The sequence below is a fragment of the Lepisosteus platostomus genome, chromosome 3, assembly GCF_059453375.1.
Source record: "Lepisosteus platostomus isolate fLepPlt1 chromosome 3, fLepPlt1.hap1, whole genome shotgun sequence".
NCBI lineage: Eukaryota > Metazoa > Chordata > Actinopteri > Semionotiformes > Lepisosteidae > Lepisosteus > Lepisosteus platostomus.
In genome coordinates this window covers 63087605-63231783 of record NC_142613.1, presented here as the reverse complement: position 1 = coordinate 63231783, position 144179 = coordinate 63087605, and the positions used below count along the sequence as shown (strand labels likewise).

The 144179-nt window shown below is 38.1% G+C and overlaps 5 protein-coding genes and 1 non-coding gene across 12 annotated transcripts in view; 1 reads left to right on the top strand and 5 right to left on the bottom strand.

Moving 5' to 3' along the window:
• The window catches only part of LOC148675248 (uncharacterized), a 38776-nt gene extending 19254 nt beyond the window's left edge, over positions 1 to 19522 (bottom strand). Inside the window, exons 1-2 of one of the 2 annotated variants that reach the window (XM_088626378.1) lie at positions 19270 to 19522; positions 1965 to 2619 (exon numbers count right to left, since the gene is read on the bottom strand). In XM_088626378.1, coding sequence (XP_088482504.1) covers positions 1965 to 2600 — 636 coding nt within the window. In that variant the 5' untranslated portion in view covers positions 2601 to 2619; positions 19270 to 19522. Of the gene's footprint in view, positions 1 to 1964; positions 2620 to 8425; positions 8579 to 19269 lie in introns of those variants that run through there. The other variant, XM_088626377.1, reaches the window with a different exon arrangement.
• A 3622-nt stretch (positions 19523 to 23144) lies between these two features.
• On the bottom strand, positions 23145 to 23227 carry trnal-cag (transfer RNA leucine (anticodon CAG)). The gene has a single exon. It is a non-coding gene; the product is annotated as a tRNA-Leu (tRNA).
• Positions 23228 to 23582: 355 nt separating this feature from the next.
• On the top strand, positions 23583 to 34683 carry c3h8orf74 (chromosome 3 C8orf74 homolog). 6 transcript variants are annotated; one of them, XM_088626375.1, is made up of 5 exons: positions 23693 to 23710; positions 23799 to 23840; positions 24547 to 24739; positions 25169 to 25572; positions 34394 to 34683. In XM_088626375.1, exons 3-5 carry the CDS (start codon positions 24655 to 24657, stop codon positions 34631 to 34633), a joined length of 729 nt encoding a protein of 242 aa, XP_088482501.1. In that variant the 5' UTR covers positions 23693 to 23710; positions 23799 to 23840; positions 24547 to 24654; the 3' UTR covers positions 34634 to 34683. The 6 variants fall into 6 exon arrangements, with proteins under 6 accessions (XP_088482498.1, XP_088482496.1, XP_088482502.1 ...); XM_088626372.1 differs by lacking the exon at positions 23799 to 23840 and having other exon boundaries at positions 23583 to 23710; positions 24547 to 24733; XM_088626370.1 differs by lacking the exon at positions 23799 to 23840 and having other exon boundaries at positions 23583 to 23710.
• Positions 34684 to 42237: 7554 nt separating this feature from the next.
• On the bottom strand, positions 42238 to 52957 carry sox7 (SRY-box transcription factor 7). The gene is made up of 2 exons (XM_088626369.1): positions 52271 to 52957; positions 42238 to 43800 (listed from the first exon to the last, which is right to left on the bottom strand). The coding sequence occupies exons 1-2, from the start codon at positions 52500 to 52502 to the stop codon at positions 42911 to 42913; spliced, it is 1122 nt and encodes a 373-aa protein (XP_088482495.1). The 5' UTR covers positions 52503 to 52957; the 3' UTR covers positions 42238 to 42910.
• Positions 52958 to 69530: 16573 nt separating this feature from the next.
• pinx1 (PIN2 (TERF1) interacting telomerase inhibitor 1) lies at positions 69531 to 120291 on the bottom strand. Its single transcript, XM_088626368.1, has 7 exons — positions 120057 to 120291; positions 119477 to 119586; positions 118866 to 118958; positions 117409 to 117481; positions 115708 to 115800; positions 104354 to 104436; positions 69531 to 71493 (listed from the first exon to the last, which is right to left on the bottom strand). The coding sequence occupies exons 1-7, from the start codon at positions 120073 to 120075 to the stop codon at positions 70915 to 70917; spliced, it is 1050 nt and encodes a 349-aa protein (XP_088482494.1). The 5' UTR covers positions 120076 to 120291; the 3' UTR covers positions 69531 to 70914.
• A 15596-nt stretch (positions 120292 to 135887) lies between these two features.
• tdh (L-threonine dehydrogenase) overlaps positions 135888 to 144179 on the bottom strand; it is a 10004-nt gene continuing 1712 nt past the window's right edge. The window contains exons 2-9 of the mRNA XM_088626367.1: positions 141831 to 142024; positions 141206 to 141248; positions 140789 to 140859; positions 140513 to 140662; positions 139979 to 140151; positions 139685 to 139775; positions 138354 to 138623; positions 135888 to 137850 (exon numbers count right to left, since the gene is read on the bottom strand). Of these exons, the coding sequence (XP_088482493.1) occupies positions 137711 to 137850; positions 138354 to 138623; positions 139685 to 139775; positions 139979 to 140151; positions 140513 to 140662; positions 140789 to 140859; positions 141206 to 141248; positions 141831 to 142014 (1122 nt within the window). The 5' untranslated portion in view covers positions 142015 to 142024 and the 3' untranslated portion in view covers positions 135888 to 137710. The remainder of the gene's footprint in view (positions 137851 to 138353; positions 138624 to 139684; positions 139776 to 139978; positions 140152 to 140512; positions 140663 to 140788; positions 140860 to 141205; positions 141249 to 141830; positions 142025 to 144179) is intronic.

Genomic DNA, 144179 nt, shown 5'->3' with positions numbered 1-144179 from the left:
AAGGCAGCCAGCAGTGTTACTTAAATAGTCCTTCTCACTGATATGACTTGTCTGAATTGTTGAATTCCTCTGCAGAAAGCATTAACTCTGAGGCATAAGCCTTGCTTATTAACAGGCACAACCCATTTATTAAAAATATGGAATAACATGTAAATTATATCATCCATATTCCAAAAACTGTGGATATTACAGACATATGGTAATTTATGAAAATTAACTGTATCTTAGATTAATTGGACTGCGCAGTGAAAATGTTGCTGCTTAACTTTGTTTAGACACAAACTAGGGTATGTGGATCTTTTCTGCAATTAATCAAACCTGATTCTTTATCATGACTAAGTATTTTTTCTGGGTCCTTCTTTTTCCTTCCACAGGGAGAAAAAAACATTTTTAAAAATAAATTCAAAATGCAACCAATTGACAGAATTTCTCATATAAAGCGATTTGTCTTAGGTTCAGTCAAATACTAGTGATGAAACTACTTGAAGAATATGAAGGGATAGCGTACTTACACTAATACGTGGGTTATAACCCCTTCAGATGAGGAAATGACCATGTGGTTAGAGATCAGTTTTGTCACATCCCCCCTTCACTTGTGAAGGGTGAGCCAGGGAGAAAATGCTGCAATGGTGAAATTGGAGTGAACAGAGAGCTGCTAGAAAAGATACACAGAGCACCCTATGCATCCAGGGAGCTTTTGAGGTCAAGAAAGAGGAAGTTTGAGATTGGAATTTCACCTAGTCCTGAACTTCTGTTTTATAACATCACTTCAATTAGAACGTTCTGATGAATAGGAAGGGATAGCGTACGTAATACTTTGGATTGAACTTGCCTGGCTGAGGGAGTGACAGCACAGGTTGGGGATCAGTGCTGTCATATCCCCCCAAAAGAATTCCTACAACACAGATGCAAACTGTGAACACTGAGCTAAGAGCAAGTTGGTTCAACTGGTGTTTCGCAATAACCAAGAAGAACATGCGTGTGGCACTGAATGAATGAGAAACAAGTACGATGTTGGCTTGAGCTTGATTTATTGAGTAGATTCAGATATATAGTGAATTAGAGTATGATGCAGGGTTGAGCTTGAGAAGCATGTGCAGTATAATGCAGATGATAAAACATGAGTAAGGAAACAGGTGGCCATACTAGAGCATCACTATCAGGAGCCTGATATTGAATCTCTGTGGTGGGCAGCGAATTAATCTGCAGTGACCAGAAAGAGTAGCTTGATGCAGAATTAGAAAAAGAGCTACCACTTGGTCAAGGTTCCTAGATGGAATGGATAAGAAAATATTTCAAGAGGAACCCCCAAAAGAAATATCAGCTACATATCTGTCTGGAAGCCTTGGGAGGGGGAAGAGTTGAGGGCTCCCACCACACCAGTTGGACACCAATCAAGGGAAATGCTAGAAAAGATGCGTGCAGCGCTGTCTGCACCCTTGGGAGCTTGTATGCTTAGGTATGTGTAAGAGGTTAGAATTTGATCTCTCCTCAAACGTCTGTTTAACTAAACCCTTTAAGTAACAGGCATGTCTACATTTTCTAGAACATTACATGAGCAAGGAGAATCACCATGCTGCAGGAAGCATCTTAACCTGGAATGGAGCTGGCAAGTGGCTAATATAGAAAAGGTTTGAACTTCTCTTGAGATGGCACAAGATTATTGTGACTGGGCATGACAGTGATGAGATATTGGGAAATGCAGGAAATTATGTTAAAAATGTGTGTACATATGCAGATAGATGAGCTATCTAGATTAGGTGATATAAGACAGAAAATGGAAGTAAATAATTAGATTCTTTTTACATTTAGCCATGATTTCACATTACTAGAAATTTCAAACACAAAGTACTTCACAGCACTCTTTAAAAATCAGTTGTCATATTTAACCAAGCAAAATCCAGGAAGGGACAATATGCTTCAGGTCCTTTAAAAAGATCATGGTCTACACCGAATGCTCTTACCTTTCGCCCATCTAGAGTATAGAGCTTCCTGATGCTGCATTGCATGAGCTCTGAGATCTCATCAATGAAGACTTTGAGGCTGCGAACAGTTCTCCTGCTCAGGATGATAGATCTCCTGACTGCAGGGTCATTGTTCTTCACCAGCACAACCCGCCTGGGGTGTCTGTGGAAGTGCTGGCTAGTTTGGCTCCCAGGCCCATCATCCAGATGTGACAGGCGTCTGCGTGTGTGGTGTAGATGGCTGCCCTGCCACAGTGTGGGCTTCCTCCCAGGCCCTTCGATGTTGATGGGTTTCACCTGGCGGCGGTCCGAGCAGAGGTAGCACCCCCCGTCCTCCAGCTGGTCCAGGTGGTTGATACAGCGTGTGCCGTGGGGGGTTGTGATGGTTCGCACTCCAAAAGGCAAGGGCACCTTTTGGGAGAGGTCATCCAGAAGGGCATCAAAGCACTTAAAGCTGCGCTTGTGGATGGCCATCCTTATGCCACCAAATTGGGGATCCCCACTCTTATAAAAGGTGATCTTCTTGGCGGGGGTGGACACAGTCACATTGGTGGAAGTGCGGTTCACTGGTGGAAGGGGCAGGTCATTGTTAAATGGGAGGATGGGGTCTGGATAGCCCAAAGTAGCCCTCTGCATTCTGCCCACTCATTCCACACTATAGATGAAGAAAAAGAGACACATTTCAATGATGTAGATTCTAGTTTATTTAGAAAACTAGTCAGGTTTGCAGACAATACCAAAATAGAATAATAAGCAAAAACTTTTGAAGCAGAAAAGGATGTTTCTAAAAGAGTTAGACAAATTAAAGACTGGGAGAACATCTGGCACGTGATGTGTAATGTAGAAAAATGCAGAATGTTAAGTGCAGCTAATAAAGCATTAACTATAGATACAAAATGGAAAACACTGAATGTTACTTATGACAAATACTTTAGTGTTTACGTGATAACATTATTTACATCATAAGGACAATGTGGGGAAGCAGTAACGACAGCAAACAAAATCTTAGGACTTATAGATAAAACCATTAAATTTAAATCAAAGTATATTATAGATTCTGTTTTCCGAGTTACACAAGTATACTGAATTCCTCATAGGCAACGTCCATACTGTATATGGTACAAGTCATTCTTTGGGCCAGGGTTTCTCCTGGGTGACTCCACCCTGAATAAGACACTAGCCTAACCCAGCAATGGTTGTCCCCATCTGGTGTAGCTAGGTTGATTGCATCAACTGGGTTAAAGTATCTCACTCAAGATATAAAGTACAAATGTAAAACAAATATAATAAAATGATTAGGGTGTTAACAGTAGGGTGTTAACAGTTGCATCCATCCCAGCAAAGCATTTTAAAAAAGCTTGTTTCTCCTTAAAATAAAACATATCACAATTTCTTAGATAAGAAATAGAACTTTTGTAAATTACAGATTTGTAAATGCAAAATGACAGCAATTCAGAATAATACAGAAACCATTGGCTTTCCCTGCTTTGCAGACAGCATGTAAGTTATACTAATGCTAACCAATGTACCACCTTCGCGAAATATGTTCTTAAAATTATTTCTGCCACTATATTTTATTCCATCTTATTCTGAAACATTCACAGGAGTTAATAAATTGTGGAGCATCTAATTAACACTGGGGTGTTAATTCTCTTTTTTTGAGTTTCTCGATGGGTATTATCCTTGTCCTGAGCAACTCAAGAGTTGACTTTTCCATTTTTGTTTTTTTAACAGCCTATGAATAAGTTTCCTTAAGTGCAGTTGGTAGAATATCGTCAGTCTTGTGAGTCTTCAAAGCTAATACTTTTTAATACAGAATGTTAATGTAGACATATCGTTAATTTTTTCTTTGGTAAACATCTAAGCTTTAATAATCAGCCTTGACCTTTTGCATCTTTTAGACATGTCCCACTTTAAATCTGAAGGCATTTTACTTTATTCATTCTTGTTGTTTTGGTGTTGTGAAATTGAAAGACCAATAGCTTGTTTATTTTAACCTACATTGTAATAAACATAAGACAAATTACATTTTTACAAATTCAAAAATACATTCAGTATATGTGGTGTGGACACCTTTTGCTAAACAATAAAATATAGAAAACAATCATGTCAAAAACAGTCATTTTTAAATTATTTTCATTAACACTAGGTTTTTGTCTCAAACGTAATGGTATTTTTAAAGACAATTTAAAAGACAAACTGCATCTCTTTTAATCACAACTTAAAAAAACCTAATTGCTGCAGGTGACCTTCCTAATAATAACTACAGTGCTAAAAAATTCCCAAATGTGCTCATAGAACTCTGTATCATCTCCGCGGGACAGGATTTGTCAAATATATGTACATTCATATCAAAATGCCCTAAAAATAATGAGATGAGTATCTTGAAATGTAATTGCTGGTTACTCTCACATATTTTAATACAAGGAATTACAAGGTAATGCATGTTTAAATTCACACCATATTTATATTTGGAAATTCATCAACATGTTTACTTTGTTTATCTCAAAACTTGTCTATTTCCAGAAATCTTCAAAGTGATTAAGCAAGTTATTCATGTCATACATTTGAATCTAATTATCACTTTAACTTGTGAGAAGATTTTTAATCATCACGCTTCCATTTCAAACTAGAAACAAGCATACATTTAGAAATCCAAAATGTAAATTCAGTTTTGTTAAATATCAGGCTAAAGAAAAGCAAAGTGAGATTGCTTTATATACTCTAGCATCCGCATCAACAGGTTTAGGTAAAGGAGGAAAAAGAATAATGTTATTCAGGGAGTATACAAGAAACTTGATTGTGGGTTTGTGATTAGTCAACTGTGACTGGAATTCCCAGAGCACATCTTGCCTGGAACTGCAGTTCAGATGTGCTTGTAAGCCAAACAGAGACACCTGTGTAGTGGCACCTGTGAGCTTAAAGTGTTTTCCTGACCCTCAGCCTGATACTAGTTCAGCTGTGGGCACTGCGATGCTCAAAGGGTAAGAAGAAACAGCTGGCTTGAGTGAGTATATTTCAGAGGATGCGTGTAAGCAGTTGTTTTCCTGTGGTTGAGCAGGAAAATAGCAAAAACCAAACTGTTAAACCACTGCTGATTCCAAATTGGGAGTTGCAAGTAAGACAAAAAAAAATGTTTTCTCTAAATCTGAAAAGAAAAAAGAAACAAAAGAAATTGGGCTAAAGTCTTACTAGCCAGCTCAGTAATGTTTGTGTAGCTGATTACATTACTATTTTGTGTAAAACATGTTTACTATTATGTATATCTGCCTTACAGACCCCTCCAGGCTTAAAGATAACAGTGGCCAGTGGTGGCTGTGAGCTTTTAATACAATCTCTTTTAAAGCCATGAGAGCTTCTGTAAGGTTTTAGAGTTCAAAGCCTGGGGCACTAGCCTGAGCTCTCAACAGCCATCGGGGTCTGAGAAGAACAGCCGCAGAGCAGCGGTATTGAGAGGGCCAGAGGAGAAACACTGCAGCGGAAGTGGAACTGATCCGCCATTCCCACCCCAACCTCCCCACGCCAAATCAGCAGGGGAACAGAGCGAAGCAAATCTGAAAAGGAATCTCAAAGCAGAGGTAAGAATCGTCTGAGCCTATGTAATTGGCTCAGCTGTCACACACTGATTGTGTGCAATTGCTTCTTAAAACATCAGGAAGCAGGCTCCCCCTGGTGGTGCTTGTCTTTTTTGTTTCTAACACGTCAATTCCGGGAGGTTTAATAGCTATCCTCAATGCACATAGAAACTGGCTAAATACTGTATATGTGCACTAGAATTACCTTCTAAAGATGCTACACGTGGGAAAGGGCTAAAATTCCATTTCTTTCTGCGCCCCCTGAGTATCTGCTAAATGGTCTTCAATTCGTGGCCAAGGCACTGAAGAAAAGCGACAAATCTGTAACAGTTTTGCTTGCATTCGATATACGGGTCCATCTGCGTGCTTGGATCGAACAAGCAGGAGGAGTAGTTCTTTCTTCATTACACATGTCTGTGATAATATGTGATGCTGCCACAACATTGAGTCCAAGGGTAGTTAATCTCAGCCGTGGAGAGCAGATTTTACACTATAGGTCACCCTTCTTCCTCAGTTTATGACTTGCAACAGATATAAATTACCTCAGCAAGTAACTTGTTCAATTAAATGTGGAGCAGCAGGATGCAACATTTTTTAAAGATTTCTGTTTTAACTGTGACTGCCCAGTTAATCAACCAGTTGAACAGAACTGCCCCAACTCTTTCAATTTGAGATTCAAGGTGACCTACAGTATAGAAAACTTGCTGAATTGTGCTTCTCAAGGATAGAGCGGTCAGCTCTGATCCAGCTTTTTTCATCCAAGTAGGCTGAACTAAAACTTAATTGAAATCCCACATAATAACATTACTACACTGCAAAGTAGTTTTGGTGCAACTAGAGAAATAAAATCAAAATTCCACTCAGGAATAAAGCGTTCAAAATGTTGAAGCCCATAAGGTGATCTAATCACCCTCACGTTGTCATGTCTGCAGACCAGGAATCCTAAAGAAGAGGAAATTCAAAACCACATCCTTCAAGCTGGCAAGATGAAGTTATGAAGATGAGGTTATGGAGATTTCTGCTTTTGATACGTGCAAAGCAGCCACAGGATTTAGAAAACTGATGGACTCTAAGCAAGAGATGCATCCTTATCTAAAGGATATTTATATAAATTACTTTAAAGAACTTTGATAAAATCAAGCATAAACAAATATTGTACCTGCAATTTTAAGACTGAATTGTTTGATTTTCACATTTCACAAACATCCATTCCCCATAGTGTGTAAAGAAAACAAATTATGCTAGCCACGGTGTGAAAAAAATGCCTAAAATCAGGATCTTAAATTACCTAATCAGAAATGTTCAAAAAATAGTAAAACAAAAATTTATATTCATCCTTTTAAAAAAATATTGTTGTGATGAATTAATAATTAGGGCTTCTGAAACTAAAATAAAGTTTTTAGTTTTTAAGTATTGACATTACTTACACCTGTGTCTGAAATTTCCTAACATCACAACAAACTGTCACTTCTTGTATAATTAGTTCTTGGAACCATTTAGATGTCACTGAGAAACAATCAAGGTGCTGGAAAAGGTTTTATTTTAATATATTATTAAATATAATAATATAATGTTTTAAACACCCATTATTTCAAGGCCTCACATTCTAATAGCTCCAATCCACCCACGGGCACAGATACATATGTAATTATTAGTTTTATGTAACTTCAAACTGTCATGTTACACAAATTCAGAACATTGTTTGGTCAAACTTCGAATCTGAAATCCCTTTAAAATATGTGTGAAAACTAAGAACAAGGCTTCCACTGAACTATCTTAAACTTGTCCTCAAAAAACCCTTAATCTCTTTCTGCCTAGATTATGTAAGTATTAATTGCTTCATTGTTCCCTTTTTTGATTCATATAAGAAACAGTATTCAGGTAGTCCTTTTTGTCATATTTTCCCTCTCTTTGAATCCTACAACTTGACTCACATTTTTCCTTCATTTGTTCAGACACTCTTGGCTTTCTGTGTCAGTGATTTATCATACAGAGAGTTAGAACATGAATGTAAGAGAGAAATTGTGGTCATAATGAATAATGCTGAATAGGCCTGAGCTAAGAATACACCTTCTGTTCTAGACTATCACTATCAGGTTACATTTCAAAATCTGTCTTGCTGCTGCATAGCCTGACATAAAAAATACATATGGACCTAACTAGCTATATTACTCTCATATAATATAATTGCACATACAGTAACACAAACGGCATTTCAAAATTTCTCTGATTCATCAAGGACATTCAGAACTTTCTGCATTTCAGTGCATCAATAGCAAATTATCAATTAAAAGTGGATTTAAGAAAATATACATTTATGCATAATAAATTGTGTTCAATCTTTCTTTTTTGTACAGAATAACACTGTTTTTTGATTATTTTTGTTTGAAAACCATTGAATAAGTTTAATGAAATTAAAGAACATTTCTTTTCAATTAATCATTAACCTTCCATTCTATGTACAGTACTACTTTATTTTCATGCATTAGATCAAGATACTGTTACCATTTTGCATTTTCAAGGACTTTTCCAAGCCTTTTAATATTTACTTCACTGTACGTCCACAGTGACAATGCAAAGTAGTCTTGTTCATGTCCATATTTTAAATTGCAAATAAAAAAAAATGATTATACCTTGTGTAAATATACGTTTCTCTCAGCATTATAATTGCAATGATGAGTATACATGTATATTAAATTTAAATATTGTATCACTATAATTAAAAAAATAATGTGATATGATAGTTTCTAAGACTGAATGCCACGCACAATTGAAATCCCTAACCTAAAGCATATATTATCATTATTATTATTATTATTATTATTATTATTATTCAGAAAGTTATTGCAAATAAGGAAATTAATAATAAAACATCAGTGTACTTACTCTGTGGGGATACATGATCCAATTTTCTAAAACATTCCTGAGAATCCAAATTAAGCTTTCATGAGAAAATTAGCTAACAAGTGAACAATTCAAAAACAATCTAAAACGCCCGTATCTCAGGTACCCATGTACAACAGCTACCTGCCTGGTCAAATGCCCTCTTTAGAAAGGCCCCCAGGCTAATCAGGTCCTTTAGAATCTAAGGATAGAACAAAAAGCCTCCTTAATCATCTTGAGACTACCCTGAGATCTGGGCAAGTACTCTAGCAGATCCAAGGTAGGGACCAGCATTGCATAAAGATAGACAAACACAGCTTTTGTGTTTTTTAGGGAGTTGAAAGTTTAAGTTGTGTGTGGTAAGGTGGTCCAGTTACTTAGAAAAAGGGGGTGTTCTCAAGAGTTTCTTCTTGACCCGGTGCATATTATGCTGAGAATAGTTATATGTATTACTTATATACTTATAAGATTTACTTCTGCTTTGTCCTTCGTGGGACTTATAACGTTGAGTTCCTGAATAACCATGCAGTAGTAGACATTGATGTGCACAGTCTCTGTAAGCCTTATCGGAACTATTGTCTTTGTATAATTTAATTTTTAAAGAACTATGCCCCGAGCAGTCATAAAATATAAACATAAAATATCAACCGAAAAGTCACTCTCTCCAGTTATATTTCCTACTGTCTACAAAGGCTCACAGCCACATCTTCAAAGTGGCCTCTGTGCTTTTTAGTCACTGACACGTGCTCTACATAACAGTACATTGATAAATAAATCAGCAGGGTTTAGAAGCACCTTAGAAGCCTGTCATCAGAGGCACCAGCTTTCATGTGAAAAATTAACAAGTACATAGAAAGATTCTGAGTCAGAAAACAGGCCTTTCAAACCTTCTTTGCCACAATGCAGAATTTGGAATTCTTTTTCTAACCTGATATAGATTCCAACAATTTTACCAAAGCTGTCATTGTACAAATGTATATGTATTTACTTTTATTATCATCCTTTATCTCCTTTAAGATTTCTACCTTTAAGCTTTAAGAATTTCTATCAGAAATGTAGAACCTATATTCTTTCAAAAAAAGAATGGCAGTATGATATTATATATAATATAGATTATTTCTTATACAGATAATATTCAGCTTCCAATGGTTTCCATGGTTTTGAGTAAGGGAAGACTGGACTGAGATTTCCTCAAGGGGTCATGAAAGGCGTTTTCGGAGAACACTAGAAAAGCATGACCAGTTAGAAAGTCTTCTCAATTTAGAAGACAGAATTAGGGCAAGAACACTTCAGCATTTCCATTTCAGTTTAGAGGCTTTATCAAGTATACACACTTGTTCTGAATGTTAGGAGGTCTCTGACCGACCTATACCGGAAGGTCTAATGAAGGATTATATTAAGGATGGCTGATCCCAGAAGCAGATTACATACAAACATCAGTTATACAGACATTGAGATAATGTGACCAATTGAAGCTAATTTTTAGAGACCACTGGAAATGGCTCACGGAGTAACTGGCAATCAGGAGAAGAGCTGCCATACACTTATCTTTATGTACAGTAGAATATATTAGAAACAGCTTTTAAGGACAGTAGCTTGAGAAAAAAAAAGTCATTTGATTCATATTCTGAAAAGTTTTTGTGACATACCAGAGCTGTTGAAGCAGGTTGTTGTTGTTTTTTTTTTGTGGATTTTATTTTCTGCTACATTTCAAAATGTTTACGTTGTTGGAAAAACAATAAAACAAATATTGCAATAATAACCTTGCCTCTGACCTTGCATTCAGCTTCTGCTCACATTTGAAGATATATAGTATGAGCAGTGTTCACACCCATTTTGAAAGCAAAAATAGTGTGACAAAAAAGCCAACTAAATATTTTCTGGGTTGATCCATGTGAATGTGATTAAAAAGTACATTGTTTAGCTCAGTGTATTAGTGGGTCATTAGCTGGCTCAATCTGAAGGGGCATATTGGTCTGGAGTAATCCTGGTATGGTAATCACATGCCTGATGTACAGTAACGAGCCTATGTCCTGCTGTTACCTCTTTTAAAAAGAAACTTGCTTTCTTTTCAAACATTTCAAACATATTTCCCTAATTCCATTCTTTAACAAGACCCTGCAAAGTTCATGGCAGAGGTAGAATACATTCTTATGTAATTTTCATTTTGAAAACAAGAAGTTACTTCTAAAGCCACTCCAATAAAAAAACAGAGCTACTGTTAAATTAAATATCTCTGAATAAAGAGGTTGCTTTATTCAGAGTGGTCTCAAACTCAAACTCTTTCTTAAAGTCCTCAGTGCTTTCTGGTTTTAACCTCAACTTGAGTTCTCTCATTATTTAGTCAGTTAGACAAACATAACTGTATTTTTGTTCCTTGTCTCACAGCAGATAATGTAAGAGATATGATTTATTTCAGTTAAACTATTATAAATACTGTAGTTTCAGGCCTGGGTAACATCAATTAACCAAACCCATTAATTACCCAAGAGCTGAAGTGGAACACCAAACAGAACATACTCTGGAGTTTTGGGAAAAGCATTTGAGGCCCCAGTCTAAAATGAATCAATTTAATCGAAATGTTCAGTTTTCCATTATCAGGAAGCCTCTTATTCCTGTTAAGGAGTCATGGCAACCCGAAGGCTATCCAGGAAGCAAAGGGCAGACTACACCTTGGATGGGATTACAGTACCTCACAGGACACACACTTAATCACAATCTAGGGACTCCAGTTAATCTATGCAGCACACAACTTGAAAGTGAGAGGAAACCAGAGGACCTGGGAAAGCCCATTCATATCCAAGGAGATCACACAAACTACACCTAGTCCAGCAAATCAAATCCAGGGGCCGGCAGTAGATCTCTGAGGCAGCAGTGCATACCATCGCTCCACATTCAGTATTAGAACTGTCAACAGACATTAGTTTACAGGACATTTTTCATAATGTTTTTTGAGATGAAACAATTAAAATGCATTGGGGAAGCATATTGTCACATCAATCAGATAACTGAGACCTTAGTTGAATGAAACCCTAAAATCAGAGGGGATCAGGCTTAGAAATCCCTGATGTGAAGAGGTACTGCTGATCTGAAGATGGGAATGCCTTTTGTAGGGGTTCCAGATCCAGATAAAATCAAAACCTCAATCCACCCATTCACAACTTCTAAAATAAATATCTGATATAACATATCCACAGGATTGACGCAATAGGCACTAGCAAACTGTTGGTAAACATGTTGAATTGGTCATGGATGGATTGAAGTTTTGATTTAATCCTTGCCCTAGTGTGCAAGTCGTAAGAATAAAACAGCTGCTTTTCAAAACATTAAGACTGACGTCTTGCTTTGTCATCATAATACAATCAGATTTAAAGCAGCAATTCCTATACTTAAATCATTGTTAATGTGCTTTTCTTTAACACAGGAAAATTTACTTAAAACTTAAGCAGTATATGAATTAAAGCTTTTAGATTGCATGGATTGTGAAAGTAAAAAGTTAAGGTCAATGCTGTTAAAAAGCTTTAAAAGCTCAAAATAGATGGATAATACAGCCTGTCTTGTCATTTTGTTGCCAGATGGATGATGCTCCAAGAATTGCATTCAATCCGCTTTAACAACATGGCTATACAGTTTGTTCCAGACACCTACAACCCTCTGTGTAAAGAAGCTCTCTCTCCTCTTTTCTCCTGAATTCTCATTTGCTGAGTTTCCACATGTAATAGTTTTCAATACTTTAACTGTTTTAAGGATTTATGCCATGTACATTTGTAATTTCTTCCATTCAAGACTTATCTATTCACCCTCATGCTGTATTTAAAGATCCTATGTTATTCTGTACTTTTATACATTTAGATGCTCTGTGTGGTGTGACATGTACTCACTAGTCAAGAGCACTTCAGCCTGCTGATGCAGCACTTTCCACCTTGCACCACCGATTTAGATCTCTACAGATCTCTAATCTGTAACTTGGCACTTTGCTGATGTGAAGCTCTCTTCTCCATGCTATATACAGTAACTACAGTACACACTGTTTAGCATAAGATCTTCATACACTGCCTGTACCAGTACATCTATAATTTATAAACCATAAACTATAAACCATAATTCCAATCTTTTGGCTTACCTATAAAGGGGGGGAAACAAATATTTACCTTTAATAAGAAAAACAACAAGCAAGAGGGAGGCAGAGTGGGTATTGCTATTGCCTCACAGCTCCAGAGTCCTGAGCAAGTTTGTGTGTTTTTTTATAGCCATTCTCTTCCCACCTCTCAAAGGTATGCACATCAGGTTTGAGTATCTGCTCTAAAGTATGCCATTCTGGGGACATTTTAAGTGGATATACAGTAACACTGGAATGAGACCATTGAGAGAAACACAACCAAATGCACATAATGGGCTGCGTACGTTTGAGCTCGTAGCTACATCAGCATGAGAAGGTTACAAAGAAACAGGTAAAGGCTTATTCCATTCCAGGTAAAGAACAGAAACACAACATTTCAGCTGTGGAATCTCCTCTTTATGGCTTTTTGATATTTCCTTATTGCATTTCAAAATAAAGCATATCTTCTAATGTGAGCTTAATGGAGTGATGGAGTACAATACTCATATAGTCAGCCCACAGATAACCTATCAAAGGTACTACATACTAAATAAAAGAGGACTGAGCTTCATAGCACCAGTCAATCACTTGCTAGATTTGTACTGCTTCTCAGAATGAGTAACAGGATGGCTGAAGCCCTCTCATCTACAAAACCATTGCTGTGCATTAATAAGTCACACAAATCTGAGCTTAAGAATGTGAAAAAGTCCAAAGAACTGTTGAATTAGATCTGACAGCAGTGATATTAGAAGCCTTGTGATGACATTTCCTAACCCTGCCTGGTCCAGGCTATTGAATTTTTAAACAGTTTACATGTACAACATCAAAGTTACTGTAGTATTCTTACTTTCATTACTAAGTTTATGTAAAATGTGTTTTTGTTACTGCTATTGCCATTATTTATGTAAATAATTTGGTCATTTAAATATTTTAAACAAATAAAGTTGTTTTTTGTTTAAAGCCAAGCTGCACAATTAATACTGAAATCAATAGTAAAGCATCTATCCATTACCAGAAGGCTACTTATTCTAGTAAGGGTAATGACAACTCACCAAGACAGGACTATGCTCAACAGCCAATTGTAGGGGACATTACATTACAATAACATTAAAGTACAATGGTATGGGTCCAATTGCAACTATGGCTTCAACTTATTCAGGGTCTGTATAATAATGAGCTAATCTTTTCTTATCAGTAAACAACAGCTAGTTGGGCTACTTCTGTCTTTCAAGCTAAAGTTCTGGTTGAACTAAAGCAAAATGCTTATTCATCAATACGCCTCCACAGCCTTGTTCAGAACATCTATTTTGTTGTCTGTGTCTGCCTTGAGAAGGAGCTTTCTGGGATTTTCTTGTGAGTCATCTCCTGCCAAACGTCTGTTTTTTAGCACACTGTATTGCACCAATGACTCGGAATCAGAAGAGCTGATGTTTTTGAGCACCCAGGCCCCACAAGAGACATAATCACGAATAATTCCAAGCTGCATTGCACTTGTTACTAAACTCAAAAGACTGGCAATGGCCCACTGGAGATGACAAAGCATCCTGAAAGAAAGCACATCTTGTGAGAGATAATAAAATAAAGAAAAGTTAGAAACGCTTGGGGAAAGACTGTGAATGTTATGAAACTTAGACTTAATCAAAGGCTTATACTGCAATTGGAAATGAAATTGCATATCACAATTGAAAAAGCCAAACCACTAAAAAATAATTCTTGGGGGAAAATACATTTTGAGAAACAACAGAAATCAACCCGCTAAACCAGTTTTAATTTTTATACATAGGATTATTATCGACCCAGAATAAAAAAAGCAGGCAGCTTGTAAAAGACCAGGTAATTGGAGAATATATCAAAGTGCAACAAGAAGTGTAGCTGATTAGTTTTGGACTTTAAATGCTATACTATACTGTCTTTTCTCATTTTTTTCTTGATGTCATAACATTCTTTATGTCCAAGAAAGCAGGCAGTACACCTTGTGTTGTGCAGTCCTGGTAGTGATGTGTCTTTATTTAGGCTGACCAGGTACCCTAAAGAATGTCTGACAGTCAAACTTTTGTGATATTTTCAATGTCTACAAAGACACCCATTCAGAATATTTCTTCTTTTTTCAAGAGGACATATATGGTAACAAAGCACTGTTAAAGCAATGTCTAAGGTATTAAAAAGTACCTTAAGATGTCTGAGTTTTATAGCTGAGGAAAGGAGAGAACACCGGTGTTCATCACTTTCATAGTAAACGTATTACAAAACTACATTGAATTCTACTGTGACTTCTTTCATGTATTGCTGAGGTTACCACTCACTTTTTCTCTCTCTGGGACCACTATGTTTCACTGGGCCATATGCATGAAAGAACTTTTTACCATGCTACATTTTCTACTCTTTCAAAAAGATGGAACAAATTCCAAAAAACAATCTTGTTACACATGTACAGAAATTAAACAAAATGGCTGTGAACAAGAATTGCTGAAATGACCAGATTGAAAAAGTTAGCACATTCTAAGGGTAAAATACGGTGTATGCATAATGTTCTGAATGTTATTGTCAGTATTGTCTATCCTGTAAGCAACGTTAACCTCAATAAGCCAGTAGAGCTACAGCTCAGATACCAGCTCTGGACAAGATTCTGAGCCAACACGTGAGCATTAGTGTTACTAAGACTTAACTGACCCCCACCCACAGTGTTGCCCTTCATTGAAACTACTTTATTCTAAGCTGTGTCTAAACCTATCAGTTTTTTTATGGAGGGTTGGAATTTAAGTTTTTTGCAAAAGTTCTGCACATTTTTTCAAAACAAATAAGTCTGATTGTCTCATGCTCACACAAGTATACAATAACGAATGAGACTGTTACAGAATGAAGCTTGATATTTATGGATATTCACAATCAAAGTCCTTTACACCTACTTTTTTAATGTACATGGGTTTTCATACATATTCATCTGGTGAATGTAGATGTCTTTAAATAGCTCTCTATTTCTGTGAACCAGTACTAACATTTGGTTTAAAACTGTAGTTTCTTGGTGACTGATCATCTGAAACACCTATGCCATTGTATTTTGTTAAAAAAATATTTTTTCTCCTTGGGAATATTTGTACCTATAGGTAAAATCTATTTTAACATTGTAAAACTATATACAACAAAGTAAATTAGCCAAGGAGTTTTTTTTGTTTTGTTTTGTTACACCTGATATAACCATATTAATATATGTATTTATATAACCCAACCCAAGAGCAATTATTAATATATCGTACAGAAATGACCTGTGAAATTAAATGTACCATGTATATAATTCATAATAGTACTACAGGGTGGCTTGTTGGCACAGTAGTTATCTGGGGAAGTTTTTTAGACTGAATAAGGTAGTTTTACAGCATTATGAAAGTTACAATCAGTGAAATGCACACTTTAACAAGTTCTTTATCTCACTGTGTCAGGGGTGGCACGCCAATGTAGCATTGCCACCTTGCAGCAGCAGCCCTTGGTTTAATTCCTGGGGTGCTATCTGCCTGGAGTTCTTATATTCTCCATGTTTGTGTGGGTTTCCTCCGGGTGCTCCAGTTTTCTCCCACAGTCCAAAAACACACTGGTAGGTAAATAGGAAAAATGGTTCCTGTAGTGTGGGTGTTTGTGTCTGTACAGTATGTGCCCTGTGAAGGACTGGCATCCTTTCCAGGGTGTACCCATGAGCCCATTGCTTTCTGGGATATTCAATGGCTCTTCCAAAAAATTGGGTTGCTGCTATGAGTGGTGTCAACAATACCGTAGGTGACTCTCTTCTCCTCTTCTATAGTAACAGAAGACGCTGTGCTGCAGTACACACTATTCTTCAAGGGAGACATTGAACTGTGTTTCTGACTACTTGGCCGTTAAGAATTCCCAGGCACAGTACATACAGTAAGAGACAAGAGTAAGGGTTTTATCCTTAAAATACTAACTGGACTAGCTCATTCTGGCCTACCTGCATTTGTAATTTCTCACTTCTCCCCTTGATCTGCTAAGTAGAGGAGTTACTGGCACAGGCTGACTGACACAGCTGACTGATACAGCTGATGTCACAGAGGTGATGGGTGACGTTGGTCCCCTCTTACAGGTATACTGTATGTAAAATGCCAGAGGCCTAAAACACCAAAAGTCCATATAGAGAAGAGAGTCACTAAGGCAGCAAAGATAAATGAAGACTGCACATCAGAAGAGCCATCCTCTAAAACAGAAGGTCTTTGTTCAGTGAACAAAGATCTAGAAAATACTACCTTTTTTCCATTTAAACAACTGATCACAGCTCCACTGGGACTAAACCCAAAAGATATCATGGGTTTTCAGGACCAGAACTTGGACACCTGTAATCTGAAGATCATAGATGGCCATGCTCAGCACTGGACATTTACAGATACTCTGGTTTGCTAGTGATCTTTAATACCTAAGTTGTTGACTGAAGAAACAGTCAATTGATCAATCAAATAATTTGTTCAATTAAGAAGCTAAGAGCACATACTGTATGTGATGAAAACTGGAAACCTCTATGATTCTCAATGGCCAGTAACTAAGGAATCCTTGAGAACCTTCCCATGTTAATTAGTTATATACTTCAAGCATTGATGACCTTCTTTAGACTTTGATATTTATCTACCATCCATCCATTTTTAACAGCTTTAACCATTACAGGGTTGTTGAGGAGCCGGAGCCTATCACAGCAAGCAGCAGATGCAAGGCAGGATACACACTGGTTGGAATGACAGCCCATTGCAGGGCGGACAGAAATATCCACCCACTGATGCCAATTTTCTAAGAAGTCAATTGACAATTGAACTGTGGGAGAAAACCAGAGCAACCGAAGCACATCTATACGGATGTAAAGAAAACGTACACACTCCACACAGAGCACATCCCAGGAACTGAACCCCAGGACCCAGCACTGCAAGAGAGCAATGCTAACCACTGTACCATTCTACCACCCTTGACATGGAGAGAAAAATGAATATCTGTTGAAGTGTCAAATTCATTGGCCATCCCTTTCATTCATTCTGTACAACTACTTATTCAAACCCCAAACTTCCCTAGACCAGCCCTGTTTGCTTTTTCAAACTGTTGATAACACAGAGCTGGTATACTCAGTTTCTGATATTGTGTCTTGTATTTACCTTTTATTTCCAATCCATGATAATTTATTGATCATGTAAATGGTAAAAGCAGCTGAGCATCCCCACTAAAAATAATTAACACATGCCTGTCTGAATTGCAGATTACAAATCCATCCATTTCCAAATTTGTTGATGGTATCCATCAAGTTAATTTAACTTGACATATTAACTGAGTACTCCTAGCTGGAATTCAGAAAGTGAAAGCATCTCTCCCACTGCTATTCAACATTTTTTATCAGCATGTAGAATAGGATTCTTTGTGTAAATTATTAGAGTGTGAAAGGTATACTCTACATTTTTCTTTCCTTTCTTAAGTAATAATACAGTATATATAAATCTCATGATGAATCTTGAACTCCAGAACTCACTTCCTGCTTTCATTACTATAGCATTCTCTTATTAGGAGAAAATACTTAAAAGTCTGCACTGTAGGGTTATTCTGCTTGCCAACACAGGGCATCTAAAATAGGAAGCATCTTTGTCCGCTAGCTAATCCTGTTACAGGGATGTAGACTTAACAACCACTTCAAGGTTTTTTGGAATCCTGCAGATTAGCAATAACACATCCAGAGGAGAGAATCAAAGCCAAAGAGCCATTCCTGGCCTATATCTGCATTAAAGAAACATATTGAATGTATGCTTTTTGAATACCTGAAAATATATTTTAGGATTTATTTTTTTATCTTTACAATCCATAAAGCATTAGCGCTACTGTAGAAGAAATAGATTTGTTTAGATCTACCTCTCTTTCTCATATTGCCAAAATTCTATGTTTTGTTTCTTCCTCCAGGAAGTAGTGCAATACTGTAATTAAAGTGTTTATATTTCACTCCATCAACAGGCTGGAACTCAAGAAATACTACTGGAAGAATGCTGTTATATTAGCATAATTGCATTACTCCTTGCCTAGCTCAATCATACTGGCTGCCACCAGGTGTTGAATCACACTGGAGTCTGTTCTTCTAAGCTTTTTATGAAACCTTAATTCTAATAACCTTTCAGATCAGCTGATCTTCTGTGTTCTGTTGCCACAACTGACACCCAAACCTTCTGTAACAGAGTTATATTTAGGCAAACCTGTTTCAGCTGTTACACCCTAACTCTAGAACCAGTTACTGGCAAAGACAGAGAAGCTCTTAACATGTCCTGCATCATATCTTAACTCAAGATAGATCTGTTGACTCTGGTTTTATATAAGTTGTTTCCATTCTTCTTTTACCTATGTTGATATTTCCTCTCAGATAACTGCCTTTTTATTTTTGAAAACAAATTCTGAAAAACAACTGATTATCATTACATTTGCTGTTTGAATTGTAAATCCTGAAATCATTTTAAAGTAACTGATGTTCACCATCATATTAAGTTATCATAACAAAACAAGATTTCATTACTGTTTTGTCAGATAAAAATATAAAAACTGTTTTGAAGCACAACTTTTCTGTAATTAATTTTATAAGATAATTTTACTTTATACCATTTTTTTATTATTATTTTACAAGGGAAATCAAGCAGTTTTCCCTGCCCATTTGTTGCTGAATCAGACTCCCACAACAGGATACATGACATCTTTTCTATTCTCTCTTTCATTTCAAAAGTGCATCACTTACCTTAGCACAGAGAAAAGCATTCTGGCTTTATCCCAGAGTCCCTCATCCCCTGCCTCCTCCTTCTTTGTATTTGGCTGATGTACACAAATCCAGGCCAGACTAAGATTTGCTTTTTCTCCCTCCCCAGATGCTCAGTTTTAGACAGCAAGTAAGAGAGACAGCCTTGTAAAGCTCAGTTCTCCATGCAGGTAAAAGCAAACACCAGCCAACGCATTTGGTATCTCTGTTTCTAGCAGGAATTTTACCTCCTACAAACACGCTCTGGTAGGTCAGTTTTGTGCATCATTCAGTGTACACAGAAAAGTAACGCTAATCATTCAATTAGGCTAATTCTCATCTGAATGAGTCCATACGTGCAGAAGATGGAATTGGATTGATATCAAAGAGGATTATGCTCCCTGAGCCATCTGTAGCTATAGGAATTAACTCCTGGATCACTAAATCCAAAGGGAGAAATGTGGAGCTACAGACTGTCTCGTTTGCAGTGAAGGAAGCCAAACCGCTGGTGGATTGCAGGGGTGCTATCTGAGCCATCAATCCATTTACCGAGCTAAAATGCCCACCAAGAACATTGCTGCTTAGTAAAGAAAATATATTACTATTGTTTTTTTCACTGTGTTCATGTTTGTCCACGATGGCTTATTAAATAATTATACAAATATTTTATGCAAAGTTAAGCATCCCTCTCTTCAACATTTAACAAAGTAGTCATGCATTTCTTTTTTAAATATACAAATAATAGTCAAATTATAGTCTAAGCTCATATAAGGATTTTTTTCCCTTTTTGACAGTAAAGAAAATTAACAGAAAACATACCATTTAAATGGCAGAGATATGTCCATCAATATAGTGTACTTGAACAGTATTACCTGTAGCCCAATATTAATTTTTGTCACCGTTATATTGTATATAACACAGAGAAAAAATAAAAGCAATAAGATTTAACCCAACATAACAGGCATTGGTTGGACTTTGGCAATAGGTCTTGTCAATGAAAGATTATGGTAGCATCTTAACTATTACACTTTTGTATAATACAGTAAATTTATAATGGGGTACTATCTTCCAGACTTAGTATACAGAAGGGAATAACACATGTTGAAAAACAGATGCATATCTTTTGAAAAAGCAGCATGAAAATATAATTCACAACAAAGCATTGATGAAGAAACTGCACTAAAAGAAAATAATTAAACTTGCGAACATTAACGCATTCACTGTCCAGACAAAAAGGACACAAGTTGGCACAGCCTCTGTTCTCCACAGACATTCAATGTAAACTAAGATGTCTGATGAATCTGTTGTTTCAGACAACACGTGAGACACAATATTGTGCATTTCCAATGACTTGGGCAAATCACTAGACATTGTATCAACTTAATTTTTAAAGATAGATAAAAGTAGAAAATTAATTAAACTTCTATTGTTCTTTATGTCTGTATTTCCAACTAAGTTGAATTGCATTGTCTGAGATTGCTCAAGTTTTTCCTTTGGGGGGAGGGGCTTGACCACTGTTACACAGTTTTATGGCAATGCCCCTTCATGGTCATCAGCAATGCGTCACACAAGAATCACAAGTTTCTTCCCACCCAGATCATGGGAGTGCTAGGTTGAATAGGGATATTATATATAACGTATTCTCATTTATACTTATATAATTTAATAATTTTCCAGATTAATGAATAACGAAATTATTATTCTTATTATTATTATTATTATTATTATTATTATTATTATTATTATTATTATTAATATTATTATTGTTGTTGTTATTATTATTTGCAACAAGGTAACTAAAGACAGTGTGACTCGAAACTCCCTCAAACAAAACTTTAGTTCCAAACTCAGACACAGGCCACATACAGTACAAGAGAAGGACGCCAGAAAGAACTACTACATGGGAGACAATTACCAAAGTCCCCCTCTGATGGTGGAAAATGGTACTGCAAGCATTTCTGTACAGGAAACCAAGGTTTAACAGACAAGGGAGAAGGGGTCACTGTTATTGACGAATGTCCGTTACATTCTTTATTTTGTTCTGTCCCAAAACACACTTTTATACAAGTATATGTATATACAGTATGTGTGTTTTCTGGATGTTTTGATTATTATTGTAACATTTGCAATCAAAACGGTCAATGAAAATTGTTCATATCCTGTGCCTTTCGTAGCATAAAAATGCTTGCTCTTTATTTCATGTTTCAGAAATATATTAAATCTGCTAAATCATACAAAACACGACCCACATCGTAAGCAATTGCCCTACCCGAACATGGGCACCATTGATATGCCTGAATTTCAAACCTAAGTATTTTGTTTTATTATTCGTGCTTTTATCGATAAGGGGAAAGTCAGGTATTTCTGATTTTACAGACAAAATTTCTCCCTTTTTAGATTTTGTCCGAAACCGAGGATTTGCAGTATTTCAAAACCTTAGGATGACAACAACAGACTGAAGAATGAGACATTGTGTCCAGCGTGAATCACATCAGTAATCCAGGACCTATTAAACAAGGATTTATTTAAAACGACTTATAGTCATATTTATTTTCTTTCTCTTTTTTGTGCGTTTTGTTTCACACCGAAGTGCCCCCAAACACTTTTGACGTACAGCAACTCATAATAACTCTTGAACAGAAATAAACGTGGCAAAAGAAGAAAAGGCAAAGACTTTAAAAAGCCCGACTAAACAGATAAGTCTTCAGCCTACATTTTTTTTAAAGTAAAATACTTAACGTTTATTAAAAATGACGGGAAAGTATAAGGACGTGAATACCAGAGTTGTGGAGCAAGGCGGCTTAACGTGCTCAACCCGAGACGCTTGTATTGTAAGATGTGCCTCAGCAGAGTGTGAAGCCCTGCTTTGTACACAGGGGGTAATGAAAGATGCTAAGAAGTATTAAGGGGAATTGGTGTGTAGGGCTTTAACGTTAAAAGTACAATTTTGAAGTGAATTGGTTAGGTAATGGGGAGTCAGTGAAGTCGTGAACGCGTTAGACGTCGAGCAGCTGAATTTTGGACCCTGTGAAGTTTGTTGAGGGGGCAGGTGGGGACACTACTGCAAAGGTTATTAACATTAATCCAGCCGAGATGCGACGAAGGCATGAATCAGGATTTCTGCAGCAGTGTAATACTGTAAAGGAAAGACCGAATGCTGGCAATGTTTTTGAGATGAAGGTAAGGGAAGAATTATAGAAGAACACAGAGCACAGGGTCAGACAAAACCCCCAGATTTCACGTAGTAGTACGTAATTTGAGGCTACTGTTTCTAAATTGTAGGGAATTTAATACATTAGTTATCTTCCCTGGGATTTACTGACATTTATTCGGGAACATATGCTACAGCCAGGCCTACAGATAAGACGATCATGAAAAACATGCCAAGAAAGAAAAAAAGAATTATAGGCAAAATTCAATGAACAGTTTACAATCTGTTTTTCATATTACTTCAGACTAGTTAAATATTATATAATATTTACATAAAGAGAAATGTAACTGATTAATTTTAATTTATGTTGATAATTTCTGTATGTGGCTTTTGTATTATTTAGTAGGGATATCCTAATTCAAGATAAATTATATATATTATTTTATATAAAATAATATAAATAACATTTTCCTCAAGTAGATAGCCGTGTCAGCATTCGTAGGCTGCAAAGGAACAGGTAAAGGTTTATTGCATGCTGAAAGGAAAAGAGACAAAACGTTTCGGCTGTGGAACCTGTCTGCTGAAACGATAGTATTCTTTTACTTAATATAGTAAAGTACAGAGTGAAAAATTGGTATTTTATCTAGAGGACAGTTAAGTAAATAAACATCGTTTTTAGATTTGATTAATTAAAAATTTATAAATGGTCATAACAGAAAAATAAGTTTGTCAGAAGTGGGATTCGAACCCACGCCTCCAGGGGAGACTGCGACCTGAACGCAGCGCCTTAGACCGCTCGGCCATCCTGACATACAAGTTTTGTTTTCAAAAACTACTGATGTGTTGTCTAACCAATACATTACTATTATTTTCTACCATGGGTCTATCGTTGACAAACAACCTTGATACTATATATCTCGCTTACTTCACCTGCAAGAAAATCCTCATTGGTCAAGGGACAAAATACGAAACATTATTTCTGCTTGTGATTAAAAGGAAACGTTAGACTAAATGCAGTCGCTGGCAAAGCAGGGTTATTTTACGTCAGTGTTCCGAGCTGAAATTCTGAAAGGTTTTTTGGAGCTAATGTGTAAACGCGCACATTTTTAATTATAAATAAACGTAAGTAAAGCTCAAGCACACATGTCGGTAATCATGGCGCCCAGGAGTACCCGGATGCTCAGTGGTTTCGCAATCAGTAGTTGCCCCTAGAAACAAGAACGCCTCGAAACGGGCACAGTAGCCATGGCGTGCTTAACAACAGCTGCAATTCGAGAGATAGCAAAACTGGAGGTACTGTACACGTACAAAACTCGAGTCCGTCCTCGTTTATCGTTTCTATGCAATCTATGGTAAATACTGCAATAATTGCAAATTACAGTGAAAAGACAGCCGGTGATTTTTACAATGTCTATTTTGAAACGTGCGTACGTAAGTGTCTTTTGGTCATCAGACAAATTAGCACTTAGCATTATACATACAAAACATTATGACAAATTATTGAAGCACGGCAAAGATTAGTCCAGCCCAGGTATCAAAAAGTAGAAGAACGTTCTCACAAACACGATTCCATAAAATTTTTATATCATCTGCATTTGCCTAAGTTTCAGTAATTACATAGGAGGCAGCTGGGAGTTGGTCATGTGCTACTGTATGTAAGATTCTTGCTGGGTGATGTACAAAATTAATATTGTACTTGAAATTATCTTTTATTATTTAATGGTAGTTGTACTGGGAAAGAGTATCAATCGTAGTACTAGGTCTTAAGTTTATGATGTTATACCTTCTGAAATTAATCTAATTAACATTAGTAAACTGCTACTGTATATCCCTCAATATACTAAATGCCTTAAAGTATTTTCATCAGCTTCCATTTTTTGGAATATTCTCTGTAATTAAATGAAGCAACAACACGTGTAACAATACATGAAGTAAGAGAAAACAAAGCAAAATGAAGATTATTGTTTTTCTGGGCTGTCACGTAGCTTTATTGTCTGTTATGCAAATACTAAAATTATATAAAATAAAATATTTATTGTATTTGCAAAAGATAATGAACATATTTTTGAAATTATAAAAGGATTTGGTTTATAAAATGTATCTTTTCCTTTTTGTTTTGGAGAAAACAGAGACAAGATGGCCTCCAACATTTAAGGAAGCAGTTAAGATGGAAAGAGTCCAGTGAGGATCAGGAGCTGAGACAAAGTGTTTGTCTTGACTTTGTTTATGAAAATGTCATGTTTGCTGTGAAAAAAGGCTTCCCCTGGCAGGCTGTAACACAGGTTGGAAGAATAGCAGAAGAACTTCTCACTGAAAGTAAAGGTACCTTCTTCTTATACCTGTAGGTACCCTTACTTAGGAAATATCATTATTGTAATAATACACTTTATTTTTATATAGTGCCTTTAAAAGTGGTTTCCCAAAGCTCTTTACAGAAAACAACAAAAAAACACATTGCTAGGAGATAGTAAAAGGGGGTAAGGAATACAGTAGGAAAGTCAAGGGGTACACAGAACCAGTTAAATATAAGCCTTTCTAAAAAAGAAGGTTTTGAGTATATATGTGAAAGAGCTCAGGGAAGGTGACTGATATATTTAGGGATAGAGTTCCAGAGCTTTGGGGCATAACAGGGGAAGACTCTGTCACCCATAGAGTGAAGACTGGCTTGGGGGAGAGACAGGAGACCAGAATTAGATAAGCGAAGGTATTTTCATCTACTAGTCTTTTTTAAAACGTCTTTTCTTTGTGTAGGTGTAGCTTTATCAAAAGTGATCAGCCTCATCCAGAATAAGTTGTCACAATGTGGGCCTCGCTTGTTGCCGTATCACCACCAAGCCTTCTCTGAATTCCTCATGGACACTTACGTCAGGCACTACTGCTTGTATCAGTCTGTTCTGTGTGCAGAGAGGACTGTTGAAAGCACAGTGACTGAACTGGTGGTCTATGTGCCCCCATGTCCTGAGCCTCTGTCTAAGGGCACAGACAGCCAGGTATGGGAGTACCAGCAGAGACAGGCCACACTGAAGGAGGCTGAGGGCCAGAGACGTGCTGATATCCAGAGCCTCAAGGACAGCGTAGGCCAACAGAGAGAGAACAGACTAGAAAAGCTGCTGAAGGATCTTCAGATACAATACTCTCACACTTTGGATAGAGAGGTATGTTGGCTTATTATTATTAAATATAGATGTAAATGGGCTTAGCCTTACTTCATTAATAAGATGTTATTCTAAAAGTGTTGTTTTTTAAAAAAAAAAACTTGTCATTTTTTACCCTATAAAAATGGTATAAGTAGAGAAATTGGATTCTGAAATGGTTAACAAACTCATCAATTTCTCAGATGATGCCAAAATAGGAGGAGTAGCAAGAACTATAGAAAGTGCAAAAGTATCTCAAAAAGATGAATGACTAGACCATATTCAGGCTGGGGGCAAACACCAGTATAGGGAACTGCATGAAGGCAGGAAAAACATGATTTGGAAGGAAACGGTGATGTTTAAGATGATACGTATGAGAAACACTTTTTTTTTCTTGACAATATGGGAATACTGGTGTCACATCCAGGGTGTATCCTGCCTTGCGCCCGCAGCCAGAATATGGATGAGTAGGTGGGCATGCAATATGGGGAAGCAATGAAAAAAGCAAACTGAATATTGAGATATATAAACTACTTAAAAGTGCAGGATTTAAATCAAGGTGTCTTTTGTTAAACTTGTGCAATGCAGTAGTAAAATCCTGTATAGACTATTGTGTAAACTTTCAGTCACCATACTACCGTGCAAATTTTGCAGATTTGGAGTCCTTATACTTTTTTCATGAATTCTCTGGGAAGCTTTTGAGCTTTGGGGATTTTGAGTTATTTTAGAATTTTTTAGAACATTTCTCAGCTGTGTTTTTTTAAGTTGTTGTAGTTTTTGCCTAAGGAATGGTGTTGATAAGCTTTGGGAAAAGAAAATTGTATTAGGATGTGTGAGTGACACACCATTGTGTTTTATGTATTTACATTATTTCTGCATTAGCTAAGTTGTTTAGGATTTGTTGAAAATTTTCAGTAGTGCAGTATCATCAGGTGGAAGCCCTTTCAGTGGACTGCCCACCTATCTGTATGTGACCACTATTCCAGTGCAAAGCTATGGCTAAAATGTGTTTTACCCAGATGTAGGGGTTCTTTATTTTGCAGAGAGATTTCTATATAAAACCTTAACAGTTAAAAAGAAAAACAAAGCACACGCAAACTCCATCCTTGCAGTACTAAGTTAAGTCCTGTAACCCTATCTGTAGATAGTTCTATACATGAGCTTCAGTCTCAATTGAAAAACCTTGGGGGTGATTTTCGATTCTGGCTTAAAATTCGACCCACATAGGCAGCATATTGTCAAAACATCTTTTTTTCACCTCAGAAATATCGCTAGACTACGCCCTACGTTATCACTAACTGTGGCTGAAAAGCTGATCAACACATTTGTGTTCTCTCGAATTGACTACTGAAATGCTCTGCTCGCTGGGGTATCTAAATCTGCTTTGAACAAACTGCAGTATGTCCAAAACTCGGCAGCTAGAATCCCGACCATGTCTTGTGGAAGTGATCACATTACTCCTATCCTGGAGTCCTTGCACCTGCTTCCTGTAAAATTCTGTGTGAACTTTAAAATCCTCATGCTCACCTATAAGGCTCTGCATGGCTTGGCACTTCAGTACCTGTCTGAACTATTATCTCCCTACTCCCCACCTCGCAACCTTCGCTCTCCTTACTGTCCCCCAAGCCCGTCTACATTGTATGGGTGACAGGGCATTCTCCTGTTATGCCCCCAAGCTCTGGAATTCTCTGCCCAGGGATATCAGAGAGTCACCTTCTCTAAACTCCTTCAAATCCAGACTCTAAACCTTCTTCTTTAGAAGAGCCTTTACTTAACTGGTTCCATTCTTCACCCCTCTGCTTCTACTTTTCTTAGTACCACCATCCATGGTCTTCTCTATATATTGTAATTGTGTTTTATCATGTGTATTCTTTTTATTTTTTTATTGTTGTTGTCATTCTGTAAAGCGCTTTGAGAAGCCACCTTTAACGGTGCTATGTAAAATAAAGTTCATTATTATTATTATTATTATTATTATTATTATTATTATTATATTCTTTACTGAAAATGAACCTGCTTGCCGACTACCATAAAAAGCACACAGACTATAGTGGACTCCTCTCTCAGTCCACTGGTTTAGTTTTCTTCCTCATGTGGAAGATTTTTATTTTTTCCCCTACCCTCAATCTTATTTCTTTTTTTAAATGGTTGCTAAGAGCATCCTTCATTGCCAAAAGAGCAAGAGGTTGTTTTTTCCTTCCTGTGTTATTTTCTTCAATGACCTTCCGACCTCGTGACCTACCAGTATCCTCCAATCTTCCTCCCAATCCCAACAGGAAAATTGTGGGAGCTGAAGTTTCTATTGGACTCATTCAGGCAGTTCCATACTGTGCCAACCTCACATTGTTACAATATATAAATGTACCCATCTCACAAACTGCCATTGAGTCTGTTATTCCTGAGTAAAGTTAGTAGCACAAATAACATTACTTCTGCACTGGTAACACTGGTTAGCACTGTCTCAACGATTGTCCCTTACTTGACTGCCACTATGCCTTCTTCTGGTATCTCTCATCCATGACAGACATGATAGCAGCTTTTTCTAAACTACCACACAGAACACAGCAATTATCAAGTGAATCTGATTTTCTAAGTATTTAGATCATTGAACTCAATATTTTGTAGAAGCACCTTTGGAAGCAATCACAAATGCAAGGCTTTTTGTGTATTTCTCTACCAACTTTGTGCATTAGCAAGTTTTGCAGATTTTCCCATCTCTCTCCACTTGCTTAGGAATTGCTTATGGACAACAAGTCCTTCCACAGATTCTCATTAGGATTCAAGTCTTCACTTTGACCGAGCCACTCAAGGACTTTCACTTTCATATCGTTAACCACTCCAGTATACCTTTGGCCTGTTGCTCTGAGTCACTGTCTTGCTGAAAGGTGAATTTTTAGTGAGTATTTTGTCTGTACTTTGCTCCATTCATTTTTCCTTCTATCCTGACATGTTTTCCAGTTCCTGCTGAGGAGAGGTATCCCCAGACCATGATCCTGCCATCACCATGCTTTATAATGGAGATGGTTTTGACTGGGAAATGTGCTGTGTTGGATCCGCACCAAACATATTTCTTGACTCTTAGACTGAAAAGTTCCAGTTTGGTCCCATCTGTCTACAGCACCTTTTGCCATACTTGTGCACGATCACTCAAATACTTTGTTGCAAATTCAGTGAGGACTTTGAGTTGCCTGATTTTAAGTAATGGCTGCCTTCATGCCAGCCTGCCATTCAGACTTTGTGAAGTGTTTTGGATATTGTTGACTGACGCACATCTCCCATCTAAGTCATTGTATCTCTGTAAAAGTTGTCATTGCACTTCCAGCAGCATCCCTCACCAGTGTCCTCCTTGTCCAGTTGCTCAGTTTGCTCTGATATATGTAAAAAATATTAATTGTTGCTTCAAAGTGTCATGGCACAAGCTTTAAAGGTACAAAATGCACTGTATGTACTGGTTTAATTTACATTTTTAGGTTCGAGGCAGCACTGTTTGGAATTGAGTCTGCATTTTGACTTCTACAGATTTATATTAATGTACAGTGCTTTCAAGTTCCGCGAGTTTCTATGGGCTTATTGTTTCTGATTAATAACAGAAACATGATACTGTCACAGAAAAACCAACAATATCTTAAACACTGAATTAAAAGAGGTAATTGTAGTGGCCAGAAGCTCTCTGTTTTTTACTCAGTTTTGTAACAGAGAAGAATGTGTAGATACTAAAGCAAAAGCTAAAACAGACTAAAAAAGTCATCTGACTTTTCCTTAATCCTTTCTTTTTGTGCATTTTAGTCAAGTAATTACCAATACATAATATTGGCAATTATTATTCATTGCAACTGCTAATCCCTCCATAGCCTTGGAGAACATACAAGGAGCTCATTATTTTTCTACTTCCACAAAAAAGAAAAACATGTATTCTTTTATAGTCTAAAAGTGATTATATTATGAAGAGAAAAATGTTGTTTTTGAGTTAAGATATTACTATAAAACATTCTGAAACTCTGTAAGAGACGAAATTCATTTCTACAGTTTTGACATCACTCTGTAGTAGAGTGCTATGTAACCCCATTGTCTGAATCAACAGTGCTTTAATGTTTCATTCGAGCAGAGCTCTTTGCTTAGTTACTTCAAGTTAACATTGCCAAGGTCTATCAACTGAGTACTTAAAGCTACCATCACAATCTGTCATAACTCCACAGGAAAAAAGGGAAAGGAACCAACAAACAATGACATCTAAAAACGAAGACTAATCTAAATAAGCAAATAAGCCAGTTTAAATTCTTATTTCCTTCTTAAAGGAAGTTCCTATTTCGTCATTTGTAATGTGTCATTTGACTGTTTTTGCAGCAGATGTCCCACTTTGCACCTGTTGAAATGATGCATGACCTGAAAGCTCAGACTTCCGGGATATATTGACTCATTTCCTGGTGTCTTCTTATTTGATGTTAATGATCAAGGAAATGAGTGTAAACTTCCAGGAAGGGATTCCCTGTAGGTCTAGAGATGACAAACCCAGTACCCACTGCACCAACTTGAGTCATAATATTACTCTTCAGGTACATTTTACTGTAGGCGTTAAAGGTTAGTACCCTAGATTTAAAAATAAATAGAATTCATATTGTAGTATACATATACTAAAAGCAAATATGGTGTATAAGCAAAGATTGAGTTGATCTGGTATTAGAGGTAAATTGATAATAAAAATGTCAACTTTGAAGTTTCTAACTTTAATAGTTTTAGAAAGGGTCTTTTTTATAAAGCATATTTTTTAAAGATATTGGAATAATGAAATGTGTGTGTGTACTGTTGTAGATGCAGTCTTTTGCAGATTAATGCAGATTAAAATTTTTCATAAATAAATCTTTACAACTCTTTCATAACTGCCCCAGAGCAGTTTACAGAAAAATGTACACCAGATGTTTTATGTGCGTGGAGACACAGAGGTGAGAAAAACATAAACTCCCAAAGGAAAAAAAAATCAACCTCTGGGGCAATCAAGGCCCTGTGGTTGCTTCCCCTCCAGACAAAGATTTATATGTGTCTTCATAACAAAACAGATTCTAGATTGTGGCGTGCAGATCATAGGGTAGTTCAACTGATCTAAATTTTAATGTTATCTAGGACCTACCAGGTTCTGTCTGTCAACTACAGTCTGGCTTCCTCATTGTGGTTTAGTCCTTCAGAATGTCTTCCTGGATGCTACAGATCAGAGGTTTTGGTCTCCAATTTGAGTATGTCATCGGGGATATAGCAAGCCCTTGTTTTTAATCTAGGACCTGGCATCTTGGTCATCTGGGGTCTGTCCTGACGGGTCTGGCATCCTGGATCTCATATCACAATCTGTCTGGACGCAGATACTCATCAACAGTTGTAAACCGTAAGGTCATGCCCAAGGCACTGGAAAATAACGAATGAAAGAGTGTGTTGGAGTGGCCAGATTGAAAAGAATGTGGAGTTGAAAAAGGCAATATCACATTACATGTTCAAGCATCGACAGTACTAATGAACTAACCTAAGAAAGCCTCAGTTATGAGGTAAGTACTAAACAAGTGGGTCATAAACCCTGATTTAAGGGCTGAGAACAGCACTTACATAATTGTGTTTGTTATTCCACATTAGGGGCTCTGTAACTGAAAGTTTCGTTTCCTGTTTTTTGGAAATATGATGGTCTTCCCTATGAATCTGAAGAATGGATAGCCTATATAAAGCTATTTACAGTACATTATATAGACTATATTAAGCTATGTGAAGCTATATAAATTTACATGAAGGAAAATAGTGTAATTATAGACAACAACAGTGTAGGCATTATGTGCTAAATTTGTAACACTGTTAATTTCACAGTATATATATGTGATATATACAGTACAGTATATACAGTATATATATATCACAGTATACTATATTTATATTGGTTACAAAATAAGCAGCAAGCTTCAGGGGAATTAAATTAAGTGAGACCTTCTACTAAAGTTAAAGAATCAGCAAGGATATTCCTAAATACACAAGACTAAGAAAATTAAAGAACCATACAGTGATTTGGAAACACAATAGTAACATCCTTCTTCAAGCAAATATGAAGAGTTATGTCACTCTAGGGAGACTGTCTAAGGAAGGACAAAAACAAGCCAACAAATTATGCTGCTTTTACAAGATGATCCCAAGGTTAATAATAGAACTTTCAGTGTGATGTTGTTTTGTAGCTATAAAAATGAATAATATACCTCTTGCATCATTGTAAAACTGATGATATAAGGGATTTAAGTGATGCTAGAGATTATTCAATAGAACAATTAGGCCAAGATGTCATATGACATTTTGAAATATATGAATGTGTCTGTGAATAGGTTCTCACCAGATACTGTAAGACATACAGGAGCTTAATATTTATGAATGTGTATACTGTATATATGTTTGTATTTATGTATTCATTTATTTATTTTGTGTTTAGACCTGTAGAATAGTATTCTCTGGGTTTGTTACTAGGCCATCGGTGAGTTGTTTAGCACATTATATCTCCTAAAAACATGTGGCTGTTCTGATTCTGCTGTTCCATTCATTGTCAGAAGTAGGTGCATGGCCATTGGCTCACTTTATTGTTTGCAAAGTTTCCCAACGGTTCCATCTGCATCTGTGGGTGTCTTATGCCATATGGCAGAGATCCCTCACAGAATCTGGTCCATTCTTCAGCTTGCACCTTATACACTCCAGTCTCCTTTTATATGGCACTGCTGTTTTGTGTTGCTATCGTTATGGAGAAAATAGCCTTGCTTACAATCCTGTTCATTTGGAAAAGGGTACTTTTCTACAAATAGCCTTTACCAGCAGGTATGAATCCTAAACTGATTATTTCTGCAGTGTATACCAACTTCAAGAAACACGCTTGGATGAAAGATAAAACCTTCCCTCCTGTTTTTCTGCAGCCTCGTTCTATGAAGAAGAAAGCCTAAAGGATTCTACTTGAAACAGCAGCAATGTAGCCCTTCCAAATATTTGACAACATTGTTCACAGTACTACCATGGTACTTAGTTACAGTGACGTATAAAAGTAATTAGGCTTTAACAATAGCAAGACAATTTAAATTTCATGGTAGGAAAGATTTTGGATCTGATTCTGTACAGACCATTTTAATAACTACAGACTTTTATTTTTAAATTAAAATAATTTTAACGGTTCCAGAGATATAGGCATCTTTGGGTTTTAAACCTATGTATATTTCTAATTTTCTTTAAATAGTTTAAATAGTTTTAAAAAGTTTTTTTAGATAAGTCACTGCAAATGCTGTGCTAGGAAGAACCTTAATATAAAGGTGTATAAAACCACGGTAGACTGTGGTGGTATCTCATCTAATGCTAAATTGATAATCAGTATCATACAGTAATTATTCACTATCAGTTTAATTTTTAAATATGATTAAATGTATGCTTTATTGTTTTATTACGTTCATGTTTACTGCATTATAGACATTGTGACTTCTTGTTGTGATACCATAAAGATTTGCATTTATGAACAGAACTGTGGAAATGTCTGATTCTATTTAACACTTCAGATTATTAAACATGAAAAACCTTGTGCACTTTAATGAAACTATGCCATCATGTTTTTATAGGACATACTATTTAAAGTGATCTCCACAAAAACATTTGTCCCAATGGAGTGCTAATATTTTATACAGCTGTGTGTATGTTATATTGACACGTACAACAGCAAAAATTACAAACCACTAGAACTGCAATGATGTTTATTTGTCTTTGGAAGTGATGGTTTCTGCAGAAGGAAAAGGAAATATAATAGACTACCTGACAATCTGGAATGGTGAGATGACTTGGGTTGGATCTAATCCAGAAGTGCAAATTAATTACATGCTTTCAGTCCAGTCAGATTTATCCTTTCTTGCAAACAAAATATCCAGACAGTTTTCTTATTGTTTTTTGTAAACTGCCTTACCTTTTGTCTTCTTGTAGTCCTTTTACCTTCTATTTAATTTGATTTGATGTTGTTTGGACTAAGATTAAGTAAATTAAGAGTAATTGAATTTCTGGACAAATAATTCACATCTGCAGTATTCCTGAGAAACGGACACTGTAGGGGCACTGCAATTTGTTAATAAACAAATTTTCATTTGAAAGGAATAAACAGTTTGAACTTTTGCCTAGTAACAATTTCTATATGTACTGTAGAATGACATATACTTACTGTACAGATTTCTATATATATTGTCATTAAATTATATCTACTGTATCATGGACTAAATTTTACTCTGACTTGACGATTTATCTAACTGCAACTCACCATCTTTTTTCCCCTTAGCAAATGTACTCAAAACGTTGTGTTCTTCGTTATCTATATATGATGCGATGAACAGCTACACTGCAGGTTCATTTTTTATGAAACTATATACTATAAAGTATAGTGTGAACTGTTTGCTATGCATGTAGCCAACCTGCCTTAATCTGGTAGAATGTTCTACAAAACAAATGGGAGTGTTCACATATTCTGTCACAACATTCAGTGAGATGAAGTATCAAACATTCTTTGAGTCGGATAAATCATGAGAAAGTATCACAGTGCCATGGGAAATGTGCAGCACATATTACAAAGTGGAATATAAGTTCACTGGAGTAGTACGTGGTGATGTGTGTAAATTAAAAATTGTGTAAGATATTGTGCAACTTTTTTACAACTTGAACATTTTGATTTTGCTTTTTATTTAGAATTACAGTGAGAAAATTCTAAATATTTAGAATTACACTTACTTAAAAAATGAAATATTGCAGTGCTGATCATGCATTTGGTATCTTTGTCAGTCCTGCTTGTCTTACTGTACTGTGTTGCCCTTCACAGGTTATTGAAAGAATAGTACAAGATGTCGTGAGAGCCCAGGTGGATCTGGTCCTTGAAAGTCTCTTGAAAGAGGTGGCCATGACTGCTGAGATTCTGGAACTGAAGCTGCAGCAGAAAACCCTGGCTCGGCCTGTCTGCCTTCCCCCCCTCAATTTCAGCCTCCCCTCTGCTAATACACCGACAGCCAGCTCTGCCAAGGTCTCTACTGTGCACCCAACCAAGGACAAGAAGAAAAAATGATTTCTGTTCAATTAACCTAAAGCTACAATAAATTAACACAAAATACAAAATTACCTGTTCAATAAACAATTATCTTGGAGGGTTTTTTTTATCTGCTCTACATCTGATCCAAATACCTTCACCTTCAGAGGATGGGTCTTAGAGAACCTTCAGCTGAATGGTTTCTATATACAGTATAGTATATTAGACATGTTAGACATGCTTATTATTTTAAACACTAGAGGATCACACACAATACACATCGGTATAGAACAGTATTTTTAGGATCATCTATACAGGGATCTACTATAGCTACGAATGACAACCAAAAATTATATGATTACTTCTACATTTGTAACAGCATATTACTATGGAGAAAAGTAAAAACGTTCAGTGTTGTAAATCCCAAGCCAGTGAAAAGGGCCCCCTAAAAATCAGGGTAAAAGATGTTAATCAGTGAAGCTATTTTTCCTTTCGCTAAATGAACAGCAAGTTCCTTTCCTTAGCTCTGGCTTTTAATATGGGACAACGAGACCCAAACATCCTGATGGAGAGGTTTGTCTTATCAGGCAGGAAACACTGCACTTCGGGCACATCCTTTTTACAAGAAACACGACTCAACCATTCCCAAAAAGCGCAGGAAAACCAGCCAGACACCAGGATTTGTCAAAGCCCCAGAATTCCTTTTATCAAAAAAAGGAACATGTAAACCAGTCCGCAGCTAGGATTTATTTATTTATTTTCCCCAAGATTATGAAAATCTGCATCAGCAAGATAGGATGGAAAGCTACAGTGTGCATTAAAAAATCACTTTCAATAAGATCTGGGAAAAAAACAAGGAGCCTAAGCAAATGTAACTGTGTAAGGCAACTCCTATTTAACACTAATCCATGAAAGCCTGTCTAAAGGAAATTGAGCAGAGGCTGAACTGAGAGTGAGTAGTTGTATCAGTGATAGTTTAATGTAAGTAACACATTAATATAGTCTCGGATACAGCAAGGAAAGAATTAAACTGCATTTAGAGAAGGAATATGGCCTAGCAGAATTCTCTTAAAATCCCCAAAATAAATTGAAACCCCATTTAGCATTAATTTAAACTGACTAACCATGTTTGGGATATTACCAGTCCCATACAGTATACAGTATAAAGCCGTACAGTACATAATGGAAACTAATAAAAGGTTTAACAGAATAACATGTGCAGTTAGATTACCTTTGACTTCAGAAGTTCTTTGAGGAGGGACCAAGTTCTTTGTAATGTTATCACAAACTTGTTAAGTTAACCTTTAAAAACTAATTACAATTTTAAATACAGAAAATAGCATAAATGAATGAATTGCTATTGCAAGATCTATACTGTACATTTCATATACACATCTGACCATCACTGTTATGCAAAATATTCCTTTAAATCACTTAGCAAATATTAAATTAAATGAAATATTTCTATTAGATGTATAGACACATAAAGGTCTATACATACTGTAGAGTAAATTCACCTTAACATATACAGTATCTACACAACAATTCCTGACAAATCTTAAAAAGGTAACTTTTGAAAGGTTTATTTGCCTTTAGCATGTATTCTCAACAATTTGATCTCAGGTGACAGTACAATGGCGTATTCTGTGTTCACTGACTGTGTCTCATTAGTCTTCTTGATTCACTGTAAACAGACACAGACACTTTTGTTCCCTTACAGAATACGATGGAATTTTTTTATTACGCCTTCACATTTTTTCCCTTATTCACTTTTCTCATGCTCCTCTCTTACTTCAGTCTCTCCCTTACCTCCCTATTGCAGCGCACTGCCAGTTCAAAACCAGGCCTCCTGCTGCCTTACCTCTTACTACTACCTCACCTTGCACTCTGCTTCTACCGTTCCTCAGTCCCTTATCTCCCACTATCTCCTTTTCCACCGTGCCTTCACTACCTCCTCGCCGTTCTTCCACGTGCAGAGCCTGTTGCTTCTCACCCCTCGTTCCTGAGTGGGTTAATTAGATACCCATTACAATCTGATCTGGTCATTTTCAGATCACCTTTCAGCCCCTGTTCAAGACTCAGATACTTAGACTTCACCCATGGTCTCTCAGCTTTCAGCTGCACTCTTCAGTGTGCCATTGACTCTCGGAATGGCAGTGTGATTTGCTTGTGCTCACTGTTAAAATAGAGTACAGTGAGAGAGAAGAGAGTGGGGAGAGGGTATATAGGTATAGGTATAGGTTAGAGCAGAGTGGGTCCATGCTTGCCACATGGTATCCAGTTTGTCTGTGCACATCTTTGGAAATGTACATGTTTGGACATAAGTATTAAATGTTCAGTATGTAGCACTTTACACATAAGAGGATACCCACTCCATCCACCAGTAGAGTATACAACCCATCTAGATGACATCCGGCAGCCATTACACACCAACAGCTCCAGTGAACAGCACCTCAGATGAAGTGAGAATTTGCTTTACATTAATAGAATTTAAGGGGAAATTTAGGTAGGTGGTTACCCAGATTGTACAAGCCAGGACACCGGGGATAACACCCCTGCTCTTTTAAATACCGCCATTGATATCTTTAAGAACCAAGCAGTGAAGTCCTTGGTTTAACATCCCAACCGTATGGCTGAGTGTCCTGCAGTGCACTACGATGTCCATAGCCGCAGGAACAGCGCCTCCTGCAGGTTCACCAACACAAATTACAGGACCCTCCCAAAGTACTGGGAGAACAAAGTCAGAACTGCTTGATTTGCTTCATAGTCAAGCAATTTGTACTTGTGATAATGAGCTTGACATGAAGGACAAGTATAAAATCCATGTTATGTGTGGGTAATTGCAAGTATACAGTACATCATATTAGAACAAAAACATTCTTTTGAGAATGCCGTTATGAGTTACATCAGCAATAAAGACGAGCCAGAGACAGCAGTGCACAACCAGGCCAGGAATAGCTCAGGAATAGATGGAACAGTGTTCTCTGGGGCATCTGCAGTGCCTTTCATTCACACTGGTATTCCAAACTGCCGAGAGAGGGATGGAACATTGCAATTTAACAATTGAAAAACTAAAGAAAGAAACTTGTTTTTGCAAAGGTCAATTGGTAGAGGATTCTTTCAGCACTACAAGAGTATAATAAGCATAAAGGTTGATGTAACATGCGTCTTGGACAACAATGTACTGTATGTGACACTTCTAGACAATGAAAGGCTGATAACTATTTAAGGTTTTAGGCTACAGATGTTCCCTAGGGAAGAAGTCAACAACATGCCTCAGGCAATGGAAAAGGTTATTTATTAAATAGTATTAACATAGAAAAGACAGAAGTGTTTCAGGTACTTAAAGCCTTCAAAATTAATAAAGCTCCAATGCCTCATGACATCCTACAAAATTAACTTTACAAGAGAACAGTTGTTGTTCTTCATAACACAGTTTGCAAAGATAAGTTGTTTGGACTGAGAAGGGGTTATTAGTTAAAATAAAAGGGTTAATGGTAAAATTGGTATAAAGTAATTAGTGGAGTACCACAGGGATCTGTTCACGGTTCAATCCTCCTAATTCATATTAATGTTCCACTGTTGTTTCTGTTATAGTTAGTAAGCTAATCAAGTCTGCAGATGATACTAAAGAAACACTAAATATCAATAAAGGGATGTCATGTTAAAATTGTACCAATCACTAGTGAGATCCAATTTGTACTCTCTGTACAAATTTGGTCACCACACCACAGAAAAATGATACTGCTACTCTGAAATCAGTTCAGAGAAGAGCAACCAAAGAAGAATTAAAGTTAAAGGAGATTACAGACTCCTACAGTACATTTCTACAATAAGTGTCAGCATCATTTTCTTTTTTGAGAACTACTTCAGTGTAATAAAAAACATCCCAACTACTTATAATCTATATATTTTCATATGGGAACATAGACCCTTTAGCTCTTCCAATATGGATTATTTGATATCATTTAATAACAATGCATGCATGCTGTACCTTGTTTTAATGAGAGGCTTGACACTTTAGCCCATCTAGTAAAGTACTTTTCTGATGCAGGTTGACTAGGTTGGAGTTATCCAGGTGCTCGTCACTCGGATATGTTCAGAACTTTGAATTGATGAAATTTCAATTCACAGAGAGGTAGAATTATCTGAGTTTGACAATAGTTAGAAATGCCAAATGAAGCAACTATGTAACCTAAGCTGTATCCTCATTTCATGATTCCATGAAAGCTTGTTTTTCTGCCAAAACTGAAAAAGATTGATGCAGGTTTTTCCCTATGCTGAGCTATCAAAGAAAGGTTTACCATACACAAATGACATCTCTTCCAGAAGTAAGATGGACTGTCAGCACTGTTTGGTTTGTGCAATTGAATGACCAAATCTTATGACAGATGCCATTAAATAATCAAAACCCATTAGTTTTGCACAAAATGCCTGCTAGAGGATAATACATAGTTCAAGAAATGAAGGAAGTCTGGGTCATCTTTACAATTTGCAATGACATCTACATTCTACCTGGTCATGGCAGCTGTTATTACAGACACCCGCTTAATTACCATACTACTTTAAATGAAATAATACTTCATCACATTGTAGATATCATACATTTTCCGTTAATTTCAGTGGCAACAAAATTCCACTGTGACTCCTGTACCATTCAAACTGTTTACTGAGCAAGATCACTTGATTACTTGATTCACCACATTGAAAAGAGAACCACTGGCAAGTACTGTGCCTACTGTATATCCTGCTCCAACTGCTCCTTTAGATTTGTTAATAGCAAATAGCAAATGCATCTAAGTGCATCTCTGAAATAGCTCTGATCTCTGACTTTGGGACTGTTTCTGTAATCCTTGAATGAAGATTTAGCCATCACAGTCATTGTGCCCTTAGCAGTTTTACTGTCTGTAAAGGTTTTTTTGTTCCTTGTCATGATCCACTTTGGAAGATGTTTCAGTTGTCATGCTTGGAAAACAGGGATTGCTGCCATTGCGAAGGAGCTTTTAGCTGCTTTACATACTGTTTACTTTCATACTGTTTCCACTGGGAAAATACCATTCAATAAAAAGGAGGGTGTCTCTCCACATTATATCGTTGCCCAACTACAAAACTCACAATTCAGTTTAAACACATATTTGTTTTTGTTGTTCTACACAAAATGGACCGGCTAACCGAAGAAGCTTAACTTTTCAAAATGCCCATGGTACAGCAGAATTTCGATGTGGTGTAATATCTGGAACATATTGAGTTTAAGTTCTATAGTGTCCAGACAATTGCAGTGCTACATTTATTATTAGTTTAGCTTATTGCTGCTTGCAGACGAAATAAGCAGACAATTTTCTTGACAATTTTCTTTTAGTCTTGAACAGAGAAGAATACAAGAGGACCGGATCCAAGAATTCAAGAAATCTAAATCCTCAAAGGTATCGACACAATGAATTCAGTGAATTTCAGAACTAACAGTTAAAATGAACCAGAGGATACAAGTGGAAACTATGTGGGAGTGTATTTAAAACTGATAGCAGGAAGCTCTTCTTTTATATAAAGGATTGTGGAACAAGTTACCCAGCTATGTTGTTGAAGCCAATACCCCATTTTCTTTCAACAAACAACTAGATGAGATTCACAGTTCAATCGGCTACTAACTACAGTACCAGATGGGCTAGATGAGTTCTTCATTTTATAACCTATATTATGTTAATAAAAGCTGGAGGAGCCCAAGGTAATGTAAGCCTATGAGCAGGTTAATGAGCAATATACTGTATACTATTCAATCTTAAAGGGAATAAAGATAGATAGATAATACTTTATTAATCCCGTAGGGAAATTGTTGTAATTGATAAAGTCTAACTGGGCAGATGTTAACATATGTACACCTGTGATCCATTTTAGACACATCATTCTTCATGATCTATACCAATTATTTATATTCTGATATAGTCAACAAACGATTTTAAAAAATAAGAACTGGGCAGACACTTAGGGCTGCAATTAACAGCATTTAGGGCTGTTAAATGCAAATTGATCTATTCAGGAAGTGTCCACTATACTTACCATGCAATATATATGGGTGATTCTGAGCTGCAAAGAGCTACTTCTTCTGTGTCCTCATCAAGAAATTGAGAGGAAATATTAAGCAAACAGAATGGTTGGGTTCTACAATAAGTGTGGAATATAAAACAAGGGATTGTACCTAAGTTGCTCTCTTGCTTTGCACTACCAAGACCTCATTTTGAAATCTGTGTTAATTTTTTATAGACTTAAAACAACAAGGATGTTATAGCCCAAAAAAAAGGACAAAAACAATTATTCTTGGTCTTGGAATTATGTTATACACAGACAGGTTAAATAAACTTAATATTTTCAATATGAACACGGGGGATTTAGAGGAGATATGATCCGAGTATATAAAATTCAAAGGGCTTAGAGAGAGTCAAGACTTATTCATGCTCAGTAGTTAAACAAGGACATAGGGTCGTATTTGGAAAGTAGAACAGAATTCATTTAGTATGAGAAAATGAAACGCTTTTAACACAATGAGTTTTTAGGTGTGTGAAACAGGGGTCCCAACCAACTGTTAAGACTCAAACTCTGTACTCCATCAAGAAATTGCTGCAGGAAATTGAGATTTCAAGAAAATTGAGCTGCAAGAGATTGAGATTCACTTACCTACTAAACTGCCAAATGACCAAGATGGGTGAAATGTCCTCCTCTTGTCTGCAACATTTATTTTGTTCTTAATATTTGTTAAATCTCACCTGAATATTTCGTTTCCTGGAGTGTTGTTTACTGTGTTCTTTCATCTTTATTGATGTGTCATGTAAAGTCTTTAGAAGGACAATGCATCTCATGTGTGCAGGCTATCTTGATAAAATCAAGATTCATCCCTCCTCCTTCTGTTCTGTACAAAAAAGTTCTAAATGATCACACTATCCTTCACCCTTATGTTCTTCACCAGCTGAGATAAGATGATACTATGTCAGACAGCAGACCCCTTAGGTGCACATAAATCAAAAGTACTGTACATGGTTCCTATAGATTGTACTTAGACACATCCAACCCCCATATTTCATTAGATAAGCATTTATCAAATGAAAATGTGTTTCTTTGCAACAAATTCTTGCAAATCACATTTTCTGTTTTCTTTTCCATCCAAATATGTTAGAGACACAAAAGTAAATTTAACTGAGAAAAGGTCATATTTTACCCCTCCTTTTAACCCTGCAGGTAAATTGTCATTCTCCAACACCAATGTATTCTTTCATTGCTAACTGTCATTTCAATCAAATTGAGTAACATGTTTTTCCAATGCAGGAGAATCAGTCCAGCAGTTGCCATCGGTCCTACATCAATGGATGTTATCAACGGACATTAAGCTCTGTACTGTTCAAGAGTAGTGCTAGGAAAAGACACCAAGAGCCTGGAAAATATATGAGAGGTCACTAACTGTAGTTCTCCCCACTTGCTCAGAAAATAGTGTTCTTTGACAGGAAGAGATAAGCAAAAGAGTGGTAGAAATGGGAAAATGAATTGTCTGTCTGCAACCATCAAGACAATAAATGGGACAGTTGACAGCTATTCTGTTGACCAAATGTATAGCTGTTCTTTTTAATATATATATAAATATTTAATTGACGATATACTGCGTATAAAATTTTGTATTTTATTTAAATTAATTTCATTTCACAAACCTAAATCAGCATTTCTTCTTATTAATATTATTAACATTATTATTTCAGGAGTACATACTGTATGTAGAAGACAGGGAACAGAAGACTATCAAAACTCTATAAAGTGTTTTCTTCATATTACACCAATATCAATAAATTCTGGACATTATCATACATTCTATGACGGGATTTGCTTTAAGACGTGCCTGGGTATTGTTGATTATAGAAAAATAAAAAATAAACCCCTCAGTGGGTAACATCCCAGTTCATTGACATGATACAGAGACATTAGCCCAAGCTCTAAAGAATCAAACACAACAAAGAAAGAAAACAATTAGTTTAAAACAAAAATGCATATAACCGTAATGTGGAACATTATGCTTAAATAGGTAAGATAGCATTTATACATGCCACAGTGACAACAAAGCAAGAAAACTCAAACACTTCCAACAAGTCTTGATTAGTCCAATAGAGCGCAAAATGGAAATAGCAAAACAATATGCTTTATTGTGTAGTGTTTGTGCAACCCTGAGATGTCTATGAGCCCAGTCCTTTCTCGCTCTGTCTGTCTTTGTCTCTGGCCATAATACTGTGCTTAAGGGCCCCTGAATTGCTTCTGTCTCTTTTAGTCAAGGGGCAGGGTCACTTAGGAGATACTGTAGTTGTTGTAATAGGCTGCTGTTGCATCGGCAAGCACCGAGATCAGGCTGGTTTCTGAAGAACTGGTGGGACAGGAAACAGAAGTTGGTGTGACCTGAATGTGCCCAGTGATGGTCATGCCATTTTGGTCAGGGTGACCAGTGGAGTTTAAGTATTGGTCAAACTCATTCCTGTCCACCTCTCCCAAGAGTTCTGCCTGGCTCAGCTGATCCAAGGTCTCCAGGTTGCTGTGCTCAGGAGGTGGGGACAGCTGCCCGAGGTGGCCGTGCAGATTGTGATGCATGGTGGGGTAAGGAGGGCTGTAGTAGGAGAGCTGGGGAGGACAGCTGGAAGGGGGAGGGATCATGGCAGCCCCTGTCTGGGGCAGGGGCATTTGGCTGAGGGGCCCCCCACAGTGGATGGCGCCCTGGGAGAAGTCAGAGTGGTAGGTGGGGCCATTCATATGAGGGGGACGGGGGTCGTCGGGGCAAGAGGAGGAGTAGAAGGAGGCGTGATCGTGGTCGATGGCGTCCAGCGGAGACATCTCTGGGGGCGTGGGCAGCCCGTAAGGGTAGGTGTCGAAGCTGCCGCTGGAGCTCGGGGGCTCCCTGAAGCTCCTGATCGTGGGCAGACCGGGGCTGGAGGAGAAACCCCTGTCCTCCTCCTTGTCCAGCCCCGGCCGGCAGTTGCGGTTGTCTGGGAGGACGTTCTGGTCCGGGGACAGGCCGTTGAGCAGGAAGCCGGGGTCCACGCGCTTGCAGATGCGCTTGAGCTGCTTCTTCCTCCGCGGGCGGTACTTGTAATTCGGGTAATCCTGCATGTGCTGGACCCTCAGCCGCTCCGCCTCCTCCACGTACGGCCTTTTCTGCGGCGGGGTCAGGGCTTTCCAGGACTTGCCTTAAAAACCGAGAGGAAAGAGGATTTAGTTCAGTGCGTCGCGGTTTCTCCGCTGCCTCAGGAACTGCGTTACAGACACTTTGTGTTTTCCCTCTCGTGAAAACTGCAGAACAACACGTGTCAGACAGTCGCCATATTAAAAAAACCAAAGCAGTGAGAGTCAATACAAATCTGAGGTTCTAAAAGCAATACTCGTGTTTTAAACAGAAAATAATGGTATCAGAGGCATGAATAAAAACTGTATTTGGAAGCTGGTCTAAAGTATTGTATATTTTCTTTTTTTAAAATAAAAACATGTATCATACGCAACATTTGCAACTACAGATACGTTAATTTCAGATTAGTGACGTACTGTACAGTACTCATACGGAGAAAAAATAAGTTGGTGAAACTTTCAACAGATTGAATGCTACATATTTTACAAAAGAGATACCATAAAGGGAATGAAACAAGTTTATATTCTTAGACATCATAGGACAAGTAAAAATAAAAAAGCAACAAACAAAACAACAAAATTAATTACATTAGAATCACACTTGTTTGGATTATTATTTCCATTTTTAATGTACAGTATCTGCTTTTTTGCTTTATGATTCCCAACAGATTGTATAAAATGTGTCTTGTTAAATACCTGTAAAAACGCTTTGTGCATCTGTACGTGTATATATATACATACTCGCTGTTTGTAAATGTTTTGTCGTGAAATGTTAACGTAGCTGTAGCTGTTATTCACACAAACTTTCTCAAATATCCATGCCAGCTGGCAGTGGCATCACGGGCACTGTTTTACTACAGTACCCGCAACCCACGAATAGGATACACTGTGTTCTAGATCCGGATTAACAAATCAGGCTGGCAAGGTTTCCAGCTCCAAACTTTTTTCAGTGAGTCACCTCACACATGGTACATGAAGCAAATAATTTCCTGACAATAAACTGAACTAATTTCACAAAGGAGAGCTGCAGGCGTATGTACAGTACAGTAACAACATTACTGCGCTGCTTTGACGTACTGGACTGGCTCCGCTAAACTGCCGCTTTCTCGAAAACAATACAATAAGATGAAAGGCTCGAAAACTCTCCAAATATCGTGGAATTTTCGGTTGACTCACTTCGAATTAACCTTCCTACCTTGATTTATGTTTCCCTTTTACGTGCTTTATGATGAGACGGGAAACGCTGTAGGAAGCAAGTTCTTGCACTAACTGTAATCATGGATTGGAGTCGTCTGCATTCCAAAATTACAACCTAAACTATTCTCCTGATGTTTTTAATTTCTTACATTTCGTAAGACAAATTTAGTCTATTTCTTAGGTTAGATGCACTTTTAGCACAAGGAACAACCAACCCTTTTCTATCAGTTTCAAACTCTGTTCCTACATCGGAATAAGATTTTTAATGTAAGAAGAGATTGCAAAAACAAAATTCATGAGATGTGCTCCGGATTTCATTTCTGAAAAGTAACTTTATCCTAAATTATCAATAAAAAAGCCACGCTGACTTAAGCCTGTTTCGTATGAATGTTACACAACAGTATGTGTAGGCAGAAATCAGTATAAAAATCACAAGGTATCACATATTCATAATGATAAAGGCTTTTGTTTTAGTAACTGGATAAAACATTCTCATCAAACCTAAATAAAGCTCCGATAAGAAAAAAGAAGCAAACACATGGATTTCATGACAGAACACCCAAATACAACTAGAGTCCTGAGATGTTGTTGTTGTTTTTTTTATTTTTTAGATCTTGAGCCATAAAATGTGGGAAGATTTAAAATAATAATCATCGTTTTTATGTCACATTTCATAACACTGCTGCATGTCCACATATAATCCCAAAATTCATACATAAGGATCATGGGATCCTTAATCCAAGTAGCAGGACCTCCTTGGATTAATGTTTTAATTGAGGGATGGCAATTCCTAGAGCACAGTGTTCTCAGTCACTGTACCAGAGCACTGGCCTGGAACGTCCAGGTCAGATTGAAGAGTGCCACTGCCCCAACCACAGCACTCACAGCAGTAACCTAGCATTCCTCAGCCCGTGGACTTGAGGATCAGAAAGTCTTCCGTGACTAATAACATTTGGTGCTTCAAAAATCAAAACGCTTCCAACATACTCACATTAATCAGGAGAGTGTACAAGACATGGGTGTAGTATTTGCAAGGTGCATGCCGAGTTCCTTTCAAAGCAATAAATAAAAATGTACAAAACAATCTGTTTACTATCAAGGGGAACTTTTCTCCACCTAAACCTTTTAAGACTATATGTCAACTGCCTGCAATTTAATTTGCCAGTGTACTTATTGGATATTATGAAAGGTCAGATACAAAACAGAAAAGTGAGACTAAAAAGAAGAACTGAAATAAAAAAAAATCATCTGATCAGTTTTCCTCAAACTCAAACTCATTTTATAAACCATGGAAAGCACAGGCAGGAAATCCTAGAGGAGATTCAATACCTCCAAACACATCATACATTAAAAGCGCATCCTGACAGCTAAATTGGGACAAAGTGTTCTCTGAATAACAACACTTGTACCTCCAGCAATTAATTATTTGTGGAATTCAGTGAAAACTAATTAAAATAACATACATGTGTATTTAATTCTTGACTTCAATATTACTATACTGAAAACACAGTCCATATTATTTATTGTTATTATATGGTGTACATTAAATACAACGACTAGTGTTTTCCTCTTTTCCTCAAATATTACTGTAGTTCAGAGTTCACTTTAAAAAGAGGAAAGAAAATTATAATGTTTACAAAACAACACAAAAAACTAATAAAAACCGTTGTTCAAATTAGAACATAATTTGTCACCAACAAAATTCTTATTCACTGAATTATTCCAGATATTTAGAAATTACAAATACAAAAAAAGAACAAAAAGAAAATACTGTAGGTCTTTTCCCACAATTACTGGTGTTGGTGTTAAGCTTTTAAAACTATAGCATACACTTCATATACGCATAATGAATTTATTATGCAACATTAACAATTATTCTGTTTAAATCTGACTCATTGAGGGCTTGCAGCTTGCCAGTGGAACAAGTCCACTTTCCAGTCCTCATTAACTCCTGTATATGAAATGCCAAAAAAGGCATGTTCGCAGTAAGAAATGCGAAGTTGTACATGCAAATGTGATGTCTTCATACATGAAAAGCACGCAAGATCATCAGTGTTAGTCATACTGCAATAATGTCATGATGTCAGTGAAAAAGAGAAGCTCTAACTGAGAATGTCGTTGGCAGAAACGTCACGACATGAGGTTCGAAGGGGACTCAGCGTCCACCCATCAAATATCGCTTGATCCCAGCAGTCAATTCTACCTAGCAATCTACTAAAGTTGCTAATTGATAGGAACAATTGATCAACTGAGATCCACTCAATTACATGTAAGACCTCAGGAACCCAATTACATCATCAGGGGTCAGTATCAAATGCAGGCAACCTGACATCAACTTGGCTGTTAGCAAAGGAGGCTGTGTCCTGCTTGTAGGGGATCATTGTCTTGTAGCTATAGTGCAATGGTGAGGACTATTAATGCCAGCTTTAAGAATCATCTTGGTTTTGGTGATATAAACTCCATGCATAATTTTATCTTTGAGACTGGCGCTGGACTCACTGTTACAGCAGCACCAGTATCAGTGTAAACTCTTAATATTTGAATGTCGTAATGCCCATCTCCATATTGCAAAATATCATGCATGATTTTCTGCTACAATCTTTGACCTACATATTACTGGACCTGTACTTTATCAAGCACCACAATGTTTCTGCATCTTGCACGCTCATGTTAGAACACAATTTTAAAAGTGCCATAATTAAATGCACAAGTCACAGCATAAATGACTTCCTACTGTGCTTTTCCTGTTAGAAAACTACGCAAGTGATGAAATCATATCAAAAATGAAGCTGAAATGACTTTTATTGCAGAAACCAAGAAAATGGGCTATTCTTCCAAAGAAAATAATTCTAAAGTCTTTTCATACATTTACCCACAAAGGAAAATTCAAAGGGATATCCTTCATTTAAAAAAACTCCTCCATTTTCCTGCACTGTTCTTCATGACCATGGTTCCCACAGTTTATTATGTAACCTCTCTAAGTGATATTAAAGAGTTACAACATACTGTAGGATCAAGGGAATAAAGTAAAAAAGACCAGTAAAGTCCCAAAAGAAAGTAAGTATGGGCCAACACCACCACTGCTCTTTTTTATGAGGACTGTTCTGAGATCTGAACACACATTTGAACTTCAGCATCATCATCAAGAAAAGGGCAGCAAGAATCAGAATTGTGAGCTTGTCTAAACAGTGGCAGCTGTTGATTTGATTTAAAAAATTACTGTATATATCTCTCTATCATTGAAATACTAAAGTAAGAAAACCTAAAAATGCAAGTGTTTGTGGCATTATTATACATAAATCTACAGAAAGTATCCTACATTTCTGGTTAAACTACGTAGGTAATTATCCTCTTAAAATGACCATTCTATGTATTGTCTGGCTGAATGGATAATACCATGTTTATGAAAGGACTTTCTAAATGGTTTTATATTATGCAATAGTATATATCTGACTGAGTAACTTATTTTTAAAGATTTCTTTTTATCCCCTTTAATGGATTTCTCCCACTAATTTCTGCCTTTTGCAGGCTTAATTTGTAAGTTAGTAAAGTGCAGGGAAAAAAAACGTGTTTCCCATTAGTTCCTGTATAAACTGTTTATTGTATTATAAAATATGTCTCTCAAAACATTATATGTTAAAAAATTAAGTGGAGGTTGACAAAGCAAATGTAAGTCGATTAATGTAACGTTTATTGATGCCTTTAACTTCTTAATTGTTCAAGATGCCCTGCATTGAGTAGTTTTCAGATTTGTTAATATATGCACAGCTCATGTCTGAAGTATACTTTTCATATGCCTATTGCACTAATAAAGATGAAGGAAAAGACTCATGTATAGTCTTGCAAACACTTAAACTGGAATATAAGGGATATTTGCAATGGTGCATCTAATTATATAAAGTCTGTAACATATATGTGCTGGAGGCCAATGAATGTCTTTTCCACGGTTTTGATCATTGGGTCCATTTTTGTAATAATATCTACTTTATATATTACCTTTCATGACACATCGTCACGGGCTTTCCAAGCAAACAAGACGACGAATAAAACAGTTCAGACAAGGACAAACAAATTGAATACAGACACATTAAAGACGGGATTTGAAGGTAGTGACTGACTTGTAAATCTAATATGTGCTTGGAGATCATTCCACTGGCGGAGTAACAGTGCAGACTGCACAGTCTCCAAGGTCTTGGAGTTCAATCTCGGAACTGGAAGAAAGTCCAAGGAATCCAACCAAAGTGCAGGTGTATAGACAGATAAGGAGCAGTTTTTTGACGGACTGAGGAATCAAACCATTCCAAGTCCTTAAAGGTGAGCAACCGTGTTTGAATTTGTATTCTGAAGTCCTGAACTAAATGAATGCTTTAAAATTCAATTTTGTTAGATTTTAAACAAAATAAAACATACTAGATTAATGTCGGTACACTAAATAAGATGGATTCATCTTAATTGAAATCGGGAGTAACAAGTACTGTATTAAATGTCATGCTTTAGAAGCCCCGTATGACACATCTTTTATTGATGCTATATCTCTACAGCATATAGTCACTGTTTCCTGTCATACAACCAACAGCCAGTTTTTTAAATCTCTGGAATTCAGTCAGATTGGCCTCGGAACTGACTGACCATGCAATAAGAGGTTGTCTGGAATAGGATTTGATCTGAGGTTCCTCTTCCTGAACTGGATTAGTGATAAAACACTGAAATGGTGATGTGCAGCTAGGACAGAAGGGCAAGGAAATCCTGTTTAAGACTTCACAGATTGCTTTAGAAGAAAAGTAAGGTTAACTTAGATTTTTTTTTAAAAAACTACGTATCAGAAGAAGTACATAAAGTTAATTCCTGGTTGCTCATAATTTAAAGATCGTTCGCCCACTTGCTCTAGTTTGCCAAGGTATGGTTCACTGATAGACTGACTTGTTTTCTGCATGTGTCAGAATTAAGGTGGAAGGAAGGTAGTGCATCAGACTCCACTTCACCCAAAGGATGGGGAAATAAAGCAACAGGAAGAGTCTGACCACAAAATAAGGTCAATGAGAAAAACAGAACTTGAGCTCTTTCTTCTCTTTAATCGGCATGCTGCGTTTAATCTTGTGATTTATTTTGCCAGTTAGTTATCCATGCTTTTTACCCAACATATTCTGGGATTTTAGAAGAGTCTCAAATGTCTGAGTGTAGTTTAGGGTACACATTGAAGTTGAGGTGCATCATCCAACACAATTAACATATAAACCACCAACAGTATATTTTTTTATATGCAGTTATAGGGTTTTTTGTAGTAGAGAATATCAGTTATGGAAATCCAGTGGCCAATAACTGACCTTGCAGTTTGAACACAGTCACAGAGTGCTTCAGTGTTTCACTTTTTTAAAATGATGATTTGCATGATTTAAGTTAAAAATCTAGCATCCACAAATGAGGACTGAAGAGGAAAAAATCTTGGGGTATACAGCCCCAAATATTTGGTTGGCATGAAAGCGATTTTAGATTTTTCAATTTAGCAATGAAACTCTTCTTTTACATTATGTCCATATTAGTATCTTTACCACTTTCAAAGTACAGCTTTATTCTGACACTTTTTAAATCAAAATAATCTTCATATCACATGGTATTCTAAAGATCATAGACCAATACAGGTCTTTGGATACATGCATCAAATATTGCAGGTAAATTAGTATCATTCAGCATTCTTGTGTGCTTGCAAGGTGGTTTTGAAAATATCATACAATTGTGACATTATTTGTCAGTATTATTTTTAGTTATTTCAAATGATAAAGATGCTATAAACTGACAAGAAGACGTTGAAGTGAGTCAATCTAAATTTTATTATATAAAGTCTTGATTTCCCTGTTGTTTATTGTTGTTAATGTGTGTCTTTTAAAGATTCATTCTTAAAAGAATTGTTACTGCCATGGAGCCTTAAAACGTTTTAAAGTCTGTATATTTCTAGTATAAAAAGGCTCATTGGAATTTTGGGATATTTTAAAGCTCATAGAATAAAAATTAGTTGTGAAAATAAAGTTAAAATGGTTACCTTGACTACTGTGTGAAGACTGTGAACTCTTATGGGAACACACAAATTAACAAATACGTAATTTTAAAAGTTTTGTACCGTTATTCACCATCATTAGCTATTTTCTGAATATCTACACCAGTTAGCCGGACTTTACAAGTTACTGAATTTGAGTCGGTCGATTCATAGCGCATCCATTGAAGGTTATCGGTCACTATCTTTGTTAAACAGAACCTTGGTGCTGAAAATGAGCACTATGCGCTACCGCAACTCGTCACATGCTTCAAAAACATATTAAGAACTCCGGTTTTGTTTCTAACCCAGACAAACCCAACGAAAAATTATTAATTTGAATGTGGAAGTTTATAGAAATAACCAATAAGGTACAGTTAAAATAACTTCAGAATAAACTTTTTAAAACAAAAAATCATTAACGGCCGTAAAGTTGATTTGAAATAATCGTTAAATTCAATCGCTGGAGAAAAATCCTTTATAGGTTTTTTACGGTGTTACAAAAGCGCCTTGAAGCCCAAACGAAACTCTCATGAATATAATATTTAGCTTTAACATTACAGCATTCATATAGAAATATAATCAAAGGCAGCTATATAAAAACATTTCTTTAATTACACCTTTGACGTTTTTTATATTCACAAGCATATTACTACATCAAACACATTTAGAACAGATTCTGAATTACATTTAAGACACCTTAAACGAAGCTATGTGAAAAGCGTTGAGTTTGTCCTTAACCTACAACTTTTTTTTCTGAAATTTTGTGAAAAAACGTTAAGTATGTCAAGGTTTTATTTTCATTTATTTTACAGCTGGAGCTTGAGCTTGCGGTCAAGCAGGTTTTGCCGACTTCGGTTAAGGTACTTTTCACTCTCAGGTGTCAAGTAATCTTCTAAGTGAAGGTACTTTAACTAGATGTACAGTATCCTACTTTCAGTGCAGGTACCTTTCGCTGTGTGACCTATTAAGAAAAGTTTTCTCTAAGACTCTACCAGGTTCCGCATGTAATTTATTTTAGTGTCAGACTTAACCATTTCTCCTTAAAATAAAACTGTGTCAATTTCAATTAGAATTGAGGAAGGTGCAATAAAAATTGATTTCAAGCAAAGAAAAGCTTAGATGTTAAGTAAAACAACATTAAATTATTCATCATAAGAAACAGCTCTAACCCATACATGAATGCATGTAAAAGGACACTCAGTTAATTTTTCCTTTAAGGCTTTTCTGTACTGTTTTCCCAACTATTGAAAAGCACAATATACTGTATATGTGAATGCAAGACGCCTTGCTCATCCGAGAAATCTCACCTAACATCTTGCTGAGTTCTGCATTGTGAAGGTCGGGGTTCTGGACAGCGAGTCTCTTCCTCTCGTCTTTAGCCCACACCATGAAGGCGTTCATGGGTCTTCTGATGCGGGGCTCCGACCCTTTGTCCCCCGAGGATCTGGGCGCGGTGTGTCCTTCGGGCAGCTCCCCTTCTCCCGCGGAGCGCTCGAAACTCTCCGGCCACGAGGAATAGCCACTAATCAAAGCAGCCATCTGCGAGTCCTGGCTGTGAACGTCAGCTGAGATTTCCACTTTCCCTTTTCCGGAATCTTTAGTAATAAATCGTTGATATTATTTTAAATCTTATTATTTTTGTATTCCTAGTTTATTTGTCCCCCTCAAAAACGGCTATTTACTTATTATTTGCGTTATTTTTACCTTGGGGGGAAAAAAAACACAATATGTCCAAACTTTATAACAAATTTAAAAGAATCCCCTTTCGTTTAAATACTGATTTTGTCTTACTCTCCCCTCTTACTTGTTTTCAGTGTTTCAATGAGCCATTCATTTGGTGTGCTGTAAAAGCCAAAAATTTCTCCTTCCCCAGACTTTCAGAAGTGTGCTGAACTCAGCCCTCGTATACTGTGATTTACTCCTTCCTCGGGTTTAGGGAAGCTCTATTTATATTTGTGGAGCAGGTTCCAACTGATGCCCCGAAGGGTTTTGCGGCTCCTCCTCGTTTGCGACTTAACTTGAGTCAAGAGGGGAAGATCACCTCATCCAACCTGTTATAAAATGAAAACTGCGCTCGTACTTCCCACAACATTGGTCTTTGCGTTCTGGCTTGACGTTTTGTGTAATTAACATTTTTTTTTCTGTTTAAACAACCTCATCTTATCCCTTTATACAGTACATGCATCGGATACTGTCTATCAGTTCTGAATTAACAGGGAAGAGCTATCTCAAATTTCTAATTCAAATATTTCAGGTTATTGACTGTTTTGGGATTGTAATTCTCTACTTAATTAAGTAATTAATCAGAGGGGGGGGTAATCTTCGACGGTACCCCATGAGAAACACAACGTTATAAATCATTTTTTTCTCTTTATTTTTTTCGTGACCTGTTATGATGTTTAAAGGGTTAGAAAGCGGATGGGTAATGGTTGTTGTTGAAACAAGACAAAACAATCTATTAGCCTAAAGTAGTCCCATTGAAAAATGATAAATTATTAAATTAGTGAGGAGATCTATTAAAACACAGACGTACTCTGTTCGCATGTACTGTAGTTTATGACTTAATAAAGGTCACCTTATGGAATCGAATAATAAGTATTGCAGTATTATACTTGTTGCTTTTTAGGAAACTACAGCAATTCTATTGTTCTGAAAATTAGATTAATACAATATTATAACTGTTGTTTAAACGATATCGGTGAGTAAATAAATGTATTTTTTACAAATAGGCCTAAAATTACGTATTTAAAGAAATCCATAATTAAAAGAGTGTTACTTAAATACGATCCAGTAAATCTGGATAATTCCTAAAAGGAAAAGACCAGATTCGCTCCCACGCTAGTATTATTATTGCTTATCAACCTTATTGTCTTTTAAATAATTAGAACATTCTAACCGGCCGAAAGACACCAATTAAGCAAAACTCCACAAAGATGCAACAGCACAGATTTAATTGCCCTGTACAGTACTTCACTACATGCAGATTAAAGAGGTACCCGAGGTAGATTTGTCATAATGTCAGTGAATTGCATTAAATTCAAATAATAAAACTCCAACCCAATGTTATAAATATATTTCCCCCATCATTTTAAGGCACTAATTTCGGTTCTTCAGCAATAACATTTGTCAGACGTGCGGTATCAGACGACTGTCGTTCTACATTTTGTAGCCAACTGCTTTGCTTGTTCAACATTTTTGGTCCTTAAATATTTAGTGCACCATTTGATAAATAAACCCCGCAATGTCAATTAACGTCATTCTAGCTCGTCTTCAAAGAAAATGTTTGTATACTTTAAGCTGAAAATGGCAATTAACTAGCATAGTAACCAGCAACGAAAGGTTGTTACAGAGTTCGCTGAAGTTGTCTAACCAGATACTTAACATACTGTACGAATAAAGATTTCAGCCCTGGGCTGAAATTTATCATTGGCAGCTGTTAAGGATTGCTCGCACCAGCGACTGAGCAACCCTGGGTTGGGACGGCAGTGTACTGTCTGTATATGACTTCAGGGCACTGACGTCTACACATTTTTTTAAGCTTTGCTGCTTAATCAAAACAAGTCAAATTTAATTTTATACAGCGCTTCCCGACAGAACGCACCGGGCCGATGCGTAAAATTAATACATTTTGAGAAATTATCCAGTTCTCAAACAAAAAATAAAACAAGACACTGGGACCTCGACCTCAAAACTGATGCCCACAAAGTTCAGGATCCTGTACAGTGCACAATGTGGTCAGTGAGCTATTGAGTTAATATTCATATAATGTAAGTAACAAATTCAGCGCTGTAGTTTAAACAAGATTCAAGGCTTCAAGCCTCGTTCTGTCGCTTCATCTCTGGTGGGTCGCGGTGAGCCAGACTCTAACCCGGCAATAACAGGGTGCCGTGAAAAACCGCACCCTTCAAGAAACAGCAGTCTCTCGCAGGCTTGAACTTGTGTGGGGAGAGCCTGCGAGCTTCACGCATACAGGTCCGGGGTCGAGCCCAGGGCTTCAGGGGCTGCGAGGCAGCGGCGATACCCTTCCAGCGCTCTCAAAAAAAGGCGAAAATGGCAAACGCTTCAGCAACAGCTAAAATAATACTAGTTCCAATCGAATTTGTCCCTGAATCCTTTGTACTGTAGGTCCCCAATGAGCCAAGATGAAAGACCGTGCTACGTTGTGTATTACTGTACAACGGGCCTGTTTTTTTTTAAATGACGGTTGACTTCAACACGACGGAAACATCTAACAGGTGGAATCGCAGATGCTGTCTGCTGTCTTTCAGCACAAAGGGGGAATGATAGTTTGAATTATGTGAGGAATCCGAAGTAACGGATCTGTTAACCGTCGTTTTTTTTTCAATCTTTATTCTTCCTTAAATTAAAAGAAAAATAGCTTCTGGACTCTACAGTAATTCATCTTTTGTAACAGGATGTGCAATGCAACAGTAAATGGTCTTTTATAGCTCATGTCATGTCAAGACATTACAAAGTTTTCATCAAGACAGGATTTACTAAACATTAATAATATAGCCCACAGAGCCTAATTAATGCAGGAGAGAACATGTATGCTTCTGTTTTACCTTTGGGAAAAGAGTGGGGGCATCCTCCACAAAACTTGCAGGTAGTTTCAGAGAGGGAGTTTGTAATAGCTCAAGTTGTCAGTTATGCAGGTTTAGAACAAGCGTTTCTCTGTGTAAAGGGCTACAGGGAGTTTTTCTGTCAAAGACACCATATTTTTGATTGAAATTTTTTTTTCACATAATTCTGAAGTTTTAAAACATAAAAAATACAGTTAAAATATATCGTTAAGAAACACACACACTTTTTAGCAGTACAACAAAATAACAGAAATTTTACCAACTCCAAATTGTTTTGCCAGAACACAATCCTGAAGTTGCTACTTCGACATGAATTTCTCACTCTCTCTGAAATTGCACGCATCTAGTGTCCCAGAGATGACACTTCGTGATATAACATAATTTTCTGAAAAACACCACAGAAAAAAAACTTTAATCGGTTTTCAGAACTGGACTTCAGCTTTAACACTTATCCGCCAGAAAGTTACTGTGGAACCTAACATACAATGTTAGCATCAAAAAGAGGGAAAAGGGGTAAGGAGCTTAAGTCTAGGATACCAAGGGGTCTAAAATCTTATCTGAATCCTGGATGTGTGCTACAGCCTGAAAATTGCAGGTTCAACACCAGCCTGTGCCCTACGGCCCTGTGTTACTAGGAGTCCCTCAGTCTGGGGGGGGTTAGAGTTTGCTGGGGAATGTTTGGCACTCATCACATCTGTCACCTGCCAGAACCCTGCAAGAACACTAGTTTCCTGTAGCCACAGACTACAGTGAACAATTTTTCGAATCTGGATTGTCCCTGAAGAAAAGAAAGACAATGTGGTCACCTGCGCTTCTCACAAGTCAAGTGCATGTACAGTACATGAGTAATAATAAACCTTGATTTTGATCAAATTGAAAAGAAATTTTGTGGTGGCCAGCCATCCCCCTGTTTTCATTATTTATTTTTCTTATACAGTATATCCACTCACTTTGGAATTGCCATTAGTTCTTAGGGCTTGGTTCTCCAGCAGTGATTCCTGTACCTGGATGGGGAGAATGAGACTGCAGACAGTTCTTCTGTCCTGCTCCCCCCACACACCTGCCTATCAGAGCCATTCATCTTCGGACATGCTGAGAGCTGCGCGGTGCCTGACAGGAGAATTAGTGCCACGTGGAGGAGCGTCACATCACTCCCTGACATCACTGCAAGACTGCTATCACCTGGCACATACCAGGTATCGCTGCTGTGCGGATCCTGGCCTTCTTTGCCAATTACATGTGACGAGTACAGCTTTCCCTGCTCCTGCTGCGATTTGATACCGGTTACTTGTGGGATCTGAGCACTCACAGTGCAGCTGCCCAGACAGTGGACAATTTAGTCTCGGCAAAAGTCTTGGTTTTCCACCGTTCTACACCGTCTAGACTTCAGAGAGGGGTGACGTCCTTTCCGGGACTTCACTTGGTGCACTGAGCACTCTTTACACTCTTCACAGCTCTCCATGCAGCAAAGTCGGCAACCAGAAGAACTCCACCTGAGAAAGAGAGCAGCTCTCCCTGCCCTGCTGGTATTCAATGCCAAGCAGGTGCGACTCCTTAGACAGTGGATTACTCCTCCATGCCAGAAGACTGCGTCAGAGTTTTACGCTGTTTACGTTTTGGAGGAGGGTCACGTCACTTCTGTAACTCACTGAGTCCTGTTACACTGAGTCCTGTGCACCACAGTTTAAGCAATCTCAGGCTGGCAATGTCTGGGTCGTAGAGCCGAATGAATGTCTTTCTTTCCTGATTGAGATGCTCAGCAGTTCAAATTTGTAGGATACTCTCAAGCAACCCCATCTGTGATGCCATGGTGCTGTTTAAGCACTGGAATTCACACAATGAGGAAACACTGATAATAACATTGATGTTAATAACATCTGCACCCAAATTTTTTTTTAATATACCCATTTAATACTGAAGGGAACAACTCCACTTCTGGAAGGCCACAGACTCCACAGGTTGTTCTTGACTGCAAAATTGATGAAATTGTTATCTTAACTGGGCCAGTTTAATATCTTTCACCGGTTTTTCAGGTCCTTAGATGTAGCAGGAGATGTATTAGCTGGATTGTGGAACTCCAGGAGCTGAGCATACTTGTATCACAATCACGGTTTTATTTCTTCGCTTATTTGCATGATTGCTATTTGATGTAAAAAGCTAACTGCAAGGTCAGATGAACCCATAGCCAAACTAAACATGTCCCAAAGGACCATTTTCTAGGAGCAGTCCTCAGTTTTATTTGCCTGTCTTTTTAAAGTTATGATTTGTGTCTTGACTGAAAAACGTACACTCACAGGCATTTGAGCCACAAACGGCGTTATAGTATTCACTTCAGAGGTTATTTGTCACAGCTGGCATTAGTCCAAAAGATCTGAGAAGTCTCCATTGCATTTTGAGTTTCTTTTTCTTCATTTAAACTGAATAATATTTTTCAGTTCAGCTTTAATTTAAACTTTATATTGTACCACATGTTCTGGCACAGTGGTTATCCTCAGTGCCTTTCAGTGGTAGGGCCCTAGGTTCAATTCCTGCTCTGCTACTTGTGTAGATTTTGTACATTCTCTCACTATTTGTGTGGATTTCCTCCCACAATCCAAAGTCATACTGGTAGGTTAATTGGCTTATGGGACAATTGGCCCTGGTGTGAGTGTGTGTTTGTGCCTGTCCTCCCTGCAATGGACTGGCATCCCAGCCAAAGTGTACCCCACTTTGCTCCCTTTGCTTCCAGGAATAGGCTCTGGCTCTCCTGTGACCCTGTACTAGATAAAGTGCTTTAGAAGATGGATGGATATTCTTTCTTATCTGTTCAGATTGTTTTAGATCACCCTTAGACCTTCACTTTGTTATTATTTGTATGAATGTAAGCTACTATCGAGCCTATGTTTGTTAAAGTCTGTATGTCAGGCTGTATATTATTAATATAGAAATCAATGGAGGCCACAGCTGCATATGTGCTTAATGCCAACTGATGTTGTAATCTGGCTATATGACGTGCAAAAATCAAAAGAATGCAATTCAACATGTAGGGCAATGGAAAACCAGTATTACTCAAGGCACTAAACAGCACTCCTTCCTCTGATGAGTGTTCCTGTTGACAGTATTTTCCAGAGACGTCCACTACTTGTTTGCCTTCTATTTCAGGAAGACCCTCTAAGAACTCCACAACAACAGAAGACAAACTCAGCGTGTCCCTTTCCTGTCTTCTCTTTTATTTAAGAGATGTGTCAGCCATTACTTTATGATTTACATCTCAGAAACAGGAAACAGCACCTGAATCCCCAGACTGAGGCAGAGGGGACTTGAGAAAAATAGCCTTTTACTTCCTGGACACATTCAATTGCCATTACATTTTTTTTCTGATCTGTTTATGTGGAAAGTAGTACATGTCTCAAGGAATTTGAGGTCAGTGGATCGAGTGTGTGTATAAACAGGACTCAGTGGCACTGAGCATGGGTGTGTGTACTCGAGATTCTCTCACAAACGCTTCATTGTTTATCAAAGGGTAGACAACACACTTCTCATGGGTTTAAATTTATATTAGTCTAATACAATTCAAGTGGCTTGGGGACTGACTGCAGAGAAACAGAACGGACAGTTTTCACTCTAGAAACTCGGCTTTCTCTTGGAGCTCCAGCTTTAGAGCAAAGGGGGCTCTACAGGGTTCCCTACAATTTAATGGTATGCAAACCCTCTCTTCAGGTCATGAAGTCAACATTTTCATTAAAGGGGTGCCTTTGACTTTGGGATGTACTGAGGGTCAGTTTGACTGGATTCGGTTCCAAGACCTTCATCCTGTCATTTCCCTTTGGCCACATCATGGTTTAAAAGGTATTCCATGTGGATTTTCTTTACAAATATTATACATCAAGACAGAGGATTGTTCGGAATCGGCTTCAACAACAATTGCCGGCAATTTTGCTCCAAAACATTCGATGTAACAATCAGGGTGCTTTACAGGCCCTGTTTTACATCGGCTTCTACATAATTTCCATTTCATTCTTGTACTCTGTTTTTCCCTCAGCTGAACCTAATAAATGAAGCAAGAATTGCCCTTGCAAACCACCTTTGGAATGTTCATTATCTCGGTTACATCTTTATCATTCCAAGATATAAAATAACAAAAGCTGATATCACACACAGACTAAAGTGTTTACACATTAAATGGAAGAGTAAAAATTAAGTGGATTACCACTACACAGATGAGTAGATTATCACTGACACAAACCACAGAAGAGTTTGAATGATAGACTAATTACAATACTTTAAGTACAATTAACACCGCACATACAGCATACAAAGTTCAAAACTGAAATTACCTTACACAACGTGGGTGAAAGTTAATTAAAAGTGATAGAGGAACCTGTTTTTCTTAGAAATACTGCAACATCAAGTACTGTCAAGTGTAAGTCCTAAGGTACAGATAGAACACTGCCAAGTTTGAGAGGACAGAAAAATACTGCATTTGTACAAGTAAGCAGACAAAAATCTTGAGAATTATAAAACTTTAGACTGATGGTTAAAAAACACAAAATGATATAGAAAAATCCAGAATATCTGTTCTTAAGGCAGCAGTAGGATGTCTGCAAATGCAAGGTATTTGCAAATGAAATAAAGAATAAACATAAACTTTAGAGAGTGCATAGTGTGTGGCAATATATGCAAAGACAAGTTTGTTAAGTTTTCTGGTAACATCTTATAGTCTGATGAGGCCAGACCTGAAATGATTCTAAAGAATAGAGTAAATTTCTTTAGAGGAGGCAAAAAAATAACATTGCGGTTTTCTTGTGAATGGAGACACAGGTAGCTGATTTGTAATGCTCTAGAGCTTCACTGGCATTGTAATCATTCCATCCTGCATGGTGTTCAATACACCAAGCTTTCTCTAAGGTTCTGTGGCAATGTGATCAGACTTGGAGGTCACTACAGGGAGAAAGTGATTTTTTAGATTTTGGTCTATGCATCGTTTAACCCTGGTAAAGAAGAAGCAGCTTCACCTTCAGAGGACCTGCCTGACTGGTGATGGTGCTGCCCAACCGCCACAGCACCTACCTGGCTATCGTAAACAGTAACAGATTCAGAGGCAGTAAGGAATTCACTGTGCCTCGGAATCTTGCGTTTTTAGCACACTGATCATCACTCCAAACTGATTGGTTTATTCTTTCATGATGTTAAATTAACAGCTAGTTAAATGACTTCAATCATCCCTGTAAGGGAGACCACATTCTCAACATAGTCCAGCTTGCTGATTTTACATGGCTTTATTTTCTTCGACTTTTCTTCAGCCTAGACTCTGGTTTCTACCTGTCATGTGGGCTATGACTAGAGACTGGGATACAGCAGGTGAATATAAAGTTACATAAAGGACTACACAGTAGCTATTCAGAATTTGGAAAACTTTGCCTAAATGAAGGAGACTCATTTATACTATACTTCAAAAGTGCAGATAATCTGGTGTCTAAAATAGTACCCAGCAGTTGTAGAACATGGCTAATAACAAAACAGTCAAACCACCAATAACCAATTTCAAAAGAGATAAAGAACAAGGATATGAACTGCTGAATGGCCATTGGAATCACCTGATTTGGATCCTGTTCAATGTCATAACTACATTTTTTTATATGATAAATATTCATCCACTTTCCAACCTTCATCTTCCAATTCAGGGACACTTGGGAGCCAGATCCTATCCTGGATCCCCTCTCACTGTCAAGGGCGTACGAGTGCTCTGACTCAGGGGGTGCAGATGGGATACCAGTTGATTGCACAGCAGACACACAGCCTCAAACACACGCTCACACCAGGGTCAATTGTCCCAGGAGCCGATTAACCTACCAATACATTGTTGGACTGTGGGAGGAAACCCACACAAATAGGGGGGATTACAATATTAAAATGTTAAATATTATGTAATTGAAATGAATGTTTATACATCTTCTATGCTGCAGCATTATATTGTTAAATTAAAAAGAGAAATTAGTTTTTAATCCATTTTTGGATGCTTTATGGTGGAGGTGAAATACAATACATGTGTCTATAGCTGCGCCATACAGTTCCCTTCACTGATTCTTTGCGTACTGTAAGTTACATAATGCAATTGTCTATTAATCAGCTTCTTAACTAGTTGTGCCATCTTTAGTGTGACTACCTAAACATGGGTCTTATAGAGATTTTTATATATAGTATAGAATATTTTCTTCTGCATTCAAAACTTGCTTGTCTTTTAAAGAGACATACCAGTAATTCCTGTTTGATTTTTATCTTCCACCTTTTTACACCCACATGAACACGAAACAAGATAATCTCGTCTAGAGAACTTGTATCACTTTCCAAATAGTCAAAATGAAGTCCTGAGAGATTAGTTACAAAACTGCAGTTCAAACAGCTCACTCCAGGCTTTGGCAGAAGTGAGGCCTGCGCTGTAATATACATTTCTACCCATCATAGATTCGGTTTGTTAAAAACGTCTCAACATGTTTAGTTCAGTATCTACACAGAATTAAGATTTTCTGGGGAGGATGAAGTTGTTAAAAGTGGCCATTCTTTGAGAAAATTGTTTGTTTCTGAGTGAGTTTATGAATGAAATATTTACATTTCCTCTTCTAACACTTACAGTATGAGTGACATGAAGTGTGTATGCAAGGGTTAAGTGCATACTGACACGAATATATGTGTTTCAGTAACATACTGTAACTGATTCAAAATATCCTTATAGAACAGAGCAGGTGATGACATTTGCAACTATCATGTTTGACTGTAGGGCTCGCGAGTGGCACAGTGACCAGTAAAGAGGGTGGGCCAGAGAGTAAACTCAGCCCTATAGTCCAGAGTATATGTGCTATGAATTGACTGAATTTGAGATTCCCAAAACATGATGCATATTTGTGTAACAGGGCGTATTCTAAAATGTTTACTTTCTCTTAGAAAGCTGGAGTCTGAGCCAAATTCTTCTGCTCCAGGACTCTAGAACTCTCGTCAGCTTCACCACCCAGGTGCAGGACTGGCGGGTACCTGAAGAGCAGGATCTCTGCAGAGGATGGGCTGCACTCGCCACAGGGGTGGTGACGCTACAAGGCTGGGTCCTCTTGTGTCGGCCCGGGCACCTGTGAGCTTGCAACACTGAAAGCAGCCTCACGTCTCCAACTGATGCCATCTCTTTAAAAGCGCAAACTGAAGAAAAAGTACAGCGAGAAACATTGGCAGACAGATGATTCCTTGGTGCGTATTTTGGAGAAAAGAAGGCACGGTCTAACTCCTTCTGAATCTGAAGCAAACTGAGGGGATGAGCAATTGGTGTGTTAAACAATTTTACTGCAAGAATGGTTCTAAACTCGTGCAAAACTTGTTTTATTACTTCATTATTCATGTACACTTCATAAATACACAATATACTGACAAAGAAACCTACTATCCATTTAATGATTTAGAAAAATAGTATATATTTCTATATGACAGATTTAGGATTAATTCATGACCGACCATAATACACAAAGTGACTTTGTTGAATAAGCACTGAATCCTTCCTTAGTAAATCGTTAATAGGGCACAAGGGAAAAGGGGATTAAACCTGTTGATTGTGAAACCTATGTCCTTTGTGCTACCAGTTTGTTGGAGGCTGGTCTATGGTGAGACTTAAAAAACATCAACACAAGCTACATTTTTAATGTTGTCAAGAAGACTATTCCAAAGACGCAAGGGGCTGCCACATAAAAACCTGAGTCCCCTAACTAAAATTCTTGGCATGTTAAGGAGCCTAAACCAGTCATTTCTTGTAACATTTCTTGCAAGATGAGAATGTGGCAGGTATGTCCTGGATGACCTACACAACAGATTTGAGCCCAGCTCATACTCTGCGGGATGGGCAACTATGATAGGGACATAGTATCCAGGGGAGAGAGACCAGTGAGCAGGTACTTGCTGTTACACGCCAGTCAAAATGAATAGGACAGACAGCAGCTCCAAACTGGTGCATGTATCACAGATGAGATTATATTAGCAGATTATATTTGAAAGTTCCCACTACTTGGACAGTAGACCTCCTGTTGATCAGCCCTGTTGGTGATAATTGTTAATCAAGCATAACAAGTTTACCTATGCCATGCTTATTCACTGAAATGTCTGTGCACCTGCAAGAAAAAATCTTATTTTCCTGATAGCTTTGTGAAGATGTTGCAGTAATAAGTGATTAATTTCTTTTGATTTAAGTACATATATATATTTAAAAATGACAGCAATAATTTAACAAGACTGCAGAGACAAGTTCTTGAACCTCACTTCTTACATTCTTTTGAGGTGTGGTGTTAAATCCAGACATACCACTGCCAATTAACAACAACAAACACGCTCGGCTGTTGCGTGGTATGGTTCATTAGGGCCAAAGATGTGAAAAGCCTGCGCCAATAAGCCCCAGGTGAAACACCATCCTCTAGGGTGGAGAATGAAAGTCATTTTGAACTGGTACGCCACACCATGCAGCATAGCAACAGCCCCTGCGCACAACAGCCTTGTGCCAAGTGGTTCAAACATCCAAGTTTATAAAAATGCAGGGGACGTACTGTAGGACAGATTTCACTAGCACAGCATTTGTGGACTGTTACCTTGGCAGGAATAATTCTGGTGGTTGTAATGGCTATTATAGGGGATTCTAAAACATTGCGCATGCATCACTGATTAAGGGAGTCTTGCCAGGTGATTACAGCGACATTGAATGCAGTACCAGCGAGTGGAACATTTCACTGCGCCCAGCGAGGGATTAGTTTTCTCCCTTTCAATTAACAAGGTAAATATCCTGAAAGGGTTTTGCATGCCAAGCAGGTTCCGCGGCAGTGCGGGGATCATGATGAATTTGTGATTCAAAGAATTTAGACCATTTCTGGTGGAAGCCTGCCCTTTTTGAAAGGCATTTTCGGGGGAAAAGAGGTTTGAATACCTATCACCTACCCATTGGGAAAAAAAAAAAGGTTTGACACAAAATATTTGAAAGGCTTTAAAAATCCGCCAGTGAGTATTTCTTCATGAGGCCCTGTGAGGGACTGGCACGGGATCGAGTTCTGCCTTGTGCCCTGTATTTCCGGGACAGGCTCTGGCTTGCCCAGCTCCTGCCAGCAAGAGAGCATATCTCTCACAATGGATGGATGGGTACTGTTTCATTATTAGAAGTGATAAGCAACATGTTGGATACAACTTGAAAGCATTTTTTACACCCAGAACAACTTGTTCCTTAATAAGCCAATCTTGTGCTTGCAAGGCCTGTTAACATTTTTTTTAAATGATGTACTGTGTGAAAAAGACCCACAGTGCACATTAATTTAGTTGCATTCTGGGGTTGACCTAGACCAATATAGCTTTAAAAGAAAGCAAAGGATTGTGACCAAGACCATAAGGGAACTTATGAACTGCAGGGACTGGTGATTCAATAAATACCTTTTCTGGTACTCCATTAATCACACATGGCAGACTCTGAGATGTTTAAAACTAAAGATCGAGTTGTAGATCAAGATATTACTCAGAAAATTAAAAGCATGAAAAAAAAACACAAAATAAAAAGGGGGAAGGGGCATTCAGTTTCCAAAAATAACTATTGTATCCCAGGTGTCACTTCTTAATGTATCCAAGCAAGTTCAGCAGCCATAACGAACGGTTATCTTACACCGGTCACAAATGGAAGTGTAATTTACTTGTAAAATCATATCGCCGGTAAATTGCTTAATACAGGTAAGTTTCATGGGGCAGTTGCACTGAAAGAAATGTGAAAATAAGCATTACGGTTAAAGAAACTTCTTGGGACACTTCGGTGCATCAATAGCTCAAGGGCTCTGTGAGTTTAGAGTCCCAGAGCGGGACGGGTCTCCCGCCGACCCGCCGTACCCGCCGCTGTGACAGCGGGAGCGGGTAAAATGTACTTTGCTGCAGGCGGATTGGGTGTGTGTCTGAAATGGCAGGGTGAGCGGGATGAAAATATTAAATCTGTCGTCAGTGTAACAAGCGAAGCCTATTTAGAAAATTGTAAATTATTTTTTTCCTTTGAGCCTTCCGCCCCCCATGTGTCTCTCTCCCGAGATCGCCCCCAGCGCGGTGCAGAACACACCTGCGCCCGCCGAGGTTACAAGAACCGAAGCTCGGCTTTTCGTTGTACTGTGACGTCGGACTCACATCGCCAGCACAGTGACGGCCGCTGTTGAATCAGCACGATGACAATCATGTAGAATGGCTAATATAAAACCAGAGGGCGCAGAGGTTTTAAATAAAAACGTTTTAAAAGAAAGGTTTTACATCAATTTTAAGAATTTATCAACGAATTTTTAAAGTAATTAAAAATGAAATATTAAGGTAAAACTGTGCTGCCATCCATTCCGGCACACTGTGATGATTACTCAGGAGCACATAAAATGCTGAGAAATTGTTTCTTTAATTAACTAATGACATAAAACCTTTCTATTGTTGCTTACTGTTATTCTGTTGTAACAGGATTGCTTTCACGTGATATTGTATTCTTTCCGTCTTGAAACTTGTCTGAATTGCGATTATAAGTAATTTAATAACTAATTTCGAACATGTGCGTTTGCAATAAAAACACTGGAAAATGTGTATCATTTGCAATGCGGCAACATCCGAAAACTTTTAAAAGTTCTGAATACTTTTACAGGGCAACTGTACTGCATATATACATTAGCCTTCAGTGTTTTATTCATCCGATCACTAAAAATAAACCTGCCACAAAAATATTTTCTAATTTTCCTAATAACTTTGTGAACCTGTTGCAGGGGCCCGTTTTGAACTAAAAAACCGACTGCATGTACAGTAATTCACACAAATAATCCGCAAATACACCAGTTTGTAGGATGCAGGAAGCCTTAACTGGATCTCCTACAATAACTACATCTGAAATTTATCACCATATGATAAAGCAAATTTAAATGTAACTGTACATCAGTGTGACTGAATTGCCAAACTCAAATAATCTGATGCTCTATCACATCAGTCTTGCTCTTCTGATGCGAAGCTGTGATAATTACTATATTAAGCTGGTAATCTTTAATGTATTTTTCTGAAGTACATACAGTATATTCTATAAGGACCTTTAGCAATGCTTGACTATGATTCCCAAGCATATTTATAAAGATTTACAGCATAACACAGAGTCCAACGTTGCAAAGATTCTAGTTTAAAAGATTTTGATATTTGCCGTTCAGTGAAAAAGTATTCACCCTGTTTCTAATTTTTACCATTTAATGGTATCCAGAGGTTCATGAGGATCCTGGTGATAATTTAAAGGGAACCTGAGTGAATAAACCACACCAACTTTCATAAAGTAATCCAACATGTGAAGAAGTTAACACCCTCCTACTTTAATCAATTCAAAGGGATAACTAATAATCCACAGTTAGAGACAGTCTTGAAATAGAGAACAATTGGGAAAGTACTGAATCTTCAAGCCAAAATCAGTCCAAAAGCACAGCATAAAATCATCCAAGAAATCACAAAGAACCCCAGAACGACATCCAGGGATCTGCAGGCCTCTCATGTCTCGGCTAAAGTTCATAACTCTGCTATCAGAAAAACACTGGGCAAAAATAAGAGAGCAGCAAGATAATAATAATAATAATAATAATAATAATAATAATAATAATAATAATAATATTTGCTTAAACTTATATAGCACTTTTCTGGACACTCCACCTGGATGATGCGACGGTAGCCATAGTGTGCCAGAACACTCACCACACATCAACTATTAGTGGGGAGGAGAGCAGAGTAATGAAGCCAATTCATTGATGGAGATGATTAGGAAGCTGTGATTGTAAAGGCCAAAGGGAAATTTGGCCAGGACACCAGGTTTTTGGGAAACGCCCTGGGATTTTTAATGACCACAGAGTCAGCACCTCAGTTTTACGTCTCATCTGAAGAGCCTTTTTACAGTGTCCCTGTCACTATATGGGGATATTAGGACCCACACAGACCACAGGGTGAGCACCCCCTGTTGGCCCCACTAAAACCTCTTCCAGCAGCAACCTTAGTTTTTCCCAGGAGGTCTCCCATCCAGGTACTGACCAGGCTCACACCTGCTTACAGTAGCTTCAGTGGGCTGCCAGTTATGACTTGTAGGGTGATATTGCTGATGGCATATGAAAACCATTTCTAAGACGAACACACAGTAGATGTTGGTCTCAAGTTTGCCAATATGCGCCTCCAGACTTACGGAAGAATATTCTATGGACAGATGTATCAAAACAGATTTTTTTCAGACTAAATGGGTGCCACTATATCTGGTGAAAACAAAACACTGCATTCCACAATAAGAACTTCACACCAACTGTCAAGCATGGTAGTGGTGGTAGTGTCATGGGTTGGGAATGCTTTTGCTGCCTCAGGACCTAGACAACATGTCATCATTGAAGATAGAATGACTTCAACAGGAGACTATCAGGCTATTTATCAGCTGGAACATAATTGGGTCATATAGCAAATCAATGATCCTAAACATAAGCAAGTCTACAAGAGAATGGCAAGAGAATTGAATAAAAGAAATTCAATGGTTTGGAATGGCCGTCAAAGTTCAGATCTAAATTCAATGGAAATGTTGTGGCAGGACCTGACAAGTGGTTTATGCTAGAAAACCCTCAAAGTTGAAGAAGTTTATCTCGGAGGAATGAGCCAAAAATTCTACACAGCAATATGAGAGACTGATCACCAATTAGAGGAAGCACATGGCTACAGTTGTTGTAGCTACAGCAAATGCACAGTTACTAAATCTAAGGGGGTGTTAACTTTTTCACACAGACACTGGATGTTGGATGATAAAAATTAAACAAGCACAAAATGTTGGTGTTACTTCGTTCCCTCGGGCACTATTTATATGTGACTAGGACCCACATGAAGCTCTGATATTCAGTGGCAGCAATCAACAAGAGGGAAAATGCTTTGCAGAGAACTGTAAATGCATAATGAAAATGTTTTACATATCTTCGATAAATATCTGCGGGGTCCTTCTATGAACACAACGCATTTAACAACACTGGATCACGCACTCACACAAGAACACGCACTCACACAAACCCCACTGAAAACCTAGTGCAGTCGTCCTCAGCCCTGGTCTTGGATTTTATAGGTAAACCTTAAAATCATCAGTTTCTAAAGATATGGGATAGTTTAACTGTGATCTACTACATAGGTTTTGTTAAAGAAATTCACAGATCATTTGGAACAAAAATCATATCATCCAGCCCTCAAGGACCTGTTTAGTTGCCTCAACTGAACAAATGAATTAATTAGTCAATTGATCAACAGCTTTAACGTTCTTTTCATTTTAAACACCAGGTGATCTATAGGACAGCGTGAGACTAGGTGGATTATAGATCTGCAGGACTAGGTTTGGAGACCCCCTCGAATGCAGGTGCAATCTGCATTTCTTTCCAGGGCCAGAACGAAATGGAGAAAACAATCTTTGCAGGTTTTCTAGATGTCTTTAGATGAATAGCTGAAGCTGTTAAAAAGGTCCAGTTAAGCTAATGATCAATTTAGTCACCAAGAGTAGAGGTGGAATGAAAACCAATACACTCTGCAGCCCTCTGGGTTTATAATAGTGTATCACTGGTCTGGATGGATGACATGCATGCCAGGTAGGTCACACGACATTTCAGCTTCTTGATTAGCAAAGCAATTTCACAGTCTCTGTTGGAAAACCTGAGCACAGCAAGGCATGACTGGCGAGTAAAGAACTGACAAAGAAAAGCCAACTTTACACTGTTCTCCCAAGAAAAAAGTATAATGGGCTTGACGTGGAAGAAAAAGGAAAAATCCCTGGAGATACACTTGTGGTGGTTTAAATGACATTTGTTTGTATCTAGAACTCTCAAGACAATTTAGAACTTTGTCCTAAGAATCATATTTATTGAAATGATGGATGGATTTAACAGCAAAAATTATTTATAAAATATAGATGTGGCTAAATTTATTACAACAAATTACATACTAAATTGTCATGAGGTTTAGGAGTTGAAAAAAGATGCTTTATTTTTCTTGCATAACTTTCACAAACGCAGTTAATATTACAACCGTGCTCTGTATGTTCAGTTACTATCACACTTCTAAACACATTTAACTACCAGTTTTGTACTTAACCCATTAAATCTTTGCAATATATTCTTTACATCATTTGGCGTGAGTTATCATACCATCTTAAATGTTCCTACTTCATATGAGGTGCAAAACTTTAATATTTTTATTTTATATTGTTTACTACTTAAGTGGAGACACCAATTAAGAAAATAATTATCATGTGATCCCTTCAAATCAAGTCCTTAGCAAGAATGTGTTGTGTGAAAAACATTTTATTTTGTAAAAAATCAGTTCAGTCTTTGCTCAAATAATCAATCCTGATTTTACACAGTAATGTCTCACGGTGAGCATGATTTCAAAGTGCTAAAGGCTTACCTGGGAAGATTTCAGTGGATAAGAAATTCAGGCTATAAAGAGTTAAATTATCATAACATTCATTAGGTGTTAAAACTGCTTATACAGTCCTTACATTATGAAATACTAATAACATCTTTATATATCTTTGTGAATCTGCAGAAGCAGCAGTAAAATGATCTCAATAAGGTAGTTACTCAAATCCAGTTGAAACGGGCGCTCTGCTTCTGTTGTTTTCAAGAACACTTATAACATCTTATAACACTGCACTGCATCATATACAACTCATTTTCAGGGGCTGCAGCCTTCAGGTTTTAAGGAGTAAAATGAACTACATTCTTATTCTTTTTTAATAAAACACTACATAAAGTTAGACAAGGCATTTTCTTGTTAAAGTCACTTATTTAACAATTTCAGTGCACTGGATAAAGATTTAAATGAGGATGAAAAAGAAATTCAAGCAGTCGATGTATAATAACCATTCCTTTTGTACATCCTTTATTACATTGTCTAGAAATTTTACTGAAGACAGTTCATATTTTAAATGAGAAATTATTTCCTCTGAAGGGGCTGATGTGTCATTTTTAATAATTAAAATGTTTTCTTTAACATTCTTTCTTGTGTTAAGGACACGTAGTACCAGTACCATGGCTGAGAAATAAAGTAGATCAATAAAAACCTTGGACTAGAAAAGCTGTTCCCTCTCATCAGACATCACAAGAGGTGAGGAGCAAAGTTTTAGGGTGTGAACTGTGAGCACTACAAATGCAAAATTACTCATTTCCATCACAAACTTTCATTTTGTGGAAACATCAGACAGGCAAAAGTAAAAAGTTGTGTACTAGGAGACCAAGGCTTAAAAATGAGGAATGTGATGGTGTAAGACACATTACTCCATGGTATGCTCTCTGCCCCCTGCATTTTAAAACGAAGTCTAAACTACCTCTAAATTGCCTTCTTCAATCTAAATGATCTCTCTTCTTTTTCTTGTTTTTCTTGGGTTTTACAGTGATTTCTTCTGGTTCCTCCTCTTTCTTCTTCCTCTTCTTCTGTTTTTTCCTCTCTATTTTTTCTGTTGCATTGTCCTCTTCTTCTCCCTGCACATGTCCTTTCACAAACTCTTTGTTTTTTGACTTCTTGGGTTTTCTGACGGTGTGGCCTACTGTGTCTACGCATTTCTCTCCCTGCTTCTCCAGTTCTTCTCCTTCTGGCGAGCCCTTGCCATCCCCTGTGACAGCCTCCCTCAGCAGCTCTGCACTTTCTCTGCGGCCATGTTTCTTTTTCTTCTTCTTGGATTTCTGTTTCGGTGATTCTGGAGGGCCCGAGTCTTCGGAAGATGGGACGATAGCCGACCCGGTCTGGGCTTCTCCCTGGCTCTTCTTCAACCGGGCCATTCTCTGCGCAAAGTACTCCTGCATGGTCAGAGAGCTGGTGACCGTGTTCATGGGGGTTTCCACATCCAGGCCGGAGGTTACAGCTTGTTTGGCATCCCCATCTTCCTGTTCAGTCTCCTCCTGGGATTCTTGACTGCTGCTGCCCTGAAAATAATTGGAAAAACAGGATTATGGCATAATTCCAAAACTGACTTAAGATAGCCTGTTAATTTTCTAAAGTAAACAACAATATAAAATCAAAGTTTTGCACCTCATATGAAGAAGGAACATTTAAGAAAATTAATTTTGTTTTAAAATATTTCAAAGATTTGAAAAAAATTAAGGTAGTTTAATATTCTAAAACCTTAACTTTGTCTCGTATATAGGACACAATTACATACAAAATGTATGAAAAGAACTATACATTTATGTTGATACTGAACAACCTTAAAAACTAAACTAAATTTCAGAAAAGAAATGTTTTTTTTTCTTCTTCATCACCAGTATTTTGTATAACTCTAAACAAAGAGTGTAGAGTGTGAATAGATACCCATAATTCAGTGCCCCCAAAGAACAACTTAAGACATATCTACAAAGTTTATACATTACTGCTGAGTATCTTTAGCTGGAAAAATTAATTATTTGGAGGAAAAACCTCCTTCAATCAGCTCTGCAACAAATATTTGTAGGCACTTTTCACACAGGCATTTGACGAACTCTAAAATGAGCACTTGCACTGGTGAACCAAGCATTTACAAAAAAAGCAGAAAGGTATTTATTAATAACACAAATGATGGATGTGAACTCTGCCCATGTGGATACTTGTACTGTGCCGTTTAAATACGTTCTTGTAGGAAGGCCAGGCAGCCTTGCCAGATGTTAAGATTGGGATTCGGGAGAAATCCCCTCTTGGTGTGCGAGCCTCACCATCCGGGTGTTTGATGATCATTTTACACCTTCCAAAAGGTCACCTCATTATTCTGAGCAAGAGACAGGAACTCCATCTCAGAACGCAAAGACACCTAAACCACTCTTCACACACCCAGGTATCAAAGGAATTCAAATCACACATTACTGCAGGATTACAGGGAAGCAGCAGCATAAATTATGGATAATAACGGCATGAGCCATAAGTCAAATAAGTGCTTGAAAGAGATGACCATTTGACACAGAGGAATTAAAAGGCATCCCCCCATTGACAAGTGGTCCATTAAACTTTTCTGAATCACTCATGACTAATAATAAAGGTTTGAGCACAAGCAATGAAGAGTACAGTTTAGGCAGAGTCTAAGGCAACCAAGAGAATGCTGCGGCTGTACAGTTCACAATGGAAATGTCTGCTAACTGTGTCAAGGGGAAAACCACAGCAGCTCATTGGCCATGTTCTCTAACATTTCAAATGATAAAAAAAACATGGCCAATGGAATTTCATCTAACACATGCTATCCATAATTTTAAAAAATGAGTACAATAATCCCTTGCTATATGTGAATTTACTCAAAACTGCATATTCCCCCATAATTTTCTATATACCATTTTACCTTCAAATAAAATGCAATACTGAGGGACTTATTGGAGTGAGTATAAGCAGTGAAACAGCAATGTCACTTAAGGTCTCGTACGTGCCACGTAACACCATCTAAATAGACATCATGACAGCAATAAAGAATTGTCAGAAACTCATATAAAAACTATCTATACAATATTATATCCAAAATAGTGTTTTTAATGTAATTGTTTTACTTTATTATAGCTGAAAAAAATGTTTCAGGGATTTTAAGAGGTTGACTTCTGACATTGGCTTTCCATACCCTATTTTTCCCCCATAAGGTCTTAAATTTATCAACCGCATTTACCTGCTGCAAGGGCTTTCAGTAATGAAACCCCTGTGGTTGGCAAGAGATTACTGTAAATGCATTTATACCATTTCACATTCTGATGAATCCCAAGGAGCTTTTACATATACAGTAGGAGGGGACCTACTTCACCCACAGAAGAGCAGCAGCCACATGGGTGATGTGATGGAGCTATTAGGCATCAGCAGCCCAGTACACAACAGATCAGGTATTGAAGTGAGAAACTGCGTCAACAACTGAATGAAAGAGGAACTTCATGGAGACCAGACTGCAGATGCCCCGAGTTGTATTAGGCCAGGACACTCAGGTTAACACACCTGCAATCGGAATGTTTGACAGAGTAGTGGTGTTAACCTCCAGGTCACTCTGGCCTGGTACAGTCTGCCATATAGTGTGGCCACCATTGGAAGCGATATAGATTGTACATGTGTACCACATGACTGCATGCTGTTGCAGGGGCTAACTGGTAGGATTCTGTCCCATTTGTCTCACCAAGAGTATATATGCCCAAAATCCATATACTTAGTCTTATAAGAACAAAAAATAATGTAACAAGAAAGCACAAAACCGTATAGGAAAAGAAAGAGACAAGTCCTTGAGTCCAGCTCCATCTTTAACATGTGAAAGAAATAAAAACACAGGAATGGGAGGCAGATTATGGACTAAACGCAAAGTTGCTGGACATATCCAAAGAGAGTAACAGTCCGCTTAGGACAACCCAAACCAAATTAACACTGAAAATACAGAAGCTGAAGTGGTCATTAAAAGCTAGACACACATTTTACTTTGATGTGTGATACTCCCTATTCTACTGACGTCTCAACAGACTTTGGCTGACTTTCAAGAAATGAATTATGTTAAAAAAATGGCAAACACCATCAAATGTATTTGCAGGTGTTTACATAGCCTTCAAACAGAGGTGTTCTGGGAAGATATTTCTCACTGCCTATGCTAATCCAGCCACACCACAGACAGGTATGAATGCAGAAGGCCTCTGACAGTAACAATTTGAGACGGAAGGGTTTCGCAATGAGAAAATGTTCAGCAACAGAAGACAATCTTCTCGTCATGACCAAGAGAAAATGTCCTTTGCAAGGAACTGATCATATTACTTCCAGTCTTCAGCCTCTAATAAAAATATAGATGAAGAACACAATTTTTAATGTGCTGTCAACAAGCTGATAATGAAGTGCCATCTTGAGAGACAATCCCCCTTTATACATAAAATATTAAAAAGATACAGCTCAACAGAACAGATCACTGTAAATTCCTGCCTTAATTACAAACACCAAACAGAAAAAAGTACACTACTTGGCACTGTACTAAGAACAATAAAGAAGAATAAAACTTTTAAAAACAGAAAAAAACATGGCATTTGTTTGTAAATGGCTTTTATATCTTTCTGAATACAAAAACATGACTTTTCCTGGGCAATAATTTCCAAGTCTGACGGATGTGTGCACACACACACGTGATACAAGACGCACATGTACAGTACATGATGTGGGTGTTTAAGTATCTAGGATTAAGCTAATGTAACTATGATATTCAAGAAAAACTTGAAAATAATTTGGGAGAGGCTAGTACACCAGACTCACACAAATATATTTACTGTATTTTCTTCTTCCAAATATGATTTGTTGTCTGCCATTTTTTCAGACTTTACTTTTCCTCACTTTAGACCAGGGGTGTCCAAAAGCGGGGGTCCAGTGTGTCTGCAAGATTTTCAATCCAACTCAGCACTTAATCTGCCCCAGCAAGTAATTAACCTAACTTGAAGAACGTTACAACTTTTCCCAGCTCTTCAGGAGCTGCTACTTTAAGGACACACTGGCTCTCCAGTACCCGGATTACACACCCTGTCTTAAGACAGTGCAGCTTTGGAAGTGAAAGCCTAAGGAAAAGTTCCAATTATCACAACAACCCCCCGCACCAAAACAAAGTCATAGATCCTTAAAAAGAGAAAGAATTCCATGGGTTTATAAAAATGTGCATTTTCCATCAATATCTTACAGTGGAGGGTAAAAAATTAATAAAGTTGAACTGGTACAGCACTTAGAGAAAAATTAAAGTATCCTTTAAAGAGCCCAGAATTTGAAGAAAACTGTATCTGGCAAGTTCTTAAGTGTGCTCAACAGGACACTGTACTAAGAAGGAATGACAGAAAACTTTCATCTCTACATAGTGTAACATTTCCCCCTGCAATTGGTTAACAAAATCCAATTAAATCCTCTAAACATTTTAAACTACTTTCTCACCCACCTCTTAACCAAAACATCTTATTAAATGTCATACCACCTGATTATATGCATTCCACCTGCTTTCCCAAAAACAGCTGCAAAGCTTTATTTACAGCTGTCCTTTCACACGTAACTTGTATATGTCCAAGGCCGAGTTTAGACAACAGAGAATATTCCAGATCAACGTCAACAGAAAGACTTCATTCTATGCAGTTTGCAAACATAAATTTACTTAGGTTCATGCAGGGACACCATTTCAGAATATTAATAATTTCATTCCAGGGATGATATCATGTTGGGAGTTCATAGTCTAAATTATCCTCAAAAGGGATAGGGGGTTGAAATTTGATTTATTTTACATGCAGTGATGAAAATCTTGTTCACCCTCACAGCCCCTTTGCATTATTCCCAGTGGTGTACAAACCAGGGAATTAGAACTGCTATCAATTTTTATCCACATTGTAAAAAATGGTTATAAGAAGTAAGAAGCACAATGTTCCCTGTGCACAATAAAACTTCTAAAACAATGTTATTAAGTTTCTTCTTTTTCCACAGTGGCCCATAGGTCATGTTTAACATTTGAGATGCCCACGATGACAAAAGTACTAGGAGTCAGCAACATTTTACACTGCAAATACCTGTTTAAACAGAAAGGCGAGAAATTAAATGTGTACTAAAAAAATAAAAAAGTGCAGCAATAAAAAGTTCAAAATACCATACTGGGAAGGGACAAACAAATTTTGAAATGGTGCCATACTTTGAGAAAAATGAAAATGTCCTTTTAAGAGCACAGAAACTGAAGATAGTTGTGACTTCTGTGACTCAGAAAGGAATAGAAAACTCATTTCTACACTGCATTTCAGTTAAAAAAAAAAGGAAATTACATTCACTTAACATTTTTATTGGACAGCTTTGCCCATTATACCCAAAACCCGTTAGACATCTTACTGACCTGATCACCCGTGTGAGAAAGTAGTACAGCCACCTTATTTCCTCCAAATAAGATGAAAATCTTAATTTACTCCTATGAATAACTTTTAATATGTCCTGTAAAACCCTTAGAGAAACAACTGATGGGTTGTGGTCATAATCATTTTAAACACTTTAAGACAAGGGACAAAGAGGAAAAAAGTTCAAAGGCAAAACCTGGCAGATATTTTATTTCTAGACTGCCATCATGCTCAATTCATCGCCTTCCTTTCCTTTCAACAATTATATTGTTGGCAACTGCAGGAAGGCATTGTTGTCTGTAATTGGAGGATCGTAAGAAACTCACTTTTTCCAGCTCTCCCACTGGAAAATGGGCAAGAAGGCAATAACAAGACACCAGTAAACTGGGAACCTGAGGATCTCTTTTCCAAACAATGACACTGGTAAAAGTGTTATGTATTCGTATTCTAAGTCTGGAGTGAGAACTCATAAAAACACAGCATGTAATGGATAATGTATCAAGACATATAATATAAAAAGTATTATTCTTCCAGAATATGTACCTGATAATAACGGTCTCTTACAGAAAAGGGAGACTGTTGTCTGCTTAATGGATACATTCTACAACCCCCAGTCCCATCACTGCCTATATGATTCAGTCTCTTGTATGTAATCCTTTATATGTGTGTGGGAGTGATGTCCTGTAAAACACCTGGAGAACACTGATGTGGTGACTGACACTTTCCACTACAGGACAAGGAGTAGTAACAAAACTGAAAGGAAACCTAGGTAGGAGTTTTTTCTAGACTGCAATACCAATCAATTCATCAACTTTCTTTTCAGAGCACAAAGTAATTCTTTTCCAAGACAAACCAGGCGGTATTATTTTAACCAATAATTCCTGCATAATCTTTGTCTTCTGACCTAAAAAAACACAACAGCCTCAGGAGGGGGCTAAGGACCACTCAGGCATGGATTATACTGTATAACTCAAACAGTTTGTCATCTGTGCCTGGTGCACCATTTGTCTTCATTTTCTTAATGGTGTACTCAATGCATAATGATCCTTCTTGAAGAATGTCCATCCCTAAATCCCCACTAAACAACACAGAGCTTTAAGAATGCCTGTGAAACATAATACCCAGGATTTATACAAAATATACACACATTTCTTGGTGCAAAGCCTTTATGTTATATTTTTATACTTTTATATTTTATATAAAGGCTCTCCACCAGTAATGTATATTTTCACATAGAATGCACATCTATTATCACAATAGATATACAATTAATACAGTCACCATGGTTCTTTGACAGTGATACGAAAATCACATCAAAACAGGGAAGCTAAAGAACTTCAGGACAGTAAGATATACAGTGCTTTGAAAATGTTAAAATTTCTGTGTTAATAAAAAAACCTGTAGATCAGGGGTCTCTAAACCTGGTGATGGAGAATTCCAAACCCATTAGGTTTAAAAAAAATCACCCTTTATTAACCCTTAACACTTGTAAATCATGAATCAAGCAAACAAGTAATTTGTTGTAAATGAACCCTGGTGTAAATTATATTTCAGATGTATTTTTTCAACATATCAGTTGGGTGGATTCCATCTAAAAACAAGATGGAATCTTTGTCAGACACAATGAGAAGAGCTGTAACATCACGCATGATCCCCTAATCCACAGTTTGCAAAAGTAAAGACGGATGGAAGAGGAAGGCCAATTCTTAATATCTCGAGTGACCTCTCGCTTCAGTGACACTTTTCATGTATTAATCAAATGTTCAAGTTATTACTGAGGAAAGCCTCTCTTCTCTTCTGAAGCACCATGCATTTCATCTCGAGTCTGTGGCTGGACAATACAAATAGTAATTATTTCAACATGTCTTTGAGATGTGCAACTGGTTTCAAACCTAGAGACCTAATGGTACAAAAAGTCAGGAGTCCCTACCCTGACTGGTAGAAGTTCTTCTAAACGTAGATATTCAGCCTAATTAAGTTGTTTAGACCCTCATGTTTTGTGTTCATATCATGACAGGAGACTCATCAGGTGAAACGAGGCTCTTGACATTACAAGACAATAGAATGTATAGAGATAAAGTCTATCTGTAAGGTCTGGGGAACTCCAATTTTTTTTAAAGAATGGCTTCGTCATGTTTAGTACATTTTTCATTGCAATTCCCTCTTGTACTTTACACATTTTGAGTGACTGTTAGTTGTTCTGTTTTGCATGCTGATGAGCAGAGTAATCAGACAATGTAAAAATCTTTAACTTAAGGTTTAACCACATTACACTGGGAAAGTTGGAAATTCTGAAAATAATGCTATGGGATCTGTCAATCCAAACCCAAATCAACCTAAGTCCTCATTTAGAAATTGGAACATGGTGTTTAGACTGTAATTTCTATTACCAACTATAATAATGATAACAGATCTAACATGATTTGTTACACAAAAAGTAGAAGGCAGGACCTCACATTTCCAAGGCCCAACCATTACATCCCAGACAAGACTTCAGCGATTCCTTATCAGTAAACTTGTACATGCAGTTCTTTTTTCTCCAACACTAAAAAATGTGCTGCTAACTTCCAGCTGCCCAAATAAATAAATAATTGTGACCTACAGAAAACTACCCAGTGACACTGTAGAACATAAGATTAATCCTCTGCTGGTTTTTATGGTAATGTGCATTTTAAAATGAATGCTGAAAAGTAGCCAGTAATAATGTGTGCCAACTTATGCACTTATAAGCTGCTTTCTGGCTCTTTTGACATATTTCTACATAAAAGCAAACAGTGCTAGTGTGCAACGTGGTAAATACAAGTAGCTCAACAAAACATTTTAGTATAATATTAAAATAAATTGGGAATATAAGAAAAGCTGCAAAGAAGAGAAGGCCATTTGTCCCATCCAGCGTGTGTAGCTGCTAGCAAGTAATCTTGTTCAGCCATTTATTACGAGATCCAAGTCAATACCAGGGTTATGTCCCTATTTGCAAACACAGTGTAACTATCCCGATCCGGCCACCCTTTGAAACTGAGCAGGTGGGAAAGCAGGGGGCTGGCTAGGAAAAGTTGTGAAAGATTTCCAAAGTTCTGACTGAGAGATCAGTGCTCATGCATCAACAATATTCTAGTCCCTCTACAAAACGCTACTCTTTTGTAGTCTACTCTACAAACCTGGTCTGTATGCATAAGTGACAAGAAAGAAAAACAGTTTCCTTCAAAGCATGTAAATGATACAGCAGGCATGTGGCATGAGATTTGATTTACATTTCAATTTATCTCCAGTGAGACAACTTTTTTTTAAATCTAAATCCAAAATGTAAGGGGACTGGGAACCCTGTCAGGAGTGAAGTAAAAATGGATGGCATAAAGTACAGGTGAATCCTGGAGGATAACCTGCTAATATGATCAAATGAATGCATGGCAATAATCCAAAATTAAATTGTATATTATTTTGTACTTATCATTCCATTAAATTACATGATAACAAATCTAAATTGTTTTACTGTAAAGCAAAATCACTTTTAACCTTGCTGTCCCAATACTCTGTGGAAGCTGCTGTAAAGTACATACAGCACATCAATTTGCTGCGCTTTTTTATTTTTGTACTTATGTTTTGTATTGCATGCCTGTGTCGCAAAGTGCTTTGAGGGTTTTGAGAAGCGCGTGGAAATGACATGGTGTTATTGTATACTGTGGACCGCTGCCATCATGTTAATTTTGTGTATAATGCAAGTGTATAATAAATGAGCTTAAGTGTAAAACCTAATAGTAGATTACAAGGCAAACTTATTTGATATCCAAACTGTTACTTGTACAGTGAGCACAAAGAGAGAATAGAAAATAAATGACACAGCTATAGACCACAAGGGACAGAAAGAAGTGTAACAGTAGAGATAAGCTGTGAAGATATAATGGGAGCTTCCAAATTGAACTGCTTGGAAAATTAAAAAGGCATTAGCAGTTAACTGGCCTGAAACCACAAAAGGAAGATAAAGGGGTCTATTACTTATAGCTGTGTATTTCCATAATGCTTAAATATAAATCGTGTAATTTAAGGCTGGAGATTTTATGTTTAAACTAAAATTCTTAAGTAAGGGATAAGAAAGCTTTATTTGAAATATTTTTTCACAGAGATGTGAAAAACCTAAAATTCTCATGTTAATTTTGAAAGGATTTACAGATTCACACAAAGTTGTGTTTATTACTTTCTCACGTGGACTTTTCTCCTAAGTAATCGATTTTGTAATTGAGCAGAAACATCCTATAAGTCTGTTTAGCTTTTGAATTAGAAGGCATACAAATGATTTCTGTGAAAACTCGCCCAGGTGTGAGTGTGCATGTCTGCGTGCACCCTGAGATAGACTAGTGTCCCATCCAGGGTGTATCCTGGCATGCAATATGTGCAAGGCCCTGACTGCCCCACGACCTTTGACTGGATAAAGCAGTTCAAAAATGGATGAATACGCAGACTAGGATATTAGCTCATGAATTTTAAAAAGTGCTTGCATGAGTGTATACACTGACTTCTTAGGCATTTTTGCATGGCTAAGATCAACATCACAGTACCTACTTTTAAGACTTGTATGGTAACTGAAAATCTTATCTCATTCTAAAACCATCTGAAGTTACTAAGGAAAAAATATTTAAGAGGCAAGATAATGTATGACAAATAAAAGTAAGCTTATATTACGACAAGCTTTCAATTAACTCAAATGTTGATAGAGTTTCCGGGTACTGTCATACACAACACCTATAAAATACAGCTAACCACTGTAAGCAATCTCTGGGGCCTGAAAAATGGGTAAGGCTACAAAATAAATTATTTTTTTTTATTTTCAGGAAAAATACTTCTGCTTGTCATAAAAGTCTTTGAAGACATCTAAAATGTTGAATTTTCTATGTTTTAATAAACACAGGAACTATATTCTGAACCGGGTATTTAGCTGAATTAATATTCAGAAAGTATCATGGCTAAATATGTAAATAGGGCACAGTTAATTAATGAATTGGCTTCTAATTCTGTAAACTGAGCAAAGCCACCACCTTTTTGACTTAGTGCACGCGTTAGGCACCTTTGGAAGATGTCAGTTTTTCAGAGTTTTAATACTGCAGACAAAGCACTTTATCAAGTAAAAAGAGTATGTTGTTATTCTTTGTATTTTCAAAAAGTCTGCTAAAAACAATTAGGCCAACAATCCATTCATCAACAATGGATTAAAAAACGTGTTCCATTTAATTCCAGTACATTCACTGTCTGCCAGTAATTGCCTGGTTTAAACAACATATACAAAACTAGTCTTGGCATAAATACAAGCCAATCACCAAAATCATCTTTGTGAAATGGAACTGAGAAGTTCATTTTAAAGTGCCTTATAATAAAAAAACGGAGGTCTGGCAGAAAACTTTTGAGATCTTTTAACAGTGATCCATTCAGTGTTTACAAATCCAAATTTAGTTCTCTTGTCCCGCCAAAGTCTTCACGGTTCTGCTTAAACAAACTTGGGAAGACATGTTTGACATTTTTATACAAGAAAAAAAAAATCCTCCCCACAGTGACCTGGGAGGTCACACGTGTATCTATTTTGAGACTGGTCCTCTCCTATTTTTTTTTGAAAAACAGAAACTGAACACAAGCTTTCTAGTAGTGCGCACCCCCAAAACCCACCTCCCACGGCTGAGCCCCGCGCACCCCACCCACTGTTCTGGGAGGAGGCCGAGAGCCTGGCCCGGTTCCAGCAGATGAGTCACCCGCAGTCAGGAGCGCCCTTTTGAAGTCCCTCCTGAAAAGAGCCAGTTGGTCCGCATTCCCTTCACCGCCCCCAGCACCGCGCTGCAGGAAGAGGATATGCTCCCAGCGCCACATGCTGCCCTGAGATAAGGCTCCTTGAGAGAGTCGGACTCGCGACTATCAGCTCTTCCTGCCTCGCTCTCCTGGCAGTGGGAGCCCGGCTGCGCGGTGCTGCTGCGGCAGGGAGCTCTTGGGACACTTTGAGAAAAAACACACACAGGGGAGCAAGGAGAGGGGGGCTCAGAGGGAAATCGAGCTTTAGCACGAGCCCAGACCCCTTCCCACCAAACGCCCTGCATCCAAGTGCCATATAAAAGAAACATGGGCATTCCTGATGACTCATTGGATGAGGATTTTAGAGTGCATCGGTCTGACTTTCAAACTGAAAATCATGACTGACAGTAGTACTGACAGTGTTTTAAAGAACAAACATGCTACTCATTGTCTTTCACACACAGCCAGATCAAAAGAATATCGTTTTTATCCAAAATGTTGATAGTATTTATATTTAAACCCCTGAAAGCCAACATTGTGAACCATTTTAACACAGTGAAAGTTTTTATACCTGAGCTGCACAACAGAGCGGAGGGGTCTTGATAGTGCTAGGACATATTTCATATCAGTTCCACAAAGTTCACTCAAGACGGTCAACATCTGATAATTCAAGATCAACTTAAAAGTTTTAGATTGTCAAGATTCAAGTGCAATCATAACATGCACAGATACTAGCTAGCTCCTGAGGAATTCAGTTCAACCATCTGAACTAGATTTGTAAAGTAGCCTCCTCTCATTTGCAACAGCTCTTATATTTTCTCATATTAAACACTTGGTAAGCTGTTAGTTATAATAAGCTTTACATGACCAAGTGACTATATTGTGCAGATTGTGAATACTACCCACAAAATGATGTAATTACTAAATCCATAAACAGCACTTATTCAACATTTATGAATAAACAGTCTTCCATTTCTCCCTTAGAGACACCTCCTTCATGATACCATAATGCACATACTTCATAAATACTAGGTCATAACCACAGACAGTATAAGTCTGTTTCAGTTTTCAAGACCAGAACCATAGAAGAGAGAGACCAGATTAATTCCTGCAATAGAACAACATATCAGAAACAAACCTGCAAAGAAGCTTTAGCTAGGCAGATAAACCAGAATTGAGCTTAAATAATGTTGGAATTCCCAAAGCAGGCACGTTTTAAGCAAATCTCCTTAACTACTCAAAAACACAATTTTTTACTACTGTGGATGCTCTAACTAGAATTTCTGAGGCAGATTTTAAAAACAGACCATCAACTTACTGTATGTGGTAGTTTAAAGTTTGAATGTGAAGTGTTAATATCAAAGCTCCAATAACTACCAATTTCAAAAAACGGAAAACGGTATGTAAAACATTCATAAAAGGACAATGTGTTTTAACAGCCAGTGAAGAGAATACCCCAAATTCAGTACCAGACTCAGGAATTCAGTCCGGTCAGGAAAATGGTGTGGCAATCTGCTGACACAAGCTTCAGGGACCACTCCTCCTGGTTTATTTTCCTTATCAGCACAACATTCCTAGAACTTTTCACACAGCCGTTCAGAAAAAAATAAACCATGAAATCCCTTTGAGAAAAGTCAAACGATTGTCAGTTTTTGCAGCACTAGTCTCTGGGTGCTTCCGACAGCAATATTTACCAAGGTGCCAAGGGTGTGTCTCCTCAGGCTGGAGCTGAATAAAGGATGTAGCCAAAGTAAATCCAGAGCCCATCTAAGCAAATTCAAATTATTGCAGGACCTTATTTGTGAGCACAAAATGCGCCTGTGCTATAGAGTTTAGTCTTAGGATCCCCTGAATTAAAATCAACAAGGTTGGGTTAAGCTTTTTTTTGCCTCCTAGGTATCAAAATTAAATTCACATTGGAAAAAGCCACGTTTAACACACTCTGTGGTCTGAAAATAGTGTGAGAAATCAAACTGCCCCTCTTTGCTCTGTAAGCATTATTTTCAAGACAGCAAAGTTCAATTAATTAAATGAAACAAACCTTAAATAAATGCTATGCTCAATTTTTAACTCCCCTTGCAACTACACTCTTAAATGAAAATGAAAATATTAGAAATACAATCTCCTTGGGCCCACAATGCTAATCACAGACACTGAACATCAAATAACAAAAAAGTTTATTTCAATACTTACAGATTTCTAAAGAGTTACACTTATTTTTGCAACACCCTGGGTCTAAAAAGGAGTGAGATTTCTTGAAATCATTTCAGCCACTTGCTAGGATGGTTGTGTTGTTTGATGAATGCAAAACAGACACTGCAATTAGTTCTACAAATTATCATGGTTTGTAAATTATAGCAGAATAGTTCAAGATAGAGGGTGTGAAAATGACCATAAATATTAAACTCCTGCACGGGCAGAATGATGATCTCCATCAGAACATAATGCAGAAAACCAAGTTCTCTGACACTGGAGTTTTTGCACCTTTGTGCGCTGGTCTTGTGTTACATTAACATATCTAATTCAATACTACTCTTTATAACACAACACAAACTAAACCTTCACATTTTTCATACAAGATCCCTACAGAAGTACATATGCAAGAAAATGATACAGAACCTAAACACGCATTTGAAGAAGGCGGCACTGGGCATACAAATGTATCTGTGTGGATAAAAACCTCAGATTTCACATTCCACACCTTACATGGAAGACAGTTTTCTTCATTAGAAACCACTATAGGGCTGTTAAATCTAATTTGATAAATTAAGAAAACTTATATCTTTATTAAAAACCCTAAATAAATTACAAAGTACATAAAAATGTCAATGTGATGAATGACAAAGAAGTACATCTTGCTCTTTAATTACAGAATGCTTTCCTATTTCCCTGTGCCCCAGATTTTTTTATCTGAGAAGCCAAGAGCCAAAACCACCTCTTGAATTACAAAACTGCTGATCTGGAAACAAGCAAACAGCCAAAATATTTCGGAGGAACAGAAAGACTATTTATCTATTTATTCAGGTCAACACTTAGTCCTTCCTGTTTGGCTCAGAGAGGGACGGAATGCAAAATCCACCAGGGGCTGGAGCTCTGTGCATACTCCCTGATCGTCCTCAAAGAACGCACAACGGAAAACTGTAAAAAAAAGCCCCATTCCCCTCACAACTTGTTTGAACCCCCAAATTACCCCTCCTCCCCAAATTCCGTACATTAAAAGAAACAGACTTCAACTTCACGCCAACTCAGAGCTTCAATTAAGAACCCATGAGGTGACAACTGGTCTCCAAAGTGAAGGTACAGAGGAGAACTTGGTACTGACTTGTGTAAACTACACTAACCACATACAGCTAAACCCTTTAATTCTTTCAATACACTGAAAATCCATAGTTTAGGGATGAAACCCCAGGGGTTGTGCTTCTTTGTTTTAGATTTAAATTGTTTTTTCAACTCAAATTTTTCAACATTCTGGAAAAGGGTACGATTTGATACTTAAGTGCAATAATAGTATCTTTACCAGAAGGAGCAAGTATTTGGAAGATCAAATGGCTCTAAGACATGTTATAACCAGAGGATTTTATTGTCCCTACATAAAATATAACTACCATTGGAAATAATTATAAGCCCACCTTTAAACACCCTACTACATCCCATCTCTTTCTGTACTGCCTCTAATTACTTGCCCAAGCTGTTGTGTGCATTCCCTCACCGCCTGTGCCCAGTACTTCTCCTCCAAGCAGCTCCCCCTAAACGACATGACATCCCTGCCTGTCACCACCTCATGCTGCCCGTTCAAAATTTCACTTGTAGATCGCACAAGCTTCTCCTGCCTCACGCCTACTGGCTGAAGTCCCGTATTGCTCAACACCAGCGTTGTCTTTCTCTGCACTGTTTACTTTACCTCTGCATTGTTTTGTGCCATTTACACTCCACTACCGCACTCTATAATCTACATTTCTCTTAATGAGCCTATGCATCCTGATGCTCTTTCTGCGTCTTATCCTGCATCAACTGTATTGCACTTTGAAAATCTTAACCCCTGCATGACAACACGAAACAAATGTCAGCCAGATGAATAACTAATTGGCTTCAAACAGACTAAAATGTATGACATACAGTATCTCACAGGTGTGATGGGGATTTTAAATTGTTTTCCAGATCGATTTTGTCCATAAAGTTAGTCAGTTCTAACTGTGGAAAAAAAAAAACATTGGTCTTCTGTTATAATCAGTTAACATCCACAAAATTACCTTCCAGTTAAGACTAGTTTATCATCACAAAAGTGGTTCTTCAGAGATGTCAATTAAAAGATTAACATTTTTTTTTTCCTGAAACCAGCCTATTCAGTCTCTGCGACCAACAATTATTAGTTCAACCTTTGTGTCATGACCTATCACTTATTTATTACAAGAGATAAATGTGAAATAAGAATCTGGGGACATAGGAACAAAAGTTAGTTGATCGGTCTTTGATTTTCAAAGGTCAATAAATATCAAGAAGCCCCAAACCCCAGACTCCATTGAAACTAATTGGTCTCTGCCTCCCCAGGGCTGAACGATGGCTGTGCTGTGGACTAAAATCAAAAAAGCAGCGAATGCCAAATCACATTATAAGGTTTATTTGCCAATATTGCTAACCTTGTTAATTGTGAAGCCATGCCCTCATTGTCCTGCCACTTTAATAAATTTGGCCGCAGAGGAACATTATAGATCAAACTCGGGTTACAAAGATAACCTTCCCAGATGAGCCCAATTAACAATGTACTCTGATTCTTCATGCAGGAGTGCAGCGGACAGGTGGGAATTTACATTAGTTATATGGAAACAACGAAAAAAGGCATTTCGTTGCCAAGGAAATTACTCCGGTTAAATCAAAGCTGGAGTTTACTTGAATTTTCAGAAGTTCCCCATTAATGTTAATAAAATAATGACAGCAGCACTGATTGAGATATAGGATTATTAAGAGTCACAAACTTTTAGTCACAAACCATGGACAGAAAATATTTTTTTCTGAAATATTTTTGTACAAATGGAAAAAATAATACCAACTTTTTTAAAACTGCAAGCAACCAGATGTTTTCACTAGCATCTTCAAACATAACTGAATGACCATTTATGGATAATAAAATACAGAAGATCACCAACAATATATATGTCAACAGCTGTAGCCTTTTCATACTTATTATTGAGAAGTGAACAAATTATGACAAATTTCTTCTGAAAACACATAATGCTACAAATAAATGGTACCATTTTTGTCTTCTCTTTATGAGAAGATCAGATGTTCAGAAGAAAGAACTGAAGGACAATATCTCTCTTGACTGACAGAGAAACTGAATTCAGCCTTGATCACTATTAATGCATCAATAATTTATTTTAAAATAAAGACTAAAAAAAATTAAAAATAATTGTGGTTACATAATACTGGAATGGATACTGCAGTTTAGTTTTTTAAACTCTGTAGTTTATTTTAAATTCACATTTAAACTAAAGGCATTACATTCCCAAAACTGACTACTGCTATTTCATGTTTACACCCCTGAGTATATAGATAATATAGAATATATACACTTTGTCCCCCCATAGGGAAAATAAATACGTAGGGAAATGTTATAATGCTCATGCAATTAAACAGTAAAAATCAGTTTAAAAATATGTTCACCTTAGATGCACATTATAAAGAAAATTCCTCACTGATAGACTTTGAAGTCCTGTGCATCAGTGGTTTCCAGATGTCATGGAGTCAGAATGATAGTTATGGTTTAGCATCTGATATAATCACTTTTTTTTTTTTAGCTGAATTAAGTAATGCAGGCCCTGAGAAAAACAGGTTAATTTGAGTCTCCTAATGGATTCTCGGCATGGCCAGTGACTCCGAGAAACCAGAGCACAAACTACCGTAGCACCTCCTGAGCCAGCCCTTGTGCTCCCGTCACGATTAAGACTCCAGCTGGACGCCAAAGTGGCTTATTCAGAAAACCCTTCACCTGGGTGAGCCCTTCACATCTGGTAGGCCTAAGTGTGAGAAATATTTTATCAGCTGTAACGAGAGTTGAAATGTTCATCGCTCAAGAACAACAGGGTTTTATTCCTCCATAGTGAGGTGGTTTACAGCCAGCTGGAAGGGGAGTTGCAACTGTCACTGTATTATAGGAGGTGCTCAGTGCCATCTCAATCCCCAGTCTGTCCTCTGCTTGCAATACCTACATAATTTTAGAACTGTGGCTTTTACGTGTGCATTGCAGTCTTCATGGTTTTTTCTGAAGACAAGCAAGCATGAACAACAACTGGGTGTACTAGCATACTAACTTGGGGCTGTAAATTAGTTCATTAATTGCACAATTTCCCCAAACAAACAACCTGGGGATCCGTTTGCACATCTTTATAAAAATAAAAACCAAAAAACTCAATAAATTCAAATGGATTTACATTTTCTTCCCAGAGGCTTCCTGTCAAATGGTTACAACTTTTTTATTGCAATATATCAGTTTGAAGAACTATGATTAATTACAGCCCTGAGCAACCAACAGCAAAGAACTGCAAATCTTCGGGCAGTTAACTGCACCCACTGGTAATTACATTGCACAACATTCCTGCTGCAGTCTGTAACTAAGATACACTGATTCTGCAGTCATCACAGCCCACAGAAACTGACCAGTGGAGGTCTGCGATAATCTCTACGTGTCAGAGAGCTGGCAGGCTGCGAAGGCTGATGAACGAATGACGAACGGAATGTCACTGGCGGTTTTTTGTTTCAGCGGCGGCAACAGTTCTGTCAACAGATTCCTTCAAGAGGCAGCAATCTGGTCTGGCAATTAGCTGCTATCGGAGATCAAATTAGGTCTGGCTTCATCATAAACATCTCATTCAGCAGGAACCTGCCCCAGGCTCTCCCAACAACCACTTAAACTATTGAGCTAAAATGTTTTGTCACACAAACTAAAATTTTATCTATTTATATTGGAAAGCGAAACAGGGGGACGGAATAAACCCTGACAAATTGTAGGAAAGAAATGAGGAAAGTGCTGCCCAGTTGCAGTTAACCAAGCGCACAGCTAATGGTCACAATGCTAATGCTCTAAAATATGAGCACTCCAGCCATACTGTACCTTGCCACTAGTTTTTCCATTGCCTGAATTACAGGTCGTTATCTGTTGTGTTTTGCTGAGTGTTTTATTCACTATCAGCATCTGTTTGCAGGTTTTGAGCAAACATATTTTGACAAAGAATCTGCCTTTTTTTAAAAAAAAAACTGAAAAACTTTATTATGTTTTAGATAATTAGTTAAATTTTTCAATTTGCAAAACCTTCCACAGGTCTACTCTGCTTATAGGAAGTCCAAAGGGAAGGGGCAAGTTCTGTCTTATAATATTGGTAAAGCTTAGTGGGAGACTTAAAATAAATACCAGCAAACCTACCTTTTATTCTGAACTTCTATAATTAGCTACAAGGAAGCTTGGGCTGAGCACTGTAGGGTAAGCAAATAGAGAAGAGATCCTGTCTAGGCACCGACACACAGACAGCCCGGCACGCAGCCACTTTCATCTCTTGGTACCCCCACCCCAACTTGACAGCCGGCTCTCAGAAGGATAGTAAGTGGAAAATAAGATGTTGCATCCTGTTGAAATCACTTCTGAAAAATGGAGACTAAAAAGTTAACCCTTGCAGGACAAGAGACTCTTGAACCAAACTGAGGTATTTTTTCCTATTACGTAGGCCTACATCATTCCAACGCAAATGGTGGAACAGGCCTTTCAGCTCTTATGCTTACACTAGAGCACGATTCTGTTGAACGGCTGCTTCAGCAAGATGCAACAAGGCCTTCAGTTAAAAACTTTATATGATATAGAAAAAATGGAGTCTGATAGATTCCCTGGGAGTTTCATATACAAAGTCCAGTTAACATGTTTTCCAAAAAAACCCTAAATATTTCCACCAAAAATGATATTAAAAACTCCTTTGCGCTTTGTATTTTTTCAATACGACTTCAAGGCCAAAAAACAGCTGCTTTTCTTTTGTATATCTCTGGCTTTATAGAGTTCATCCTATAAGAGATTAATACATGAAAGAAGCAGTAACGCATTTTGAAGAACATCCTGTTTCTCTTTGTTCTGTGAAGAATCTACAAAACCTAGATGCATGCTTTGTTTCGTTTTTCTCCATTTACAACTTGTCGAAACCTTAGCCTTAATGTATGAAAAAAACATTTTTGAGGTAGCAGAAGCAGGAGATGAATTCCGATCCTTTTAGTTCTACTGTTTCAAACCAGCCTAGATTTCTAAATACTCTATGATCCCCTCAGTCCCCTGGTACAACGTAGCACGGGCAAACGGAATGGGGAGTTCACAAGTGGGACTGAGGTCTGCTTGCTAACAAGAACAAGGAAAAAGGTCTCCTGGCATCTGCTAATACCAGGTTGCAGCACATACTAAGCTGATGAATGAATGGAGCAAATGCAGGAAACTACTGGCCAAGCACAAGAGCTGAGGTGTGCAGATTATCACATGGAGTCGGTCTCACTGCAGCCACTGACACCTGCACCTCAGTGCGACACGCACAGCTTCACGCCACTCCTCCCACAGTGCCCGGAGTCCGCGCTGGGAAAGCACTTCGCCCGGCTGCCAGATGACAGATAAAACAGACTACAGGCCTGTCTTCCCTCCACCAATCCGCAGCGGGAACCCTGGGGGAGCACCCACAGATGTGCGATTCTTCACACACAGCGCGAGTGGGCACAAGCGCCTCCCACGGGCGCTGCCCGCTGCCCCTGGCCTTTGTGCTCCGGCCAAGAGTAGGAGTGAGAGAGGTTACAGGGTCACATCAACACGCACTCCTCACTCTCTTATCAGAATGATGGCCTACTGCTAAATATTTGACCTGGCATACATTTTAAATTCATAAAACATGATCTATTATGTAAACTGATGGCGGGTGCGTGAAGCACAAAGCGTGCTACAAGAAACTCTACATTTCAGGCACATTTACTCAATTCATTTCGCAATGCAAGGGGAAATACTTTTGTAAGGAGCTGGTGAAAATACTTCCTCACGTGATATGTGTATCTATAGGATATGCAGCCATGCTTCTATCTCAGGAGTGTAAGGTCCAGGATGGGCGTGAGAGGGCAGGAATGCTCTCCACTGCAGGGCCACAGTGGAAGGGGTAATTTCGAATAGCCACCCAAACTTCATTCGTGGTGGGATGAAAATGGGGGAATCCAACAAAAAGTCAGCCAGAATCAGGGAGAGCACGCACACAAACACACTCGGGGAGAAAGTCCACAAAGACAGACAACTCAAGCCACAATCAAAACCAGACCTCCGAAGCCATAGGGTAGCAAAGGCTACCACTGTGCTCCCCCCCCATGATGCATAGCTCGAACGGAGCTCACAGATTTCTATTTGCCCATATGTTTCAAATGGTGTATGAAATGTAAAAGCTTCATACATTCACTGCATCAGCCGTCATTATCTGCAGTGCCCCCAACGTCCTGATAACAACATGCACCGCACAGCACAGGGTAGTGCAGGTCGCAGGATGGACACTTCCTGGAAGACATCCTGACTTGGTAAAAACTTGCAGTAAAAACAGATATCAATCACCGTTCCTAAGAGGAGGAGTTCAGTCTTGACGAGCAAAGGGATGTGTGTGCGAAAGGCACCAAGGAAATGTGCAATGTGAGGAACAAGATGGGGCCTGCCCGTTTCATCTTTAAGTGACCTTTAATAAGAAAAGAGATCCCGGGAAGCAGTCAACAACCAGACTGTGTGTGTAATTAATGTCTACTGATTTCATACTTCAGGCTACGGAACGGCATTAACTTTTAAACACCATGGAATTAAAGGACTTAAGAGGTATGAGTAACAGAGTGCACCAATACAGAAGTTGCAGGAATGCATAAATTATCACATATGCCTGAAAAAAAAAAGAGACATAAGAAACGAGAACAGTCCATAAAAACTGATAGGAGATCCAGAACTACAGCAATTACACTACCGTATTTAACTAAATTTCATTTTTCAACCCAAATTCAACTATACAGATGACTTCATGCAAAACCAAAAAGATTTAAGTTTTTGGCCAGTATGTGAAAAGGGGTGAATCAGCTGTCACATACCAAGACTTAAAAAAAAAAAACATCTAACATTGTTTTGTTTTAAATCAACCTTTTCACTCAAAGAAAAGGTTATTTGTCCTCCTCCAAACCTTTGGCCTTTTCATGTTTTATTCAAAAGAGCCACAATCATACAGTACATGAATTACTGCACTACTTTACTATTTTGCCATAATTTTTCCTCATTTATAAATACAACTCACATTTATGTTATTTTCTGCTATACCTACAAACCACGAAATGACTTGACAGCTAAGTGAAATAAATTTAATTTGCATAACCTTATCTTTTAAAGTATCTAGAACAAAAAAAGACTTCACATTTTTTTCTCAACTTTCAAATTTAGAATAAAAAGTATCAATTTGAGGTCAATTTCCCTTTATGCATAAACACCCACCTAATGACAGCAGAAAAGTTCTAACACATTAATACAAGCTTTGTTGAAGCTTTGAGAAGCTAAGATCATCTTCAAAAGCAGGACAGATAGTAAATTATTTCATAATGGTAACAGTTCTTTTCCAGACTTGTTGGTGAACGGATTATAACCTTTCCTGAAATCTGCAGGGGCTGATAGATGCCTTTTGTGCCAGAGCCTGATGAACAACGAAACAAATGAGCTAGACAGTTTTAAAACCTCAAACTGATAAACAGTTTCATCAACACGGTGTTCGGTCATGAATCATATGCTAGAAAGGAATGGTTTTCAGTAAACCAGGACTTTCACAAAGTCCATCCAGCACGGTGAAGACTGCTAGCTTGCAAAAATATTGCAGCAAGCTCACTTTAATTTCATGCAAAATCATACGGAAGCTGTATTCTTCAATGACCGAACTCAACCAGAAGTTGAGTGATGAAAACTAAAACTGTCACCCATATCAATCGCTTTCAAGTAGCTTAAGGATCTCATGCCCTCAAGGGACTTAGGAGTGATTCACACAGGCAAAAGGGAGAGGAAACACAAGGTTTTATTAGTGCCTTAAGTAGCACTATATTAGAGGAGATTTCTATCTACACTACTACTGCGTTTTAAAGTCTGGTATTTGACAAGGGTTAAGATATCATTTCTGCGGCTTCTGATTTCTTTATTCACTAAAAGGGCTCATTCAGAGAACAGGCTGAACTCTGTAGACCAGAAGCCAGCTATGACAAGTCAAGGCTATGACATGAGCAGACCTGGATTTCACAAATACTGGCACACAACTGGCTAAGCCAGCCAGTGTTTCCTCAGCACCTTGCAGTGGTATCAGTGAGAATCCCCCCCAGATTCATTCCTCCAGCTCCCTTAGAGAAAACGTAACCTTACAGTTGAAAAATCCTCACAAGTAATATGTTGTGCAGAAAACTACGCACAGTCCTCTTTCCTCCCATACTGATTCAACAGCCACAGCAGTAACATCATGCCAAAGCGAGCAGCAAAAAGAGTGGGTAAATCAGTGAAATGTTTCACTATTTGTCCTTGACAGAACTGCAGACACAGATCCACCTATACCGGTTCATTACAAACATCATAGCGAAACAGAAAATTCAGATAGAATCTGACGTTAATTATAGCTCTCTACAGCTTTAGCTTCCCACGAAAGAGGTGGCACAATTTGCTGACAAGTTCAAGGAATTTGTTACTTAATCACACTGCATTCCAGCAGTAATACACAGCACATTCAGCGTGCTTAAGGGACAAGAACTGAAAAACATGTTAAAGGAAAAAAGCCCAAAACTTCACCTCTTTGCATACTGCAACATTTCTGTGAGAAATCGAAAATCAAAAATACTTAATATCTTGGCATTTTATGGGATCTTGAGCAACAAAAATTTTGAAAGGGGCAAACCATTTAAATTTGGATATTTAATTTGCGGTTTATATTATTCTTGATGAAAAAACAAAAAATGATTTACATTAAAAAGGATGTACAAGATGGGTGAGATAATTTTAAGAACTGGGTAGCCTGTAGTGTGAATACACCACTGCAATGTATTTCTTTTTATTAAAGCAGACAACTAGGCATTAATTTTGCAAAAGCCAAAAAAAAAAGAAAACTGTTGTAAAATGGGATTAAAAAGCACTTCACCCCCCCCCCCATATTTGAGCTTTTAAGAAATGCAGATACTGTTTTTTCTGAAAATAGTGGTCACTCTCAGCCTGCTAACCACACAGCAGATAAAGCACAGCAGCCTGAGAGCAGCCTGAAAAGGGAAAGTACTGAGTTAAATCAAGAAACCAGATCTTCCTTGATAATGAATGTTTTTTCTTTCTGAAATACTAAACTCGTAGAGCCCCCTTCCAAAAGAAACGTGTTAATGCTTAGAACATGCAACTTCCAAAATCAATAAAGGCTAACGTTCAATACATCTCCACTGCACTGCGTCGCTGTAACTAAATACAGGTAATTCATTTTAGAACACACACTTTACAAATCTCGCTACATTATCCACATTGTTTCCATAGAGCTGATACAGTATGTGCACTGAGCAACATGCTAGCAGTGAATTAACCCTGTACTGCTTTCTGCAGTTTTACTGTTATTTTATGCCACAGTTATATACACCATTGCCATCTTGATGGGATGCGATTTTAAGTCGGCTTGGCTAAAAGTGTCTATCTCAGGAATCAACACAGATGACCTTTTGACTATGATCCAGAAGCCATAGAAACTAGAAGAGGTGCAAGGTAGAGCCTCTGGCTGGACCTTTCATTAAGTGATTGCATCAATTCCAGCTCAGGAAAGCCAGTAATAACAAGACACGGAAACACGTAAACGGTTAGGAAAATAAATGTCCGACAGCAGGTTGCTGTGCAACACTGTACAACAAAAGTCTCATCTTCCAGATGACAGCAATGGGGAAAAATCTACCAGAAAACAAAACAACATGACCCCAACAAGAGACATCACTGTTGTTGATAAGCAAATGAACTTTTTTTGGTTGAAAACAGTTTGGACATTTATGAGGGTGATGCAATATTTTCGGTGTACTTTAGCATATGTATTAACTCTTTCTCGACGAGTGCAAAATAAATGACAAACATCCAAATGTTTTGTCTGTACCTACTACATTCTGTCCGTCTAAAAACCTACTGTTTTGGAAATATCTCTGAGGCATTTATGACTGACAGACTAGAATTAATAGGTTTTATAACCAATAAACACAAATGTGGACCAAAAAGACAGCATTGCATAAGTGCATAAATTGTTCTCTATTTCTTATGGACCTGTGCTAACTGATTCTTGCCAAATCAAATGACAGGTAATAAAACTACTAGTGTCAAAAATGTGCAAACAAGAAGAAAGACGGTATCCCATCCATCTACATGCAGCAGAATTTACGTCAGTAAAACTCAGGTAAGAAGACGACTTCCCTAGGTACAAGGCGTTTTTGAGAATGGGGGCACATGACTCCATGTTGGAAGTACAAAATTCAGCCAAATGAATTGCGCACAAAGAAGTGGTTATAACACTAGCCTTATAACAGCTAGTGCTTTTAGAGCATCACCAGCAGCTTCAGCGTCATTTGTAGGCAGTCAAATCTCACTGCAGTCTGGCGCTTCTTTTTGGAAGAACATCTCTAAATGACTTCTGCAAGACCATCCAAACAGAGAAATTAAAATGTGACACACCACAGGAAAATAAGCTGACACTACCTTGTTGCAGTGTTACAGACCTGGTCCTGCTATCTCATTATGCCACAGAGAAACACTATTGCTTAAAAGTTGCAGCACAAAGAATAGTTTGTGATTTCTTGCGCAACAGCGTCATGACTGCGTTGGATTCTTCGAGTATGTAGCACACATCTTTTCAGTGAAAGCACTATCCTTAAATACAAGTTTCTTAATTCATGCGGTGTCATTTTAAAAGCACTAAAAAATACTGGATTGAAAAACCAAATATTTAACAACAATAAAGGACAGTTATCTGAAGAGACATTTGCACAAAACCAGTTGTTTTATTGGATTCCACAGAACAGTGGACTTAATTGGCAGCTTACCCAAATTTGTTATATTTGTTGAAAACCTGAAGCAGTTGCCCACACTAGGATTTCCTCCCACCGAGATTACAGAATCAAATAAACTCATCTGACTTTAAGAAGATGGCCATTGACCAATAAGTGTAGTCTACAAAAGAGACAAGGAAATTACTTTTGCTTGAAAATTAGTGCTTCAGTGAGGGACTTTACACAGACAGGATTCCTCAGTGCCTGTATGTACTGATAATGGTTGAGAATGATAAAGAATAAATACACCAACTTTGAAAGTAACTTTGCACTCCAAAACTCATTTTATGTAATCTGACTTATGTAAACTTTAGTAAGGCTGTGAATTCTTATGTAATCAATTTTAGCCTTTATTTATTTATTTTTTACAGTTTTTGTTAACATTCTATGCTCACATCAGGCTTCAAAACACTGAGACCACAGTGTGACAAAAGGAAAGAAATGATCCGTTCTAACACTGTTCGATGGGGGGCTCACCTTGCATCATCCAATATTAGCACTAGGGTCACAATCTAACTAAAGGAATATTATATCATTGGACAGCAACTACGATATTTGTGCACTTTGGTGGAATCTTTTAATGGTAAGCATGTCAGCAAACTAAATTATTTATCAGCATCTACCTTTCAAATGCTATGTTAGGTTTTGTCAGGAAAAGAGACCAGCCTGTGTTGAAATTACAATTAAGAAAAACGATAAACCAAAGAAAAGCACGTATGGCCTTTCTGTCTGAAAAAAAACAGGATTATTTATATACTACACAAATGGAACAGCAAATTAAAAGCGATCCTATGAATGGGATTTGATTTCATTTTGTTTTTGAAAGTAAATGACTCCTCTAAAGTCAATGTGATGTATGATAACCACATACTGTAATTCAGAATTAACTAGCAGAATTTTCATCCCAATTATAGTGAAACTGCACTTGTTCTCTCCTTTATAGCCAGTATTTTGCTCATGCACAAACTAGTAATGAAGTGCTTATATTTGTGTTTATATTTATGCCTTTGATATAAACTAGACATACCTTGCTTCACGGTAGTGTAGGAGATTTTGAACAGAAATTCTACATTTGTTTAACCAAAAAGAAAATAAATTCTACTAAGACCTTCCTACCAAAATAAATTAATGCTCAAATATAAATATCCAAGCCCAAATTTGAAACTATGTCAAGTAAAGAGCATCACTGCTTTCATAAAGCCTTAAATACACAATATTATTCAGAAACACAACACAAACATTTCTTGGAAAATCACTCTATAAATTGGGAAGATTAATCTTTTAAAAGGAACCAAATCTTACTGCCCAGTAATCCAATACAGTTGTCTGAAAAAGGAGTACCATTTTTTTTTTTCAAAACAGCAAGTAATAAAAGAGGCAAGCAAAAAGACTTGCAATCTACCTTTCATGCAAACGGCGGCTTTAAAAAATGACTAAGTTTTCTTGATATATGAATTTGCCACGAAACCATTTATCAACAGGCCTGTTTACTTCTCTGCTTGGGTCCCTCATGTCGAGGGCCATGTCATTCCCCTTTGACTGATTAATTAGCCAATCAGGGGACATTTTTCACGGGGAGGCAGGATGGTTTATTTCAGCTAATGCCGGGTCTCTAACGGCGACACATTAAAGCCAACTCGGCTCTTTCGGCCCGCTGGAGTGGCCGAGGAGAGAGGAAGGGAGATAAATCAAATGCGCTCCCCTCAGCTCCACTGCAGTCCCTAACAAAACCCCCAAGGAGCAGACAGCCAGGGGCAGCGTTCACCACCGATAAGCAGGAGAATAGAAAAGTGCCAAGCGGCTTCATTTAAAAGTGCCTCAGTCTTTGATTTTCAGCTGCTCGTCATTTATCTTGCCTTGAGTAATTGTGTGGTAGGAGAAAACACACCAGCCTCAAAAGCGTGGGCACGGTGATAGATAACATCCAGAGCTACAGATGGATAGCTGGATAGACAGATTATAAGAATTAGACAGGCAGTCATTTCATAATAACGTTAACGTTAGGGAAATATCAGTAGACAATCCCTCTTTTCTCCAGGTCTGAATGAGAAAAGAGGGATTGTCTAGTCTGGATTCAACTGCCCACGGTATTGTGGGCCCTTATATACAATTATTTGCAGTTTATTAAGATGTCTGTACCATACACATAGACTGTTTGCCGTTGACCATGATCCGAGTGAGACTGAAAAAGAATGCATAATGTCATGCACCAACTAGCAGGATCCTATCTGTCAAATTCACAATATCAAGAATCCAAGTACTTACCGTTTCTAAGAGAGTGCAATGGAAAACAATTACACAAACTTGTATTGCTTTGCCAAAGTTAACCACAAAAGCTCGTCACTTACATTAACTATGGTTTTTAGTACAGTAAATGAACGCTTACAGGATCACTAACACTTCTGAGAGTAAAAATGTATCTCACTCCAATTAGAAGAGTTCTATTTGGAATTGCACAGTGTTGCAGTGTGCATACATCATTCCTTGGATACCAAGCTTTTTCATTTTTACACGTTTTGCCCATGCACAGCTAGTAACAACTGTTTCTACCTCCGTATGACTGCATAGGAACCTTTGTTTAATACAAAAAGAGCACAACTGCAGTATCATTATAATTGTGGAAATATTATCACTTTGTGATGGTAAATTGCATATCCATAAAAATGAAAGGGTATAAAACTACATGTACTAAAGACCGTGTGACAATCTTTTGCTGCTGAAAAACTCAATCACTGGTCTGTTTACTAGCCCCTTCTCATATACAGTTCTCAGACAGCTCTTCAGTCAGAAATTAAGTTGCAATCATCAGCTCAGGCATTAGTTTGTGTGCAATCCTCACAATCACTTTATGCCCCAAGACTTAGACATTTTAGTCTTAATTAAAAACTTTTCAGTCACACATCACACATCATTTAATTAATTGTCAAAACATTTGGAATTTTTTGGTTTTGCATCTTAAGTACTCCTTGAAACAAGTGCAATAAGTATTAATACATACTATGCGCACAGGTGCTTGAACACCTGGGCATAAAATAGACACACTTTACACTTAAAGGCTGTACTTTAATTCATCCTCCCAGTACCGTGTTGCCCCATTTTAAATTTTATTTTTTCTTTCATGTGCTATTCAGGGAGAGGCAACATGAGAAATTGCACAAAAGGACCTGAAAAACCTCATGTTTAAACAAACTCTGACAGCTAGGGCTCCTCTCTGAACTGCTGGAGCCAGAGACAAGTTGTTTGGTGGGTAGCGCAAGGGGCCAGCAAATCTCCCTCCGCGGTTATCTGGGAGCGTTTTTGCCAGTGATAAGGCCCCGTCAGGAAGCGCAGCTGGATGGAGGAAGGAAATTTAATGGGGGAGGGGGGGGGGGGCTGATGGGGAGAAAAAAAAATTCCAGGGGTATTTGGGAAGTTCAGCCAGATAGGAGCTGCAGAAAATGACTCCCCCTCTACCCCGGCCGTGCGCACGTACGGCTACAGGCTTTGGAGAGACTACGGAGAAAAACAAAACACCGCGTCCGCAGCGTCCTCCTCCCCCACCCCTGCGCCTTTTCCAATACTTCCAGGCCTGCTTTTCTTGAGCTGCCACAAGCCCTCCCGAGACTCCATTGTCATTCCTGTTCGGTATTTTCTTTTTTTTTTTTTCCATTGGCATTCTGAAAGGCACAATAACGGAACAGAAACGGAGATGTTTCCAGTCTGTGGGCTGCTGTGGAGCTGTGGCCATCGTGGCTTCAGGACTGGGGGCAATATCGGAAGAGCTATTTAAATCCCGTGTCCATTTTGCTGGAAAAATTGAGGTTCAATAAGAATTTTTCCACATTTCCTGTTTAGTTGGTATGAGCTGTTAAAAGTGTTTATGCAGAACTATGAACTTACATCTTCTTATTATTTCACTCAAATTTCTCTCGAATTAATTAAATCATTCATGCTGTGAACAAAAATGTTGTAAATTTTATTATAATACTCAAAAGGGACAATTTAATGAAATGTGTTTGCAAAATGTGTTTACAGGATTTTTTAGTTTCGGCCAGTCAAAATACAGTATTTTGATAATTAGCAGCACTTGCCACAAGAAGAAAGAGTGATTTCATAGTGTTTTGTCCTTTGTTATTTTACTGATTTTTTGTGTTTATTCCTGAAGGCAGCAAAAGCATATATGACACTAAAAAGTAAAAGCCATACATAGTGACACACTTCTGCCGAACAGATAGCACTTAGCACAATTTTCTATGCGTACTGGACAGAGAACAACAAAGGCAAAACCCAGCATATACTGTACTTCAGAAAACAGAGTGAAAGTAGCAATTACACAGGTATGTTTGTGTTTCTATAGTAACAAGTTCAGTTAGTTCCTGTTAATGCTCATCAACAACAGTAAAGTTACCGTCACCTGGGCAAGTGTCTGAAAGTGCTTCTGCCACTTGCTAAGCTGCTGCTAATTTTATGATGTGCAGCTAGTTCAAACACTGGTGAGGTTGTGTTTAAGGCTCTGGGCTTGAAACTGGAAACCATTTATGGTTTTCAATCCCTCAGGTGTGGGTCACTACTGTGTAGTCCTGAAACTTCACTCAGATTGCTCAAGCAAAATACTCACGTCCACAAACCAGGAGTGCAGCGATAAAACGTTTGCATGCTTTGAAGGTGAAATAGGTTTGTGAAAGAAATTCCAGAGTAGTCATGTTATGTACAGCTACTTAAATTACAACACTTTCTAGTGTATATTATTGAGCCTGTAATGATGAACTAAAACAAACTATACTGTATATGTATATTCTGTATGATGGTACAATGCTACTATTAGCTACAGTATCGCCTTACAGAAATCGCTTGTCTTCATGTCAGCTCTCCTACTAACATGTATCACTTCAATTTGTTGAAGTGTAGGATGACGCATAATCAAGAACTGTACTTAAAATGTGACAACGTGTCATGATTTGTGTCAGTGATCCAACATCTAAAAACTCTGAAAGTTAGCAGCGGTAGCTTTCCACTCAAAATTCAATCACACTTTATATAAATCCCAGTCACATTTCAAAATCTCCATAAATCATCTTACTATTTGTATATAGTATAAACTCGGGTGAATAAAAGTATATTTAAGCTGTCAAAAATGGAAGGCACTCTTCTGTAGAACAGATGTTCTATGTATGTGTGTACAGCTGAAGCATAACTTCACAAAGAATTATATTCTCTCATGTTGTGTATTGAATAAATAAAGGCTAAAAATGTTTCAGAAGATTAAATTAAAATGTTCTAGTAAGGCCGAAAAGGAGCACTTAGGAACTTACAGTCCCTTGCAGGAAGAGACTGGTTGCAGTTATTGCAGCTAAAGGTGGTGTAACCAGTTAATGAATCTTAGGGGGTGTTAACTTTTTTTGTCCACACAGGGACATTGGATGTTGGATGAAATAAAAAAAAACATTAACCAAACCTGGTCTTATTTGTTCACTCAGTCTTCTTTTATGTATCACTGGGGCCCACATGAAACATGAAAATATTCAGTGGCGAAAGCATGCAAATAAATTGGTAAATCGTATGTCCTGTAACCAAAACAGTGTGCCATCAACAGCACAAAGTGCAGAAAATGTTAAGTAAAGGAAAGATAAGAAGACTTTGTCTCAAACAAAATTCTACCAGAATTAAAGCAGAATAAATTCAAGCAGAATTAAAGAGCTGATGCTGGACAGCAAGCTTATTTGACTTTTCAATAGGCAATCACAGGTGAGAAGACTTAACACCAACAGCCACTTGCCAACACCACCCATCACAGAGGAACTGAGGAACAAAACAGCAAAAGAGATACTATGGAAAGCTCTCGTGTTTTACAAGGTATTATTTCAACAATTTACACATTCAACCTCACAGAGAAACACTGTAAAAGGGTAAATCCACTTTAAAGACCTTGACATTTTCTGAAAAAAAGCCTATTAGTTTAACCCCCTGGAGAGAGAAGAGGTATTGAGGTTAAAAAGGCAAAAGGGGTGGAATCTCTTTCATGTTCAGTGCACATCTAAGCAATTTAACAATGTATAAACACTATACAATGCCAGCACTGTACTTTTTAAAGCAGTTAAAGATAAAATTGTTTGCTTTAATATTATTCAACTACTGCAGTATAAAGTATCCAAAAACTCTTGTGAAACCTCGAGAAGTGAAAATAGCTCATTATTAATTATACTTAAATCCTAACTGGTATCCTTCTAAATATAATAGGAAGATGAAGATTTAAACTAGGCCATTAAGTAAATCTGTTAAGCTGAAAGCAATTTCACAACATGTGAAAAGACAAAAAAGTATATTACTCTATGAAGGATCTGAACAGTCCCAGGACAAATCTGTACACATCCCAAGATGGGTGAGAGAGCAAATATGAGAAAAGGGATCTGCTTCCTTTGACTGAAGGCCAAGTATTATTGGTAGCAACTTTTAATTCAGGAGAAAAGCAAGATAACAACCTCAAAATGGACATGTAGGTATTGATTTCCTTTATTATTCTAACCTAAATAAATAATATTCTAACCTAAGTGGAAATAACCACAGGATACAATGGTAGGCCAAACTCTTCTAATATTCTCTAGTCGTATGCTCAGTGGCTGAATTCTCATTCATGCTCTTAAAATCAAACCTGTCTTGATAGTTTTTACATTTGGTGTAAGTTTTAAATACATGCAAGCTCTAGAGCAAGTTATAGCGAATAGCCATGGATGTACTTTTAGTGTTAAATTTAGCTGTTAATATTTTTGAGGAAATGAGTCTGCTTTTTGATACTCACTTATGAAGCACTGTGAAGGATTATAGCAGCATATCTTCTTGTCATCATATTTCCTTGTAAAGAATGTGACTTTACAAAACCTCCTTGTTTTACAATTTGCCAAAACAACACACGACAATATTAAAGCTGAAGCAACACTGTCAATAAATAGCGGACTTTTCCTCCAGAAACTAAACGGCATACATTACTTTAGTTCCGATGTTATTCGGCAACAAAAACACATTTCTCACACTTCAGCATACGCTCTATGCAAACTTGAGCCCAATACCAAAAGGATGGGCATCTTCGCGATCAGCTGAATAAGTTCCAGAAACTAGATTACCGATTATTGTCATGCCAGAATCAAGCAAACCATGTTCTCATCCTCTACAGCTCCAATCCTTGTCAATGGCTGGACTCATCGGTGGCTCTACCACTAAAGGCATATGGTTGAACAAGACAATCCAGGAGCTGTCGGTCATGTCACTAGCCGACTGACTGGGATTCTCCAGTAAGTGGCGCACAGATCCCCGCGTTCTCCAAAAGCTATGGTTCTGATTAGTCAGCAAAGATCCTCTTGGCTCCTGGAAACACAGTGACTCCTACAAACTCCAAGGTGCTTGCAGACACACAAGGTTGTTGCCAATGAGGGACGCGAGCCTCTCCCACAATAAGCGTTGAACCAGCTGTGTTGATTATGTAGCCTATAAGTAGACAAGCAGCTCAAATGTTGGCCAGATCAGCAGAGTCTGCCTACTGTACATCTCTTCATTCCCCCCACCCAGGTTTCGAGGCTCACAGCTGTGGACCAAGAAAGTGGATAACATGAAACTGCCTATTTCAAATTGTTAGGTTTAACAAAAAAATCACTGGTAATTCTAAATTTTCTACAATTCTAAAAAAAAGATCACGTCACAAGGCAGGTCATGCGCAGGTCGTGTAACCACTATTTGTCTTGAGCTAAAAAAAAAAATCAATCTGCTTCAACTTGATGGTCAAAGGATCCCAGCTAAAAGCAGAGCAACAGTCTTCTGATTGTGTATAAGGCCAGTTATAATCAATTTGTTAAACTAAAATTAGGACTGGGGTGCCACATGTTCCACTGTCTGTTCTTGCATCTATTCAGCCAGTGTAGATTTAAAACAAGTGAGAGAAGAACAACATGCTTAACTTATACTTGAAAAATAAATCTGTAAGTTACCCATAGGAAATATTAGGCTGCAAATAACATCCAAGTTATTAACACCTGCTAATTCTTTGATCATCACAGGGGAGCTGGAAACCAAAACACAAAGACAGTAGGAAAGCTCTCCGCCGATTGCATGCAGAGATGAAGACAGACTATGAAAAACTGTTTACCTCTTCCTGCTCTTTAGACTTCTTTATCCGCTTCCCAAAGATGCAGGCTAGGTCACTCTCACTGCGACTAGACAGGTCCTTTCCTGCAAAACAAAAATTGAGCAGAACATTTAAGGCAGCAACTTGCACAATTCCTGCGAGTCTGAACCTCAACAAATGTGCGTGCTTGGGCAATATGAGGCGTTCTTTTATAATAATTAAAAGGCGGTTCATCATCCACACTTTTCAGAACACTTATCCAAGTTCTGCTAGCTCTACCAAGTGGATGGAGTTATAGAACAGTTTCTGTGTTTGTCAAGCAGAACTGCTTACACAAGATTAGCAGTTTTAGGTAAAGAAGATGGCATAACTGTGGATATCATCGAAAGATGTAAAATTAATAAGAGATTTTGGCTCGCTCACACCGATTACTGCTAGAATATCACAGTCCTATTCTGAGACAGGAAAAAGTATTCTGCAGTAACATGATATTATGTTAATAGCATTTGCACCAATTAACTTTTAGCAAAAACGGTTGTTGGATCAGCCCAATAAGGATTTCTTGGCCTTGACTGTCAGAGCACTTGGATGATTATATGGATAAAAGGGATCCTGTATCCCTATTTAAGACATTCAAGATAGAACTATACTATGAAACAAAAAAAAGGTAAAAAGCATTTCTACATGTCTTCACTCTATTTATAAAAACATTTATTAGCCTAGACAGTTCAATGTGTCTTTGCAATAATATGGTGCAGTCTGTACCATTCATTCTAGGAATGGCTGCACACATTGAGGAATTAGGATACAAGAACTGCACATTAGGGGAAAGGCACTCAGCATGTTACAGAATAAACCACAGAGGGATCCTTAGCAAAATGCCCACTGTACATGCACAAGGTTTTAAAACTGTTCAATGTTAAATTGGGTGGCATGGTGGTACATTGGGTTGTACTACTGCCTCACAGCCCTGGGACCCTAGATTCAATTCAAGACCTGAGGTGTCATTTGCATGAAATGTCTATGTTCTCCCCATGTTTGGGTGGGTTTCGTTTAGGTGCTCCAGTTTCCTCCCACAGTGCAAAGACATACTGTTGGGTTCACTGGCGTCTGAGAAAAATGGCCCTGCTGTGAGTGTGTGTGTGAGAATGAGGGTGACCTGCAATGGGCTGGCATTCTGGCCGTGAAGTATTCTGCTAGTCAGGACTGGCACCTGCTCCCCCATGACCCAGAATTGGATTAGGGGGAATTGGTCCACTTCTCAGATGGATGTCTGAAGAATGAAAGTGTTATAGTTGTCCTTGTCAATTACTTTATAAACGCTGCAAATAACATTTATTCAGAACAAATTAAAAACAACAGTAAAACTTTCGTTTACTGACTATAAAAACATGGTGATTAGGCCATGTCGAACAAAGGCAATGAAGCAAGAGCTAAAACTACTTTGTACTCTTCAAAGTCAAGTCAAAAGCATTTGTGATTAAACCAAATAAATTGTAATTTAGGATACAACGTAAAAAATAACTCCCCAAATCCACCACGTCTTAGCTACTGTTTTCTAGTCATTTGTTCCCCTCCAGTAGCATACAACAGCCATGTCTAAACCCACATGCATGAACACCAGCTGTATCCTCTTTTCCTGAGTAATTTCACAAAACATTCTCTCTCAAAGCCTTTCTTCATAGCAAACACAGTTGTTGACCAATTAGCCTTGTCAGATCAATCTGGATATAGCTCAACTACAAATGGAGATCTATGTCTGGTGTTGCACAAATCAGACTTATATTTGAGAACAAGTTCATCGCATTGGCAATAATTATGGCCTAGAAGAACAAAATTAATCTGGTGTACTGTAATTTCAGCAGTAACATTTTGCAAAACGAGTAATATATTGGACCATGCTCAAAAGAGAACAAAATAATAAAAAACAAAAAATGAAAGACTGAGATTAATATTAGTGAGAGGGAGTTTGATTTTTTAAAAAAAGCTAACCATAAATGACCAGTGTGATTCTGCTCTAATATATCCCTTGAAAAAGTTGACCTAACCTGCATGCAAGTCCCACATAATACAATGGATATCAAAAGTACCTACCCCCTTTTTATAATTTAATGTCTTACAATATTGAGACATAATGGGGCAATTCAATTCCTACAGCAAGACAACTTATAGGAGTATTTACCAAAGGCTGTAGATATTCACAAAAAAAGAAATTAATGGACCGATCAAAATGTTTATAGTTAATAATAAATCTATATATGCTCAAGATCATTATGCTCTGAACATTCTGTTTCACACAAAAGACAGATGAACTGATAGTTATACCACCAGATAAAATACCTACACATCTTGAGTTAGTCTTCCATGCATAAAGCATTGCGACATGCTTAGATGCATCTGAAATGGATTTGAACCCGAGTGGATTTAGCTCGGATAGTGCGAGGGACACAATCAAGTCATACAATGACATTCTTCATTGTATTCTTCAAACATTCTTTGTGTTCCGACAGCGACACGGACAGTATCTCAGCCGTGTGTGCCACGGAAGAAAAGAGCTTGGAGCAGCAAAAGTCAAGGCAATTCCTGATTCCGTTCTAGGTTCTGCAACTGAAAATATGACATTTTGTGGCTGGGGGGTTAAAATCGATTTCTACTGCACCCTGGTCAGTCATACAATTTCTCAAGAAAGTAAACACTGGGAGCTCTGCTCCTTTGACTTAAGTCGTTCAAGTATACTCAAGCGCCAAGACTTACTTGAAAATCTATAAAGATCTCATGTTTCAGATGAGACGCCTATCGCAGCAACATCTTTCTTCCTTCATCAGGACATTAAATGGTTAGCATGCTTAGAATAAGTGAGCCCACGTGTATTCATGGAAAAATGAGAATCCTTAGTGGTAGGCATCAGAGACCAAAATCCAGCAAATAATGACTTGTAAATGAAGGAAAAATTCATAGTAGCTGTTACGTGAACATTGAAAATGCAGTAAAAGAAATAGACATTAAATCCTTTTACATTTTAACAGGGTAAATGACTTTATCCACAAAAAATACTGAAGTGTATATACACAATACACAATAGCTATACGTAACTTTTAGAGTATTTTACAAACAGTATAATTACTAAGCTAGTCAGGTTTGCATATAACATCAAAATAATAGTATTAGTATTTAAGTAACAAATTAAATTAAATTCTAGAAAATTTTACAATTTTAAGACTAGGACATGCAATGTAAACACGTGCAGAGCAAAGACAACTAAAAAAAAACACTGAGCCTGAAGAGACTATTTACGGAAAAAGACATACGTGTTTATGTTAACACATCATCTACATCTTCTAGACAATGCTGGTAAGCAATACAAAAAGGCAAATACATTAAGATATATTTAAAAGTTGAGAATTTGAATCAAGGGATGTTAAAATTGTACAATTCAATAATAAAACCTCATTTACAACAGCGTGTACAGTTTTGATAACCATGTTACATGAAAATATTGCTGTGATATTGCCGATCTGTAATCTGGGGAAAATATTCCTCTGAAGAGTGAATGGGACAAAATCAAAACAAAGGTATAATAGCAAAGCGCAAAAGCCTGAAAATAAACACCTGAACAGTTATAACAGCTTGTCACGCCCTCTGGAAGAGCCGCCTGCCAAAGGTGACAACCACACACAATGATTTGTTTTTCCGACCGGATCATCCCACTCCATTCCCTCAAGCCATCCCGCTATGAGCATTTTTTGCAATGGGAGCGGATCTTAAGCCTGTCACCTTGCATTCCAAACTCTTCAGCATTTATATTCCCTTTATTCATCCGAGACCAAATTTGTTTTCAAGATTTACTGCTGAATAGCTGACACCTGACCACTGAAGTGCCAAAATCCAGGAGTTCAATGCTGCTGTGGTGCTCCACTGACTGCCTAAACACATCGGTCATATCAGGAGATCCCGAATGTTATCACTTCTGTTTCATTGAGGAGGATATGGCTACTGAGTCCACCTTCTGCATCCTAGAAAAAAACACATTAAAGTCTAAAGTGGACACAGCTAATCAGACTGGAGACAAAAGGAACTTTAACCCCAAACTACCTTCCTGATTTGCAGGTCATATGACGTCCCAGTGGACTGCATTATCAAGGTCTCAACCGAAGAAAATATTTCATTATATTTGTCAACCCGAGGTAAAAATGCTTTTCATGAACTGCAGCTGGTAATATTTCAACTATCGATGGCCTAGCAGAAAACTCAAGGATCTCGATTTGAACTCTTTGCAAATAAGAGCTTAAGTACAGTATTCCAAAATGCTCTTTTTGGAGAGATCAACAGACATTAAATGGAAGCATGCATCTTAAACCTAGGAAACAAAAGAAGAGTTGTATAAATGCTAATGAAAATATCCCTATGGCTGAACCATATTTTTTCAGGTTTAAATGTAATTACCTCAGCTCTGAATTGCCATGTATATTTTAGTGAATACTCTGCTTAGGAACACTGAGCCAAGTACAAGCATAGCCCTATTAATAACAGAATAAGGCAGACTTAATTAACACCAAACCACACATCATCGCATATGGGAAACGCTCCCAGTTCTTGCCATAGAGATTTATCACGAAGCTTTGGCTCTGTAGCCAACAAATATACAGCCAGAAAAAGGCTGCATCAATCAAAAAAATGGTAATGGCTTTCCATAACCAACTTTACATCAAAAGATCCAAGTGTGAAGGGTAATGAATGAGAGGGCAATTAAAAGCAGGTTACTGGTTTACACAGTAGGTATGCCGAGAATGTCGAGACATTGATGCCTTTCCCAGACGGGCCAAAGGATAGCCATCAATCGTGGTTACCCAGAGTACAGCTACTGGCAGCTTATGGTCATCAATTAAGGACAAAACAAAACTGCTCTCTAGTCAGGATTCTGAGCCCAGGTACTGCACCAACTATGACTGCTATCCCCCGGAGACAGCACCTGCTCTCTTCCATTTCTGTGCTTGATCTCGATGCATCCTCAAGAGGCCTATTGACAGTTTCATTTTATCTATCCTTTATTTGTTTCTGAAGGGAGCGAGTGTAAGCGTTTCATTTGGCAATCGCTTAATAAACTTATCTTGCTTTAACTTCTTCAAAGGTTGTCCATTGATAGTATTGATGAACACTTAAAAGCCAAGTGTTGAACAAGGAATAAAGATAGAAAAGTCTGGAAGAATTTCAAGCAAATTGGGGCACTGCTCAGAGAATTGCTCACGTCTTTTCCCTGTCCTGTGATAACAATTGCAAGTCCTTAAGACCTGACAGTACCAGTGACAGTAAAGGAGTACAACCTTTACTCAGAAACAAGGTGGTCACTTAATTCTACAGTGTTGCAAAAAATACTAACTAGCAAATGTCATACTTCAAAGGTGTCAACCACTCAATATAGAGTTGCTTCATTTGAAAACAGAAGTGTTTCTGAGTAATCAGTTCAAGAACATGAGATACTAAATAATAGCAAATTGCAATCTGTGGTGTTTTCTTAATTTCCTGCAGGTAATACGAAGGATGTACAGTGGAATACTTGTGATACCCGAGTCTGATTTAATGGGTACCAAAGTTTTCAACTCAAAAATACACCAAAGGCCAACAATTCATTCCCCAAAACCCAGAGTTAATTTTAAGAACAAAAAGCCCACAAATGAGAATAGGCCATTCAGTTCATCTTGCTTATTTGGTTTTTAGTAGCTATGTGATCCAGGGATCTCATCCAGCCATGTTGAAAAAGGCAATGATATCAGCTTTGACTACACTGCTGGGTAGCTTGCTCCAGAAGGCATTTTAAAGGCATCTAAGCCAAAATATGCAAATGCTGAACAGCATGTGTCTAGGCTGCCAAGCAACCCATGGTAGCCAGTGGAGACCCACACCGATCTCGAACACACAGACTCCCCAGGGGCCGAGCACGGGGCTCAGGTTATCGTTTGACTGCAGGGCCGACTCGGTTCAAGCTAGCCAAGACTTTGTGAAGTGCCTCAGGATGCGGCACCAACCTCAGCTGTCAGTTCTGACAGTTTGATAACTGGTTGTCCTGTAAAAGTGCCAATTTCCACTCTTTAAGCGGCAACGTCCCCTGTCAGTTCCATCAGGTGCTGGAACTCTGTCAGAACCTGGCACGACATACACATGCCAAAAAACACATACAAGCTGAATTGGCAGAATAAAAGGCAAATATTCCTGTTCTACTGGTCTTTCAGCTTTAATAACTTACTGAGAAACCTGCCATCTGATTAAAGTGTATAGCAACTGTCCCACTTTATCCTATCCAAATCACTGTAGCACTTATTTTCAGGTTCAACACTGATGTATCTGGACCAGATACAAGTGTTTAACAGAAGCTGAGTGCCATGGGACCAAAGTGGTTCAACCAGAAAGGGCGCTCCCTCAGAGCAGAGGGCGAGCCCCATCCTACAAGTCCATCCGTGTTGTGTAAGGCTCTGTGGGGTTCTCACACGTATGCATTTCGGAGGGGGGTGTGCGTGTAGGCTGGGCTTACTCACCCCATACGAGTACCAGAACTGCACATGGTAAAGAACTGGCAATTCCACTTTTAAAGGGTGTGAAAACAACACCAACAAAAAACGAATCTTGATTTTAATCATTTAAAATCCTCATCTAGGCTACAAAACTGCTGCAAAATGCAAACAAGGGTTTTGAAAAGAGCAAATAAAGGATGCTTCAAAACAAATACCATTATGCTTCCCTGTTATTTCAGTAATACACTTATGATGTTTGTTTCCACAAGTAGCACCTGACAGCTTGTTCTACAGTAAGTTTTACATTTACCTCACTATATTAAAGATATAAATCCACAGTCAGTGTCCTCTGTCTCTCTAGTGTGCCCACTGACCCCTTTCTGAAAAGGACATTAAAAATACAACACTTTGGATCCTTACTAGATCTGTAGTAATAATAATGAACCAAAGCAATGGATATTTTGTTTTAAGTTGTTGTTCATGTTGCACATGAATCACATAAATTAAAACAATTTCAATATTTAATTAAGAGCTCAGAACTTCAAGTCAAGATGTATTACTCTCATGTTTAATTCCTTGCAGAACACTATGAAACATTGCTGACTTTAATGACAGCACAAGACACACAGTTCATTAAAAATAATTTTAAAAAATATAACCTTTACATAAGTTCTCAGTTGTACTACTAAGAAAATATCCTAATGTTTGTGAATTCCCCAGGATGGTCTGTAAAATGTTTAGACCTAATTAAATCTCAATAACGGATACAAATAACCCGACTAAATGCTTAATGAAACATTTAGACAACAGTAGTTATGTCCAACAGTAAATGCCCTGGTGTAAAAAATGTGAACAATAAAAATCAGAACTGGTGGCACCTTCTTCAGCAGCAAATTACTTCAGCTATATGTTTCCAATCTCTGTTTATCAATCTCTTGCATCAGCTTTTGGGAATTCTGTCCCACTGTTCCTTACAGAACTGCTTTAAGTGTGACACAGTACACAGTGTGAGGGTTTACTTGCAACAGCTTACTGCAGGTCCTGTCATTCGATTTCGATGCTGTTGAAGTCCAAGTCAAATTCCGGACAATTTAAAATACTCATTTTCTTCTTCTTTGGACTGTTTAAGATCTGCTTATACATTGGGAATCATTGTCTTGCATGACACACTTTCAGCTCAGCTTCAGCTGACAAACGGGTGGCCTTGTATTATCCTCCAGAATTTACAGATACAGCAACTAATTCACAGATCTGTCAATGATGGCAGGCAGTCCAGACCCTGAGGCAACAAAGCAGCCCCAAAACACTAAACTTAACTGCTCACTCAGTTCATGGTCTTTGGTTTGAAGGCAGCGTTTGTCTTACGACACAAAACGTTTGGTCATGAATCGTCTGTCCAGAAAGCATTCTTCCAATAATCCTATGCATCATCTAGGCCCTCTTCGGTGATCTTGAGACAGGCAGTAATGCTCTTCCTGACTATTCTCCCATGACAACCATTCTCAATCAGTCTTTTCCAAATGGTTCTCCGACATTAGCTGCAATGAGAGAGGTCTGCAGATCCTTAGATTTTGCACAAATATTCAGTGGATCATCAGATGATCATGTGGATGATTTTCCAAGCTGCTCCTACATAGACCTTAGCAGGACAAAAGGCCATGGGTAGAGTCACCGCGGTCTTGAATGCTGCGCATTCGCAGACTCTTTGCCACTGAAAGGATGGAGTCAGAAATGTTTAGAAATGGTTTTGCATTTACCAGCACTTTCCAGACTGCCGAGCATTGGCTATTCTTCATGAGGTCCTGGGAAATCCTTCTTGATCATGGCAGGATGCGTTTCCACAGTCCTGCATATAGGACAGCTCTGCCCAAACTCACTTCTTCTTTGCTTGTTACACATTTCACTATCTGATTCTAACCACACTCTTAACTGTGATAAGACAATAAGGGGTTCGCTATTATTTTGCATTTGCTTTAAATTATTATTTTTCTACTTCATACACAACAGCATCCAAAGAAACACTGAACTGGTAAATATAAGATGTTATATTTAAAAAGACCAGTTTTACTTAAGGATATAATGAGAAAGGAATGGTAAATCCCATTATTATACTGTAGTATCACTTTCTCTGCTCTATATGAATTTGTTCCAGGTAAATTGTTTTACATCACAGATACTACTTCAAACTATCACTAAGCTTTCCGAGCAATACTGCAACACACTGGAATTTCAAAGTGCAGCAAGCATCAATATTTCCAAACTTTCACGGGCAACAACAAAAAAGGACTGTACAATAACCCTTACACAGACTTATCTTGATAATGCATCTGAATCCATCAGAAAATCAGTACAATCCAGACAAGTCAACACAATTTACTAAGTACTGTAAATGCACTAGCCAGCTGGTAGAGCAGGAAAAAGGAAATGCTGCTGTGAAATGCAGTTTGTCCCAGGTGATAAGTAGAACCTCTCATTTAACCTCTTCTCTAATTAGCAACTAGTGGGAAACAATTTTAGCCACTGAAGTATTTTGTAGATTCCTCCTGGAAACCAAAGTTTAAGCTTATTGTCTTTGTTCTTCTTTTTCCTTATCAGCAAACACTTGTACACCAGCAGAACAGTTATTATAACCTTTGCAATTGGTAAGCAGTGCAAAGGCAGATGAGATAGACCTACGGCATCATTAATGGTAGAACTTAAAAATAATTTAAATATACACCAGATGCATATTTTTAAGTGACATGAAAGGCCTCGATACCATGATTTAATCTCACACTTGGTGAGATGAACGACCCGATACAGTTCCAAAAGCATGCACACCAGGCTTTTGATCTGTATGCATGTAATATTCACCATCTCAAGAAATCACTGCTCAGCCACATGTAAACAATGTTAACAACCTGTTCGTCTGAAGTGATTTTTTAGAACTTTTATCCTTACGATTTAAATCCACTGGGAGATGTCAAAGGAGTGTTAGTAGGCCTGCGCGATATCCTGTTCATCAGAGCTGAGCTGTTTCTGACATAATACCAAGCCTGTCCATGGCCACGACCTACTCTGTAACAGACAGAATGTGGTTTTAGTGTCATTTCAAAGTGTCTGCGTGAGATAAGAAATTATTTTGTCAGAACCGTGTCAAGGCTGGAGCAATATATTGATTATTTGTTCCATGTATTATATCATTGTGACCACTATGGATAGTCAAGATGATTTTTCAACGCATAACAGGCAATGTATAACCCAATCACAGTGGTTTTGAGAGAATGACTGCACTGAGAAACATGCATTCAAACCACAGTGGGGCAGCATCCTTTTATAATCAACATATACTAAGAGGTCTATGTACAGAGCTTTCTTCCAGAAACGGAACAGAAAGTGAACCAGTCACCTTCGCCCCCTCACACTCATGAGCCACAGGATTTAAACTCACTTTCTGTGCTATTAAACAGCACCAGTGTATAAAAAGTGTTATGGCATTCCAACCCATTTGCTCTTGGTAGCATTCTGATTCAGTAGATTGCATACCAAACTTCAGGGGCTGGCTTAAAACCCATGTAAAACTGTTGGTCTTTGTCTTAACAAAACCAGTTGTGTCTAACTGGCAATAAAAATTATACATCACTGGATGACAACATCAGCAAGTTCAAAATTAAGTTATATTAGCAAGAGTGAGCTCAATCTGTCCTTGATGATAAATTCTAACATGTATGACTTCTCATCTCTCATCTCCTACAGGATTTAAATAATAACATAATATCGGCGTGATAGGAGCACTACTCTTAAAGAGGCTACCTGTACCAAGATCGCACTTAATTAACTTTTAATTTAAAAAAATAAGTGCACACCAGCTGGGACGAATGACTAATTAGTTGTTCCCCCAGCCATAAAAAAGGCTGTTCCAGTTAAAATGACCGCTGTGATGGCACACTGATATAATACAGCTATGACCCAGGTCCGCGGGTCATAGAGCTCACTGCTGAGGAACAAGAGGCTGGCACGACCAGTGAAGCAAGCAGCTGTCTGTCAACAAGAAGAAGTGGCGCTGCTCAACACATTTAATGCACTGGAATGCACGTGGCACACCCAGGTGCTTTACGAAGGAGGCAAAGACGCTCATGCTGAACACATCTATTCACATAACTCCATTACAGCCGCACAGCTACACAAAACTATCACATTCAGCACTTGCTCCCACCAGCACAAAAAACAGTTTTTAAGACTTAAATTATACGAATTGTATATGCTGTTTATACATTTATACATAGAGATAAGCACTGCAGCTTTGCACAGTTACTTTACAAAGGTAATCCAAAGTTCTACACAGCAAGGGAAGAAAGAAGCATTCCCCATAACACGAATGGCTAACAACTGAATAAGTGAAATCTGGAAGTACCACATCCAGCTTAGAAACACCAAATGCATATTTCATGACAGATTTCAGGAAGAGAACTGCAAAGATTGATGTCCAAAGCTGTTGTAAGAAGGCCACTAACTCACACTTTTACAATCCAGCAGCTTTTTGCTTCATACGGGATCATTGTTTTTCTTCCTCCGTTTCTTTGCACAGCTGCAGAATCTATTAGCTTACTGTGACAGAGTTCTGTTTAACAAAGATTAAGTCAGGCAGCACACAGTCAGGCAACAGAAAACCACTGAATGCCGTGTAGTCTAGAGATGTATAAATTCATTCATTAAAACCTTCATCAAATGTTTTATCAATGTTTCTCCTGAATCAGAATCTCAGTTTTCAGAGATTACCTGTATGGTGTTGGAGGCCCAGTTAGGGAGAATTTGGGACAGTGAAGGTGGTGTCAGGGAGACTTCTGCCAAAACCATTTAAGCATGATCTATTTATCAAAGAATTCTTACCTTTTGTGAATTTCATGTAGTGAACCCGCTTTTTTGAAGTCTTGGACTTCTCTTCCAAGCTGAAGCTCTGCTTCTGTTCAGAGTCTGTAGATCCTAAAACGCATCAATTGCGAGAAAGTAAATCACCAACCACATTCAAATCATTCGGCATGGGATCCACTTTAAGCATGCCAGAAATTAAAGTCTTTCCGTCAGATCATTTAAAATCAAGCAACACAAAAATATTTTTAAATAAAGCAAAACATATGGCAAAGCTTGCACCAACAAGTATTAGATAGCTTTGGAGCTATTGCACAATTCTAATGCTGTGAGAAAAAAAGTGACTAAGAAAAAGTCATCATGCTATTAAATGTAAACTTAACACAGATAATCAACATAAATTACACAGATCATGCAAATCTGAAAACACATCTCCAACACATTATCAGAAATTAAGAAAAAAAAGGGACAGGTGTAAAGAAAGTGTAATACAATAAAACTGAACACCAGCTCCGTTTCCACAGAGCTGGGACTATATTCAGAACACTGAGCTTATAAGAAAGGGTAGTAAAGTTCACCAGGGTGTCACAGTTATTCTAACAAGCCTAAGTCAAGCTCAGTCCCCACTGAACATCTACATACTGGCTGCAATTATGTCTAGACATATGGTTATGCACAAACATTTTCTAATCCTCGTCCGAAATATACAGTATTACTGTTGAACTTCCACAATTTCTGCACAGAAACTGCCTGCATCTATATTTGAATTTCCATCTGGAAAAACAGAAAAACATTTTAACAGGAAGCAAGAAAATCAAAGGTGCTTCCTTGTTAAAAACCTGAGAACCTTGTTCAAAGAGAGTTGTACTACATTTTCAAGACTTTTCTCACTTACAATTTGTATCAAGAAAAAGTTTAACAATTAAGTTTCTGCCAAACGAGAGAAGTGTGATTTATTTGCGTTTTTGGATAGAAGCAAATCCAGTTACAGAACACTCTTCCTAGATCCAAAAAGATATTTTCTTAAAATAGGACTGTTGTTTTCTTCTAATCTGTATCCATCATTTTTAGTTGGGATGTGTAAATTCATGTGTCAATTATCAGTGTTTATTTAGAAAGACGTCGTTATAGATACAATCTTTTCTGGTTCTATTTACATTTTATATTTACGGGTCCACATAATAATAATTTACGAAACCTATTAAACATCTATTTTTTTCTTACCTATATTGAAAGCAATTACGTTCTCTTTTAAAAATCTATTTTCATACAATTCAGGCCCCATGAATGCAACTGAGCTGGATTTTTGATAACACAACTGTTCCCTTTACATTTTACACATATCAGCATTACAGGAAACCCTTACAAGTTTGATTAAAAGATTTTAACTATCACCCTGAAAGCATGCCAAATATTATTTCAGTGGATAATACCCAAACACTGGATTACTTCCATATGCTAGGAAAACTGATAACTGAAAAAGTCACTAAATACAGCTCATAATCTTATCTTGACCAAGAATCTCTTGGCATTTAACACTTATTTTTCTTCTGCCTCAGCTGGTTTTTGTCTGCGACACAGACTTTCAGAGACCTGTACCCCTTGACCTTGCTTCAGTAATGTTGCAGTAGCACCACTCAGTGGCCTGCATATAAAACTACACCAACCCAACTGCAGGATTCATGGTTTGGAAAGTAGCCAGTACACGTCAAGAAGGGTTACCGTTTTGGGCATGGCAGGTGTTCAGGTCAGCAAGAAGCTTATTAAAATCATCCTGATGGGCAATCCAGTTATCCTGCAAGCAAAGATTACAAATAAGTAATGTTACTAATAACACAGCAACAGATGTGAGCACTTGCAATTAAAAAAAATGGCCGACTTGAATGCAGATGTGAGAAAAAACATAAAATATTACATATATCTAATTACAACAGAGCAATCCATAACAATGTATAACAGACATAAAATACAGGTCTACTGATTTTTAGCTTGTGATCATTGGGACATTGCATACCTATCAAATAATTGGAATGCATAAAAACAGGAAAGCTGGAAGCCCAAAGTCACGAATACAGTATGTCTTTGCATTCTTTAACTGACAGTTGTTTCCTCTCTATACTTATCTAACAGGCTTTGGTACCATCTTAACAATAGCAGCTGGATGTCTTTTACTTAGAAAGCTGTAAAACTAAGGATGGCGCATGTGCTGACTGATAAATGGACGTAAAGTGCCTGTTTGTTAAATATCTTGATGTCTCCAAGTGAATCTTTGCGATCACAGCAACATTTACAGCGAGTCTAAGAACAGTTATTCATTGTGATCCCTGCAAGTTTAACATCTTTGCTACCTGCAGGCACGGATGAGGAATTTGTCCTACGAGTGTAAAAGTGTACAGATTTATCCTACCAAAACTAGAAAACCTGCTCAACCAAGAAGAGGAGCGTTACTTTATTAATCACAAAAATAACCGTCTGAACCACTTCTTAGATTTGGTTAAGATCAGTCTTAAAAAAATTACAATAATTAAAACTAATTACGTTCAAAGACATAAGCATGCTTAATATACCCGGCTGAATACAGTTGTCAATGTACACAGGGGTTACATTCCTTAACCTGCTACGCAACCTGAATTCTGAACAAGACACATTTTCATATTTTCACAGTGCATTGTACATAAAGAATTCTCAAAACGTATTGAGCCTGTTTATTCAACGTGTTTAATTCTGTATACAAAATGATATTATCCACTACATACAAAAATCGCATAAAAAATAGCCACAAACATATACTTAATTGCCGTATTTTATAGGGGGTTGACAGTGTGGATGACAGTGTGCGTAGCAATATTGGCTTTATTGTATCTTTAACTTTCCTGTGTAATGCAGAAATAACCTTCTTTCATAAAACCTTTAGGGGATTATGAAATCTGCACAAAACCACCATTTATTTAAATAAATTCCAGATTAATGATCTTAGAAACAAGTTAATTCTTATAATCAAACTCAATCACTATGTCTGCCCTGTGGCTGGCATGTCCTCAGGGTAAATGATTGCAGAGACACTGGGCTCCAGTGAAGGTAGACCTAACTCAGTGGAATTTCAGAGCTATTCCACAGTGAGCTTTAGAATCCTCTGATATACTGTTCCTAGACTGTCGACTGTTGACACCGCAGCCTACCTCGTAGCTGGCAGAGGAGCCCAGTCCCAGACTGTTATTCTTCACTTTCACCTTGACGTGCTCTGTGGCCCCCTGCTCGCATCTTCCCAGCCCCTGAGGAAAATCACACACAGAACAATCACTGACTCCCTGCAATCAATCAGCATTTCATCGGGAATAGACGAGACACAGAAATTGTTGATAAATATTTCTTGAGACACGACTGACAAACACTGTTTAGTTGTTTATTAATGCACAAGTAACAATTCCACAAAATTCCAACGTTAATCTCCAACATGGGATTATTGAAGTTCCTTACAGAACTATCAGCCAGAGATGAGATGTTAATCCTGGCTAAACTCCACTCTATACTTTCACAGTCTGGCCTTCCTAAAGCTCACCCTGAACTAAACTGATGTAGCTATTTCTCCCTTCCCTACCTGTTCTGCTACAGGGGCTGCTGGAACTTAATTGTGATTGAACCAGGTGGGTAATGCACTTCAGTGGTTGATCAAGTTGGTTCCCACCTATATATCCTTGAGAATGAAAAGGCGCTAAATAATTATATTTACTATTATTATGTAATCCTTTAATGGCGATACAAACAAGGTTCGACGGTTCTCGCTCACTACCTTTCCCTTCGACCAGCCCATTTTCTCCAGCATCTTCTGTCCGAACTTGGACTCATCATTACTCCAAGCGCTGTTCCTTGGATCCACAGACCACTTTTGCTTCCTGCGTGCTAAAAGAGAAGGAGAAAGGCCAAATGTCAAGGTCGTCTTGTCCAAATGCAACAATTCGATTTCCTATGAAATGGAACATTGCTGCAAGGTGCAGCGAGAAATCCGGCGATAATGTTTCCTCAGAACAAAAACGAAAAACTACAAGCAGTTAAGACCCACTAGGAAAGCATTTTTATTAATATATACGTTGCAAAAACTACATTATGTAAACTATTCATTTTCTCCAACAGGATGACACAGTCGTGCTACATACACTTAATAAGCAATACTTCGAGAGGTGCCGCATTATAAAGACAACTCATCACCAAAGCCGTGTCGTTTCACAGCTCAAACGACCTAATCTACCTATATATATATATTACGTTATGGTCACGAAAGTAAAGTGTACAGGATCTAAAATTTCCTGTCAACCACATGTCAGCATAGATGTGAAACAACATTATAACTTCACACATGTGGCAAAACTCACGTTCTGCAAGCATCGCCATCTTCGGGGCTTCTATCACATGGAAACACTCTGACCTTCCTGCGTCTGTCTAAATATGTGCCCGTCGCGTTTCAGCACTTAACATTAAAATAAACGTTCAAAACAACGTATGACAAAAATATGAACTTTCCGTGTATTTTATTGGATTATTTGTACATTTATCAATATGTCTTGCTTTGTCTCGCATGGAAAATAACTTCCTCTAACTTGGTCATTCCTATACAATGTCCTGTATCGGGGAAATTCAGACAATCAAGGAAATTACGTTCTGGTAGTGAACGGTAACTATGGTAATAGCAATTGTAAATTGTAAATAATAAAAATGGTAACTTTAATAACTATCAAAATACCAACTGAGCATGTCAAATATAGTCTAAACTCAGACAAATAAAATGCAAATTATGTTTGAGATTGTTCTGTTACGGCAATAGAGAAAGTGCCTATATACAGAAGTGAATTCTGGGAAAGTGAGTGCTGGAGCTCGATATACTGTAGTCTGCTCTGCAGAATTACAGAGTGCTGTGGATAAAGTTGATGGTGAGTTTTCTTTCAATAAAGTTGAATATATTCATTTTAAAGAGACTCTTGTACAGTAGTTGTCCTCAGTATACAACGAGTATTATTTTCTGAACTATTAGAGAACTATTTCTGTAATGGAAGGATCTAGAATTTGGAAAAGTTAGTTGGGTTAGTCGGCGATTATTTTTATCCTCACAACAAATTGGAACTAGTCCTCATTTCTATTTAATATATAATATATTCTTTAAAATTATTATTTTGATATTTTTTATATTTACTGTTGATACACATTCCTTTCACCACACAAATAATTATAGGTGTAAAGCTAACTTCCTGCACTTTAACCTCATAGTTATTGTTTTATTTCAAATCCAATGTGCTGGAGTACAGAGCCAAAACAGCAAAAATTGTGACTGTCTAAATACTTATGGACGGCACTGTAGATATCTATAATTAATTCAGTTCTATTGAATTTGTAAATATGTCACGTTATTTGTTTTTAAAAAAGTTTTCATTATGCATGAACACAGTGGTGGTGAATTGAATAGAGTATACATTTATTTTAATACAGCTATTTTCAATTATAGACAACCCGCCTCAAAAATATGAACGCATTTGCTTGTGGAAAATCTTCTCTCTTTTGCAAGATTGAGGACTTTTATATATTCAAGAATGAAGTTAATAAAAACATTTACCTCAGGGTTCCAGATGAAGTAATATTTTAAAATCAGAATCAGAAAATGTGTAGCTGAGTTACATTGCCTTGCTGCACAAACACCATGAGGTCAGTTGCAATAACTTGGTAGTCGCTAGTTTTGTCAAGCGATTAATGATTTCTGTTAGTCAACATTAAAAAAACTGCCTTTTCTTTACATCAAAATGCTATAATGTGACGCACTCTTCGATTGTTTTTAAATTCCAGCGTACAAGTCCCATTAATTTAGTCTTTTTTCTTTCTTCCATAACCGACCGCTATTTTCGTTATCTGCCAGCAGGTGCCGCCAGCGACGCGGCTGTGCATCCCCAGCGTGTGAGAGTCAGTCAGATGAGGACAGCAGCTACAATAAGGATGGACGCCGCCTAGTGGTAAAGTCTAGCAGCGTTACGTTAGCACAAACCATCCATTCGTATTCTCACCGCTTTATCTAATAAAGAGTCTCAGCAACCCTTCTCGTAAAGCTAAGGGCGCAATGCAGGACACACACAGGCATAGGCTTGCACACGCTACCACAAGGACCGGTTTTGCCAGGAGACAATTAATCTACAGTATTAGTATGTTTTTGTACGGTGGGGACGAAACCCACACAAATACAGGGAGCACATGTTAATCACTGCACCACCATGCAGCTCTTGTGAAAATATAATAATAATGACAGGTATGGTGGCAGTCTCATTCTAATATATGATGGGTAAATACATTAGAATTATTTTGGTAAGATGTTTTAGTTTATGTCTGTACTTTGATTCCAAACTGAACAGGTCAGCATGTAAAAACAAAGGGGCTGGAATTAATAAACTTGATTTGTTGGATAAACCTTACTGAAACTGTGAAGAGCTGTATTAATGAATATGTATGTTTATGGGTGAAATTGGATTAACGGAAAAATTGAAAGTGTCCTCACCAACGGGACCACCGTGTGGTACGGCAGCACCTCTTCTCGAGAGAGGAAGGCACTGCAGAGAATGGTGAATGTGGCCCAGAAGATCATCGGCTGTGGTCACACCGAGAATTAACAGCTCTATGTGGACCGCTGCCGTGGTAGAATTCTGGCCATCACAGAGGACAGTCTCCACCCCGGGCATGAGCTCTTCACCCTACTGCCCTCAGGCAAGAGAAACAAGAGCATACGGACACTTACCACCAGATTCTTCAATAGCTTCTACCCACAAGCAGTGCGATTGGTGAACACATTTGGCCATACCCCTCAGACCACACCTACACCATCTACCTCATTATAATTTTATTTATTGCACATCTCCAGTCATTGTTTACATGTCTGCATTGTTTACATTCAAACAATGCTTGTACATTGTCAACTGTTTGTTTGTATATTGTCTTGATGCACTGTCTGCACTTTGTGTTTTTTTACACTAGTTTTAACAATCGAGAGACTTTCTGTAAGTAAGAATTCCATTGTACCAGTACATGTACCGGTTACATATGGCAATAAAGTTCAAGTTCAAATAAATCAGGTGCTGTTTTCCTGAAGTGCAACAGTTACATTTCAAAAATTGAACACTAGAGGACGCTCTTGCATGTTGGGTTTTAGTTGAAGTTTCTTAGGCGTTCATAAATCCAGTCCTGGGACAATCCAGCAGCAATCCAGTAGGCCTTTAAACATCGCCTGCACCTCAATGGAAAGTTGTTAAACCTGTCAAATTAAGTCTTGATTTAACCTTAAGAATTCAGGTAGAATGAAAACCTAAAGATACTGCGCCCTTTCAAGGCTACAGCTACACATACCTGAAGTACCGCAACTAAAAGATGCCTGAAGTTAGTTCAAAGAACAGTATAATATAATCAGTAAACAGTAGAAATCTTCAATTTCATTTCATCACTCAAGAAAAGGTATAACAGCTGCTCATACAGGAATTCTGAGAGTCGGTATTTCACTTCCTCATTGACTTTAAAGGGGTGACCATGATGGTTAGCACAGTTTCATTAATCCTGGGTTAAACTGACTCCTGTCTCTGCGCACTTTGCTTGTACTTCCCACCCACATGTGGGTTTTCACCAGGCGCAGCTGCAATAAACAGACCTAGGCTGAGCTTGTCTTGTTTAACTGTGTAATCAGGGTGTTGTCAGCATGGCTGTGCTGATGTTTAGAGGCACCATTAATATACAATCCTCCTCTGAGCTGTCAGGTGTTTCAGTCGTGGTGTTTTCAGTAGTTTTCTACTGTTTTGACGTGGATTAGAGATAGACCTATGTCTATCAGTTCAGTAGTTCAGGCAAATCTTAATTAATGTGATACAGAGACAAAACATATTAAAGTTTATTTGGCATGGCTTATCTGTCTGCGGTACCAGCAAGAGTAAATGGAGTGCCGAGGAGGCGAATTATTATGTGTAGCAGAGAGGAAGTGGGCAAGATTAGATTTTGTCCTCATCATGAACTTCTGCTTAAAGCACCATAGACTATTCATACCATAGGAGTTGTGATCTATCTACCATTTATGCACACCCTTAATTTTATTCCACCCTATCTGAGACCTCTAAAGGTTAGTATACAATCAGCTTTTTATTTATTCATTTGTTACATTTAGCAAGGTAATAACTTGTTCATTGTTCAATAGACAGGAAGGCCTGTTTGTTGAAGACTGTTGTCCTGGATATAGACCTTAGAAAAGTACAGCTGGTGATGTGCAGGTCTTGCACTGTAGTAAACTGTACCTACTTCCGAGTAAAGCTTCGTTGCACAATATAGTTGTTATAAACACTCCATTTTTCAAAATCGACACAATCTTTTGTGTATGCGTGCACTGTTTTCATAGAAATTCACCAAAAAGTGTTGGGTATACATTCAGCCTTCTCAGATTACAAGGGTACGCTCAAGGATGCATATCAGTCTTCCAAGATAATTCTCATTATTACCATTTATTGAAGAAAGGTTAATGCCCCATTACAGGACAGGTATCAAGACTGGAAGATAATTTATAGTTATCCCCAGTTTAACAGTTAAAAGTTATCCCCAAGGACAATGATGCAAAACTGCCCTGATGGAAAAGGGGTGGGCGCCAGCGAGTCCTGCTCAGTAACTGTATTTTGCATCATGTGGCTGACCTGTCCTGCCCCAGCATGTGGTCATGGTGCAGTTCTGCCAGGTTCTTCAGCCCTGTTCTTTGGCAGCACACCATTGCGTCGGTTATATGCCAAAACCTCAGAGCTGTGTTACCCAGGGTCATTGAACTCAACTATCATGGACATCTCACCACTGCTCAGAGCAGTGATTTACAGGACAATAACAAAACCCGAAGATGGTGCTCCAGTGGAAACCTTTTCCTTCCCTCCTGCTGTTTCGATAACCTACTGTATATTTTAATCATGGGCATGCAGGATGTGTTAGGTCAGGCGCAGCACAATGTGAAAGAATGATTATTTTCAATACACGTCTCACACAAAAATAAAAATACTTGTATGGGAAAAGATAAATATCCAGTGTTAAGAATGAAAAGTTAAGCTTTAATAAAGGCTTTCAGGAGTAGAATGACGTTTTTCGTTCTCTCCTGTTTAAATTGATTTAAAATGTTGATCATACTATATACTGTATGTCTCTTTTCAGATACTTTTTTATGGTGTCACTTTGAATATCTTAGCAGCATGCGCTTATCAGAAGAGTTACATCTTTGTGTCTATGGCTTTTTAAGTCCCCAAAAAATGCAACAGTTCAAATAAAATCATTGACAGAATGTTGCGGTAAAAAACTGAGATCACTTTTCTAACCAATTCTTTTATGTGACTCTGATAGTCATAAACTAGGAGTAAGCAAACAAAATATGGTAGGACTGCCGTTGAATGTGGATGTTAAACCAGTTAAGTCCTTGTAGGTGACCTTCTTCATTTTATCCATGTTTGTGTTATCACATAGTTTAGTGTTCGTAATCTACTATTATTATTAGAACTAAGAAAGTAGAAAGGAAATTGTGCAACACATATAATATGAATCCTTCAAAACAACAAGTTGAAATAGTGAAGATATGGCTGGACTCAAAATATTTGCTTAATGTCCTGATGTCAAAGTCTTAATTGCTGTGTTTAAAATCCACTGTGTTTAGGAAAGGTGAGTTAACTACATGGAACTTGCCTTCTCTTAACCAAAGCATAATCCAGATGCAGGAGTCAAATCCTGAAAAGAAGGGTTAAAATTACAAATCGTTTCCGGACATCATGTAACATCATGTAAGAGAAGTGAGTCCTGACCACCAAAAAACCCAGACAGCTACCAAGTATTCAAATCCTATAAAATTCCTACATAAGCCTATAAGAGAGATAAAATACATTTATGTGCTACAAAGTGACTGGGAATATCTCCATATTTTCAAATGTATCTACTTACCAGGAGTGACCATTTTTAAACACAAGATTCTTTATATAGGAAAACAGAGTTTGCAAAACAACATAATGGCAATCTTGTGAATCTTGTGTTAAAGACTGATCAGAACAAGAACTGTCCTTGCTTGGCATTGTCTCTCATCTCTGTCTTTCCTTCTCTTCCCGTGTTCTCTCTCCCTTTCTCTACCTGTCCTCTATCCTGTTTTCCTGCTTTCCTGGACTGTTGATTACTTTCTTAATGATTTTCCAAGAACGTAATTAACTAAGGTAAACCATGGTAAACAATATGTTTGATTTGATCGGTGAATACATACCATACCATACATCTCAGCAAACATCAAGAACTGTTGAGGTGTTGAAATGTTGACATTAGTCAGGTGGCTAGCATTGTCCCTTGGGTTATAACACCTCACACATCCCAATAACCGAAACAATCCCATATGTACTCAGTGAAGTTAACATATGGGGGCTGTCATGGCAAAAATAGGTAATTGAACTCTTATGTTCTGACGTGTTATCATGGACTATATGACACCAAAATATTATGGCACCAAAATGAAATTATGGAAAATGTGGGTTATAAGCAGTGACACATGCACCTGTGTACCATTCAAAAGGACTAAAGGATCTTTCCCAGACTAATGCAACATACCCCAAACTGCTGACCTTTATCAGTGTCCTGAACAGTGAGCGCAATGCAGTCATAGTTTAGTACACTATGTACTCTTCTCTACACTAAGTGTCCGCTATACATGCTTCTAGTGTTCAGCAGTTAAAATGTTCCATTTATGTAACCACTATAGATGGACTAAACATGTTTTCACAGACAAGAGTTGTGAAAAACTGTGTTGTCTGTTGTCCGAGTTGTCTGTGGGTTCAGACAATGCTACTGCTCTACTTCAAATGTTCATGTGTTTCAGATTTCAATTTAATGCCTCCTTTTCCAATAACTGTAGTGGTAATCTTACACATTCCAGCCTTTCTCTGATTTGTGCTCAAATAATTCTAAAAGTTTAGACAGAAACCTAGCAAAAGGTTTAGGGAAATGGCAAATCTACCAACTGAGGCTGGAATCCTTTAGCAGTAAAACCAAAGTCCTCAAGCGATAAAGCATTCTTCAGAAGACTTATATTTAGACTTGCAACACCAATACAGTATTAAATTGCACATAAATATTACAAGGAAACAAAACTGCTGGCTCTTTTTTTAGAGAGAACAGGAGGAGTTATAGAGTGGCCAGCCCATTCAGAAAACACACAGGAGACAGTAGGTGCTGGGAATGTTCCACTCTAAATTGGCCAAGCACATGTGACACTGTTAGCAGGAGTCCTTGCCTTAGCCTTGGAGCATATTTTGGCTTTACAACACATCTTTATAAAGCAGAAAATGTATTTCAATAGAAGCCATAAACATGAAACTAGATGCTACACTCATTTTTCAGTTTCCTCCCTGTATTTTTTTAATTTTGGTCAGAATCTGAAAAAGTTGGTTTTCTTGTAGCACCCTTGTAGTACTGTTCTTACATACCAGCATGTTAGATTGTTTTATACAGTGCAAATCTGTTAGGAGACTAAAACAGACTTAGCTACACAAAAACAAAAACATCAGTTCAGACCAAGCAGAAATCAAGATACAAAATATTGTGTGAAGGGATTAAAAAAAGTCACATTTCTTCAAATCCTGAGAGCAATGTTATTTCTTTATGTTGGAGTATATTGTTTTGTGCATGGAAAATTGACTAATCTGTAACAGTTAAAATCTGTTATAGTCCCACTATATAACTGTAACATTTATGTTCAGGAACAAATGAAAAACAGCAAAACAAGCTCACAGTTGTTATGAGACAAGGTCACTCCATATAGACTGTAACAGTTTTAATTAAAATTTCCTCTTTGGACCAATGAACCCAGACCTGTGTTTGTCAAACAAGGAGATTCCATTGGTTGAAAGCCCAATATTTACAGCCTAGTAAAAATTAAGCAAGATGTTCTCCTTGCTGCAACTGCATAGTACTAAAGTAAAGACCCACAAAACAAGACAGATACTTTGTTGCCCACTACTGTGGAAACTTGTATTTGGGTTGTCAGATATGCTTCTGAACAACTCCACAATATGAAATGCGCTATACAAAAGCTTAAAAGGAGCCAATTAAGGTGTTAACAATCGTTATGCTAAAACATGAAGACCCTATGCAGGGCTCAAGTTAGTGATTTCCCCATGCAGGAAGCCCCTGTAACACTTTAAAATTAAAACGCAAGTCCTAATAATTAAAAACCAATGGGCAGGCGAAAGTCAGAATCGGGCTGGGACAGTTCAATCGAGACGACAAACAAATCGCAAAGGCAGAAACGAGAACGGAAACTAGCGAGAGTCCAGGAAACAATGAAGAGATCAAACCGAAAGAAGAGAAGAGGTGTTAGTGGGGCCAGCAGGGGGCGCTCACCCTGTGGTCCACGTGGGTCCTAATGCCCCAGTATAGTGATGGGGACACTATACTGTAAACAGGTGCCGTCCTTCGGATGAGACGTAAAACCGAGGTCCTGACTCTCTGTGGTCATTAAAAATCCCAGGGCGTTTCTCGAAAAGAGTAGGGGTGTAACCCCGGCGTCCTGGCCAAATTTCCCATTGGCCCTAACCAATCATGGCCTCCTAATCATCCCCATCTATGAATTGGCTTCATTACTCTGCTCTCCTCCCCACTGATAGCTGATGTGTGGTGAGCGTTCTGGCGCACTATGGCTGCCGTCGCATCATCCAGGTGGGGCTGCACATTGGTGGTGGTGGAGGGGAGACCCCATTACCTGTAAAGCGCTTTGAGTGGAGTGTCCAGAAAAAGCGCTATATAAGTGTAAGCAATTATTATTATTATTATTATTATTATTATTACACACACTAGGAAACTCCAAGGAAAACCCAAAATAGCATACAATGGTAAAGAAAAAGAGGAGGGTTAAAGTAGTGAAAGGCGATAGGAAGATTAGCTGCGGCGTGAGCATCTTTTCAAGTGCGTGCGCGTGGGAATGTGACGGCGTTTTTTAGGGCGTGTGGAATGCGTAACATAAAGGGAGAACTTGTTAAACAAGTCATCAACTTATTATGACAGACTTATTATAGGACAGACTGACCAGCCCACTTTCACAGTCTGCCGTTCACCTCTTTCACTATGCCAAGACTTGGTTTACTTTAAAGCTCCAAAGTAACTTGCAGCTTTTGAAATCCTATTCATGTATGGTATTGTATTCACATACAAAGCTGAATTCCAAGTAGAAAGGGGGGTCTTGGTACGACTAATGCACTGTACAAATTGCCCAAGGTTTTTAAAGATCTGGCTGGGCAAAGTGAAGCTTGTGTGCTACATTTCCACAGAGACTGGGTGAAGGAGAGTTTGTTCCAATAGCAGGTTATAACCCCAGATGAAGCAATGCCTCCTCTCCAGGAATAGGTGGAGTTCTGTAAATTAAACATTTCCCTGAAAAACCATCTTTTCCCACCAAATAACTCTCAGAGTCTCCCAGGCTTGAATACACTGATCTCTCACTCACTCTCCTAAAGGCTCATTTACTTTTTATCCTTGAAATTCTATATGAATGGATTAAAAAGGAGGATGCTTGGTTAGGTTAGGTTGATCTCTTTCACATTGGTTGGATGTTGGGGAGAAGTAAGACATGTTACACAACCTGCATTATTGTACTGTATATGAGGTCTGTTATATGAGCAGTCTGTTGTTGTATCATGTTGCAGATACTATACTGTCTTGGTAACTTACTTCTGGAAAGTATTACCTAAACTTTATGGTTAAAGAAGACAATCATTCAAAATTGAGAAATGTGTTTAGGAGCCTGGACTACTTTAACAAATGAAATCCTGAGCCATGTGTCTTCTGGATGTACGTTTTAGGAATATCTGTTGCCCAAATAGGGGTTTTAAAAGCAAGTGTAGCAGTATTAGTGAACCGATGGAAATTAAGGATATTGTAAAACTAACTTTAGTCTTACATCTTCATCTCTTTTTCTCCACTCAGTCCTTATCATCTAATATAACACACCCAGGTGGTTGTACTTCACATCTGTGTCTAAATACTCGAATTTGTTCATCTTCATAAACAAGGTCAATGGACTGGGGGGACCAATGTAAAATCTCATTTGAATTGAAAGTCGTTTACATTCACACTAATTGTGCGTTTAGATGACATCAACTAACGTGTCCAGTGTGCCCTGAGAGAAAGGAATGTCTAGGACAGCTGTGACACAAAATCTCTTTGTTTCTCCTCTTTAATAACGCTCACTTGTTATTAAAGCACCTTATTTAGATTTTTTTTTTGCATCAGCATGAGTGTTTGGTCATAGAAGTTAAAAACATGGTAACTTAGCCTTATCTACTTAATGTGTCTTCATCTAGTGTTATCATTGTCTTCTATACATACTGGAAAATTAATTTAGTAATTTATTAGCACCGTATGTTACCTAGATTAACATATACTGGATGTTGTTTTTGTTTAAAAAGGTCAAACATGTTGCATCTGGACACCTTGTCAAACCCAGGACTTGATTGAATTGGTGAAGGTGAAGGTTATAGGTGACAATACTTTTTTAGACAATTTTCGGAGGTTGTTGCTCCATTGTAGAACTTGCTCTCCTTTATCTAAAGCCGTATAATGTCACATAATGTATAAGTAAGCTTTAGCTTTGGTTTTGTTGTGGTTGAGCCGAGCTGAGGAGTGATGACATGACAGGAATACAATCATGCAATAAACACATTTTGCATACAGTACTTTACCTTTCAAATGACACAGAAGATTAAAGTGTTCCCCTTTATTACTTCAGATTATGTTGAAGTCAGTAAGGCTGTAATTAATGCTGAAAGAGACTACTATGTGGTATTCACTGCCTTGATGGGAGTAAAAAAGGCAAAAAGGGCATGAGCAGATCCATTGTGAGACTGAGTGAGGGACTCATATTGCATGAAACAACCCCATAGGAGCTGTCTGGCACTACGTGATTGTCTATTGACTCTTTTCACTGGGTATAAATCACATCAGCCAATCTAACAGACCAGTCAAGGGAGGGTTTACATTGGCAGTCCGTTTCAATGAATGTGTTTGAACTGAGCTAATCCATTGTTTTCAGTAGCTTGGAAGTATGTGTCTGTGTTTAATGTGCATAGAAATGGACCCAGAGAGATAATGGGATAATGACACTCATGTCAGCCAGGAGGAATTACCTAATTAACACAGCATCAGTAATAATGGTCTGTTGTTCACTATTGATTAAGAGCTGATGGAAATTCAGCTAGCCATGAAGTGGAGGAGCAGCACATTGCGTGGAGTTACTGTAAGCAAGGTTACCCTCAGGATCTTTAATGACCGTGAAGAAGTCAGATGAGTTTCACATCTATTCTAAAGGATGGAATCTCCTCATAATGTTCTGTATCAAAATACAGTGGTTTAGATTTCCCAGGGGTCCATCAATTCCATGTACATCAGCATCGTAATTTTCCTTAGAGTTCTCTCATCCCACTACTGACCATGCTCAGCCTTGTTTGGCTTCCAAAATCTAACAAGATCAGTCTACAATTTGACAACACAGAGTAACAAATACCTTCTTTGGTACATATTTGATTTAAATTTAAACAAAATATTTTTTTCTGACAAAAGGACATGATGAGGATTAAAAATACAGTATATGGTTAAACAAATAGGTGGAATTTATTTACAGAAAAAAAACAAGCTACAAACACGTCTGTAGTACTGTACGTCACAGGGCCCTAATGCCTCACATTCCATAATTATGATGAGATGATGTTCCTTTAACACCTAAATATATTTTTTGACTGTTCTGTTGTAGGAGATGTGGGTTTTAATTTTCTGTAACAATCAGAAATTGTAACAGTAATTTGCAAGAGTACTTGATGATTTTTAGGAACCAATCAAACGCATTAATTCACAGTCTCACACAAGGATTCTAAATACACAATATGCAATTTATTGATATAACCAAATCATTCAAATCAAGCAGCAAACGTAACAGAATCTGTCTTTGACACAACCTGCTGTGATAAGAAAGCTGATTGTTGACGCAGGAATTACAAAATTCAGATTTAATAACTTCAGAGTTAAAATATGCATTAACTATAATGTGTAACAGTCTAGGTTCTATAACTCTCATATAAATAAATCACATTTATATCCTCAGGCACAAGTAAATATGCATTTACTTTTGTGAACTAAACATCAAACATGCTTTTGGAATAATAGTTCAGCTCTCAAAAATTATAATGTGAATAATGAAGTTTCCTACTCCAAGAATCCATTGTCCAAACATGCTTAATGAGTTTAAGCTTCATGCTGATAAAACAGGGCTGGCCTGGATTTGCCCGTGGCAGCTTCTCTATGCTGGGAAAGTCCCGATGCAGACAGAGGAAAGAGAGAAAGAGCTTTTGTCTTGCTATGCTTAGCAGCTTGCACTGGCCTCAGAACAGCTCTGTCAAAGTAGCATCTTGCTGACTTTGGTCTTTAAAAAAGTCTATGCACAGTTTGTGCTCTTGAGATCAGCCACAAGATAGACAATGGGAAACGGTTCATTCCAGCTATAGCTTTTATTCAGAATACGCTAAGAGAGTCCAACTGACTAATTTCATTGATCAGGAAAAAAATAAGTTTTTTTCTATTTCAGGAAGAATATCTTGGGCACAATTCTGTACCTTACTGATTCACTCTCTCAGCATGGCGTCTTGGAGAAAAGTCCTGACTCAGACTGCTTGCAGTCACATGGTTGTAAAAGTCAGTTTGCCAATTTGGTCAGTGAGTTAACTGTTAAAAAATGATGGTGGATATTCCTTTGGGTGATGGATATTGACTTTTGATCTGTAAGTTTGGGAAGAAACCATTCAGGAGACATGTCCTAAATAATAACTATTCATTAAATAGACAAAGTAAATGCATTTAGACATTCAACACTCATAATAATAATATAGCATCCACCTGGATGATGCGATGGCAGCCAAAGTCAACCAGTGCACTCACCATACATCAGCTATCAATGGGGGAGAGAACAGAGTAATCAAACCAATTCATAGGTGTGGATTATTAGGGGGAGATTGTTAGGGGATCATGATTGGTTAAGGCCAGGGGGAAATTTGGCCAGAACACTGGGGTGTTTCAAGAAACGCATTGGGTTTTCTAATGACCAAGGAGAGACCATCTGAAGGACAGCATCTTTTTTACAGTATAGTGTCTGTGTAGGTCCTAATGTTCCAGTATATTTCACAATCCACAAGCATATTCCACAAGCGTACATAGACATTACACAATCATAGATAGATTAGAAAATCCACTTCCATATGTTGCGCACCAGTTGTAAACACAACACCAGTTGTAAACCGAGGACTCAGGTTTAGTCCCAAACCAGGTCAATGGTTGCCCCTGCCCAGACACACAGTGGATGCGTTGTAAAGTCTTATAATAGTAGGCAAGAATGACCTCCTGTAGTGCTCCCTGTTACACTGTGGTTGGATCAGGCTATTGCTGAATGTGCTCTTCATTTTGGAAAGCACGTCGTAGAGGGGGTGGGAGACATTGTCCATGATGGTCGATAACTTGAAGTAAATGTTCCTTGAGTTTATCAGTCTCTCATACAGTCTGGACCACTCCTCCTAACAAAACTGCTTCAGTTCGGTGATGTTAGAATGCATTCTTTTATACACAGCTTTCTTTAGGTCCCACCACAGCATCTCAATGGGGTTTGTTGTATGTTCACATGAAGCAAAGAATGACACGGAGGCAGGTGTGTAGCAATGAACTATGTATTAAAGAAAAGTTATATTGTACAGCACATTACACTACCGATCTGACATCTTTCTCTCACACTAGCTTTCTCCAACTGTCCCCCAGTTCTCTCTGGTTTTCTCTCTATCTTTCTAGCACCAACACTATAACATTCCGATGGCTCCTATAACCTTGGAAAACGGGTAGAGCCACCTGGTGGACTATTACATGTAATATCAACATTTATACATTTCTATATCACTTTATTACAGGGTTGATCTCTGGACTTTTACTTGGCCATTCCAAAATCCTGATTCTTTTCTTTTAGGTGTAGGTTTACTGCTGTGTTTTGGATCATTGTCCTGTTGCATGATCCACTTTCTGCTAAGCTTTAGCTGTTGGACAGATGGTCTCACATGTTCCTCTATAATGCGCTGGTATAGAGAGGAATTCATGGTGGACTCATTGATTGTGAGGCGTCGAGGTCCTGCAGCTGCAGAGCAAGCCCAGATCATCACCCCTCTACCAGCATGCCTGATGGGTGGCATCAGGTTGTTGTAGAGATAAACAGTGTTTAATTTTTGCATTATGACCAATCAACTCCACTTTGGTCTCACCTGTCGAGAGGATTCACCTGTTCCAGACGTCTTGTGGTTCATTCAGGTGCTGTTTTGCAAACCTGACATGCAGCAATGTTCTTTTGGGGGAGAAGGGGTTTTCTCCCCTTCCACTAAAGCCGTTCTTGTTCAGATTTTTCCTAACATTTGAATCATGATACCTGATGTTTATCATATCAATAGGGGCCTCTAGATCCCTGGATGTAGCTTTGGGGTTCTTTGGGTTCTTTCAGAGTATCATACGGTCTGATCTTGGGGTGAACTTGCTGGGAAACCCACTGCTAGGTAGATTGGAATCCACCTTGAACTTTCACCATTTGTAAATTATCTTTCTCGCTGTGAAATGATGGACTTCATACTGTTTGGAAATGGCTCTTCCCAGAGATAAGTAGCAATATTTCATTGAGACAGTCACATAACTTTTGACCGAGGCACGATGTGTTAACACAAACCTGAATGCACCAGACCAAACTGATAGTTTCTGAATTTATATACAGGTGTAAACTCACTTAGTGATGATCAACCACCTTTCGTAACTGATATGCAAGCAGTAAGGTTGCACTATTTTTTCATGCATTCTTCTTAATATTAGTTGATTTTTTGTTTAATAAATAATATCAAAGTATAAGTTATTTGTCACATGAGGTTAGATGTATCTATTGTTGGGACCTGGTGAGTACTAGGTGAAGGTCAGCTACGTCTTAATATGTAAAACCATAAAATCTTAAGAGGGTGTACTTTCTCTTTCACACCACTGTATATTCAATACCACAGAGTGAGCCCCGAATATCTGGATACCTTGGTCCACTTGTTTTTTTTAATAAAAATATTCCTCCATCCGCATGTTTTGACCACATGCCTGCGATCTAAAAATAAAAGATCTAATCATTTATGGCCTTTTATTCAACTTATCACTTTTGAAGAAAGGATCTCGTATGTCTGGCTTTTGAGAATACAACACGTATTAGAGGCACTAACAGATACTCATTGGAATGAGCTACTCTTCCTGACTTTCTAATCTTTTCTTGGTACTCGTGTGTATGACTGGTTAGAATGGAAAGTGTCAGTTATTTCCAGCTCTGTATTTGCTCTCAATTTTCCTGTTCCCTCCCTTTGGAACTTTTCATTTTCAAGTTTGTTACTTGCCAACTTAACCAGTCTTTACTTTTGATTAGCCAGTTTCTGTTTCTCTTCTACATTATATGTTGGCAAAATTCATCTTTCTCAGTGCACACTATCACTCCTGGCCTCCTTCCTGTCTTGGGCTTATCTACTCAGTGCAGCAACCTGTCTTTATGAGAATACACCCACGTTCCTCTAAAGTCAACTAACTGTTATTCCCTCTTGTCATTAAAGAGCAGCATTAAGTTTGGATTTTTCAGTTTTAAATGTTTTAGTTGAGTGATACGCACCAGCTATAATCTCAATGCTATGGTAAAGTTTACAGCTTTCCCCACTGTATTATTAAGCAGTTTACTCGGTACTGTCAGGCCAAGAATGCTTTACTTGTACTGCATGACAGCCTTATGACTTGCAAATCAGCACCTTAAAAAAATGCCAACAGCCATTCTTCCACATTGTGTCTAAGGAAAAAATTGAGTACTCGCCCCTCAATGATAGTTATCAAGTAAATAATTGGAAATTATTTTGTTCTCCTGTAACGAGGTCTTTTACTGTGTTACTGAAATTTTAAAACCTATAGTGTTGCAAGTCACTTCAACTCCTCCTGGAAGAGGCAATAACTTCCTGATTTAGTACTTAAGCATTTATCATTTCCTCAGTTCACAACTAGCTTCAACAACCATTGCTTAAAATCAGCTGAAATTTTAAATAAAAAATTAAACATGAAGGACAAGGGTAGGCTTAGTTGAAAATGGCTTTATTGACAATGTGGATTTTTTGTAATCAGTGGCTTTAAAAGAACAAGTATGACACTTAAAACAAAGGTACTGTTCCATGTATACAAGTGCTTACTAAAAGTATGTCATGTGTAATAAATACAAAACAAATATCCAAAACCAGATGCAAAGGATGTTTTTGGAGTTCCTCAATTTTAAGAACAAATCCTAAGACCTTAAATTTCAAACTATCATAGTTGTATCATAGTCCTTAGCTGTTTCTAAAGAAAATCAACTATTAATGCAATTAACCAGTTTTTCCCCAGCCAAAAGCTCAAATAGCTCCAACTTTCCAGCATTTCAGTAGGGAAGTCACACTGAATGTGTGAAATTGTTATGATTGTATAACTACCCCTTATTGTCAAAGGTAAAAATGTAAAAATATACTGTATTAAATCAGTAACATTCACTAAGTTGCAAGTGAAAAAAAAAGGTTTATCAGCAGTCTTTAAAATATAAACAATTTAAGAATAATTATACAAGATTAAACCTTCATAAATAAAAATTACACAGCATTATTTAAACCACTAAACAGACCAACACTGGAGAGTGTTCTTTTCTCTACTCAATGGGCAATGGATGTTTAGATTTATCTCAAGAACTCCAACAGTTAATACATTTCAGGTTACCTACTGTATAAAACTGCTGCACAATGGAAGCTGAGGACCAGAGCAGGGTAACGCTCGAGTACAGTACATACACTGCAAAGCCACAATTCAGTCTGTCGCCAAACTCTCCAGGTATTGAGATAAGAAGACAATGTTTACCACCTTTCACAGTTTGAACACAAAGCGTAGCATCAAAAGCTCACAATCCTGATGTATTGTAACGCCAAAAAGCGGCTTTCAACACCTTTCCATTGACATGGTTGTAAAGTTTTGGTCTAGCGAACATGTTTGTGCGGCAGTCCTTAATTTCATACCCTACACTGGACTATTACACACATGTGCTGCACGCATTTCAGTTCCGATTCATCTATTGAAAAGCTGACGGCTCTGTTGTAGAAACTGCCAAGTATTTTAACATTCTCCTCAATCTTGAAAGCACATGGCTGCAGAATTCTGAGTTTAAGTGTAAAGCTCACAGTTAATCTCAAACCATGATATGTTCAAGAAAAAAAAAAAGATACCAAACTCTCCCAGAACGAGAAACTTCATTTTTTGCATTCCTTACACCAACGAATTTGACAGAGTTAAATCTTACAAACTTATACAAAACCATGGTGCGAACTGCAGAATAGTAGAGAAAATACCCCAAAATATACACACTGATAGGCACTAGCTGAAAATAATTCAAACCTATGGAAAATAGAAAGGAGGTATTACAGTTGCATCAGCTTTTATAAAATTAAGAGTTTTGATGATGGCTTCTCAAGTTTTTTTTTTTTTTGAAACTGTGATATTAGAATCCAGGCAATTATCTTTGGTATTCGAGGCAAAAGTCTTAAATTTAGAAATTACTAGCCATGTGCCTGTTTGACACTATAGGATTCCAAAAACATTTTCAGACAAAGCCCTTTTGGAGCAATTCCTAGCAGAACAGCAAAAATGCAGCAAAAGCATGTCTGGATCTTCCTGAAGTGAACACAGAACAGGAACAGTAAAGAAGGACTATTCAACGTTCAGGTCTTCTGAAACTATCCAAGCGCTGTTGCCTACAAAGCTAGTAATTACCCTGAAACACATGGAGTAAAGATTATGTACAGACCAGTGTCTCTGTGGTGTAAAGCTCAGTTTTTTTACACTATATACACAATGTGGCCCCAGGTCACAGTTCATTGCTGTTGGTTCAGTTGGCACTAGCAATTCGGGAGTCTGCGCCAATAGAGTTGAGCATCGTTGTGACCAACTCTGGGAGGTCATACTCGTGTTTCCAGCCCCACTCTCTGCGTGCGTTCTCATCATCAAAGTTCATGGGCCAGCTGTCAGCTGTAGAGCCAAAAACAGTTTAACATTAAGGAAATTTCCATAACATTTAGACCAAGCAATTAGCGACATGCACAATTTCTCAAATTATCCCATCTCAGTGAACAAACGCGTCTACAGCTGCAGAGTGGTTTTGATAGAAGCAACCTGGATAACAAAATGGCTTATTGATAGCTTAACATGAGGACACAAATTACACGATTATTGACAGAAATGGTGGTTAAAAAGATTGATTTTTTTAAAAAAAAAAGAGCTAAGAGAAAAGTCTGTAAAAACAAGCTTCCACCGATAGGGAAAATCCGTCAGGAAACGAGTATTACTCATTGATAACTGAGGAGGCAACATTTCAGATTCAGTTCCTAAAGGATATTTAAACAGCCAATTATCTTTCTTGCACAGACGTTATAGCAAGGAAGCAAGCACTGTATTTCACAGATGGGCAGATACATGCTATATTTAATGAAGGGTCTGGTACTGTAGCCTCACTCTGTAGTCTGGTCTCTTACCAATGGCTTGTCGCACAGGGTCAATGTTGTAGGTGACCTGGAGGTCAGGCAGCTGTTTCTGCACCTCGGCAACCAGCTCCTCAGGGGTGAAGCTCATGGCGTTGATGTTGTAGGTGCGCATGCTCAGCTGCTCTGCTGGAGACTCCATCACCTCCAGAGTGGCGCGCAGGCAGTCATCGATGTACATCATGGGCAGGCGCGTGTCTGGCTTCAGATTGCACTCAAACTTCCCGGTCTTGACAGCATCATGAAAGATCGCCACTGCGTAGTCTAGAGCAAGAGCACCAGGGGAGAGGTCACAGAGAGCAGGCTCACACGCGTCGCAGCTGAAATTCATTGACAAATTACATAACTAGAAAAGCTGGTATTCAAGCCATGCAACTGTAAAAAGGATAGAATTTTCCTGCAGGTGAAATGTAATTTTGCATTTTTAAAATGATTGCCAAGCACCTGCACACTGTGCATGAATAAGGCTTAACCTATTAAAAAAATATATACACTTTGATCCTTTAATAGATTCTAGCTGGGTATACACAATTTCAACACAGCAGCATCCAGCTGAATGCACAATAAATTCTAAATTTCAATACAATTGCACACTGTACATTACACTCAAGTACTGCGGAGAATTTACAATGTTGTGAGTGTTATGAGTGACACATTCCAAGTGGTAATAAACAGATTTAGTTCCATTTGGGCTTTAAGTTTCCCTGAGCGTCACATTTCATGCGGTCAGCTCTTCTGCAGCTGCAAGGCCTATACAATCAGTTTATGACTGAAGGTCCTTTGCAGGGAAAAGCTACACAGATCATATCTTTAGCCCACATTGCAAGCATTACTAGCTAAAGCAACCCATGGTAATAGTATTAATGCAAGCTGGTTCTCCAACTATGAAAATGTCCAACAATATGCAAGAAGTTACCAGTAAAAACTGAATTGCAACATACAGTATGTAAAAAAATAAACCTAAATATTTAAGTTTCAGACATTCACTGTATGCATCCACACTCAATATCTAGCTTCCAAGCTTCAGAAAAAAGTGCTGTACAGTTCTTATGTAATAATAATACTAATATTTTGTGATACTATACAAAACTGAATTGTCTATAACATATGCAGACCAAGGTTACTGGAAAAATATAAACAGCAACCTCAGCAAAGTATTAAAGGAAATGTTTTACATGGGCAATATCCAACACAACTACCCACCAATTATACAATATCCATATTCATGATTTTTTTTAGGTCTTCTCGCTGCTAAAACGAGCACAAGAAAATGCGATGTTCTAGCAACTTCACTGCTCAGCCTATAAGAAACTTGTGCATCTCACCTGTTGTTCCTCCACCTGGCTGCGAGTCTGCCGAGATGATGCCGGGGTACCTCAGACAGCGGAAATCCAGCCCGTACTTGTGATGATAGTACTGCCGAGACAGAAGAACAGACGGTTTTTGCACCCAATATGTTTACACAAAAAAAAACTCACTCCAGCGGTCACAGTGTACGTTAATGCAAGAAATCCCGAGACGCATGTGATCAATGCAAGCACTCTTTACCAAGAACATTCCCTTCAACGTTCTAATGCGATCGATACGGAGCACATGCTCCTGACAGCCTCTGTCCTCACCTCTCCCATGAGCTCAGCGTGCACTTTGGAAACCCCATAGATGGTGCGGGGCCGCTGCACGCACAGGTCAGGGGTTGGGTTGCGCGGGGAAGTGGGACCGAAAGCTCCGATGGTGCTGGGGACGAACAGACGCAGCCCGTGCTCTGCCGCAATGTCGAGGATGTTGTGCAACCCTGAGAGGGGGAGACAGAAAAAGACATGATGGGGCCCGTTTCTAACATGCTGCTCTGGAATCAAGTGTTCCAGAAAGTAAAGTTTGAAGCTGCAAAGCCAATGTAGGAAAGGAATATTTTTATTCCCCGTTGTAATGAACAGTAGATTTTTGGCACATCCCCCCCATCCCCACAAGTCCAGAAAATTGTGCTCTGAGGAAGTCAAGACTTAAAATACATCTTAATAAAACTCTGCTTTCTGAAAACTACAGTACAAATTCAAAGTAACAGTGCCCAGCATGCATTTCTGCAAGACTTCATTTTTCATTGCACTTTCCCCTTGGGGCTGAATTAAAAAAAATTCAGTAGACCACTTGCTCACCAGTGATGTTCACGGCTCGCGCCAGCGACACATTGGCCTCTCCGACAGCACTGAGGAGGGCACTGTAGTGAACAAGCCAGGTGATACGATTATTCACCACAATCTCCCGCAGGTTCTTGTAGTCCAAGATATCGGAATATATAAATGGTCCTGTAATTCATGAAACAGAGTTCAAGATTTAGAGACACATTCCAGCTTAATTCCAAGATAAAATTGCAGATCCAACTGTCATGAACTGCCACATTCACAAACGGGAAAAGGTATCTGTAGACTCACCACTGTGAAAGACATGGCTCGGGGGCTTCCTAATGTCTGACAGGATTACATTGTTTTTCCCAAAACGTTTTCTGTGTGAATATAAAACAGGTTAAAAGTGTAAGTATCTTCATGATTCTTGTGTAAATTCTCAGTGATCGACAATTAACTGTGCAATGAAAAATTAGCTAGATATAACTAAATAGAAATGCCTGGAATTTGTCAATACTAACACAAAAAAAATTAAACTTCTTTGGACAGTAATTTCTGCCTGCACCAGAGCTGCACAGGAAATAAAAAGGCCTTAGGCAGGATTGTTCTTAAGGCACTTAGCACTTCTGTCCAACTGTAAACATTACTTCTGTATTTACATGACATAATAACTGTTCTAATTGGTTTCCATCCTGCATTAACGTTAAGAATTTCTAAGGCTCCTACCTCAACAGCTTCGCCAGGCCCACTCCCAGCTGTCCCAGGCCCCCTGTAAACACAACAGTAACACCCAATCTTAGCAAAGAACGTCAGATGGTTGCCAAGGTGACGCTGCAAGGAGAGCCCTACAGCACTCCTTACATAACAGAGGACTGGTCTGATCTGGATTTTGTATAGTAACAATGAGACAGTACTTCAATACAGAGGATCAGCTTGAAGGCTTACTGCAGTTCAGACTGTACTATTACAATGATGGATTAGCAGCTCAATTGTCTTTTTTATGGTCTAAAGGAGGACCAGCAAAGTCACATTGATTTTGTTTCTATTTACCATTACATTTATACAAAGCAACAACCACAAAGAAATCACATCATACTACAATCACACTTGTACACTAAAGGTTTAAACAAAAATACCAAGTCAAAATTACTGCCCGGGCTTCCATTAAAAAAAAAAAAAAAAAAAATTGGTAAATTATTTTTCTGGGGGATAAGAATTAAGGAGGATCAGGATAATGAAGGACAAAAAAAAAAAAACAGAACCATATATAAGGTAGAGCAGGCCACATCCCCTCCCTCTTGTGTCTTGGAGCTCCTCAGTCTTGAGGAATCCCTGTGGACGCAGACCGTACCTGTGATGAGGACCTTGGGGTGGTCAGTCTCCGAGAAGGACACCGAGTGGAAGCTGGCGTCTGAGGTGACCTGGCGTGGGGAGAAGCTGATGTGACGGACAGCCAGGGCCAGTGGCCGACACCCGCAGCCTGGCGTGAGCACTGTCTGCTGAGCGGCCCTGGCGAGAGCTCTGAATACCGGCATCTTCAGGCACCTGCGTGACGACAAACGAGAGGAGAGCTCACCTTTCAAGCACTTTACACCCACGAGCTTCCTCAACACGCGAAAGTGAAAAAGCTGAAACCCTGCTGGTAAAAACAAAGCCCTGAGACAAGACACAGACCTAGGCCACATGACGACAGATGCAGCTTACTTTCACAACCACTCAAGAATGGGTTTTTTTTAAAACACCTGAAAGCATTTGTATTAAGTTTTCATACCAAACACATTCCAAAGCTTCTTGCGTACAAGAAGAGACCTACGGGAGTGTGGCACCCAGCTAGGTAACCCACAGCAGCCATTACACCCCAGCGGCTCCACTATACAGCAGAAATTACTTCACCACACGAATCAAGAGCTTACAGTGCAATTTGGCCGGGACACCAGGCTTAACTTCCCTACTTTTTAACGGCTCCGTGTGATTCGTAGTGATCAAGTCATCAGGACTTTTGTTTAACATCTCATCCAAAGAATAGCACAGTGTCAACGGTAACCACACTAGAGCAGTCATTTGGAAATTCCGGCCTAAGGGGGAAAGAGTGTCACAAACTGGTCTATCAATTAAAAAATTTTCGTACCAGATATTTATAAATTTTCAGGAAATACTCAAGATGAATAGTTGGCAGATATCACACAGTATTCCCGAACTATAATTCACACCTACAGACCTGAAACAGGAAGTGTGCAATCACATATTTACTGAAAAAAAAAAGAATACTGGAACCAATAACATTCGTTGTGATTTATTGCCTCTCGGTATAAAAAGGTTGGCAAGTTATATAACAAAACTCCCTACAGGATTTTATACTTGGGAGTACAATTTAATTCCCATTTCAGTTATTACAATTTATGAATCATGTACAACATAGCTCTGATTTATCAGTGTTGTTAACTCCACAGATATGTCTATGCACATTTACCAAGAATATAGCAAGCTCTAAAATTCATCACTTGGTAACTGACTTATTCAAAAGCCTGCAGTTTGTAAAATCCAGCACATGTACACAGAGTGAATCTCTGTCTCCATGTTCTATGTCACAGTGAAAGAAGAGGGAAATAAAATAATCAGTAAACTGAGAAGACCTACTAGAGTTTCAGAGAAAGAGGTTAGGTGCTAAAATTCTCCTGGGAACACTACCCAGCAAGATCTATTTTTATAAGAGCTTGCATACGGTAAACTCATAACTCCAGAATGCAACAGGCCAAACACTTACATACAGGTAAAGGTGAAAACAGTCACATGCATTACCATGTTAAAAGTCAAAACCTGCATTAATGGCAGCAAAATGCAATTATAAACTGTGTTTAGTACTAAACCATTATATTGATTGAAAAATTAGAATATACCATATTAATGTTAACATCCTTGCAGTTAGCAACACCACATTTAGAAAAATACATATAATTTTATCTGTTAACTTTTCACAGACTACTTCTGGTAGAATTGCCACTACACAATTCTACTGGCAAAACTGGTTTTCCAAATCTCTTAAATGCTCCACATCTAAAACAAAATGTCCTAACGAAGCACCAATCAAATTATTTCTAAACGGTAGTGTTTTCGCTAATGCATCTTTCTTAGCCTGTCTCCGAGTTAGAACATTTCAGCCTTGACAAAGATTGCAGAGCCACCCCCTACGGTATTTATAGGGCACTGCCTCCGCAGCTGACCAATCAGAGGACGCGGAGGGCGGACGCTCCCCCAGACGCTGTGCGAGAGGCCAAGGAGACAAGAAACCTCGAGACGTGCGCCCAGCCACATCCCCGCGGGAAACAGGCTGCTGACCGCCTGGGGCTCTGTTTTAACATCTCGGAAGGGCGAAATTTTATATACTGCAATTATGTATTTACCGTTAGTGCACTAAATTGGATAAAGAAGGATTATATTTAAAAAAATATATACAATCTGACCCGTTACGGACCATTCTCTCTGTAGCTGCTTTGATAATTTCGTGCAATGTGAAAGCAAGTCTAAGATACTGATGGAAAAAACCGTAGTCATGGTCAGGCCACCACCTAAACATATACACTTATACCAAAATCAAACATTATATTTTCTTATCTTTAAACATCTGTAACTTTCTCGGCGAATATACTTCATAGTAGATAAAACGATAACCACGCGGCCGTCTCTTATTGTAAGATCTAAT

Coding starts and splice junctions, on each gene's coding strand:
- sox7 (XM_088626369.1), bottom strand. CDS start 52,502: ATGGCTGCTTTGATTAGTGGCTATTCCTCGTGGCCGGAGAGTTTCGAG. Junction 43,801..52,270: donor AGAACTCAGCAAGATGTTAG/GTGAGATTTCTC, acceptor TCGGTTTTTAAG/GCAAGTCCTGGAAAGCCCTG.
- c3h8orf74 (XM_088626370.1), top strand. CDS start 23,663: ATGGCGTGCTTAACAACAGCTGCAATTCGAGAGATAGCAAAACTGGAG. Junction 24,740..25,168: donor ACTTCTCACTGAAAGTAAAG/GTACCTTCTTCT, acceptor TTCTTTGTGTAG/GTGTAGCTTTATCAAAAGTG. Junction 25,573..34,393: donor CTCACACTTTGGATAGAGAG/GTATGTTGGCTT, acceptor TGCCCTTCACAG/GTTATTGAAAGAATAGTACA.
- pinx1 (XM_088626368.1), bottom strand. Junction 115,801..117,408: donor CACCTGCCATGCCCAAAACG/GTAACCCTTCTT, acceptor GATGCGTTTTAG/GATCTACAGACTCTGAACAG. Junction 104,437..115,707: donor CTACATGAAATTCACAAAAG/GTAAGAATTCTT, acceptor TTTGTTTTGCAG/GAAAGGACCTGTCTAGTCGC.